This window comes from Staurois parvus, unplaced genomic scaffold (genome assembly GCF_062004578.1).
Source record: "Staurois parvus isolate SC_StPar_1 unplaced genomic scaffold, SC_StPar_1.0 ptg000887l, whole genome shotgun sequence".
NCBI classification, from domain to species: Eukaryota; Metazoa; Chordata; class Amphibia; order Anura; family Ranidae; genus Staurois; species Staurois parvus.
The window spans coordinates 1,578,773-1,714,919 of NW_028318683.1; the positions used below are offsets into that span (position 1 = coordinate 1,578,773).

Here is a 136,147-nt window from a genome sequence, read left to right on the forward strand (position 1 = left end):
GTGTCCATTTGTCACCCCACATTCGGTAGACACACAAGTTTTTTTCAGAAATCTACAAGCAGTGTGCCGTATTGGCTGCTATCAGTGCCAGTTGGCTGATTCTCTTTATCTCCTCACCTGCATTCTCTGAAGGATGTCCTCCTGAAGTGTTGGGCTTCACCCTAGGTTCACATCTGTGCGGGTCGTGCCGCTGCGGATCCGCACGAAAATCCGTGCAGCCGCACAGAGAATTGCGGACCCGTGGGAGGGTGCCATTACTTCTAATGGCACTCCGCCCACACTGGAAAACCCAACCGTACTGAGAACGGAGGTTCCCGTGCGGGCTGCGTTTTCCAAAGAAGTGCAGGGACTTCTTCCCTGCGTGTCACAGGGCACGGGAGCCCATTCAAATGTATGCGCTCTCGTGCCTGTGCCAAATGCGGCCCGCACGGCTGCATAGATGTGATCCGGGGGTTAGGGGGTAAATCTTGGGCAGCAGGCAGTTCGGAAACATAGGAAGATCCCGGAAGTACTGAAAGCGGAGTTCCACTCACACTGTAAAAAAAATAAAAGTCAGCAGCTAAGAAAACTTTTTACGTTTTACCGGCCGTCCTGTATTCCAGAAGGCCAGCATCTTCAGTGTGGGCACCCGGTTGTGACAGCTTGCAGCTTCAAGAAGCGCTGCGCTTCCTGAATGGTCCTGTTGTCTTCTGGGACCTGTCACGTGTCCCAGAAGACTACAGGGAGACTGCGGACACAGTACAGGAGATGACCAGAGACTGCGGACACAGTACAGGGGATGACCAGAGACTGCGGACATACTACAGGAGATGGCCAGAGACTGCGGACATAGTACAGGAGATGACCAGAGACTGCGGACACGGTACAGGAGATGACCAGAGACTGCGGACACGGTACAGGAGATGACCAGAGACTGCGGACACGGTACAGGAGATGACCAGAGACTGCGGACACGGTACAGGAGATGACCAGAGACTGTACAACTTCTGCTTCCGATCGCCTAGGCCAGGGGTAGGCAACCTGAGAGCCTCAGGACTACAAGTTCCATCATGCCTTTGCAAGTCATAGCTGTAACTTTCAGTTTTGTAATCTTTGCAATGCCTCATGGGAAATGTAGTTCCACAACAGCTAGAGAGCCGCAGGTTGCCTACCCCTGGCCCAGGCGATCGCAGTGGAAATGGGAGCAGGTACCTGTCAATTTCGGGCACCCGCTCCCCAAAGGTGCCAATCCTTAATGGGGAGCGGGGGACCAATCTTTAAAGCGGAACTTCCCCTTTTGGTTGGAACTCCGCTTTAATATCAGAATGTTTATGGGACAAATCAAAGACATTGGGGGGACTGTCATTGTCACTAGCCCCTCACTACCTCTGGCCCCAGCTAAACCTATTCCTTACTCTAGGTTGGAGTTGCCCTTTTAGAAAACTGGCGAATTGAGAGCTTATTTGACAATCCTTCTATTCAGTAGAATGTGAGTGTATTTATTAAGGTGTGTGAGTGTCTGGGGTCACAAAACAAAGCTTTATTTATTTATTTTTAGGCTTTTGAGAACAAAACCTTCACAATTTTATGAGCAAGCGCACAAGATAATGAGGAGTTTATAATTTCTATATTGGAGTTATCTATGAGCCAGAAAGCACAGAGCACGTTTTGAATGTAAGCACAGAGCTGTCCTTCTGCTTTGGGCACATCAAGCCACTTTGACCTTTTCCATCCTGAAATCCTCAGATGTTGTCATCTAGAGTGACTAGAAGAACTCGTACAGCTCACAAGCTGAGATGTTTTGTAGCCGAAATGTGGGATCCTTGATGGAATTTGACTGATCCGCACAACAGCACTTAGTCATGTTGCCTGTAGAGTACCTGATGTACCCAATCCCTGCCACTGTGACCAATTCCAGTTCTCATCTCTGATTTATCCAGGGTATGAAAACGTATGGTCATACGCAGAGGCCGATCGGTTGAAGCCCGAAGTTTCTGTTTCATAAATGACTTATGTGTCCTAACAGATGCTTTAATGTTGTAAAATCTTTTACCAGAAGAAATATGAGGGATGCCTTTGCTGACCCTCCTCCAAAGACTACTAGCTGCCTGCTGTGTCTAGGGTCAGTACATTATTAGTAACTGATCCTGGAGTCAAAATTCCTGATCTTCATACTTCCAGGTTAGAGGCTCCAAAGGTGTAAGCCACAGGCCTGTTTTACACCGGCTTCAGCTTGTATAAGAGCAGTGAGAACAGCAAGCTTTGTCAAAGCATCTTCAGAGCTCTCTGCAAGCTTTGTTGAAGCTTTTAAAGTACCATTCAGTTCCAGTTTGTAAATGTTGAAAACGGTTCCTAATAGGAGTGCTGATTGCCACTTTAAACAAGCTGCTAGCAGGCTTTCAAGAAGCTTCAAGACGTGCTGAAGCCTGCTAGCAGCTCATTTCAACTGGCAATCAGCACTCCCATTAGGAACGGTGTAAAACATTCAGCTGATTGCCACTTGAAATGAGCTGCTAGCATGCTTCAGCACATCTTGAAGCTTCTTGAAAGCCAGCTTGTTTAAAGTGGCAATCAGTACTCCTATTAGGACCTGTGTTCAACATTTACAAACTGGAACTGAATGGTACTTTAAAAGCTTCAACAAAGCTTGCCGTGAGCTCTGAAAATGCTTTGACAAAGCTTGCTGCTCTCACTGCTCTTCTACAAGCTGAAGCTGATTGCCACTTTAAACAAGCTGCTAGCAGGCTTTCAAGAAGCTTCAAGACGTGCTGAAGCCTGCTAGCAGCTCATTTCAAGTGGCAATCAGCCCTCCCATTAGGAACGGTGTTCAACATTTAAAAAGTCAAGTTGAATGGTACTTTTAAAAGCTTCCTGCAACTGCTTTGTCAAAGCTTACTGCTCTTATGCAAGATGAAGCCATGTGAAACAGGCCACAGGGATAGCATGACTGCCAGACAACTTGCATTTTTTTAAAGGAGAGGTCAGCAATGGAAGCCTCAGTATTTTAAAGCTTCCTTTAGAGAAGCGAATGAGGGTGGATAGGCTGCAGTGTTCAGTGATGGCTAAATGCCATTTCGGGTTGCAGCAGCACTCTGTGCCGTGGTCACATTTAGTGGCCGATTAGCTGCTGGCAGTTTGTGTACTGCCAGACACGCCACCGCCTCTAGACGCAAACTGTCCACATGTGGGAGCGGTCAGAGGCCCCATTCGCATGCTCAGATGAGTATGTGTAGATATATATTCCGCTAATTTCTGTTTTGCACATCTTATGATATTTAAGGCCCTCCTCAGTCCTCCATGCTGCAGTAATGCAAGGCAAAATGCTTGTTTTACTGCACTGGAACACACGGTACGCTGTTTTTTTTTTTGCCATTCCTTTAGAATGGAACCCCAACATACAGTATACGAAGTGCCGATGGACCTGCCCTGCATATAACATGGGTTTTAAGACGCAGAGATCTTTTTGTTTTTCCATCTCTGTACTTTTGTTAGCCCATTCTAAAGGAATAAAATGTTTTAAAGCCCAACTCCGGGTATTACAAAAACTGCCTTTGCAGTGACCTTCCCCACTGCAAAGGGTTAATGCTCATCTAGGGATAGAGAAATAAAGTGCAATACCTGCCCTGCTCCTTATTTCATCAACCCCTTCCCTGAAGCCTCTACTATAGGACGTTGCAGGTCTCATTTGCACGATGATGTCACCAAGTACAATGCAAGGCCAGTAGCCCTGCATAGTACATGAGGGCGATGAGGGGCTGCTCCCAACCCAGAATGGAGGACAGCACAGGAACAATGACTAATGCAGGCCATAGACGGTTTGTTTATCGGCTGAAAAACAAAACATTGTTCGTTCTGTAATACGATATTGCAACCAATGTTTTCGAAAATCATACGTTTTTCACGAATTTTCCAGCATGACCGATAAACAAAATGAGGAGGAACTGTGAAAATAGGCCGATGCCTTTTCCCCCACTAACAAATTGGACGATTAATCTTTCGGACGAAAAATTGGCCGATAAACGAACCGTCTATGGCCTGCATAAGGCAAGTATTCCACACTATTCCAGTTCACTCAGACTTAATGAGCATTTAACCCTTGCAGTCCTATGGGTGGGGTAAACCAGGGCTTAAAATTTCAAGTCCTGGGCTACTAGCCAGGCCTTAAGAGTTACTCACCACACACACATACAGACACATGTACACACACAGACACACATGTATACATACACACACACATACAGACACATGTATACATGTTTGCCTCGCGGCAAATACGCCCCTGGGGGGGACACTCACCCCCACCATAATTTCCACTCGCCATTGGCGAGCAGGCGAGTGGAAATTTCAAGGCCTGGGGTAAACCATTGCCAGGAGAGTATTTTTTTCATTTTGTAGTTCCTGGCTTTGGGCTTTAAAGCAACGCATGTTAACCCATGACATGCTGTGCGTGCGGTAACACAATGGAACAGTGTGAAGGTGGCCTTAAGAATGCTGTCGCTGTACTTTTGCAGAACATTGCTCCGCTGCATTTAGATTGTAAATGGAAATTTTCACTGATGACATATTTCTGCAGAGATGTGCGGGTACAGATCTGCATTTCCATCATCTTGTCAGTCATGTCTGTATTGATGTTTGTCTTCTGTAGGGGATTGAGATGCCCGGACACTAGATGGGTATTGCACTGTTTCTTCTGTGATAAAGGTGGACAAGAAATATTCGTTTTTAGTGAATTGACCCTCTAGTTCAGATGAATTAAGGCAGTGGTTCTCAACCTGTGGGTCGCGACCCCTTTGGGGGTCGAACGACCCTTTCACAGGGGTCGCCTAAGACCATCAGAAAATACATATTTCAGATGTGTAAAGAGCAGCTACTGTGTAGAAAGCAGCTGCTGTGTTGAAAGCAGCTACTCTGTTAAAAGCAGCTACTGTGTTGAAAGCAGCAGTATTGGAGGTAAAACGACACCCATGAATTATAATTACTGGGTAAATAATTTTATGGTTGGGGGTCACCACAACATGAGGAACTGTATTAAAGGGTCACGGCATTAGGAAGGTTGAGAACCACTGAATTAAGGGATCAGGTCACCTCACCCATAACTATTATTTCAGTTGTTGGTGCCTGCCATTTGGGTTTGGATGCTTGTATCCGCCCACCAATCTTCCCAGCTTGTGAAGTCTCACACTTGCTGCTGCATTTCTGTCATTTACAGTGTATGTCCAGACAAAGTGGATAGAGTGGCAGATGGGTAAAAACTCCTGTTGGGTTGCTACCACTGTCCAGGGCTCCGTTAGAGAGATCTACCCCCATTTCCTGTCCAGCTGACAACAATTTACCCGACAAGTTATGGAAATGCTAACGCAGAAAAATAAGAATGGTTTTCTTTCTGTAGATCAGTCCGTTACAACTTTTTCCTTCTTTCCTGTTTTGGGAAAACATTCGCCAGCAGGTCAGAAAGTCTATCAGATAGTAAAGAATGGACAGCAGGTCTTATCCTTCTCTCTATCCAAACTTTTGGCTTGACATGCATTTTAAAGCCCAACTCTGGGCACAATAAACTTACCCTGGGTAAAGCAGTTATGCATTCTGTTACCACAAGGGCAACCCCCTATAATGCTGGTTTTATTCTACGCCTGACAGATCTGCTCAATTGCATTCCTTAAAGTCAATCTAAAGGTCTAAAGCAAGGGTGTCAAACTGGCAGCCCTTTAGCTGTCACAAAACTACAAGTCCCATCATGCCTCTACCTTTGGGAGTCATGCTTGTAACTGTCAGTCTTGCAATGCCTCATGGGACTTGTAGTTTGGCAACAGCTGGAGGGCCGCCAGTTTGACACATGTGGTTTAAAGGATATCCTAAAGGATAACCTCCGCGGGTGTGTATGTTAAGTTAACAACACCTCGAAATCGGTCCACGAAATGCGGTGCGATGTGCAGAATCGAATCACATAGGTGTGAATACCCATGTGATCTGATTCTAGTGCAGACCCAAAAATGGGTTCTGCACCTTTTTGGTGCGGTTGCGGTGCAATTTGAGCCATACATAATGTATGGCTCCAATCGCAACGCACACAATTCGCATGTGATTTGCACAGGAATGCGGTGAGGTTCCTGTGCGAATCACATGCGATGTACCGCACCGCATGAGTGTGAACCCGGGCTTAATCTTCTGAACATCTGAGATCCACATTGTTACTGCCTGTGTATTGCATGAGACAACTGCCCCTGTTCTCCAAACCAGCAGAACCTCACAGGGCCATACAATACTGGAAGAGATCTGCACTGGTGCTGCATAATGGCAGAACATTGCATTACTGATGATGTACAGTATGGTTGTATGATCTTTCACATTATTCATATCTAGGGCTCATTGCACACGCAGTAAGACAAGAGGGACTCCCTATACCTGACAGGTGGATCTGTGCATTGTATTGCAGATTATTGCACCACCGCTGTGGACTGTGCACTGCACTGTTATTGTACATTGGCAGAGTATTGCATTGCACCACAGACAATGGCAGGAATGATCGTGTGATGGCTGCAGAGTTGTGCAAGCAACAGGCAGAAAGGTAAATGTGCACTGACAGTGTCCCTGTGGAGCATTGTACCTCTAACTGATGGGAAACTTTGCACTGATTCTTATATTTTCTAAAATATATATTTTTTTTTTTGCTTCATTTTAATTTAATTTTATTTTTCCATTTTTATTCTCATTCATTTTTTCAACTTTTTCTTTTCTGTTTTTTCTTTCTTTTTCTTTTTTTCTTTTTTTTTTAATTTTTTCTCCTTTTTATTTCTTTTCCTTTGTTCTTTTGAAATTGATTTCATTTCTCCCCTTTTTTTTTTTTTTCATGTTAAATGCACCTTTTTTTCTTATGTTGAACATACACGTGTTCAAGATTTCTTCACTTCCCCACCTGCGCATACACCTGTTATCAAGGCCAATGATGCTACCTATAGCTCTGGGCTGTTCGTTCACCAAGCCTCTGTGACCAAGCTCCCTATGGGTGGGACGAAACGCGTCAGTGGGGGTGCCCAGAGTGACGTCTGAGGTCATCCTACTACATCCTGTTCCTCTCCGACTCTTGGGGATCGGTTCAAGTGGCGTTCATCCTCATGTAAACTTTGCACTGATATCTGCAGATCATTTTGTTCTTCTCAAGGGCACTTGATTTGCAGAGGACCGTCCCATGATCAATGGTGGACATATTTGACAGATCTTCGAATGGCTTAGGACTCAGGGGTGTCAAACTGGCAGCCCTCCAGCTGTTGCCAAACTACAAGTCCCATCGTGCCTCTGCTTTTCGGAGTCATTCTTGTAACTGTCAATCTTGCAATGCCTCATGGGACTTGTAGTTTGGCAACAGCTGGAGGGCCGCCAGTTTGACACCCTTGGCTTAGGTGGATGCCAACTGCTTTTATTTTAGGAGGGTGATGGAAAGACTGCATGCACATACTGATGTGGTCCTCAAGCTATCTCATCATCCCTCCATTACCAGCTACGCACGGTTATGCCCAAACAGTGAAAGGCTGCTTTCTGTTGATAATCTGCACGGGTGTGGGCACTTAGATGTATTGATATCAAGGATGATGCTTATGCAGCTTTGCAGAGCATCACACCCCTGACAGGAGTGATACTCTGCGCTGATGCGGCCTAACTGTGCAGCGCCTCTGATGTGTAGCAATGCAGATGATTGCACCTGGAACAGGGCAGAGCAGTGCACCCCTACTGTTGGCTTGTAGACCATTGCATCCCAGGGGTACCTGCATGATGTCTGTGCGGAGCCTTGTTCTGCTGCACTGGAGAGCACAGCGTATAATGCCTGCACCCACCTCGATGGCACAAGGGGGACTTGTGTGTCCCCACACTACTGACATTTTATTTTGACACTGAATAAACGGTTTTAAATTCCTCAGTCTGGTGTCATTTGTCTTTGTGGTCATGGGAAAGAAGAGTCTTGGCTGTTTTATTTTATTTTTTATTTCAGGTACTTATATAGCGCCATCAATTTACACAGCGCTTTACATATATATTGTACATTCCCATCAGTCCCTAACCCTCAAGGGGCGTACAATCTAAGGTCCCTAACTCACATTCATACATACACATACTAAGGACAATTTAGACAGGAGCCAATTAACCTACCAGCATGTCTTTGTACTGTGGGAGAAAACCGGGGCACCCGGAGGAAACCCCCACAGCCACAGGGAGAACATGCAAACTCCAGGCAGGTGGTGCCGTGGTTGGGATTTGAACCAATGACCCTAGTACTGCCAGGCGGAAGTGCTAACCATTTAGCCGCTGTGCTGCCTGTATGTTGTAGGATCATAGTGTACTGAATATGTGCACAGACTTAAGTTGCTTTCACACTGATCAGTTTTTCTTCCGATTGTTTTTCTTCCGATTGTTTTTCTTCCGATTTTGTGTTCTAAGTGGAATAAAAAGGTGTGACAATGTAACCCTATGGATCTCTTAAAAAAAGAAAACAAAAAAAAAAATGTACCTCCCCATTGAAATGCCTGAAAATGTTCCTAGACCCACAACAGTAAAAATCAGTCTGTATATGCAGTAGAGCATGCTTGTTGTACTCCGTGTGGAACCTAAAGGGTTAATCCTCCACATTGTGTAAAAAGACTGTTTGATCCTGTCTTCTCTGATCCTCCCCTTCTTCTGCTGTCCTCAATCCATCTGCTGATAGAACAGAGCTCTAAGAGTCTGCACATGCTCAGTTTAGTGTGTTTTGCTAGAGATTTTTTTTTCCCTTGGGAGGGTGCATGTGATCAACACAGGGCCAATCAGCGCTTTTCAGACAAAGGGTAAGGGGACATGCAGCCTCATAGGACAGAAGCGAATGAAAATTCCTCCTACAAGCTTTAACCAGTCTGCTATATACTGCTGATGAGGAAAGGTATTGAGTAGTTTATATTTACTACAATAATTGCATTTCCATGTTGTGTGTACTGTGGGAGACCAGATATAGTGAATGCAGGGTCCTGGGAGACCGGATATAGTGAATGCAGGGTCCGGGGAGAGCGGATATAGTGAATGCAGGGTCCTGGGAGAGACCGGATATAGTGAATGCAGGGTCCTGGGAGAGACCGGATATAGTGAATGCAGGGTCCTGGGGAGAGCGGATATAGTGAATGCAGGGTCCTGGGGAGAGCGGATATAGTGAGTGCAGGGTCCTGGGTTTAGTACCCGTGTTGCATTTTTTATGCAGTATTAAGTCATATGTTTTATGAAAAATGCACCTCAAACGTGGTAAAAAGTGGCAAAAGCGATTTTGGTAATGAGCCGTGTGAAAGTATTATGGTCCCTCTCTCAAGCCCTACCTGATAGGAGCACTATTTCTCTTTGTAGAGGGACAGGTGGTGACCAGCCTTTGAAAAGCTGTATGCAGGGGGATACACATTCTATATATCAAGGTTTCTCTAAGCAGTGTGTCGTCTGGGCTACCCCAGGGTGCTGCAAGAATGGGACCCAGTTTGGATCAGCATGATGAGTTGCCATGGGGCGGTACAAGCACCATAACAACCAGTGATGCTCTAGGGCAAGGGTCTCCAGACATTTCAAACAAAGAGCCAGTTTACTGCCCTTCAAACTTTAGGAGGGCCAGATTGTGGACAGTGGGGGTGGAAAATGTCCCGGGCCAGCATCAATTAAAATAAATATGGTTTCAGGGTTGGTGGGCAGTAGGAGGAAGAGCAGTAGTCATTGGTATCACTGGAAGAAATGGTGCCCCATTGTTGGTGTAAGTGGGAGGGATAGTGCCTCATATCATTGGGAAGAATAGTTTGGAGATCCTTGCCCAGGGCACATGGCATCATTCTTTGCTCTTATGATTGTTGCCAGCTTGCCCACACTATGCCATTCCCTTTACCCCTATACCTCCTATCAGTACCAATTCCTGCACTGTCAGACCTCAGTTCAGCCTCAATTCATACACCTTCAGACCTCAAATCAGTGCAATTCCTGCACCATCAGACCTTAGATTATTACCAATTTCTGCACCAGTAGATCTCAGATCAGATCCAATTCAGACCTCAGATCACCCCCAACTCAAGCACCTTCAGACCTCATCAGCAAGAATTCCTGCACCATCAGAACCTCGGATCAACCCCATTTGAGACCCCTTTTGACTTCATATCTTCCCTAATTCTTGTATTTTCTCACCTTTTGATCATCCCCAATTCCTGTACCTTCACAAATCAGATAAGCTGAACTCTTGCACCATAAGACCTCAGATCAGTCCCAATTCATGCACTATCAGACCTAAGATTAGTACCAATTTCTGCACCTCCAGACCTCAGATCAGCACCAATTCCATTAACTTCACACCTCAATTCAGCCTCAATTTAGCAACTTTCAGACCTCAAATCAGCGCAATTCCTGCACCATTAGACCTTAGATTAGCACCGATTCTTGCACCAATAGATCTCAGATCAACTTCAATTCAGACCTCCGATCACCCCCAACTCAAACACCTTCAGATCTCATATAAGCAACATTTCCTGCACCATCAGAACCTCGGATCAGCCCCATTTCAGATTCCTTTGGACTTCAGTTCTTCCCTAATTCTTGTACCTTCTCACCTTCGATCATCCCCAGTTCCTGCACCTTCACAACTCAGATAAGCCGAACTCCTGCACCATAAGACCTCAGATCAGTCCCAAATCATGCACTATCACACTTTAGATTAGTATTAATTTCTGCACCAGTAGACCTCAGATCACCCCCAACTCAAGCACCTTCAGATCTCAGATCACCCCCAACTCAAGCACCTTCAGACCTCAGATCACCCCCAACTCAAGCACCTTCAGACCTCAGATCACCCCCAACTCAAGCACCTTCAGATCTCAGATCACCCCCAATTCAAGCACCTTCAGATCTCAGATCACCCCCAATTCAAGCACCTTCAGATCTCAGATCACCCCCAACTCAAGCACCTTCAAATCTCAGATCACCCCCAACTCAAGCACCTTCAGACCTCAGATCACCCCCAACTCAAGGACCTTCAAATCTCAGATCACCCCCAACTCAAGCACCTTCAGACCTCAGATCACCCCCAACTCAAGCACCTTCAAATCTCAGATCACCCCCAACTCAAGCACCTTCAGACCTCAGATCACCCCCAACTCAAGCACCTTCAGATCTCAGATCAGCTACAATTCCTGCACCATCAGACTTTAGATTATCTCTAATTCCTGTACCTCAGACCAGCACCTGTCCAGGCCAATTTTCAGCTTTCAGCGCTATCACACTTTGAATGACAATTGCGCGGTCATGCAACACTGTACCCATATGAATTTTTTAGCATTTTTTTGAGACAGGTAAACTTTATTTTGGTGGTATTTATTTACCGCTGGGATTTTTATTTTTTTTTGCTATGTAAATGAAAAAGTCCAAAAATTTAAAAAAAAAATTTTCTTATAAAATTTTGCAAATAAATAATATTTCATCATAAATCTTGGCCAAAATTTATTCCGTTATCTTTTTAGTAAAAAAAGATAACCCAAATTAGTTTATAACCAAAAATTATAATTTTTAAACATTTTTTTTTACATTTTTATTTTTTATATTATTTGTTTTTTTGTTTTTTTTTACATACTGTCACCCTAGCAGTATAGTGTCACCATGGTGACACTACTACTTGTGGGGGGTGATGAAGATTTTTTTTTTTTTTTTTACACTGATTGCTTTTACACCCATAAAGGCTGTAAAAACAATCATTTAATTTCTCCTTCTCTCTGGCTGCATTCTTGCAGTCATTGAGAACTACTGAGTGAGCTGTGATTGGTCACAGCTTGTCACATGGTACAAGGCTGTTGTGAATAGCCTTGTACCATGTGACCTCTGTGATCATTCACAGATTTCACACGTAGTAAGCAATAATATCAGAAGTGACATCTTGCTTACTACTCTGCATGTGAACACTGATTGGCCAATCAGTGATCACATGATTGGGACCTCGAACAGAGGTCCCGTACGACGATTGGTGTTCCACTGTGTCCGGAGGATGCAGCGGGCACCGGATCGTGGTGATGCGCGCTCCCAGGGAGCACGCACAAGCAGGGGGCGGGGAAGCCGTTTATAAATGGCCACCCGACCCTGCAGTGCCACCACCGTTCTATAGAACGACCGGATGGGAGGTGGTTAAAATAGGTGGTGAGGAGGCCTTCCAAATGCCCTCTGAAGAATGATCCACTGTGGATTACTTTTCAGAAGTCTGAAGAAGCAAGCGCTTTGAAACGCGTCACCTGACTTCTCCTCGCTCTGCCATTGGTCACCCACCGAGTCCAGACTTCCTTGCGGTCCACGCTGGTTAACAGCGCCATATTCAAACTTCCTGCACCGCTGACAGCTGATGGCTCCATCCCCGTCCATCCTGGATGACCAGGACCCACAACCACATCGCTGGCTGACTGACGGATCACCAGAGGATTACTTTTAAATGCCTCTTAACTCCTTACATTTGTGAGTAGTTTTCACACCTTGTTACCAATAAATTATTAACCCTCTACACTCAGATTGGCGCCCCCTTCTGTTCAGTTTTATCTTCTGCAGTGCACTGCTTCGCTCTATTGTGAGCTGCCTTTGCCTGTCATACCCTACCTAGGACCCTTGGATTTTTGGACTTTTATGCCTTATATTATTTTTATTATCTGTATTTTTTGTCCTTTGCCTTACATGCTCATATCAGGATCTCCGTATCAGTGGCGGACTGACAACTCACGGGGCCCCCGGGGAATAGGGGATCATGGGTCCCCTGTGTCCTCTCCCACACTCAAACAACACCCAAAAAAGTCTATGAAAGGTACCAGGGGCATCTCATGGGGCCCTCTACTGACCCCAGGCCCTTGGGCACTGCCCGAGTGCCCAAATGGTCAGTCCGCCCCTGCTCTGTATATATGTAGTTCCTTCCCAGAACCAATTCTTTTTTATTTTTCTGTACTTTTCAGAGAACAAATGCTTGTTGAAAGGAGCCTTTAGGCTACACTCAACCCTATGTGTCAGGATCGGGATCTGAACCCACAAGCTCTGCTGCGCCCAGCAGTAGCTCTTTTTTGCTGAGCCATCAGAGATGCTGGACAGGGTTCTGCCTGATCCCTTGAACCTTGTTTCTGGTGAACCTTGCTCCTCCCATGAACTTCCTATTTAAGCCACGCCTTTGCTCATCCTGTTTGCCAGATTATTGTGCTCTCTCCAGCCAATATCTTGCTCCATAACATAGATGCAGCCAGGGACAGGCTGACCATTCGGGCACTTGGGCGCTGCCCGATGGCCTAGGGTCAGTAGGGGGCCCCATGAGATGCCCCTGGTACCTTTCATAGGCTTTTTTTTGGGTGTGGGCAAGGACACGGGCCCCATGATCCCCTATTACCCAGGGGCCGCATGAGCTGTCAGTCCGCCCCTGCCGGCAGCTGTCCTTATCTTCTCTACCTCCCATTACTGACCTATTGGTTTGTTTCTTGAATAGTTCTGACGAGCTACAGTCCTTTCACGTCCAGCAATTGTTTGGGAGTAAAAGACCACACACCACATCCGCTGAGAACGTCTTTCCTTTATTGCAAATTACACAATTATTACCAGATAAAGCTGACGCGTTTCTCAGTGTACTCAGTGCTTTGGCAAGGAGCGTCTGGGATTTTTTATAAACCTTTGCAGAAAAGTCCTGGACACACATAGGGGGTATAAATTGTATCCGTAGCAGAGACTCTTCCCACCACTACTCTGTGGAGCAGGTCCTGGGTTTCCTTCAGCTGCCCACCTAGACAGCCTCGGACTTTCATCTGCCGGCTGTTTGCTGCTGGAGATCTGGTGCAAGACAAGGGCTTTGGTCTCCAGTAGCATACAGCCAGACCTCAAACCCAGGGCTCCTGCTTCAGTGGAAGATCAGAAGACAGGATACAGAAATAAGCTACGGGAGATTAAGGAGCAAGACACCCCCCTCTGCGCACTCGACATAAAGGTACACCTCTTTTTAAAATTGGTCCATACCACTTTCAGCTTTCAGTTCCATTGAGAGATCTCGCAATATATCCTGTTGCAATCTAACCTCGCGGGGCATTTTCATTGCAAACCTTATTTAGACTTCATGATGTCATCTCTGGGTCTCTGTTCTTATCTATGCTATGCAGGCAGACTATGAAACTAAGAATTCTGACTTTTAATCTCAGAATTCTGACTTTAAGTTTCACAATTCTTACTTTGAATCTCAGAATTCTGACTTTTAATCTCAGGATGCTAATTTGAAATTTCACAGTACAGAATTTAAAACTAAGAATTCTGACTTTGAAACTCAGAAATTTTCACATTAAAATACAGAATTGTGACTTTAGATGTCAGAATTCTGACAGGAAAGTGTTACTAAACCCAGGACCCTGCATTCACTATATCTGGTCTCCCCGGACCCTGCATTCACTATATCTGGTCTCCCAGGACCCTGCATTCACTATATCTGGTCTCCCCGGTCCCTGCATTCACTATATCTGGTCTCCCTAGGACCCTGCATTCAGTACATCTGGTCCCTCCGGACCCTGCATTCACTCTATCTGGTCTCCCAGGACCCTGCATTCACTATATCCGCTCTCCCAGGACCCTGCATTCACTATATCTGGTCTCCCAGGACCCTGCATTCACTATATCTGGTCTCCCCAGACCCTGCATTCACTATATCTGCTCTCCCCGGACCCTGCATTCACTATATCTGGTCTCCCAGGACCCTGCATTCACTATATCTGGTCTCCCAGGACCCTGCATTCACTATATCTGGTCTCCCCAGGACCCTGCATTCACTATATCTGGTCTCCTCGGACCCTGCATTCACTATATCTGGTCTCCCAGGACCCTGCATTCACTATATCTGGTCTCCCCGGACCCCGCATTCACTGTATCTGGTCTCCCCGGACCCTGCCTTCACTATATCTGGTCTCCCAGGACCCTGCATTCACTATATCCGGACTCCCACAGTACACACAACATGGAAATGAATTTATTTTAGTAAATATAAACTGCTAAATATCTTTTCTTATCAGCAGTTAGAGCAGTCTTGTGACTTCTATCAGTGTCCAGCAGAGAACTGGTTAAATCTTGTAGGAGGAGTTTTCATTTTGTTCTGACTGTCCTATAAGGGTGCATGACCCCTGACCCTCTATCTGGACAGAGCTGATTGGCCCTGTGCTGATCACATGCACCCTCCCAAAGAAAAAAGAAACTCTCTAGCAATACACACTAAACTGCGCATGTGCAGAACGACTCCTAGAGCTCTTTACTATCAGCACAAGGATTGGGGACAGTAGAAGAAGGAGCTGCATGACCCCTGACCCTCTATCTGGACAACGCTGATTGGCCCTGTGTTGATAACATGCACCCTCCCAAAGAAAAAAAAACTCTAGCAATACACACTAAACTGAGCATGTGCATTCAATATATCTGGTCTCCCACAGTACACAGAATATGGAAATGCAATTATTTTAGTAAATATAAACTGCTAAACACCTTTTCTCATCAGCAGTTACAGCAGTCTTGTGACTTCTATCAGTGTCCAGCAGAGCACTGGTTAATCTTGTAGGCGGAGTTTTCATTTTGTTCTGACTGTCCTATGAGGGTGCATGACCCTCTATCTGAACAGCGTTGATTGGCCCTGTGCTGATCACATGCACCCTCCCAAAGAAAAACAAACTCCCTAGCAATACACACTAAACTGGGCATAGTCAGAATTCTGACTTTGAATCTCATAATTCTGATTTTGAAACTCAAAATATTTATTTTTTTAAATGTTATAATCCTGACTTTACATTTCAGAATTCTTACTTTAAATTTCAGAATTCTGACTATACTGTAACTGTCAGAATTTTCACTTTAAAATTCAGAATTTTCACTTTGAGAGTCATATATTGTGTTTTTTTTTATCTCAAAATTCTTATGTTAAAATTCAGAATCCTCACTATTAATCTCAGAGTTTTAACTTTTTCAGAATTCTGACTCTGAAATGTAGAATTCTGATTTTTAATCTAGGAGTTTTTACTTTGAAACCCAGAATTTATTATATACTGTATATATGACTATTAATCTCAGAATGCTAACTTTAAATTTCACAATTCTGAGTTTGAAGCTCAGAACTATGACTATTATTCTCAGAATGATGACTTCTTAAAACTCAGAATTCTGACTTTGAAACCCAGAATTCTGATTTTCAATCTCATAATTCTGAAACTCAGAATTTGTAATTTTTTTATTGTCAGAATTCTGACTTTAAAAGTCAGAATTCTGAAATGTAATCTCTTCGAATTCTGACTATAAATGTTAGAATTTTCACTTTGAAACTCAGAATTCTGACTTTAAATTTTATAACTCCATCTTTGAAATTTAGAAGTCTGATGTAAGCTTTTATTTTTTTAATTTCAGAATTTTGACTTTGAACTCAGAATTCTGACTTTTGAAAGCCAGAATGTTGTTTAATAAATTTTGGATTGACCCCATGGTTCCTTTCAGAACGGACAAGCTACTGTATGCCTCTTCTGCAATAAAATGAACTTACCTTCAGATTTACAGTTTTCTTTATAGTGTACACTGTCCTGTGCATGTGCAGCTGCAGGAACATACTTGGCACGGTGTCTATGTGCCAGGATGTGTGAATTCCTGAGCATACGCAGCGGGTTACATCATCCCGTATTGGCCAATCAAAACATCGAAGACCTGGCAGCTGTAAAGAGTCAGGCAGAAGATGCTGGCACAGGTGAGGGATCTGCACATGCACAGTGTATGCTACAATCAAGGCACACCACTGGTCACAACAGTTGCCAATGTGCTCGTAGCAGACTTTCACTCCCAACAATTACTTTTTCTTCCTGCACTGTAACAAAAAAATAAAATAAATAAATATCTATATATATATAGTATATATATTTAATTATTATAATACAGTATTTATATAGCGCCAACAGTTTGCTCAGCGCTTTACAATATAACGGGAGACAATACAGCAACAATACAGTTCAATACAAGAGGGTTAGGAGGGCCCTGATCCTTGGAGCTTACAATCTAAGAGGGGGGGGGGCTAGTGGTACAAAAGCTAATAACTGTGGGGGATGGACTGGTAGGAGGAGTAGAAGATTCCATTATTAGCTGAGGGCAGGATAGGCTTCCCTGAAGAGATAGGTTTTCAGAGATCGCCTAAAAGTGGGCAGAGTAGGTGATAGTCTGATAAATTAGGGTAGAGAGTTTCAGAGGATGGGGGAAGCTCTGGAGAAGTTTTTGAGATGAGCATGGGAGGAGGAGACAAGGGAGCTAGAGAGCAGGAGGTTGTGGGAGGAGCAGAGAGGACGGTTTGGGTGATATTTGAAGCCCAGATTGGTGATGTAATTTGGGGCAGAGTTATAAATGGCTTTATATGTTATTGTTAATGTTTTGAATTGTATTCATTGGGCAATGGGAAGCCAGTGGAGGGATTGGCAGAGAGGGATGGAAGCCAGTGGAGGGATTGGCAGAGAGGGGTGGAGGCCAGTGGAGGGATTGGCAGAGAGGGGTGGATGACACTGAGTGGAGGCCAGTGGAGGGATTGGCAGAGAGGGATGGAGGACACTGAGTGGAGGCCAGTGGAGGGATTGGCAGAAAGGGATGGAGGACACTGAGTGGAGGCCAGTGGAGGGATTGGCAGAGAGGGGTGGAGGACACTGAGTGGAGGCCAGTGGAGGGATTGGCAGAGAGGGATGGAGGACACTGAGTGGAGGCAAGTGGAGGGATTGGCAGAAAGGGATGGAGGACACTGAGTGGAGGCCAGTGGAGGGATTGGCAGAGAGGGGTGGCAGATACAGAACGGTTAGTAAGGTGGATGAGTCTGGCAGCAGCATTCATGATAGACTGAAGAGGGGATAGCCTGCAATGAGGTCGGCCAATCAGGAGGGAGTTACAATAGTCGAGGTGAGATATAACCAGGGAGTGAATAAGTTGCTTAGTGGTTTCCGAGGTTAGGAATGGGCGTATCTTGGAGTTGTTGCGGAGGTGAAGTCTACAAGATTTGGACAGTGATTGGATTTGGGGGTGAAAGGACAGATGGGAGTCTAGGGTTACACCTAGTACCCTGGCATGAGGGGAAGGACTGATGGTTGTATTATTGATCTTGAAGGAGAAGTCAGGGGAGGGGGCACGGGCTGGGGGGAATAGTATGAGCTCAGTTTTGGAAACATTGAGTTTGAGGAAGTGGAGTGACATCCATGCCGATATGTCACTTAGTAGGTTAGTAATGCAAGAGGAGACTGAAGGGGTGAGGTGAGGAGGAGACTGAAGGGGTGAGGTGAGGAAGAGACTGAAGGGGTGAGGTGAGGAAGAGACTGAAGGGGTGAAGTGAGGAGGAGACTGAAGGGGTGAAGTGAGGAGACTGAAGGGGTGAAGTGAGGAGTAGACTGAAGGGTGAGGTGTGGAGGAGACTGAAGGGGTGAGGTGAGTAGACTGAAGGGGTGAGGTGAGGAGAAGACTGAAGGGGTGAGTTGAGGAGTAGACTGAAGGGTGAGGTGAGGAGTAGAATGAAGGGGTGAGGTGAGGAGTAGACTGAAGGGGTGAAGTGAGGAGTAGACTGAAGGGGTGAGGTGAGGAGGAGACTGAAGGGGTGAGGTGAGGAGTAGACTGAAGGGTGAGGTGAGGAGTAGACTGAAGGGTGAGGTGAGGAGTAGACTGAAGGGGTGAGTTGAGGAGGAGACTGAAGGGTGAGGTGAGGAGTAGACTGAAGGGTGAGGTGAGGAGGAGACTGAAGGGTGAGGTGAGGACTGAAGGGGTGAGGTGAGGAGGAGACTGAAGGGTGAGGTGAGGACTGAAGGGGTGAGGTGAGGAGGAGACTGAAGGGTGAGGAGTAGACTGAAGGGTGAGGTGAGGAGGAGACTGAAGGGTGAGGTGAGGAGGAGACTGAAGGGGTGAGGTGGAGACTGAAGGGTGAGGAGTAGAATGAAGGGGTGAGGTGGAGACTGAAGGGTGAGGTGAGGAGTAGAATGAAGGGGTGAGGTGAGGAGTAGAATGAAGGGGTGAGGTGGAGACTGAAAGGTGAGGTGAGGAGACTGAAGGGTGAGGTGTGGAGGAGACTGAAGGGTGAGGAGTAGACTGAAGGGTGAGGTGAGGAGTAGAATGAAGGGGTGAGGTGGAGACTGAAAGGTGAGGTGAGGAGACTGAAGGGTGAGGTGTGGAGGAGACTGAAGGGTGAGGAGTAGACTGAAGGGTGAGGTGAGGAGTAGACTGAAGGGGTGAGGAGGAGACTGAAGGGTGAGGAGTAGACTGAAGGGTGAGGTGAGGGGTAGACTGAAGGGGTTTGGAGGAGACTGAAGGGTGAGGTGAGGAGTAGACTGAAGGGTGAGGAGTAGACTGAAGGGTGAGGTGAGGAGTAGACTGAAGGGGTGAGGAGGAGACTGAAGGGTGAGGTGAGGAGTAGACTGAAGGGTGAGGTGAGGGGTAGAATCCTGGACTCCAGATTTCCTGAATTCGGTTTAGAATCTTTATGATCATTGCGGACATTCCTTAGTAATGAGGATGGTACACAGGGTGTTATTTTTATGACATTACACAGGACTCAGCAATCATTATATTTTGGGGCTTTGTGTCCCCACCTCTGTGATTACACCAGTCACCTCTAGTAAATGGCCCTCATACAATAGACTGTAATGATAATGAATTGGATTTTCTTCAATATTTCCAGGTAATCTCCTAGTTGGCCCCTTCGGCTGTCCATCATTCCCCCTTTAGCCAATTCAGTGAATAAAACCAGTATCGGCCCCGCCCCCCCAGTAATTCCAGCTGTCCATTGGTAGTCCTCCCCAGCCCTTCCTCTCCCGTTTCCCGCCTATTGGGCCGCTCTTGCGGCAATCACTAGTCTCCCTCCCTCTCGTCTTTTGTCTCCTGCGACGCAAGGTGCTCCCTCCTTATTGGGCCGCCCCAGGCCCGGCCCCCTCTCGCGGTTGGTGGGCCGGCTCCTCTCGGCGCGCCGCCATTGGTCGGATCGCTATTCGCTCATCGGTTCGCCGTTCTGCCTCCTTTCCCAGAGTGCTCTGCGCGCCGCGGCCTTGTTCGCGCCTTCAGCCCGCTGAGGAGCCGCTGCCTCCACCGCCATGTCCGACTATCCCGGAGCCCAGACCGGGAACCGCAAGGACGCCTTCGCCGATGCCGTGCAGAGGGCCCGCCAGGTGAGGAGGAGAGAGGGGGCGCTGTGAGGCCGGGAAGAGGGGGAGGGAGGAGGATGTGTGCGGCCGGCATTGTGTGCCACATATTGTGTGCGAGGAGGGGAGGCCTGCTACATCCCCGGAGAGCCGGGAACACCGGGGGAGGCCGGGGATGGACAGAACCGGACCACTCCACATACACTGACATTGTCCTCCAACAGATACACGGGGGGGAACGGGGGCCTGCTCAGTCCTGGCCCCGGGGGTGAACGGGGGCCTGCTCAGTCCTGGCCCCGGGGGTGAACGGGGGCCTGCTCAGTCCTGGCCCCGGGGGGGAACGGGGGCCTGCTCAGTCCTGGCCCCGGGGGGGAACGGGGGCCTGCTCAGTCCTGGCCCCGGGGGGGAACGGGGGCCTGCTCAGTCCTGGGGATGGGGGGCAGTGGGGGCCTGCTCAGTCCTGGGGAGGGGGAGGGGGGGGGGACAATGATATCAGGGGCCCCTGGGGATGGGGGAGTCGGCCCCTTTGATCAGCTTCAATCAGCAGAATAATAGAGGGAACTGCATTGAGACGACTCTCAGCTTAGTCGGGCAGCATGGTGGTTTACCAAAGGAAACTGGGACTCAACCCTTCAGTAGGGATCAGACAGCATGGTGGCTGAATGGAGGAAGAGGAGACGACTCTCAGCTGAGAGTCGGACAGCATGGTGTCTTATTGGAGAAAGCTGGGAGATGACTCTCAAATGAGGATCGGGCAACAGTCAGGATAGATAACAGATGAGGGGACGACTCATCTGAGGAGCGAGCAGCATGGTGTCTTATTGGAGGTAGTGGGGACACAACTCTCATCTGAGTAACGGGCAGGGTATCCTATGGGGAGACGACTCTCGTCTGAGGAACGGGCAGGGTATCCTATGGGGAGACGACTCTCGTCTGAGGAACGGGCAGGGTATCCTATGGGGAGACGACTCTCGTCTGAGGAACGGGCAGGGTATCCTATGGGGAGACGACTCTCGTCTGAGGAACGGGCAGGGTATCCTATGGGGAGACGACTCTCGTCTGAGGAACGGGCAGGGTATCCTATGGGGAGACGACTCTCGTCTGAGGAACGGGCAGGGTATCCTATGGGGAGACGACTCTCGTCTGAGGAACGGGCAGGGTAGCGGATGAGGGGACGACTCTCGTCTGAGGAACGGGCAGGGTAGCGGATGAGGGGACGACTCTCGTCTGAGGAACGGGCAGGGTATCCTATGGGGAGACGACTCTCGTCTGAGGAACGGGCAGGGTAGCGGATGAGGGGACGACTCTCGTCTGAGGAACGGGCAGGGTAGCGGATGAGGGGACGACTCTTGTCTGAGGAACGGGCAGGGTAGCGGAAGAGGGGACGACTCTTGTCTGAGGAACGGGCAGGGTAGCGGAAGAGGGGACGACTCTTGTCTGAGGAACGGGCAGGGTAGCGGAAGAGGGGACGACTCTCAGCTGAGAGTCGGACAGCATGGTGTCTTATTGGAGGAAGCTGAGAGACAGCTGTCAGCTGAGGATAGGGCAACAGGCAGGAGAGTCGGACAGCATGGTGGCTGGTTAGGGATTGCAGGGACATTGGTCTCAGCTGAGAGTCGGACAGCATGGTGGCTATTTGAGGGATGTAGGTACACAAGGCTCAGCTGAGAGTCGGACAGCATGGTGGCTGTTTTGGAGATGCAGGGACGCGGGGCTCAGCTGAGAGTCGGACAGCATGGTGGCTGTCTGGGGTATGCACGGACGCGGGGCTCAGCTGAGAGTCAGACAGCATGGTGGCTTTCTGGGATATGCAGGGACGCAGGGCTCAGCTGAGAGTCGGACAGCATGGTGGCTGTCTGGGGTATGCGCGGACGCGGGGCTCAGCTGAGAGTCGGACAGCATGGTGGCTGTCTGGTAGAGGCAGGGACGCGAGGCTCAGCTGAGAGTCGGACAGCATGGTGGCTTTCTGGGATATGCAGGGACGCGGGGCTCAGCTGAGAGTCGGACAGCATGGTGGCTGTTTGGGGGATACAGGGATGTGGGGCTCAGCTGAGAGTCGGACAGCATGGTGGCTGGTTAGGGATTGCAGGGACATGGGGCTCAGCTGAGAGTCGGACAGTGTGGGGGATGGATAAATGGGCGGCACTGCGGCTGATTACAGGAAGGGGGAAGTGATTGAGCTGAGAGTCGAGCAGCATGATGGCCAATTAGGGGGGGGGGGCACAACTCCCAGGTGAGAGTCAATTGGCATAATGGACAATCAGAGGAAGTGGGGACCTAACTTGGCTACAGGATGGGGAAAAAAAGGAGACGACTCTCAGCTGAGAGTTGGGTAGCATAGTGGCTTATCGGACAAAGTGAGGGCACGGCTCTAAGAGTTGGGCAGCATTGCAGCAGGTTAGAGTATGCAAGGACACGACTCTCAGGTGAGATTTGGGCAGCGTAGTGGCTGACTGGAGGAAGTGGGGACACAGGTCTCAGTTGAGAGTTGGATAGCTTTGATGCATGGACACGACTCTCAGGTGAGAGCTGGACAGCACAGTGGCAGATTACAGGAAGGGGGGTATAAGAGGGTGTGTTTCTCAGCTCACAGTCAGACAGCATGGTAGCTGGTTAAAGGCATGCAGGGGCACAGCTCAGCTGAGAGTCGGGCAGTGGGGTTAGATGACGTGGGGAGATGACTCTAAGCTGCGAGTCGGGCAGTGGGGTTAGATGACGTGTGGAGATGACTCTAAGCTGCGAGTCGGGCAGTCTGGCTGCTGAGAGGAAGCAGGTATGCTGGCTGATTAGGGTATGCAGGGACGTGACTCTCAGGTGCGATTTGGACAGCATAGTGGCTGGTTAGAGCATGTGGGTGTCGGACAACATGGTAGCTGGTTAAAGGATGCGGTCACATGACTCTTGGCTTCATCAGGCCGACTGGTTAGAGGATGCAGGGGCATGATTCTCAGGTGAGAGTCGGGCAGGAGGTCAGCTGGTTGGAGGAAGTGGAAACTTTACTTGACTGAGTCAGTCAGCATAGTGGAACTGGAGACACAGATTAACTGAGAGTCAGGCAGCTTGGCTACTACTGGAGGACACGGGGTGACCACACTCAGCTTAGAGTTGACAAACATGACAGCTGATAACAGGAGTGGGGACATGGCTCCCAGCTGAGAGTCGGGCAGCATGGCTACTACCGGAGGACACGGGGTGACCACTCTCAGCTTAGGGTTGACAAAACATGACAACTGATAGAGGAATTGGGACATGGCTCCCAGCTGAGAGTTGGGCAGCATGGCTGCTGCCGGAGGACACTGGGTGACCACTCTCAGCTTAGAGTTGACAAAACATGACAACTGATAGAGGAATTGGGACATGGCTCCCAGCTGAGAGTTGGGCAGCATGGCTACTACCGGAGGACACGGGGTGACCACTCTCAGCTTAGGGTTGACAAAACATGACAACTGATAGAAGTGGGACATGGCTCCCAGCTGAGAGTTGGGCAGCATGGCTACTACCGGAGGACACGGGGTGACCACTCTCAGCTTAGGGTTGACAAAACATGACAGCTGATAACGGGAGTGGGGACATGGCTCCCAGCTGAGAGTTGGGCAGCATGGCTGCTGCCGGAGGACACGGGGTGACCACTCTCAGCTTAGAGTCGAGAAGCATGACGACTGATGGAGGAAGCAGGGACATGGCTCCCAGCTGAGAGTTGGATGAATGGGGGGGGCTGATATTTATATACATTGGTAAGCTGGAACAATGTTTCACAATGACCGTTCTCTTCCTGTACGCATCATGGGTGAAAAGTTGGCTAGGTTTGCAGTTTATAGGCAGCTGTCCTCCAGGATATCTTGGAAGGTCCCTGGGGTAGTTCTAAAAGGATGAGAGGATTCTTCTAGGGCAGGGGTCTCCAAACTATGACCCCCCAGCTGTTGAAGTACTACTAGTCTCATCATGCCTCTGGGAGTCTTGCCTGTGGCTGTTAGTCTTGCAAGGCCTCATGGGACTTGCAATTCCTCAACACCTGGAGGGCCGTAGTTTTGTGACCCCTATTCTAGGAGATCTTTATCTGGAAGAGGGCAACAGTGTTGATAACCAAAAGGTATACCCCTCCCCCAGTATTGTCAACAACACATTCTTATGGCTCCCATCACAGTCCCCATTGAGGTTCCAAATTCCGTGTTTTATCTTCCCCCAACTATCAGAGGGCAGGTAGGAATCGCATTCTACAAAGAGGCGTACAAAAAACCTACACAGGATTGTATGAAGTTTGTAAGAAGATACATCCAACATCTTTTAGGGGCTCACAACCCTCCCTTCATCAGGGCTGAAGGATGAGAGAACATGAACGCATGTACAAGGAACAGTACAATATACAACCAATGAAAGCCGCTTGGTGGTCTAATTCCTATAAATATCAAGTCGATCTCACCTGGCCTTTTCTGTTGTGTGTGTAATGTAAATCCTCGTACGTTTATATCGGCACATTCAGAGGCTGTGTATTCTGCTTTTCTTTTATAAAGTTTTGTTATCTAAAGCTGTGTTCACACCGGTGTGCTGCGGTTTGGGTGCAGCGTGATTTCTCTGCCTTTTTACACGTGGTTTTAGGTGCGCTCCTATTGACTTCTATTAGACCGCACTGTTTCATGAACGTTCACCAGAGTTCTGTATGTTTTCACTTTCAGACAAATGCACGCTCTAATAGAAGTCAGTGGGAGTGCAACTAAAGCTGTGTGTAAACCGCAAATCTAATCGCGCTGCGCCCAAACTGCAGTGTGTTGGTGTGAACCAGGCCCTATAGTTTGGCCCCCATTTACACGTGAAATTGAGCATTTATTTACAGGGGTTAGACAAAACATGTAAAAGCTACATGGCTCGGAGCTGTGAAAATGATACGTTTCCCATTGAAAGCGGAAGTGATGTAACATTCTTTTGCTTCGGCTTTGTGATGAGACACCTAGCTAACAGGTGGGAAGTGTCACTTTCATCATTCACTGCGTGCGCTGCTAGTACTAGAGAGTCATGTCAGAGCTTACTGAGCTTCAAAAAGGGCAAATTTTTGGTGCCGCTTAGCTGGTGCCTCTGACTGAAGTTGGCAATTTATTTACTGTGTCGTGAGGTACAGCAGGATCAAATGTTATGACGACATATACAGCTTCTGGGAAAACGATGTCTGATGAGCACAAGCGTGGTCCGCATGGTCAACTGACTGAAAGAGATAAAAGGACATTGTGCAGGATGATGACCCAGAATACGAAAACAACTGCAAAAGTCACTGCAGAGCTCAATCTTCACGGGACTGAGATTGAGCTCTGCAGTCACTTTTGCTGCAGTCCTTTTCTTATTACGGATCATAATGCTGCGTATTGTTTTTGACTCTTTTGGTCCATTGACCATGCGGACCTCGCTTATGTTTATCTGTTTTTCCGGAATCTATATATGCCATCATAACCTTTGTTCCTGCTGTACCTCACGACACGGCACATAAATTGACAACTTCAGTCACATCACCAGCTAAGTGGCACCAACAATTTGCTCTCTAGTAAGTGCTGACATGACTCCATATTTCTAGTAGCGCATGCAGTGAATGATGAAAGCGAGGTTTCCCACCTGTTAACTAGGTGTCTCATCACACAGCAATAGCAAAAGAATGTTACATCACTTCCGCTTTGAAATGCGAAACGTCACGTTCACGCCTGCAAATCGTATAGTGTTTCCATTTTTTTTTTTTTTTTTTTTTTTTTTTTTTTTTGTTATTGCACACATTTGTACATGTGTTTTCAGGCTTGAGTGTTTTTGTTTTGGCCAGTAGACAGATGGTTATTAGGAGGCGCAGAGGCAAGAAATCGCTTCAACACACATTTGCTTTTTGCACATCCCTATTGAAGCCTATAGGGGTCAAAAATGCGCAAGTCGGCCCCAAAGGAGCTAATTTTTTAATGCTTTTTTTTTTTTTCAAGCGTCTCTAAATCTAATGAGCAGGCCCTCTGATTGTGCTTGAATTGTATTGTAACTGTACTAACTGCCCTCATGTTGTAAAGCGCTGTGCAAATTGTTGGCACTATATAAATCCTTTGTTATAATAATCTAAACCCAAAACCAAAAATGTAATATATTGCAGCTTAACAAACTTAAAATTTAGTGGCTGCATTAATTTTTTTTTTTTTTTTTGTGTGTGTGTTTTTTCCTTTAATTTTTCACCTGGTGGTCCGGCCAGTAACACTTCCTGTCTGGATGGAGGAGCAACAAACACACCCTTAATCAGCACACCCTTGAATTTATTGAAGGTAATTACAAGGAATCCAGATTGGTGTTCCCCTCAGACGATGTGCGGGTGCACGAAACGCGTAAGGAGGAGCCAATAACGCTGTGACGTCACGCCTCCGGAGCAACGTGGAGCTTTAAACGCTGGACGGTCAGCTCATGCATTCACCTTGTGTTTTTATCTGGATTCCTTGTAATTACCTAATTTTCATAACTACTACACCATGGGTATCTCTCTGCCTTAACTCCCTTGGAGTGTTAATTTACAGCTACCCTCTATCCAATCTCCAGAGAGGGAGCCGCTACTACACCCTGTGAGCTGTACCCATCTATCCCTTAAGGCAGTGGTTCTCAACCTGTGGGTCGTGACCCCTTTTGGGGGTCGAATGACCCTTTCACAGGGGTCGCCTAAGACCATCGGACAACATATATTTCCAATGTGTAAAGAGCAGCTACTGTGTAGAAAGCAGCTGCTGTGTTGAAAGCAGCAGTATTGGAGGTAAAACGACACTCATGAATTATAATTACTGGGTAAATAATTTTATGGTTGGGGGTCACCACAACATGAGGAACTGTATTAAAGGGTCGCGGCATTAGGAAGGTTGAGAACCACTGCTTTAAGGGGAACTCTGAAAATTTCTGATTCATCATCTAAAGTCACAGGATCCATTCATCATAAGATTGAGTTTACTTTACACCTGACCTACCCCAGATGACCATTAGATGATGTTAGGATATAATATTTAAAAACGCACATTTTATTGCGCGTTCTGGTGAGTGCGCATTTCTTGTTTGCACAAGCACCGATTTCTGGATTGTACGGGACATTAGAGCGTCTATAGTCACTTTATGGACTTTTTATGTTTTAAACTATTTATAAACGCAGAAGATTATATATGATCATTTCATGAACATTCTATTCATATCTTTTAGTATCTTTAGCGCTGCACACATATATATTGCTTAATTTAAAGTTTTTGTTTTTTTTGATTACCTTGTGCATAGCTGCTGATATTTCTTCCTGTGCGCTCACGAATACCTACCATATTATTTGTGTTTTACACTTCTATTGTGCCTATTGATGTCCATTAGACAGTACTTCCCGTCTGGCCCATGCACATAAATGACCGGACAGGAGCAATGCAGGAGCGGGTGGCCATTTATAAATGTCCTCCCGCTTCTCTGCCTGTGCGTGCTCCCTGGGAGCACAAGGCACATCGATCCAGTGCCCGCTGTATCAGATCGCTGTATGGGACCTCTGTGTGAGGTCCTGATTATGTGATCACTGATTGGCCAATCAGTGCTCACATGAACAGTAGTAAGCAAGATGTCACTTCTGACATCATTGCTTACGTGTGAAATCTGTGATCAGAGGTCACATGGTACAAGGCTATTCACAACAGCCTTGTACCATGTGACAAGCTGTGACCAATCACAGCTCTGAGTATTTCAGCCAGAACCAGAATGCAGACAGAGGGGAGAAGTGATTGCTTTTACAGCCTTTGGGTGTAAAAGCAATCAGTGTAAAAAAAAAAACTGATTGGCCAATCGGTGATCACATGAATAGTAGTAAGCAAGATGTCACTTCTGACATCATTGCTTACTACGTGTGAAATCTGTGAATGATCACAGAGGTCACATGGTACAGGGCTATTCACAACAGCCTTGTAGCATGTGACAAGCTGTGACCAATCACAGCTCTCGCAGTATTTCTCAATGGCTGCAAGAATGCAGCCAGAGAGAAATAGAAATGATTGCTTTTGCAGCCTTTATGGGTGTAAAAGCAATCAGTGTAAAAAAAAAAAAAAAAAAATCTTCATCACCCCCCCCCCCCCCCCCCACTAGTATAGTGTCACTATGGTGACACTGTACTGCTAGGGTGACTGTATGTTAAAAAAAACACAAATAAAAAAAAAAATAAAAGTGTAATGTTGGACTTTCATTTTATATAGCAAAAATAAAAATCCCAGTGGTGAATAAATACCACCAAAATAAAGTTTTATCTGTCTGAAAAAAATGCTACAAATTTCATATGGGTACAGTGTTGCATGACCGCGCAATTGTCATTCAAAGTGTGATAGCGCTGAAAGCTGAAAATTGGCCTGGATAGGAAGGGGGGGGGAAAGTGTCCGGACAGAAAGTGGTTAATAGTGAGAACTTGCGTGTAAAACACGAATACACTTGCACTACACCTGCTTGTGCTAAACCACAGTGCACCCGTGTGAACCCCGGCTCATTCTTTCAGTCATCCTTGATTATTCTCAATCCTTACGCTGCCAGCATTCCTAAAAGATAGGAAGATATATCATATTTGCTTCAACTTTTATTTTTTTTAATAATTTCAGTTACTTTCTGGTTTTTAGGACTAGACAAATGATGTCGTACATCCTAGGAGTCTTCAAGGGGCAGGTGGGGGGGGGGTGTCATAGTTAAGCACACCCTCTTTCCTGCATGCCTGAGCTAAGGGCAGATGGTTCTAGGAAGTGAATGCTATGTCAATCAATTATTCAAGATGGCCATGGCCAGAAATGCTAGAGGGGTGTTTTTCAAAGTGATTTCTCAGCAAAATAATTAGCGAGACCAGGATGAATGGGGGAATTTGGTTTGGGTATTTATAAATAGCATTTTTGGTTTGTGGTGCTCAGATGCAGTGTAGGTCTGCTTTAAATCTGCTGCTGAGCTGTGCAAATCCTTCTCAGGTTGTCTGCCCAGGCTCGGGGGTCACAAATACACATACGGCTACTTTCACACTGATCCGCGGCAAAAACGCATATGCATTTTACCATGCTTTTGCTGCATTTTCTGTACGTGACTTAAAAAGTGACCAAAAAGGCTTCTTGGAGGCATTTTTCATTGATTTCAATGGGAAGAGGCATTTTTGGGGTAAAGGGTTTCAATGGGAAGAGGCATTTTTGGGGTAAATAAAGGGTTTCAATGGGAAAAGGCATTTTTGGGGTAAATGGTTTCAATGGGACGAGGCATTTTTGGGGTAAATGGTTTCAATGGGACGAGGCATTTTTGGGGTAAAGGGTTTTAATGGGACGAGGCATTTTTGGGGTAAAGGGTTTCAATGGGAAGAGGAGTTTTTGGGGTAAAGGGTTTCAATGGGAAGAGGAGTTTTTGGGGTAAAGGGTTTCAATGGGACGAGGCATTTTTGGGGTAAATAAAGGGTTTCAATGGGAAAAGGCATTTTTGGGGTAAAGGGTTTCAATGGGACGAGGCATTTTTGGGGTAAAGGGTTTTAATAGGACGAGGCATTTTTGGGGTAAAGGGTTTCAATGGGAAGAGGCATTTTTGGGGTAAAGGGTTTTAATGGGACGAGGCATTTTTGGGGTAAAGGGTTTCAATGGGAAGCGGCATTTTTGGGGTAAAGGGTTTCAATGGGACGAGGCATTTTTGGGGTAAATAAAGGGTTTCAATGGGAAAAGGCATTTTTGGGGTAAATGGTTTCAATGGGACGAGGCATTTTTGGGGTAAAGGGTTTTAATGGGACGAGGCATTTTTGGGGTAAAGGGTTTTAATGGGACGAGGCATTTTTGGGGTAAAGGGTTTCAATGGGAAGAGGAGTTTTTGGGGTAAAGGGTTTCAATGGGACGAGGCATTTTTGGGGTAAATAAAGGGTTTCAATGGGAAAAGGCATTTTTGGGGTAAAGGGTTTCAATGGGACGAGGCATTTTTGGGGTAAAGGGTTTTAATAGGACGAGGCATTTTTGGGGTAAAGGGTTTCAATGGGAAGAGGCATTTTTGGGGTAAAGGGTTTTAATGGGACGAGGCATTTTTGGGGTAAAGGGTTTCAATGGGAAGCGGCATTTTTGGGGTAAAGGGTTTCAATGGGAAGCGGCATTTTTGGGGTAAAGGGTTTCAATGGGACGAGGCATTTTTGGGGTAAAGGGTTTCAATCGGAAGAGACATTTTTGGGGTAAAGGGTTTCAATGGGACGAGGCATTTTTGGGATAAAGGGTTTCAATGGGAAGAGGCATTTTTGGGGTGTTTTTGTTATTGTTAAAGCGGAGGTCCACTTGCATTGTCAAAAAATAAGTCAGTAACTACAAAAACTGTAGCTGCTGACTTATAAAAAACAGCCACTTACCTGTCCCTCAGTGGTGTGTCTCTCGCAGCCCGTTTCACTGGCCATCCTGGAGGCCGGCATCTTCAGTGTGGGCACCCAGCTGTGATAGCTTGCGGCTTCACAGCCGGGTACCCACTGCGCATGCGCAAGTAGCTCTGCACTTCATGAATGGTCCTGTAGTCTTCTGGGACCTGTCACGTGTCCCAGAAGACTACAGGGAGGGAGGGAGGGAGGACACCTACTGCTTCCGAACTCCTAGGCGATCAGACCGGAAGTGAAAGCGGGTACCTGTCAAATTCGGGTACCTGCCCCCCAAAGGTGCCAATCCTTAATGGGAAGCGGGGGAGAAGTCCTTAAAGCGGAACTTCCCCTTTTGGGGGGAGCTCCGCTTTAACTGAACAAACATGCTCCAAACGTGGCTTCCTATTGGTACACTACTGTGTTTTACTTCTCTTTTCTGACATATGCGTGCTGAGTGGAGGAGGGAAGATTAAAGGGGGACCGGTCACCATTGGAGGAAGATTCTATATACACGATATACCCACCATTATATGTCCACTTCAAGGGACACGTGCGCTTTTTGACCTAACTATATGTGAGGCCAAAAACTCCAGGTGAGGGCACATCTGGTGTTTGGTGGATGAAGTTTTAAGAAGAGATGGAGCTATGGATGTGTTTTTTTTTTTTTTAAGTTGAAGAAGCAACGCTATCAAGAGACTTTGCAATTAAAATTCACTATTTTTCATTATATTCACATGCGTTTTGGGGTATTTAAAGGAAGCGCGGCGGCACTGTATGTTCATTTTAGTTTTGGTTGTTGGATTCTTTGACCTTGTGGTGCTCATTGATATTTGGTTTGTTTCTTGAATTGCTTTGCAAAGACCCAGCACATAAAGACCCTTTTATAGGGAAGCTATGCCCCTTACATACTATCAGTTTTTTTGTTTTTGGGCTCAACAAAAAACCCAAAACTGACAGATCGCTGTACTAATGCAAGCGGTGTTAGTACACTGATATCCCTGCTGTGCTATTGTGTTCTGAGAAGGGGACTGCATCCCCACCCCCCCCTGCCAGAACACACCAGTCGGTGCCGATTGGAAGCAGATTGGCAGACCTTTTTCAGTCATGCCCCCCTCAACGGAAGCCGGACCAGCTGCCGTACACACAGGCCGAATGTTGGCCGGTTTCTTTTGAACCAGCCAATACCAGCTGATATTTGCTGTGTGTGTATTGGGCTTTAAAATTGAAGGTTGTAGGGGGTGAAACAGTCCTTGTCATATGTACTGCATAGCCAGATTCTTCTATACACCTAATGAGGCGTGTCTTTTTTATTTTTTTTTTTTTTTCTTCCTTCCTTCATGACACCGCAGTGGTTTTTTGGTTAATTTCTTTAACATCTAAATTTAGTCAGACTTAAAAAAAAAACAAAAAAAAAACTACAACCACTTGGTGTGTCCTTTTGTGCTGCTGGCCGCAGATTTAGTTGAGATTGTCCGTCCTTTGATTAATAGAGCCAAGGGACCTGTCATAGGCACTCGTCAAGAGAGCCTTCTATGCAGACACTCCCCCCCTTCGTTCATCGAAGCTGTACAATAGCATCTATGATTGGAGAAGGTGGACGTTTCATTCATCCATCTGTTTTCCATTCGTAGAGCGCTTTTCATTCATGGAATCTATAGTACAGCTTCTATGAATGGAGGAGGTGGGTGGAAAGGGCAGGCACAGTTGGCGATCTTGATGACTGGTCCCCCTGCTGTACGAACATCTGCGGGGGGGGGATCGGCGCATGGAAGATTTCAACTAAATCTGCAGCCAGCAGCACAAGGGACACATTGCACTGACTGTAACACAGGCAGCTTTTTGCTGCCAAAGCTTTTTGTCCCTCTGATCCTGTGTTCCCCGGACCCTGCGTTCACTATATCCGGTCTCCCCGGACCCTGCATTCACTATATCTGGTCTCCCCAGGACCCTGCATTCACTATATCTGGTCTCCCCAGGACCCTGCATTCACTATATCTGGTCTCCCCAGGACCCTGCATTCACTATATCTGGTCTCCCCAGGACCCTGCAGTCACTATATCTGGTCTCCCCAGGACCCTGCATTCACTATATCTGGTCTCCCCAGGACCCTGCATTCACTATATCTGGTCTCCCCGGACCCTGCATTCACTATATCTGGTCTCCCCGGACCCTGCATTCACTATATCCGGTCTTCCCAGGACCCTGCAGTCACTATATCTGGTCTTCCCAGGACCCTGCAGTCACTATATCTGGTCTTCCCAGGACCCTGCATTCACTATATCTGGTCTCCCCAGGACCCTGCAGTCACTATATCCGGTCTTCCCAGGACCCTGCAGTCACTATATCTGGTCTCCCAGGACCCTGCATTCACTATATCTGGTCTCCCCCGGACCCTGCATTCACTATATCTGGTCTCCCCGGACCCTGCATTCACTATATCTGGTCTCCCCAGGACCCTGCATTCACTATATCTGGTCTCCCCAGGACCCTGCATTCACTATATCTGGTCTCCCCAGGACCCTGCATTCACTATATCTGGTCTCCCCAGGACCCTGCATTCACTATATCTGGTCTCCCCAGGACCCTGCATTCACTATATCCGCTCTCCCCGGACCCTGCATTCACTATATCCGCTCTCCCCGGACCCTGCATTCACTATATCCGCTCTCCCCGGACCCTGCATTCACTATATCCGGTATGACTGAACTACCGGGCGGGCAGCTTTGAGGGGTATGATATTTTTTTTTTTTTTTTTTTTTTTTCAATTCGTCTTGACAGCTGAAAGGGGTGTTTTCGTCCGAAGCGTTTCGGCCACCGGAATTTCGGTGCATCCCTCATAGAAACATTTCCAGAATGTATGACCTTCTCTCACTCTACTGTAATAAAGATGGTCCTCTTGCTCTCTGTATCCCAATTAGCGACCTGCAAGTGTACAATCCAAACGCACACGTTCCTTAGGGACCTTTCCCCTCATTTTCTTACCTCTGAGCCCCTGTCACAAGGGCAGGAAATGAAAGGTAATCACCCCAATGATGGTACTGTGGTAATAACCCGTTCCCTTTTCTATAGAACAATTTTAAAATGTGGTCACTGTTCTGGCTCTATTCTAGCTATAGGTTTTCAAGGTGATATTTTCAGGCAGATTTAATTTTTAAAAGTCATGCTTTCCTGCTCTGTGCAATCATTTTGCTGGTGTAATCCTCTGTTGGTGCTCCTGGCCCTTCCTTCCTACCAAGTGCCCCCATAGCAAGTTGCTGAGCCACTGCTGTGTGCAGGAGCGGACTGACCATTTGGAAACTCAGGCACTGCCCGAGGGCCCGGAGTCAGTAGGGGACCCCATGAGATGCCCCTGGTACCTTTTTCATAGGCTTTTATGAGTTTGGATAAGGACACAGGGGCCCCATGATTCCCTATTGCCCGGGGGCCCCATGAGTTGTCAGTCCGCCCCTGGCTGTGTGTGCTTTCACACATTAAGCATGGCTTGGCCCTGCTCCCCCCCATAGAATGCAAGAAGGTAAAAAAAACTTGCGCCTTTAACAGTCACTTTAAGCTTTAGCTATTGAGCTCTGCAAACATGCTTTTTGTTTTTTTCCAGTGAAGCACCTAATAAGTAAAGGCACAAAAAAGCAGCTTAGAGCCCTTCCATTGGTTTCCTTTAACAAAACAAACACGCTTTATTTAATGACACATTTTACAGAAGCAGAGATTAGGCTACATGTCTTGTTTTCTGCTGCCTGACATTTCAATTGCATTGTTTTAGATTTGCTTAATTGCATCCTGCAGAACAATACTACGCATACATTTCACATTTTAAAATCAAATTCTTCATATGTCAAATTTGATACATTAACAATTTTGTTATAATGTAGTTGTCAAAATGTTTCCTTTTTTATTTTACTTCAATCCTGTTTGTACGGCAAAAGCCTTGTACAGTGAAAAAAAAAAAAACGTCTTTCACGGACTAAACCAAATCTTCCTTCCTATGTGTCTCACACACTTCTCTCTCAGGCACTGCAGCCCACAATGAGAGGCTTGCAGTGGCAGTGCTGTCAACCATTGGTACTCCGTCACATTTATCTTTCTAATTCTTGTAGTCACTGACTAACAAATTATGTGAGGGGTGCTGCTAATCCATAACCAGACATTGTATACTAAAAAGAAATCGAGCTGCTTTTAAGGTCGAGTGCGGGTCAAGGTTACTTTGCATGGCAGGCAATTTTATTATGCCGAATTATAATCGTACAAAAATAGTGATCTGCACCCCCTCTCACCATCTAAACGTCACAACTTTGTCATAAAACATACCTTCTAATTTTCCAGACTTCGCTCGCATCCTTCGCTCGCATCCTTCGCTCGCATCCTTCGCTCGCATCCTTCGCTCGCATCCTTCGCTCGCATCCTTCGCTCGCATCCTTCGCTCGCATCCTTCGCTCGCATCCTTCGCTCGCATCCTTCGCTCGCATCCTTCGCTCGCATCCTTCGCTCGCATCCTTCGCTCGCATCCTTCGCTCGCATCCTTCGCTCGCATCCTTCACTCGCATCCTTCACTCGCATCCTTCACTCGCATCCTTCACTCACATCCTTCACTCACATCCTTCGAAAGCAGTTTGTAGCCCAACAATTAACTATGATATCTTATCTAAATTCACCTCAAGGAATAAAACTGTTACCCATTAACCACTTCATGTCCGAACACTTATACCCCCTTCCAGTCCGGACACTTTCACCCCCTTCCAGTCCAGGACAATTTTCAGGTTTCAGCGCTATCACACTTTGAATGACAATTGTGTGGTCATGCAACACTGTACCCATATGAATTTTTTTAGCATTTTCTTTTATACAGATAAAATTTTATTTTGGTGGTATTTATTCACCGCTGGGATTTTTATTTTTTTAATTTTTGCTATATAAATGAAAAAGTCCAAAAATTTTGAAAAGGTGTTTTTCTTATAAAATTTTGCAAATCTTCATAAATCTTGGCCAAAATGTATTCAATTATTTTTTTTAGAAAAAAAACACAAATTTAGTTTACAGCCAAAAATTATATTTTTTCTAATTCTTTTTTATATATATATATATATATATATATATATATCTGCTATAATATATTATATTTTTTCTAATTTTGTTTTTTTTTTACTTTAATATATAATTTTTTTTTTTTTTCATACTGTCACCATAATGACACTGTACTACTTGTGGCAGGTGATGATTTTTTCTTTTTTTTTTTTTTTCACTGATTGCTTTTATACCCATAAAGGCTGTAAAAGCAATCATTTCTATTTCTTTCTGGGTGCATTCTTGCAGCCATTGAGAAATACTGTAAGATCTGTGATTGGTCACAGCTTGTCACATGGTACAAGGCTGTTGTGAATAGCCCTGTACCATGTGACCTCTGTGATCATTCACAGATTTCACACGTTGTAACCAATGATGTCAGAAGTGACATCTTGCTTACTACTCTGCATGTTATCACTGATTGGCCAATCAGTTTTTTTTTTTTTTTTTTTACACTGATTGCTTTTACACCCAAAGGCTGTAAAAGCAATCATTTCTCCTCTCTGGCTGCATTCTGGTTCTGGCTGAAATACTCAGAGCTGTGATTGGTCACAGCTTGTCACATGGTACAAGGCTGTTGTGAATAGCCTTGTACCATGTGACCTCTGATCACAGATTTCACTAGTAGTAAGCAATGATGTCAGAAGTGACATCTTGCTTACTACTTTGCATGTGATCACTGATTGGCCAGTCAGTGATCACATGATCGGACCTCACACAGAGATCCCGTACAACAATCGGTGTTCCTCTGTGTCCGGAGGACACAGCTGGCACCGGATTGCGGATCTGCGCACTCCCAGGGAGCGCGCACAAGAAGGGAGTGGGGAGGACGTTTATAAACGGCCACCCGCCCCTGCCCTGCTCCCGTCCGTTTGTTTATATACATGGGCCGGACGGGAAGTGGTTAATATGTTGCTAGATGTGGCCTGAGCATAATTCACCTTACCAATGCCATGTCTGCTAAGCAGCAGGTATGGAGTGATGGATAGACAAGTAATAACCTGCCTTTTGCCTCGCAGATCTAACTTACTTCTAGAGGAGATGGTTCACTGCCAAAGTTAAAGAGAAACCCTCAAAGACCCAACCTCCGGTGCTGCCATCTTTGTATATCTGGTGTCAATTCAGATGCGCTAGAGGGCTCTGCCCGGCCTTTGGGTCCTGACCGAGATCCTTGGCACATCTGTGCAGATAAGCTACCATGCATGCGCAGACACTCCCGTTTGTGGTGACCTGGCCATATGTGCGCAGATTTACCAGGATCTGAATCCCTGTGGCACATCTGCACATGGGCAGAAAAGGCAGAGGGGGGTGGCGGCAGCAAACCTCATTCTCATCTTAAAAAGAAATATGGAACATCTGTATACAAATAAAGTGGGGGAGGGGAATAAATGTGAGAGGAGGAATAGGGAGAAGGCAGGGGAACATATAGTATTTAGTTCAAATGTGAACCATCTGAAAACAGTCATCAAAAAATAAACCCTAATTAGCACTAGAATCCTGAGTCTTGTATAAGCGTTCTTAACCACTTCCAGTCCGGACACTTTTACCCCCTTCCTATCCAGGGCAATTTTCAGCTTTTAGCACTATCACACTTTGAATGACAACTGCGCGGTCATGCAACACTGTACCCAAATGAATTTTTTACATTTTTTTAGATAGATAAAGCTTTATTTTGGTGGTATTTATTCACCACTGGGATTTGTATTTTTTTGCTATGTAAATGAAATGTCCAAAAATTTTTTAAAAAAGTGTTTTTTTATAAAAGTTTGCAAATAAATAATATTTCATCATAAATCTTAGCCAAAATTTATTCCGTTATCTTTTTAGTAAAAAAAAAAAAATCCAAATTAGTTTATAAGCAAAAATTATAATTTTTAAACATTTTTTTTACATTTTTATTTTATTTTTTTATATTTTTATTTTTTTTTTTTACATACTGTCACCCTAGCAGTACAGTGTCACCATGGTGACACTGTACTACTTGTGAGGGGTGATAAAGATTTTTTTTTTTTTTTTTTACACTGATTGCTTTTACACCCATATAGGATGTAAAAGCAATCATTTTCTCTTTCTCTCTGTGTGCATTCCTGCACTCATTGAGAAATACAGAGTGAGCTGTGATTGGTCACAGCTTGTCACATGGTACAAGGCTGTTGTGAATAGCCTTGTACCATGTGACCTCTGATCAGTCACAGATTTCACACGTAGTAAGCAATGATGTCAGAAGTGACATCTTGCTTACTACTTTGCATGTGATCACTGATTGGCCAATCAGTGATCACATGATCGGGACCTCGTACAGAGGTCCCGTCCGACGATCGGTGTTTCACTGTGTCCGGAGGACACAGCGGGCACCGGATCGCGGTGCTGCGCGCTCCCAGGGAGCGCACACAAGCAGGGTGCGGGGAGGCCGTTTATAGACGGCCACCCGACCCTGCAGTGCCACCGTCCGGCCGTTTATATACAACGGCCGGACGGGAAGTGGTTAAACCAATATGTGTGTTAGCTGAGGCCCTTGTGAATGAGACCGAAGTGTCAACACTTGACGGTGTCACAGCAGAATGCCAGCTTTGGAGATCATTTCGCTAATTGCCCTTTGTTTCCCGTGAAGCTTTCCTTGGGTTGGCTTTGTGCCCCACTGGTTTACTCTGCCCGTTTACTCTGGTTACAGAGGAATGTTCAGACTTGGTTGCCACCTGCATTCATTTAGCTTTGTTGGTTACCTATCATTTTTATCCATCCCTTTGCTATAATTTTGATGCGGACAGATCTTATTGGGTGCACCTTTTTTTTTTTTTTTTTTTTTTTTTGTCGATTTTTAAAGAATCCCTTTGTCTTCCAGATTGCAGCAAAAATTGGCGGTGATGCCACCGGTGGAGTGAATAACACCCCAGAATTTAACTTTGGCGGTCAAAAGAGGCAGCTTGAAGATGGAGGTAAGATTGTGTGTTGTTGTGTTCTTCTTCTTTTTTTTTTCTTCAGTCTGGAAACTGAGGCGATAAGAACTTAACATGAAGAATAAAGTAGCATAAAGAGAAACACTGTTTTAAAAAATGTTGTGCACTATGTATCTGGCATTCACTGTCTTTATTTGCTTTTCAGACCAACCAGAGTGCAAGAAACTGGCAACGCAAAGTGAACGTAAGTGTGACTGCTTTTCTTCTAGTTTTGGTCTTTGTTTTCCCATATTACCAAAGTTCCTCTCTTCTGACGATGTTTGGGGTTTCAGACCTGTTAATAACTTTTATGTTGCATTTTATAGACTGGGCAGGGGTCATATCATATTGTGCATTGTATAGACTGGGCAGGGGTCATATCATATTGTGCATTGTATAGACTGGGCAGGGGTCATATCATATTGTGCATTGTATAGACTGGGCAGGGGTCATATCATATTGTGCATTGTATAGACTGGGCAGGGGTCATATCATATTGTGCATTGTATAGACTGGGCAGGGGTCATATCATAGTGTACATTGTATAGACTGGGCAGGGGTCATATCATATTGTGCATTGTATAGACTGGGCAGGGGTCATATCATAATGTGCATTGTATAGACTGGGCAGGGGTCATATCATATTGTGCATTGTATAGACTAGGCAGGGGTCATATCATATTGTGCATTGTATAGACTGGGCAGGGGTCATATCATAATGTGCATTGTATAGACTGGGCAGGGGTCATATCATATTGTGCATTGTATAGACTGGGCAGGGGTCATATCATAGTGTGCATTGTATAGACTGGGCAGGGGTCATATATTGTGCATTGTATAGACTGGGCAGGGGTCATATCATAATGTGCATTGTATAGACTGGGCAGGGGTCATATCATATTGTGCATTGTATAGACTGGGCAGGGGTCATATCATAGTGTGCATTGTATAGACTGGGCAGGGGTCATATATTGTGCATTGTATAGACTGGGCAGGGGTCATATCATATTGTGCATTTTATAGACTGGGCAGGGGTCATATCATATTGTGTATTGTATAGACTGGGCAGGGGTCATATCATAATGTGCATTGTATAGACTGGGCAGGGGTCATATCATAGTGTGCATTGTATAGACTGGGCAGGGGTCATATATTGTGCATTGTATAGACTGGGCAGGGGTCATATCATATTGTGCATTTTATAGACTGGGCAGGGGTCATATCATATTGTGCATTGTATAGACTGGGCAGGGGTCATATCATATTGTGCATTGTATAGACTGGGCAGGGGTCATATATTGTGCATTTTATAGACTGGGCAGGGGTCATATATTGTGCATTTTATAGACTAGGCAGGGGTCATATCATATTGTGCATTGTATAGACTAGGCAGGGGTCATATCATATTGTGCATTGTATAGACTGGGCAGGGGTCATATATTGTGCATTTTATAGACTAGGCAGGGGTCATATCATATTGTGCATTGTATAGACTAGGCAGGGGTCATATCATATTGTGCATTGTATAGACTGGGCAGGGGTCATATCATATTGTGCATTGTATAGACTGGGCAGGGGTCATATCATATTGTGCATTGTATAGACTGGGCAGGGGTCATATCATATTGTGCATTGTATAGACTGGGCAGGGGTCATATATTGTGCATTGTATAGACTGGGCAGGGGTCATATCATATTGTGCATTGTATAGACTAGGCAGGGGTCATATCATATTGTGCATTGTATAGACTGGGCAGGGGTCATATATTGTGCATTGTATAGACTGGGCAGGGGTCAGATCCTCTATTGGGTTTGTATGTCCGTCTGTCTCACAGCTGTATGTCATATATTACTCCTATTCTGGAGCACTGACCTCCGAAATAGGATTGCTGCAGACAGTTCTATCTGATGTTTTAATAAAGTAGGCTGTGCAATCACAAATTCTCCAAAGTGATCACTGATGGCTGAGGTGCAATTTGTCTGATTTTCCTGTTGTGAAACCTTTTTAATAATAAAAGTAGAAGTCCACTTGTACCTTTTTAGAGCCATCTATTATTGTCCACATTTTAACAACTTGAGAAGGGCTAAGCTTGGTAACTACAATATATGTGCACAGATTTAGAGCATACGAAAAGTCCAGCAGTGATCAATTTTTATTTATTAAACTTTTATTTACTGCAAAAAAGAGCACATAGAGCCTCTTCCTCGCTGTATCAACTCATGCCTTAAATACTTCAAGAATTCTAAAACTTTTTTTTAAAATGAGGGGCTTCCACGCCACACTGCAAGTGTAATTGCTTGTTCACTTATTCCTCCATATCAGTTTGTGGACTGTCCCTCTCTGGCGTGTATATTGCCAGCCTGCCTTGTACTGTCATTGTGTGACCATGGCCTTGTCTCATTGAAGAAACATTGAGGGACTGGTTGCACTGAGTGAGTCTGCCACAAAGAGGAGTATTATACTGTGTTCCTCTACCTCCAGTCTTGACAAGCATTTACTCTTGCATGTGGTGTTTGTTTTTTTGTTTTTTGTTTTTTTTTTTCTTTTCGGTTTCTTTTTTTTATTCCTGGAATTGGCCTTTAAAACTGAAGCCAGGTATGCTTGCAAAGCTGGCGATCATTTTTAGTAGTCGGCGCTGTTACAGGTATATCAGCAATCTTTCTGGTCCTGTGCTGAGTAGATTCCCTTCTGCACACTGATCACTGAGGGCTGCTTGCTCAGGTCTGATGCCGATTTCTGGACATGCATTTCTTAGAACAAATACAAGGTAATCCTGGACAAGGTGGAAATTAATTGCCCATCCTCTCCACCTTGTCCAATTAGAAATTACCTTGTATTAATTAAAATAAATAAAAGTTGTTTAGTAAATGGCAGAAATGCCTATCGAGAGACCCCCCCCCCTGTAGTCAGATGGGAAGCTTGCCCAGTGCAGGACCCAAGTGGTCATGGCTTTTGCTGTAATAGCATGGACAACTACAGTGATTGTCAGCTTCTCCAGCAGTCTTAGGTATGAAATATGTATACTTTCATCAGTCCAAGCTGCAATTAAGATGATAAATAGAGTTCACTTTAAGAGGTACTATATGCCCTCAAAACCTCACATTGGTTTTATTTAAAAAAAAAAAAAAAAAAAAAAAAAAAAGCTAAACTACTGCTGTAGTTCCTTAGGTTGATAGTATTGGCAGCACCAGTTTTTCAGGATGAAAAGTCCACAAAATGACCTGCCGATCAAATGTGTAAAACTGATTTTTAACCATGATGATATTTAGTTTAAAGTGTCTCAAAGCCTCTGTTTAAAAGCTGCCATTTTCCCATCTCACAAGACACATACAGGGGGGGCAGAAAAGTTAATTTGTTAAAGTGTGTGTGTGGGGGGGGTCATTGGTGAGTGGGTGGGTGTTTAGGTGGTTCATTTTGTATAGGTCTCTTCAGTGCTCTGTGATGCTGCATTACATTTGAGCCTTCCACTGCCAATTTGTTTGCCCTAGCTTAAACCTACCTCTCCTTAAAATGCCACTTCTAACACCTATGTTGACTTACCTGCTTGTAAAAAAAAATAAATAATTGTGTATACTTTTTTTTTTTTTTTTTGTTTCCCCCCCAGCCTGCTCTGATCTGGTCATGTGATCACCTGTGTCAGCCCGCAGCAACTGCAGGGGAGAGTAGAGAGCACTCTGCCAACAGCTAGTAAAGCCTAGACTGATGGAGATATAACCTATAGGCTACCTTCTCTCCCCTGGAACTGCTGCTGGCTGACACAGGAGCCCTGTTACATGACCGTAGCGGGCTGAAAATGAGTATGTATATATTTTTTTTTTTTTACACAGGTTAGTTAGCATAGGGGCTAGGAGGGTGAAGGTTGCATTTTTAAGGCTAGTTAGGTTTAAGCTTGAATTCAAATTTAATAAACGGGGCACTTAACCTGTTGTGAGGCTAGGTTTACATCTTTGCACTTCTGCGTTTCCGTGGGCACAGCAGCCCTTTCATTTGAATGGGCTTCTTCAACTGCCTTTCCCACAGGAAAAAGGCCCCCTGCACCTTTTTTTTAACCGCCTCCCGCCCGCCATATAGTAAAATTACAGACGCAAGGCAGTTCTCTGGTTCTGGAAGGACGTCATATGACGCCCTCCCATTTAACCGCGCATGCGCGGCTCCCAGAGTGCAGTGCGGCCATCGGCGGTGCTCTGTGTCCCTCGGACACAGCAGATCACCGATCCATGGAAAGAGCCGAAGATGTCGGCTCGGTCATGTGATCAGCTGTTTCCAATCAGAGGTGATCACATTTAAACAGAGAAATGCTGTCACGCTGACCGCTCGTGAGGAGAGGAGAGCCGGTAATCGGCATTCCTCGGAGGGGACATGTACACAGATCATCAGAGCACTGATGATCTGTGTGCTCTGATGATCTGTGTAGCCCCAGCAGTGCCACCTATCAGTGCCACATCAATGCCACATATCAGTGCCCATCTGAGGTGCCAGTCAGTGCCACCTATCAGTGCTGCCTATCAGAGTGCATCAGTGCCGCCTAACGGTGTCTGTCAGTGCTGCCTGTCAATGCCAATCAGCGCCACCTATCAGTGCCCATCAGTGCAGCCTCATTAGCGCACATCAGTAAAGGAGAAAAATCACTTTATTTATAAAATTTTATAACAAAAACTAAGAAAAAAAAACTTTTTGTTTTTGTTCAAAATTTTCAGTGGTTTTTGGTTTAAGAAAAAATAAAAAACCCAGAGGTTATTAAATACCACTAAAATAAAGCTCTGTTACAGAAAAATGCAAAAAATTTCATATGGGTATAGTGTTGCATGACCGTGCAATTGTCATTCAAAGTGTGACAGCGCTGAGAGCTGGAAATTGGCCTGGGCAGGAAGGGGGTAAAAGTGCCCTGTAGGTGAGTGGTTAAAATGCAGCAGTGTGGAAACCGCACGGCCGTTTTCAGTGACTGGTGGTGCCATTAACAGCTAATGGTACCCCACGCGCACTGACGGGGCGGACTGACAACTCATGGGGCCCCCGGGCAATAGGGGATCATGGGGCCCCTGTGTCCTTGCCCAAACTCAAAAAAGCCTATGAAAAAGGTACCAGGGGGATCTCATGGGGCCCCCTACTGACCCCAGGTCCTCGGGCAGTGCCCGAGTTTCCAAATGGTCAGTCCGCCCCTACCCACGCGTTTTTGTAAAATCAGTGCATTTTGTATGTGGGTGCTGGATTACATGCGATTTTTACATGCATACCCGCACAGATGTGAACCTAGCCTTCAACCTGTCCAGTGTCTTCACAGTAATATTACTTCAGTGAAGTGGTTTTGAAATGGCTTTTGGCTGCAGTTCCACTTCAGTGAGGAGACTAGTGTCAGTCTAGAGGTTGCCTACTTTTGTTAATCTTATTTTGTCTTCATATTATTGTAGCTATTGCCCAGCCACTTGCGCCAGTTCTTCCTCCTCGGTAAGATTTTTTGCAAACTTTTGTCACACGTTTTATATCTTATCCTCTTTTGTCTCTCCCTCTAGAGAATTGGGAATATGATGATCTCATTTCTGCTTGTAGGTCGGCTACACTGACTGAAGAGTATCGTGTCCCAGACGGCATGGTGGGACTTAGTGAGTATTTTAATATTTCCTGATTCATTACTGAAAGGACAGCTGTTGTAAAAGATGACATTTTTCATGATGCAGAAGTAAAATGATTTTAAATCAAAAAAACACACCGCGCCCCAGGACCAATCTACTAACAAACAATTATAAGCGAAATGCTGCTGTGCATAGGTATATAAACCAAAACAAATTTTCCAATATAAATCAGCGCAAAACACAAATGTTAAAATAATAAGTGAATATAAAATTATTATTTTATAAATAATCTTTAAAGTCCAGTGATAAATGTAAGTGACCACAAACCCACTGGACTTTTGATTTATGAAATAACTTTTTTTAGTTTTTATATGTCACGGGTTTGTGGTCACTTACATTTATCACTGGACTTTAAAGATTATTTATAAAATAATAATTTTATATTCACTTATTATTTTAACATTTGTGTTTTGCGCTGGTTTATATTGGAAAAGAAGTAAAATGATGACAGTATAGTATGATAATGGAACAAATCTGTATAAAACCATTTGTATCCCACATCTATGGTGTCATGCAGCCAATTTCTTTTCTCAGTCTGTGATGGCCTTAGGTGGCCAACTGCCAGTGTTGTCACAGTGTGTTAGGTGTTGCTGCAGAACATCTCTCAGACATTTGCGGAGAGGCTGCTTTTCTTTTATCACTGATATTTATGGAATACATATGGTTTCAGGACGGGAAGTCACAAATTTGCAGATTCTGCTCCAGGCATGACAGTGGGCATAAACACACATTTAAAGAGTTTAAAAATAGTGACCATTGTCCTACTGCGATCTGGGAAACGGTTCAAATGCATGTCATAATAAGAGGACAAAGACTGGGATTTGGGGGGGGGGGGGGGGGGATCATTTATGACACAAGATGAATATCTCTGTCCTCTCCATTACTCACACTGCAGCCCATCCCCATAAAAATCAGTCTGTTTGTATCTATCAATTCCTCATGGAGCAGAGAAAGCTTTGTGATTTGGAGGAGAGCCAGCCATGTGGTTTTGGCAGGTCACATGACAGAGTATCTTGTGTATTGTCTGTACCTATTTCTGTCCAACTTATGAGCCTTCAAACCCAGTTACACACATCGGGATGTAATAAAGGTTGCAGATCCTAACATGCGGGAAACCTCCTGCAGTGCACTGTGCATGAGTGACCTGTACAATGTGTGACAGGAATGCCACAGCTGGAGCTTTGAGTAGAAGGTTTTTTGTTGTTTGTATATGGCATATTGTGGCCCCTGCTTAAGTTAATTCTTATTCCTTTTAAGTGATCAGTTTACTTATTGCACTGGTTAAGCTAACTTTCCATGTCTCTTTCAGTCATCGGCCGTGGTGGGGAACAGATAAATAAGATCCAACAAGAGTCAGGATGTAAAGTTCAGATTTCTCCAGGTAAGACGTTTTCAACTTTTTTTTTTTTTGGCAGGATTGGTTGTGCAAGTGGGTACCAATCAGACCGGTCTTTGTGACATAGAGCTGCCAATATGAGGGTTTAACCACTTCCCGACCGGCCGTTGCATATAAACGGCCGGACGGTGGCAGTGCAGGGTCGGGTGGCCGTTTATAAACGGCCTCCCCGCACCCTGCTTGTGCGCGCTCCCTGGGAGCGCGCAGCACCGCGATCCGGTGCCCGCTGTGTCCTCCGGACACAGTGAAACACCGATCGTCGGACAAGACCTCTGTACGAGGTCCCGATCATGTGATCACTGATTGGCCAATCAGTGATCACATGCAAAGTAGTAAGCAAGATGTCACTTGTGACATCATTGCTTACTACGTGTGAAATCTGTGACTGATCAGAGGTCACATGGTACAAGGCTATTCACAACAGCCTTGTACCATGTGACAAGCTGTGACCAATCACAGCTCACTCAGTACTTCTCAATGAGTGCAAGAATGCAGACAGAGAGAGAAATGATTGCTTTTACATCCTATATGGGTGTAAAAGCAATCAGTGTAAAAAAAAAATCTTCATCACCCCCCACAAGTAGTACCATGGTGACACTGTACTGCTAGGGTGACCGTATGTAAAAAAAAAAAAAATAATATAAAAAAATAAAATAAAAATGTTTAAAAATTATACTCTGGTTATAAACTAATTTGGATTTTTTTTTTTTTTTACTAAAAAGATAATGGACTAAATTTTGGCCAAGATTTATGATGAAATATTATTTATTTGCAAAATTTTATTAAAAAAACACTTTTTTCAAAATTTTTGGACTTTTTCATTTACATAGCAAAAAAAAAAAAAAAATCCCAGCAGTGAATAAATACCATCAAAATAAAGCTTTATCTGTCTCAAAAAAATGGTAAAAAAATTCATTTGGGTACAGTGTTGCATGACCGCGCAATTGTCATTCAAAGTGTGATAGCGCTGAAAGCTGAAAATTGCCCTGGTCAGGAAGTGGTTAAAGGGTAAGTTCACCTTTTGTGTGTATTTAATAAATAAATAAAAAAAAAAGTTTTGCGGTTAAAAGTGCATTTATTTTTTTACACTGCAGACTGTAAAGCATTACACCAACAATCGCCAGATTGCGAGTGCAATGCCAGGATCCTGCAGACTCTGTCAGCCTGTACCTCCCATACGGAAAGACCGTTTTAAGTCAAGGAAAATTCAGTGAACTACAAAGTGCTCACCCAGTGCCCTCTTCGTTCATTGAGAATTCAAGCTGTCTGCTATGGTGTCAGATGGTACTTGTGGTTAGTTCATTCACAGGTCTCTGTGAATGAATGGCACAGCTCTGCGGCCGAAACCCTGCACAGCCACGCTTTTCAAATTTTGACAGTGGGTGCTGGGGGGAGAATCACAATGGGGGAAGGGGGGGGGGGTTGCGGGCAGGTACATTGTTACATGGTACACCCTAAATAAGAGTAACCTGTTAGGTGAACTTATCCTTTAAAAACCCATGTTGCATAAATAACAGTTCAGTGTACTGTAACTTTTGTTTTCCCCTCCTTTTTTTTTTTTTCCTGTAGACAGTGGAGGTTTACCAGACAGAGTTGTGTCGTTGACAGGCTCTCCAGATTCAGTTCAGTAAGTATGTCTGTACCCTAGTTGTGAGCTATTAGGTGCAGTATGTATCTATATCCAGAATCTGGTCTAAAGTTCCCTCAGCCGTTAAAGTGAACCTGTAGAGAGGTTTCCATACCCCCCCCCCCTATCACCAGCCAGTGTTATGCATTTCTCCTTGTGGCTTCTTAAGTGACCTGAGTGCTTGGTGCTCGTTTGGTGGGAGCATGGGCATGGAGAGCAGTGTTTCTGCTAGGACAGAAGGGCTAATACTGTTATGTAAGAAAATCCACCGCAATCAGCCTTTTGCAAGAATCTAACTTTGCTTCAGTCTTAATTCTGCATGCTTACACATTAAATATTTTATGTGTATCCTCATATTCAGCATTATTTACTTTGGCTGAGGATAACCCTTGGAGTTGGCATTTGCTGGTGAAAGGACCTTTAAAGTCTGACCTTTTGACCGCTGCTTGATCTCGTCCTAATGGTGCACACAGTTTTCCAGCTCCTAAGTAGTTATAACTATGTAGAACATAGGGCCTTGCAGGCTAAATTCTGTTACCTAATGCCGTGCACACTTGTTCAACTGGCAGAGCAGTAAATGTCAAGGCCAAAGTGATGCAAAGAGTTTTGGCTTTAAAGTAAACACGTGAATAATAAACTGTAAACTACTAATGCAGCAATGGGCAAACTACGGCCCGCGGGCTGTATACGGCCCGGCAGACCTTTTAATCCAGCCCGCGGAGCGTGATGTGAGGCTGTCAGGATGTGTGTAGGCGGGGCAGCGTGACGCACGTGAGGGGAGCTAGGCTCCTCTCACAGTCCGCCCTGAAGACCGGAACGGCGCGGGAACACGGCGAGAGGAACGCGCGGAGCAAAGATAAGTAAATTGACACAGAGGGGACTTACTATATGGGGGATGAATTACTATATGGGGGATGAATTACTATATGGGGGATGAATTACTATATGGGGGATGAATTACTATATGGGGGATGAATTACTATATGGGGGATGAATTACTATGGAGGATGAATTACTATGGGGGATGAATTACTATAGGGGGGATGAATTACTATATGGGGGATGAATTACTATAGGGGGGATGAATTACTATAGGGGGGATGAATTACTATAGGGGGGATGAATTACTATATGGGGGATGAATTACTATATGGGGGATGAATTACTATGGAGGATGAATTACTATATGGGGGATTAATTACTATGCTTACTATGGGGGAATATTACTATACTTACTATGGATGACACATACACATCATTCATCTACTCTTGGTCCGGCCCCCGGGTCCAATATATGAACCCATTGCAGCCCTCAAGTCAAAAAAGTTTGCCCACCCCTGTACTAATGCCTTGTGTGCAAAGTGTCCCTAAAGTGCATCCAGACAGTTAATAAAAATTCCCTTTACCATAGACATAAGTGACTTTTATGTAATATTCCTCCTTAAAAAAAAAAAAAATCAGATTTACCTGTTAAACCTGCCAGATCGCATCTTTCACCTTTATTTCCGTTTTGAGGGCAGACAAGACTTTCACTCATACGAATTACATTTCCTATGTCTTGTCAGCCCTCAACATTACATTATCCTACATGTTCCGTTGCTGGAAAGAGTGAGTGACGTGAAGTAATGCTGCGTTTTGAGATGACATTGTATCAAGATATACGTTTGGGCACATGTGACATTGTCTCGATTATCAGGTTTATGTGGAAAATAGTGAACCTCACTGCCAGTTTGTGGTCACGTGACCATGGCTGAAAAATAGCAAATTTTTACTATTTGGAACATTTATAAACTATGCTGTATGTCATGTTGGCTCCTTTGAGAAGATTAATTACTTTAGAAACTATATTCCCTTTTTAATACGTTTCCTCATCTGACCGTCTCTCTTTCTTGCAGAAAAGCCAAGATGATGCTTGATGAAATAGTTGCACGGGGTCGTGGGGGACCACCTAGTCAGTTCCATGACAACTCCAATGGACAGAACGGATCTTTACAAGAGATCATGATCCCTGCCGGAAAAGCTGGGCTGATTATTGGCAAGGGTGGAGAAACCATCAAACAGTTACAAGTATGTAATAACTGATGAGGAAAAAAAATGATGATGGCATGCTGACATTTCTGTCCCTCTGTCCTTCAGTAGTGATTTCTACATCAATCCTCAGCACTATTTACCCTAAAGAGTTAGAAAAGGCTGTGCTGCTGCCCTCCCTGCTTAACTATGCTCTCCAAGAGATAATGTCTGAAAAATGTTCTGCATATGACCATTCTCGGAGTTTCGCTCTCCAGTGTCCCCCCTTCATGCCCTGTGGTTCCACCGAAGCCCCCCCCACCCCACCCAAACACATATATTTTGAGGTGGTTTAGTCCATTTTTTAGGGAATGTGTGTGCGCGTTTTTTTTGTTTTTCCTTTTTTTTGGTTTTCCTTTTTTTTTTGGTTTTCCTTTTTTTTTTGGTTTTCCTTTTTTTTTGGTTTTCCTTTTTTTTTGGTTTTCCTTTTTTTTTGGTTTTCCTTTTTTTTTGGTTTTCCTTTTTTTTTGGTTTTCCTTTTTTTTTGGTTTTCCTTTTTTTTTGGTTTTCCTTTTTTTTTGGTTTTCCTTTTTTTTTGGTTTTCCTTTTTTTTTTTTTTGGTTTTCCTTTTTTTTTTTTTGGTTTTCCTTTTTTTTTTTTTTTGGTTTTCCTTTTTTTTTTTTTTTGGTTTTCCTTTTTTTTTTTTTTGGTTTTCCTTTTTTTTTTTTTTTTTGGTTTTCCTTTTTTTTTTTTTTTGGTTTTCCTTTTTTTTGGTTTTCCTTTTTTTTGGTTTTCCTTTTTTTTTTGGTTTTATGTGCTATAAACTCTGTGTGGGTGCACTGCTGACAACTCTGTCATTTCAGGAGCGTGCTGGGGTCAAGATGATCCTTATTCAAGATGCCTCACAGGGCACTAATGTGGACAAGCCTCTTCGAATTGTTGGAGAACCATTCAAAGTGCAGGTAATGTTGAAGACTTCTATGCCTGATGGCTTAAGAGATCTATACAGTGGCAAGAAAGTGTGCGTGTGTGAACCCATTGTAAATAACTGGTTTTATACAGTAAATCTTCTGGCAATGGCACGTATTTATGTGCCATCCTGGAGGAGTTGGACTGTCTCTGCAACCTCTGTAGGGTCCAGGTATGGCCTCATGCTACCAGCAGTGACACTGACCCTAGCCAAATGCAAAACTAATGCAAAACAGTCAGAAAAGATGAGTAGGGAAAAAATGTCAGTGGCCTCCACCTGTAAAACCATTCCTTTTTTGGGGGTCGTCTCATTGTTGCCCATCTAGTGCACCTGTTGTTAATTTCATTAACACCAAAGCAGCTGAAACTGATTAGCAACCTCCTCTGCTACTTAACTGACCAGATCAATATCCCAGGAGTTTAACTATATAGCTATACTCTGATTAAAAAGTGTTCCTTTAATTTTTTTCAGCAGTGTAGATTCATTATACACAGAGTGATATATTTCAAGCATTTTTCTTTTAATTTTGATGATTTTATGGCTTACAGCTAGTGAAAACCCAAAATTCAGTATCTCAGAAAAATAGAATATTGTGAAAAAGTTGAATATTGTAGACTCATGGTGTAACGCTCTAATCCGCTAATTAACTCAAAACACCTGTAAAGGTTTCCAGAGCCTTTAAATGGTCTCTCAGTTTAGTTCAGTAGGTTGTACAATCATGGGGAAGACTGCTGAGCTGACAGTTGTTCAGAAGACGGTCATTCACACCATCCACAAGAGGGTAAGTCACAAAACGTCATTGCTTAAGATGTAGAAAGAGGTGCACAAGCAACAGCGATAACCGCAACCTTGAGAGGATTGTGAAGCAAAGGCCATTCAAGAATTTGAGGAAGATTCACGCAGAGTGAACTATGGCTGGTGTCAGTGCTTCGCAAGCCAGGACATATCCAGACGTATCCAGGATATGGGCTAAGACTGTCGTATTCCTTGAGTCAAACCACTCCTGAACCAGAGAACGTCAAAAGTGTCTTACCTGGGCTAAGGAGAAAAAGCACTGAACTGTTGCTCAAAGGTCCAAAGTAAATTTTGCATTTCATTTGGAAATCAAAGTGCCAGAGTCTGGAGGAAGAGTGGAGAGGCACAGAATCCAAGTTGCATGAGGTCCAGTGTGAAGTTTCCACAGTCAGTGATGATTTGTGGAGCCATGTCATCTGCTGTTGTTGGTCCACTGTGTTTTATGAAGTCCAAAATCAGTTCAGCCCTCTACCAGGAAATTCTAGAGCACTTCACGCTTCCCTCTGCTGACCAGCTTTATTGAGATGCAGATTTCATTTTCCAGCAGGACTTGGCACCTGCCCACACTGCCAAAAGTACCAATACCCAGTTTAATGATCATGGTATCACTTTGCTTGATTGGCCAGCAAACTCACCTGATCTAAACCCCATAGAGTACCTGTGGGACATTGTAAAGAGGAAGATGAGACAGCAGACCCGACAATGCAGACGAGCTGAAGGCCGCTATCAAAGCAACCTGGGCATCCATAATGCCTCAGGCTGATCGCCTCCGTGCCACGCCGCATTGATGCAGTAATGCATGCAAAAAGAGTACTGAGTGCATACTATGCTGTACATGGACATACTTTTTAGTAAGCAAACATATCTGTATTAAAAATCTTTTTTTTTTTTTTTTGTGTTATTGGTCTTATGTGTTACTGAATTTTGGTTTTTCACTAGCTGTAGGCCATAATCATCAAAATTAAATGGAAATGCTGGAAATATTTCACTGTGTAATGAACCTGCGAGTTTCACATTTTGAATTGAATTACTGAAATAAATTAACTTTTTGATGATTTTATAATTTGAGATGCACCTGGATATATCCAAACCGTGAGCTACTTGAATTTGCTCTCTTTGGTCTTGAATTTGCTCTCTTTGGTCTTTTAACACACACTATCACTATTATACTTATTTGTTAAATAAGTAAAAAAAAAACCTAATCTTTTTGAAAATATGGGAGCCGTGGTTGCAATATGCCTTTCCCACACTCTCCCTGGCTAGTCTGGGGATGTAATGGCGTTCGGTATTGGCACTCTTAAACCCCTGCCCCTTGCCCCTCCCTTTTTTTTTTTTTCTCTCTTTTTCTTCCCCTCCTTCTTTTTTCATTCTCTCTCTGTTTTGGTGTGACTGGACTGCTGCATTTAGCTGTTTTTGTCAGTTACATTATTGTTTTGTAATTTATGTTCCATTGATAGCCCCTGCGTGGGCGTACCTTTTGCCCTGTTGGCATTAGAGCACCGTTTTTTTTCCTTTTTTTTTTTTTTTTTTTTTTTTGCATTTTTTTTATCTGTGCAATTGATAGCCCCTGCGTGGGCGTGTTTTATTGCCTCTCTTTTATACTGTTTAAAAATTAATAAAAACCATTGAAATAGAAAAAAAAAACCTAATCCTTCCAGAAATCCAGTTTAGCCCTGCGCACTCTGCAGTGTCTTGCAGCACTGTTAACAGCAGTGCCCAGTCCATCTCTCCAAAACATCCCCTATAATGTTACGGAGAATTAGCATCCTCCCCCTGTCCTGCCCCGACTTGGCTATGACCGCCTACAACAATGCGCTGTCAACAGCCCTTGACTCACTAGCGCCTTTAACCACACGCAACATCAGACCCCGACCGCTCCAGCCCTGGCAGACTGATCACACCAAAACCCTCAAACGACACAGTCGTGCCCTGGAGCGACTATGGCGCAAAACCAAATCCCAACAAGCCTTCACCCGATACAAATCTGCCTTCCACACCTACACCTCCTTCCTCCATACTGCCAAACAAGCCTACTTCCTGACCCTCATCAAGGCCCTCTCCTCCAATCCTCGCCGACTCTTCTCCACCTTCAACTCTCTACTCTCGCCACCCCCACCTCCACCCAGCACCTCACTCACTGCCCTTGAGATTGCCAATCACTTCAAAAACAAGATTGACACAATTCGCAAGGACATTGCCGCAACTCACACGCCTTCTCAACCCGTCCCCTCTCACACAGCTACCCCCTCATCCCCCCTCCCCCTCGACATAACCCACAGGGACTTCGTCGCTGCTCAAACTCCCTCCAACCCCCTTCCCCCTCACTCAGCTACCCCCTCTACACCCCTCTCCCACGGCCCCACCACTGCTCTGACCTCCTCTCCCACCCCACCCTACATTCCTCATACTGAAGCTCCCCCAACACTCCGCACCTTTGACCTTACTACCATCGAAGAAGTCTCCAAGATCCTCTCTGATGCCCGCCTCACCACCTGCCCCCTTGACCCTATCCCCACACAACTCCTACAACCTCCCTCCCCCTCCATCCTACGCTCCCTCACCCACATCTTCAATCTCTCCCTCTCCTCCGGCACTTTCCCTTCCCCTCTGAAACATGCACACATCACCCCCATACTTAAAAAGCCCTCCCTGGACCCCAATGACCCGAACAACCTCAGACCCATCTCCCTGCTCCCATTTACATCTAAACTCCTCGAGCGCCTAGTCTACGCCCGCCTATGCTCTCACCTCAACGACAACAACCTCCTCGATCCCCTACAGTCCGGCTTCCGTCCCCTACACTCCACCGAAACTGCCTTACTCAAACTCTCCAACGACCTGCTAACCGCCAAAGCTAATGGCCACTATTCAGTGCTCCTACTCCTTGACCTCTCTGCGGCCTTTGACACAGTCGACCACCCCCTCCTCCTCAAAAAACTACACTCCCTCGGCCTCAGAGATTCTGCTCTCTCCTGGCTCTCATCCTACCTGTCACAACGCTCTTTCAGCGTTACCTATAATGCCACCACCTCCCTCTCACTCCCCCTCTCTGTTGGGGTCCCCCAAGGCTCTGTCCTCGGGCCCCTTCTCTTCTCCATCTACACCTCCTCCCTTGGCCAACTCATACACTCTCACGGCTTCAACTACCACCTCTATGCCGACGACACACAAATCTATCTCTCAACCCCCCACCTCACCCCCTCGGTCTCCGCCCGAATCACACACCTGTTGAGCGACATATCAGACTGGATGTCGCTCCACTTCCTTAAACTGAACCTCTCCAAAACCGAGTTTCTTGTCTTCCCTCCAGCCCGGACACCACCCCCCATTGACTTCTCCATCATGTCCAACAACGCCACCATCAAACCCGCCCCGCAGGCCAGAGTACTTGGTGTCATTTTGGACTCCAACCTATCCTTCCAGCCCCAAGTCCACTCTTTAACAAACTCATGCAGACTCCACCTCCGCAACATCGCCAAAATCCGCACGTTCCTAACTCCAGAAACCACTAAACAGCTCATCCACTCCCTCATCATATCGCGACTCGACTACTGCAACTCCCTCCTCACTGGCCTGCCTCGCCGCTGGCTATCCCCGCTTCAGTCCATCCTGAATACGGCTGCCAGACTCATTCACCTTTCCAACCGCTCCGTTTCCGCCACCCCCCTCTGCCAATCCCTCCACTGGCTTCCGATTGCGCAACGGATCAAATTCAAAATCCTAACACTGACGTACAAAGCTGTCCACCATACTGCCCCGAACTACATCACTGACCTAATATCCAAGTACCGCCCAGCACGCACACTCCGCTCCTCACAAGACCTCCTTCTCTCTAGTTCCCTGGTCTCCTCCTCCCATGCCCGCCTCCAGGACTTCTCCAGGGTGTCACCCATCCTCTGGAACTCCCTGCCCCAACCCATCAGATTATCACCTACTCTCCTCTCCTTTAGGCGCACCCTGAAAACCCATCTCTTCAGGGAAGCCTACCCCGCCCCCTGCTAACTTGCCGACCTCCTCCACTCTTCCTACCACTCCATCCCCCACAGCTATCTCCTCCTGTGCCACCATCCCCTCCCTCCTAGATTGTAAGCTTGAAAGAGCAGGGCCCTCGATCCCCTCATGTTTTGCATTGTATTGGTATTGTTCTGTCACATGTTCTGTCCCCCTTTGTAATGTACAGCGCTGAGCGAACTATTGGCGCTTTATAAATACTGAATAATAATAATAATAATAATAATTAGTGGGTGGTGTTTTGTAGTCCTAAAACTTACTGGCCTAGGATGACCATGCTGCTTCCCCAGAGAACACAGTACAGTGAGTGAGCGCTATCATCCTAGGACAGAAAGACTGGCAGGATCACAAAGTAAAAATAAATATATACGCATAGATTACTTTTATTTTTGTATTTAGTTACTTTGGGCAGCAATGAAATCTGTGGGACACTACAGGCTCCATACCATGGCCTATTTTTTTTTCTAGGAATGCCACTTAAAATGCAGGCCATGGTAAGGAGCAATCACTGCGGTGACAGCCTTATAAATGGGTCCCTTAGTTAATACATTTTAAACTCCGAAAGAGCAGTGAGCATCCACTGTTGCACTATAGCTGTGCTATGTTACTGAGCGCATCCTTTTCGGTCTGCTGTGACCTCCGATTACGATGCAGTGAAATGCTTTCATTGTGTTTAATCCTCTTTTGTATATATAATTTTCTTTTTTTTTTTTTTTTTTTTTCTTTCAGCAAGCCTGTGAGATGGTTATGGATCTCTTGAGAGAAAGAGATCAAGGTAACTTTGGAGGAGGAAATGAATATGGTTCCCGAGGAGGAATAGATGTAAGTATCAGTTCATTTCCGGTACTGAATGCTGGCCCGAAAGATGTGTTATTCATTGGTCCAACTTTTATTGCAGGTACCTGTCCCACGGCATTCTGTGGGGGTGGTCATTGGACGGAATGGGGAGATGATTAAGAAGATTCAGAATGATGCTGGTGTCAGGATACAGTTTAAACAAGGTGAGGAGGAGGCTTTCTGTCTCTGGTATTTTACTCTTAGTCCATCAGGACTGAACTGAAGGCTTGGTGATCCAACACCCAAATCCCATCCATAATAAGCAAAAAGTCTTAACGTAATTTAAGATTTACATTCTCTTTTAAAAATCCCAAACATATTATTCTTACCTGCTCTCTGCAATGGTTTTGCACAGAGCAACCCCAATCCTCCCCTGCTGGTGCTCCTCCCACTCCCTCCCGAGCCATGTCCCCCACTCCCACCTCACTGGCTGTAATTACAGCATCCAATTGTTCCTGCTGCTGTGTATGCGCCAATGAGGAGAGGGGGGGAGCCTTGGCTTTCGTGCACATTGCTGGATCGAGATCGGGCTCAGATGAGTAAAGGTGGGAGCTGGGGGTGGGGTTTTTTTTACCTTGATGCTTTAGGTTGGAAAAAAAAACAAAACCTTTCTGCCTTTAGAACTGCTTAAATTCACAGAGCACGCTGGTCTTATTTTACTCAAGATCCAACCTGTGTCCTTTTTGGGGGTAAAATTATTTTGGGGTGGTTGATAATATCTGTGTTCTGGTTGCCAGATGCTAGCTAAGTGCTATAGCTTTATCGTACATTATAGAAACTATGTATACAATATGTATTTACAACAGTTAATATGTGGATTGTGGTTTCTCAAGAGTCAGTTTGCGTATTTTAAAGCTGTGTGCCTATCTTTTGCATTAAGATGATGTTTAGAGACCAGCAGTACAGCAATGAAAGATTAGAGCCAAGTGGAACTCTTTACTGCTTGCACATTATGGCATATTTCAGGGTTGTAGACCTTTTTTAAAAAAAACTACTTGTCCAGGGACTAAATCGGGGCCGCAATCTACTTGTCCCTCATGACAATCTACTTGTCCAGAAAAAAAAAATTTTTTTATTTTTTTTTACCAAAACCGTATTTAACTCGGAGGTGATTTTAGGAATGTCTGGGGCTTTTAAAAACGAGGCATTATAGCAAATGAAATGTGTAATATTTTTAACATTGCACTGTTTATCTCCTCTTCCTCTACAAGGGAGAGACCTTGCAGTGTGATGGACGATTGGCTGCTCGACAGGAAAGGGTGGGTCAAGGGGTTATACTTTCCCTTTCGCTGCCAGAGCCGTGTTTGTGTTTTTTGCACACGTTTTAAAAAAATAATTTTAGGCCTGAAGATTACATAAAACCCCCAAATATTATATATTTTCTGAAAGCAGAAACCCTAGAGAATAAAATAGTGGTAGTTCCAATTTTTTATGTCGCATGATTTTACCGCAAACTTTTAGTAAAAAATACAAGTAAGTTAATTTTAGGGCACAAAAAAGCAAAAAATTACCCTATATTTTTATTTTTTTTTTTTTTTATAAAAGATAAGGTTGCAGCGAGTAAATATCCAACTTGTCAAACCTTAAATTTGTGCGTGCTCATGAAATGGCGACTAACTTCTGTACCCACGGGCGGACTGACAACTCATGGGGCCCCCGGGCAATAGGGTGGATCATGGGACCCCTGTGTCCATGCCCAAACTAAAAAAAAAAAACTATGAAAAAGGTACCAGGGGCATCTCATGGGGCCCCCTACTGACCCCGGGCCCTCAGGCACTGCCCGAGTTTCCGGATGGCCAGTCCGCCCCTGTCTGTACCCTATATTTTCTATAGGTTGACACTTTTAAAGCTCCTTATAGGTCACCAGTATAGTGTACAGAGGAGGTCTGGTGCTAGAATTATTGGTCTCATTCTGGCGTACGCGGTTATATGTGACGTGTATTGCAGTCGACGGTTTCATGCGTAGGCACCACAGCGTGTGCTTTTATGTTTGTGCGTATATGTGAGGGTGGGGGCCTCTATTTTTTTGAAGGGGGGGGTAATGGTATGTGCTTGGGTGTAACTTTCATTCTTTACAATAAAAAAAACAAACATTTCATCACTTAAAGGACAAAGTCCCCTACAAAGTCCCCGATTTTTGGTGACATGTTCTCTTTGAGACATCCAAGGTCTAAAAGACCCTGAATGTCTCCCCTCTGCTCCACTGAATGTAATGCAGTGCACATCGCACCGCATTACGTTCTTTCCCAGGGATTGCATTACAATCTCTCAACGGGGACCTGGAAGTGACATCATAACGACAATTCTGGGTCCGCACAAGAAGGGGAGTGGAGCGGACTTGTCCACTCTTCTCCCTACACTAGCCAGGCCCGCAGATGTGCAAGCGGAGCCTGGGAAACCTCATGGGGGGGTAGTGTTGTGGAGAGGCTTCCACCTGATAGGTGAGCCCACTGCTTGCCTGCAGTAGGGCTAAAGATTAAAAAAAAAAAAAAACTACCTACCTGGGTGTCGGGTGTTAGGAATCCAACATCCCTGATATTTACCCTCTATTGTGCCCTCCTACAGCAGTGTATTGTCTGCATTTATATTTTGTTGCTTAATCCACTGCGCTGTTATCTTCTGCTAGTCTTTTTGGCTCCACCACTGAGCATCCTGGAGTTAGTCTCTGCATCTTAAGCCTAGTACACATGACCAGAAAATCGTATGCAAAATACCCCTTTCCAAGCGATTTGTACGATATTCTGATTTAGTACACAGCTTTCATCCACAATTATTCTAAGCGACAAGCATGAAAATTGTTCTCATACAATTTTTGTTTAATCAGTTCTGTTTTTGTCCGAAAATCCAATACATTACCTCACTTTTTAATTTTTACTCTGTTGGACAACAAGTTTCGTAACTTAAGTAACCTTTTCACTTTCTATATGAGAACAGCATGCAAAAAAAACAAACAAACAAACATGGACAATCATTTTGTCAGATATTCTCATTGTGTGTACAGGTCTTTAGACTTGCTTGGAATGAGCCAGGGGTGTACACCACTACAAGTAGTCTGCACAAATCTAAAAATTGGTAGGAACAATTTTTATTCTGGAAATCGTGCTTTTAACTTTAAAGCAAATCCCAGCAAGTTTGAAGCAGATCAGATGTTGCACAACTTTTTATTCCTGGTGAACCTTATGCCTGTGTGGGTATGTGTTTTTTTTTTTTTTGTTTTTTTTTCTGCACTTTGTATGCATTTTGAACACTTTGATCCTTGTTGGTTGCTATCCCTGTACTAACTATGCCTCCTTCCACACAGATGATGGGACTGGTCCCGATAAGATAGCACACATCATGGGTCCACCAGACAGGTGTGACCATGCAGCCAGGATTATTGGGGACCTGCTGCAGAGTTTGAGGGTAAGTCATGAAAAATTTGTAGGCATTTAAAAGATAAGTTCACCTTTTTTATTTAAAAAAAAAAAAAAAAAAATCCAGCATTTTTTTTGCAGGTAAAAAAGTGCATTATTTTTATGCTGGAGTCTGTAAAGCAATTGCACCTGTGTTCAGCAGATCCTGTGTGCAATACCAGAATCCTGCAGATCCTCCATACACTGTCTGCCTGTACCTCTGATACAGGCAGGCAGTTACTGAATTGCAGGAAGAATCAATGAACTACGAGGCCTCTCACCAGTGCCCTGGCAGTTCATTTACAGAATAATGCGGTCGTGTGGATGGAGCCCCACATGGCCGCACTGTTTTGAAATAACAGTGGGTGCAGGGAGAGGATCCCCCACCTGCTGTCACAGGGAGTGGGGGGGAAAGGATGCAGGAGCTATGACATGTTACGTGTTCCACCCTAAATACGATGGAACATGTAGCATTCCAAAGGTGAACTTAGTCTTTAAAATATCTTATCTCTGTATATTCATTGCCTTTTTTTTTTTTTTCCCTTCTTTCAGAGTGGTCCACCTGGACCCCCAGGCCCTGGCATGCCACCAGGTGGCAGAGGAAGAGGCAGAGGGCAAGGACCATGGGGACCTCCTGGTGGTGAAATGACATTCTCTATTCCCACTCATAAATGTGGCCTGGTAATTGGCCGAGGTGAGTCCATATTTGTGTTTTACACTTTACTGTCCTCTTGGATGCATTAATAATATAGAAAACAATGTGCACTACCATAAATAAATGAGTTTCTGCAAAAAACACTTAGTTCCCACACACAATATACAACAAAAACAAAAATATACCATATTTTTCGCTCCATAAGACGCACCTAGGTTTTAGAGGAGGAAAACGAGAAAAAAAATATTCTGAACCAGTGGACTAAAGACAAAGTACAGGAAATGACCCAGAGACTGCAGACAGACCTAGTACAGGAAATGACCAGAGACTGCGGGCATTGTGCAGGAAAGGACCGTGGGGGGGCGCTGGTACCCAAATTTGACAGGTACCTGCTACCAGACCATTCAAAAGCGCAGCGCTTCTCGCATGCGCAGTGGGCACCCGGCTGTGAAACCGCAAGCTGTCAGAGCTGGGTGCCCACACTAAAGATGCCGGCGTCAGGGGGAAAAAGGACAGTGAGGACACCGCTGGACCGAGGAACAGGTAGGACCGAGGAGTAGATTCTGCTGCACAGAAAAGCCGAGTGGCCGGCCCAGTATTCTAACGCGGCGGGAATACCAGGCCAGCCGCTCCACATTCGCTCCACACATTTTTTGGGGGGGGGGGGGTGGGTGCATCTTATGGAGTGAAAAATATAGTAATAGTGGTGCGCTTCTCATAACATTTAAACATACAATGATATAACAAAAATAGTCGGTGCCAAAGTGCAAAATAAATATAACAAATCATCAAAGTCTTTCAGTGCACAATCAGCCCAAAGATCATAAATTCTTGTGTTTCCACTAATAGTGCTCCACACCTGAATGATTTCAGTGCCCCTCCACCTGAAATGGATGGTTACTCGCCTCAGGTTGTAGACTTGTATGCAAAATAGGTCTAGCAAGCATGACCATTCCAGAAACTGACTCCAGATGGCAGCAAAGGACATCACTAAGCTCTGCCCCACCTCCCTGACGAAGCCACATGGGTTGGTGGTGTAACTCGTGGGGCGGAGCTTAGTGACGTCACTTCCGGCTATGGACTTGCGGACAAGAAGTTTGGATTTTTCATGCTGACAACGCATTTTATATTCTGCTATATTGTGAGTGCAAACTTTGTTATCTCAGTTTGTGTTATTAAATGGTTTTACACAATTGGAGCCTGTTCTATCTTCCTTTATATGCTGAGTGCTGAGGAGGTTCCTGTGGGTGATCAGTATTCCCATCCCTGTTAATATACAGTACAAGTCCTTTGCTGCCATCTGAAGTTCGTTTATGGAATGGTCATGCTTGTTAGACCTATGTTGCTATATAGGTCCACAACCTGAAATGAGCGGCCATCCTATTTCAGGTGGAGGAGCACTGAATTCATTCTGGTGTGGAGCACTATTAGTGGAAGCACAAGTATTTATGGTCTTTGGGCTGATTGAGCACAGACTTTTTGATGATTCGATATATTTTTTTGCATTTGCGCACAATTTATTTTTGTATTATTGTATGTTTAAATAATGGAATCTTCTACTCTTCCTACCAGTCCATCCCCTACAGTTACTACCTTTTTGTACCACTAGCCCCTCCCTACTAGATTGTAAGCTCCAAGGAGCAGGGCCCTCCTAACCCTCTTGTATTGTTGCTGTATTGTCTCCAGTTATATTGTAAAGTGCTGATCAAACTGTTGCGATATAAATCCTGTATAATAATAATAATAATCATGTTATGAGTAGCTCAACACTATAACATTTCTGTCTTGGATGTATTGCTAATTTTCTCAGTTGTTACTCTCTCAATGTTTTTCCTGGCCTCAGTTTATAGATTGTTTCTGCTTCACAGGTGGGGAGAACGTCAAGGCAATTAACCAGCAGACAGGAGCATTTGTGGAGATCTCCCGACAACCGCCACCTAACGGTGACCCCAACTTTAAAATGTTCATTATCCGTGGCTCACCACAGCAGATTGACCATGCCAAACAGCTAATTGAAGAAAAAATTGAGGTATTGTGGCCTTTTCTTAGTGTACTAAATGGGGACAAATCTGTTTACCACAGAAGCTAGGCCTTCTTTTTTTTTTTTTTTTTTCTTCCCCTCCTAGCATTCCATCCATACCAGAGTATAGTAAGGAGACCAACACATTAACAAATAATGCAGGGAAATGTTTTTAAAAAAAGCTGCTTTAAACAATTGTGTGGTCTCGAGATTTAAATGTAGAGAGGAGTTAAGCAGGCGTGCTGCAATGTTCAGACTTATAAACAAATCTACAGCAGGAGGTTTTTATTAAAATGGATATTCAGATGTAGCAGGATCTTAAAGTGTTTGTACTCTGGATTGAGACAAGTGCACATTCTAGAAGGATATGCTTTTTTCAAATTTCGTGTCTCAGGATTACAAAGCATCATTTCTGTCTGCTGCCTCGTTCCTCTGCTGTTGGCACTTCTGATGAGTTTCCCTTACACAAAGAGAAAAATGGTGAAGGGGAGGGCACAGACTGTGACTGACAGCCTCAGCTGTTCCTGACAGCTTCACAGTTCCTGTGAGCTGTGTGGAGGAGGGTCTCTTCTCCTCCAGTCAGCTCTCAGAGCTCTTCTCACTTAGTGTAACTTCAGCTTCCTGCCTCCAGCTTTTCAGAGCTGAGAGATACAGTTTAAATTCTGCACTTTGAATGGATGTAGGGGAAAGATGGCATACAACTTCTGTAGGAGGATTTCTTCCATCTTGTATATCTGAGGCCAGTTGCTTGCATAGTTATAGTTAGTCTGGATGAAAAAATACAAAAGTTCATCCAGTTCAACCAAAAAAAAAAGTTATAATCCTATACCCTCAATTGATCCAGAGGAAGGCAAAAAAACCCAGCAAAGCATGATCCAATTTGCTGCTGCAGGGTAAAAAAATCCTTTCTGATACCCTGAGAGGCAATCGGATATTCCCTGGATCCACTTTACCTATAAATGTTATATCCAGTTATATTCTGTGTATCCAAGAAAGAATCCAGGCCTTTTTTAAAGCAATCCACTGAGCTGGCCAGAACCAACTCTTGAGGGAATCTATTCCACATTCTCACAGCTCTCACTGTGAAGAATCCTTTCCGTATTTTGAGATTAAATCTCTCTTCCTCCAGATGTAAAGAGTGCCCCCTTGTCCTCTGTGATGACCTCAGGGTGAATAACTCTACACCGAGTTCACTATATGAACCACTGATGTATTTATACATGGAGATCATATCCCCCCCTTATGTATTATACATGGAGATCATATCCCCCCTTATGTATTATACATGGAGATCATATCCCCCCTTATGTATTATACATGGAGATCATATCCCCCTTATGTATTATACATGGAGATCATATCCCCCCTTATGTATTATACATGGTGATCATATCCCCCCTTATGTATTATACATGGTGATCATATCCCCCCTTATGTATTATACATGGTGATCATATCCCCCTTATGTATTATACATGGAGATCATATCCCCCCTTATGTATTATACATGGAGATAATATCCCCCCTTATGTATTATACATGGAGATCATATCCCCCCTTATGTATTATACATGGTGATCATATCCCCCCTTATGTATTATACATGGTGATCATATCCCCCCTTATGTATTATACATGGTGATCATATCCCCCCTTATGTATTATACATGGTGATCACATCCCCCCCTTATGTATTATACATGGAGATCACATCCCCCCTTATGTATTATACATGGAGATCACATCCCCCCTTATGTATTATACATGGAGATCATATCCCCCCTTATGTATTATATATGGAGATCATATCCCCCCTTATGTATTATATATGGAGATCATATCCCCCCCCTTATGTATTATATATGGAGATCATATCCCCCCCCTTATGTATTATATATGGAGATCATATCCCCCCCCTTATGTATTATACATGGAGATCATATCCCCCCCCTTATGTATTATACATGGAGATCATATCCCCCCCCTTATGTATTATACATGGAGATCATATCCCCCCTTATGTATTATACATGGTGATCATATGCCCCCTTATGTATTATACATGGAGATCATATGCCCCCTTATGTATTATACATGGAGATCATATCCCCCCTTATGTATTATACATGGAGATCATATCCCCCCTTATGTATTATACATGGAGATCATATCCCCCCTTATGTATTATACATGGAGATCATATCCCCCCTTATGTATTATATATGGAGAACATATCCCCCCCCCCCCCTTATGTATTATACATGGAGATCATATATTTTTTTTTCCCCCCAAGTCTGTAGACTTTACCTTACACATTAGCCGTGTGTGGGGAACTGTGTCAAACGCTTTTGCAAAATCCAGTATACCACGTCCACCCCCACCCCTCTGTCCAAGGTTTTGTAAAAAGAAATCAGATTTGTTTGACAACTTCTGTCTTTCATGAATCTATGCTGTCTGCTGCTTAGCCACTTGCCCTCCTGTGGATTTACCCCCCCTTCCTGACCATGCCATTTTTTTTTTTTTTGCGACACAGTGCTGCGTTATTTTAACTGACAATTGCGTGGTCATGCTACATTGCACCCAAATGAAATTTTTATGTCTTTGTTTTTCGGTAATTGATCGCCTCTGTGGGTGTTTTTTTCTTTTGTTTTTTTGTTTGTTTTTTTTTTGCGCTATAAACAAAAAGACCGATCATTTTGAAAAAAAAAAAATTTTTGGCTTTGCTATTAAACATGTCCAGTAAAAAAAATTTAAATCAAATTTCGTCATAAATTTAGGCCAAAATGTATTCTGCTTACATGTCTTTGCTAAAAAGAAATCCCAATACGTTTAAATTAATTGGTTTACATGAACGTTATAGCTCCTACAAATGGCGGTTTATAGACTGGAATTTAAAAAAAAAAATACAAATTTAATACTAGTAATGGCGGCGATCTGCGACTTACAGTGGGACTGCGGCAGGCATTCTTACACTAACTGCCACTGACATGATTAGTGCTAATAAAAAGCACTGACTGTACTACTGACACTGGGCAAGAAGGGGTTAACATTTGGGGTGATCAAAGGGTTAACTGTGTGCTGTGTGTGTTTTACAGTGTAAGCATGCTGCTTTGTATTGCTCTATATGCAGAGCAAAACAAAGCAGCATGCTGGAGCTGACAGGAGAGATTTGTATTGTTTACATACAGACCTCTCCTCTCACAGTGTTCGTCGGCGATTGCCGGGTGCTGGCACAGAATCTCTGGCCAGGACTCTGTGATCAACACCTCCAGACACCAATGGTAGTGCAGGGAAGGGAGGCACGCGCATCCTACCCAGAAACACAAAATCACATGTGTATATATACATGTGGTTTTTCGCAGCCCTTCTGCCCTATAGCAGTACTTCTGCTATAGGGCGGTCAGGAAGCAGTTTAATAAAACACCACATAGATGAGTTTTTGCTAAACAAAAAAAAAACTTTAACTCTCCAGTATCTTCCCAACTATGGAAGTTAAACTAACAGGTCTGTTATTACTTGGTAAAGATTTTGACCCCTTTTTAAATATTGGAACCACATTGGCCTTCTGCCAATCCAGCGGTACTATGCCAGTCATTAGAGTCCCTAAAAATTAGAAACAATGGCTTTGAAATGACAGAGCTCAATTCTTTAAGGACCCGTGGGTGTATGCCATCCAGTCCAGGTGCTTTATTCACCTTTATTCTGTCTAAATATTTTTGAATCATATCAATTGTGAGCCAATGTGGATCATCTGGAGCTGTGTCAGTACTATGCCCACTATGGACAAGAGCTCCCTCATGCTCCTTTGTATACACAGAGCTGAAGAAGCTATTTAATAAATTTGCCTTCTCTTTGTCCCCAGTCACCCTCTATAGATTATTTTGTAAAGGGCCTACATGCTCGGACCGGACCTTTTTACTTTTAATATATTTTGAAGAATTTTGGGGGGTTTGTTCTATATTTTGCAATCTGTCCTTCGTTTTCAGTTTTTGCGGCCTCTATTTCCTTTTTACTTGTTATATTTTTTGTAATGTTTAAACGATGATAGCGTTCCTTCATTTTTATGTTTAATAAGAGCTCTTGTAGCTTTTCTAACTTTGGCCGTAAGCCACATAGGTTTCATTTTTAGCATTTTAAACTTGTTGCCCATGGGAATATATTTTGCAGTGTGTTCACATAGTCTTTTTGAAGAACTCCGATTTCTTTGTTGTGTTTATTGATGCCAATATTGCCTCCCAGTCAGTCTTGGAGTACAGCTCTCAGCCTTGAAAAATTATCTCTCAAAGTTGAGCGTTTTTTATTTTTCTAATTTGTGCTTGTTTACAACTAACAATAAATGAAATCATGTTATGGTCACTGCTACCCAGATGTTATTTTATATGTACATTAGTAATAAACTCTGCATGGTTTGAGATGACCAGGTCCAGCAGAGCATCATTCCTAGTTGGGGCCTCTATGAACTGTACCATAAAATTGTCCTGTAGTAGGTTTATAAATTTTTGCCCTTTTGACTGACTGTTCCTGCAGTACCATTACTCCAGACAATTTCTGGGTAGTTAAAATCCCCCATAATTATCACTCTCCCAGTTCTTTCGATCTGTGCAAAGAGCTGAGTCTCCACCTCCTCATTAACACATTATGGCTTATCACAAACTCCAGCGATTACCTTTGTGGTACGCACCCCCATGTGCAGTTCCACCCATAATGCTTCAGCCTCATCACACTCTTCATCAACTAGGTCCTCTTTCACACTCGCTCTGAGATCACGTCTCACATAGACACACCACCACCTTTCCTTTTCACAGGGTAAATGGAAGTGTTTACAACCGCTTTAAGTGATGTACACAGTATTTTGCATTTTGTTGGGTAATTGTGGTTTCTCTTGCACTGAATTTAGAAGTTCATGGTTAATTTAAATAGTGCTCAGTTTGTCTAATTTTATTTGGTATTATTTCTTTCTAGGGCCCTCTTTGTCCGATTGGGCCTGGCCCTCCCGGTCCTGGTCCATCTGGACCCATGGGACCATTCAACCCAGGCCCTTACCCACCCGGACCTCCAGGAGCTCCTCCACAGTATGTACTGCCATATGATCTCTGAAACAGATTGAAATTGTATAATCACCTGTATGAGTTCTGTAAAGGACAGCTGGGTTAGTGCCTGTCAGGAGCGAGCAGACACTGGCTACATTCCCACATACAATTGGACCATGTAGAGCTATTGTAGCCACCTTCATAAAGGAAGTTAGGGTGGGGAAAAATGTATTTTTCTGGATATAGTTTACAGTGCATTACAAGGGATACAGATGCCTAATGGTTTTCCTTGGTTTTGTGACATTTTTTAGTGTTTTTTTCCAGCCAAAATAATTTAATTTAATCTTGGGTAGTGTGGGGAAGTTGGTACACATGTTGCGGTTTTGACTTCTCTCTGGGGCTCTGTTTAGAGATTTTCCTCAGTTCTTCTCTTGCTTACAATGATTTAACCAGGAAGAAAGTCTATTACTGCAATTATTTTTACATCTTTAATTCCATATAGGAGACAGATGAAAAGGTAGTTATACCTGTATAGTGACCAGCATTACATTGATTGTGTAGGTTATCACAGGGTAGCGTGACTATCTCTGTCGTATAGCTTCATGTGTTGTACATTTGTCTGCCTCTGTGTTGTGAACAACACAACCTATTCTTCAGGACTTAAAATACTGCATTTCTTTCCACCTACAGTCCGGGTCCTCCGCCACCACCTCCCCCACACCAATATCCTCCACAAGGTTGGGGAAGCACGTATCCCCAGTGGGGGCAGCCGCCAGCTCCTCACGACCCCAGTAAGTGTTCTACTATTCTAGACTCTTGTTACTCGAAGCTATGTTTTTAGGGCCTCTTTCATTTTTTTTTCTTTAATATGTTAAGACCATTCAAAATGTATGGTAACATTTTGAACGGTCTTAACATAGTAAAGTTAAAAAAAAAAAAAAGAATAACACCATGGTGTCAGCTTGTTTTTCACAGTAGATTCACTTGCGAGCATTGGACAGTACGGTCATGTGACAGAGCTGACCATTTAGGAGTTTTGTCCTGGAAGTAAGCAGAGACTCTCATTCAGCTTTGTGCCTTGACCAGTGTCCAATGGCACACATTATGCTGCTGCACTGCGTCTGAGGCTGTGCACAGATTGGTATCCTGCAGACTTGGGAGGCATATAATTCTAAGTACAGTAAGTGTTGTAGGGACAGGCTAAGAGCAGGCATTATTATTATTATTGTGTGATATATATATATATTTACTTTTTTCCAATTATAAAGTGGAGATACCCTTAAGTGAATGGAGATGCAGCCATTGTGCTGACTCACCTGTGTACCTGTCCGATCCAACTGTGCGGCTGCATATCCATTCACTTATAGCGCCTGTCTACTTGCAGCTCCATGCTACTCCAAGATGATAAATAAATGCCTCTTCACACTGTATGGGGCTCTGCACCTGTGTGAATGCAGCCTTAAAAGAGAAGTATAGCATTTTAAAAATAACAAACCGTTATACTTGGGTGGATGCTGCACTTGTTCACTGCTGCTTCTAAGCCTGAGAACTGAGTGATCAAAGACCGTTTATCGCTCAGTTCTCAGTCTTCAGGGAGCAAGGAGAAGGTGAATGGCTCTCTTGTCTTCCCGCCCCTCCAGATCTCGCTGGAGCACTAGGCTGTGGAGGGAGAGGGAGTGGCTGGCTCAGTCTGTCAGTGTTGGCTTGCTGAGAGGCTGAGCCAGCTGCTGGTCCAGGCATCTGGGTGGATCCCCACTGTTATTCTCCCCCCCCCCCCCCCCCACACACACACACATTACCGGTTTTGATCCTGCCTGTACATTTGTTTTTCTACTTCCTGGAATAGTGACAGCACTGTTCATTCTACAGTTCAGTATTAAGCGAAGATCACTAACGGGAGGACATGACCTCAAACTAGTAGGAGGAATGATCACAAATCTTAGAAAGTAGTTGGTGTGTAGAACAGACTTTCAGCAAAGGTAGAGTTGGTCAGCAGTAAGTGAATGTAAACATGCTTGGGACAAGCCATAGCTCTGTACTCAGACAAAAAGTTTAAAGAAGAGAACCAACTAAAATGTTTTCAAGATAGCTTGGCCTGTTAAAGGAAGTGGAGAAAAAAATGTGATGGGTTTCATTAGCTTTAACAGATCAGTGTTTTTGTTCATTTTGATAACCAATCCCTTCTGTACCAGTTATTACCTGTTGATCTTGCCAGTAGATCCGCTATTTTATTTTTGCTCTGGTTACCATATGCTCCATTTTCTGTTATAAAAAAATATATTTTACAGTTTGCCGTCCACTCTCAGTAACCTGCAGAGCTGGTACTGGGGAACAACCCCGCTAGGGGGCACAAGCACTATCAATAGATTTGTGCTTAGTTGATTGGCTGTGGCAGTTGACCCAGTGATGGCAGATGAGAAGAGAACCTGTATTTCACAGCTTAGCAGTTTAGTGATTACAGCAGGAGGCTTCATGACTGTAAACCAGGATGATGAAATTGAACCGCTCTGTTGGTAATGTTTCTATGAAAAGTGGACTGACTGCTGAGTAACACCTATTCCTACCATGCTGTAACGTATTGGGAAAATGACCCCCCTCCCCCCCCCCCTTTCACTTATCACTTTTTTTTTTTCTTCTTCTTGCAGCAAAACCTCCAGCCCCCACAGACCCCAGTGCAGCCTGGGCTGCTTATTACTCACACTATTACCAGCAGCCTCCTGCCCCCGTCCCTGGACAACCTCCTGCTGTCCCCGTCCCGCCACCACAAGGAGAACCGCCACAGCAGCCCCCACCTGCCAGCCAGCCTGACTACACAAAGGCCTGGGAAGAATATTACAAGAAGATGGGTGAGTGATGAGCAGTGTATGGGTTGCCTGTGGTGTGACACAGCTGGGTCTTGCTGCTGACACTTTGACTGCTTCTGCCCACAGGTCAGCAGACACCTCAACCTGCAGGACAGCCAGACTATACAAAAGCATGGGAGGAATATTACAAGAAACAAGGTAGGTCTCATCCTGAAAACAAATGGCTGACAACACTGCAGTTCAGTTATGTCTTGTTATCCGACCTGCAGGACAAAGTTTGTGGCTTTTATATCTACTATAAGTTCAGCTTTTATGCCTCACAGCACCTAATCTCTCACTCAGCCCTTCAGGTGATTGTAGAGAAATAATAAAAAGCTCCGTTTAGGGGATGTATGCTCCTAATTTAAAATGGAGCCCATTAGTAATCTTTATAGCTTCAAAGACTGAAGTCTAAAGTTGCCCAAAGCTCACTCACATTCTCTTCCTTCTGTGTGTGACACCACACTTTTGTAAACTGGCCCAGTAAGTGGATGTAAACGGTAAACATGTTTTATTGATGTGTCTATGGACATTACGTGACAATCCTAGTCCAGCTGTTCACTGTCCTCTGTGTATAGAGCAACATGCACATCTTTTTATATCTCCTGGCTAGGGCTAGCTTAAAGCAGAACTAAAGTTCCACTATAATACACTGTGAGCAAGCAGACATTTTATTGCAGGAGAGACATGCAATGTCTGTTCTGCAATTAAACACACCCACCTACCTGTTTCCTCTCGGTGACCCCCAGACTCTAAATTGAGCTGCACATGGGCAACTCGGCCTACAGCGCCCAGGCTGATCCTGTGCGCCGGAATGGTTAGCTCCTATGAATGTGCCAGTGTGACATCCATCCCACGCCGGCCAATGAAGGTGGCCAAAACCCAGCACACAGGTGAAGATGTTGGCGAGGGGGTGCTTGGAAAGTGAGTATTCCTCCCTTCCGGCTGGCTGTATACGAGTAACTTTTCATTGAACAAGCGGGTTGAAAGAGAAAATTACTCTATTTCCTCCATCCACACACTCGTGGGTGGGGGAATACCTCCTGCTGAGCTCTTGCATTTTGACAGTGGGGATAATTTCACTGCCATCAAAAACACTCAGCAGTGCTTATCAAGAGGAAAATTTTTCCAACAGACTGTACAGAAGTCGATCAATAGATTGATTGTACTACCAGCCTGACCATACATGGTTTGAAATGTGGCCAGTCTCTGCTGAACCGGCCGCATTTTGATCCATGTATGACCGGCTTTAGTTTCGCTTTAAAGTTTAACTTCTTTAACTTTTTTTTGTGTTACTTTAAATCGATCATTCGGGTCGTTCTGCTTTTAGTTAGGCTTTAAAAGAAACTTTATCTGAGAGACATGGAAGCTGCCATTGCTACAAATCATTCTTTAAATGCTACTTTCGGGCTGTCATGTTCATCTTTTTGCTTCATAATGTGCCCGTTACTTTGGGACAAGCATGCAGATAAGGATCTCTACCTTTTACAGATATGCATTCTTGTTCCAGATCAGGTCCGTGTAATAGCCAGACAAATTGAGAATTGGCAATGGCAGCCCCCATATCTGTTGAGAGAGGTTTAGTTTAGGATCAGGACTGGGCCTTTGAATGAGGCAGCTAACAACTTTTTGCTAATGATTGTGTTGGCAGGGGCTGCAATTTCATCTTATAGTGGTTATCCTAATATTCATGATGTTACATCTGCTGTAATGTGCAAAGTGCATCTAAGTGTTTGATAATCATCTCTTACAGCTCAAGCAGCGGCCGCCGCAGCAACTGCTGGTGCTCCAGCTGCAACAGCGGCAGCAGCCACCGCCACAGCAGCAGCAACTGCCCCACCTGCAGTCCAGCCAGACTATAGTGCGGCATGGGCAGAGTATTACAGACAACAAGCAGCATACTATGGACAGGCACCAGGAGCCCCACCCACACAACCTCCTCCAGCACAGCCAGGGCCACAGGTGAGTTGTGGTTTTTTTTTTTGTTTTTTTTTTGTGTTTTTTTTTCTTCTATAGTTGCTTTTCCTAGTTTTACAACAAATCCATATGCGTTATTTTATGTTGGCCACTTTACAGGTGGAACTGTAGCATGCAGTTTGTCATTCTTAATTCTTACAAGCAAAAATGTTTTGTTCCAGAACAGGCAGTGTTGGGGATGTATATGTGTGTATAATAACTGTTCTAGTAGGTAAGATGTGCAGAAGGTATGACTGGAGGCAAAATGTGAGCATCTGATAGCGCACATCTTGGGAGAACCAGAAATTTGGGCACTGGTGCAAACTTTACCTCTATCCTTTTACCTGTTGTAGTAGTGCTGCTTTATCCCTAATGGATAGGTATGTGTCATGTTATCCAATTGTATTTCCTCCCCTTTGCCAGGGCTGTTACATTTTAAACGCTCAAGGCTAATGGAGAAAAGTTTTTTTTTTTTTTCCTTTTTTCCCAATATGTTTGCAACTGAACAATTCTAGCAAGGCAAATGTTTCCATTTACAGTGAAGTATATCTATCTGTGGGTGTACTTGTTAGTGTGGGAAATAGATGACTTGGGCCACCTTGGCCCAAAGTAACTAGCTAAAAAGACAGTAAAACTGGAGATCAGCTTTAAGCACTTTACCTCCGCCCTATAGCAGATTTACTGCTACAGGGTGGACGTTCTGTGCAAAATCACATATATAAACATGATTTTGCACTTCTGCCATAGGGGGCACGTGCCTCCTGAGCGCTGCTTCTGCGGTGATTGGACACAGCATAAGCCGATAAACAGGTGTCGGCTAATGGATGAACCGCCGGCACCCGTTGTTCGCTGAGGAGACTGACAGAATGTAAACAAAGCAGAGCTGTGTTCTACCAGTGGTGATCTACTAGATTTTTTTTCCCCTGCAAAACAGGGAATAAAATCTAGCAGATTGCCTAGTAAAAACTGTACACAAAATCGCTGATTACGCACACAGTTAACTCTTTGCCCTAGATGTTTAACACCTTCCCAGCCAGTGTCATTAATACAGTGACGGTGTATATTTTTAGCACTGATCACTCTATTAGTGTCACTGGTTCCCACAAAGTGTCAGACTGTTTGCCGCAATATCGCAGTTCCGCTATAAGTTGCTGATCGCTGCCATTACCAGTATAAGAAAACAAATTCCAATATATACAAGTTTGTAGATGCTATAACTTTTTAGCAAAAATGTAGCAAAATAAATTTTGGCCTTAAGTTATGAAGAAATTTTATTTTTTTTTAAATTTATTTTTTTGTTTTTTATTATTGGATGTTTTATAGCAGAAAGGGTATTTGTTTTGGGTTTTTTTTTCCGGTTTTTATAGTGCAAAAAATAAAAACCCTGTGGTGATCAAATACCATCAAACGAAAGCTCTATTTGGGGGGAAAAAAATTATATAAATTCTGTACAGCGCTGCATGACCATGCAATTGTCAGATAAAATAACGCAGAGCCGTATCGAAAAAAATGGCCTGGTCACGAAGGAGGGAGGTGGGGGGAGGGTAAATCTTCTAGAGGCCAAGTGGTTAAATGTGGATAGACATTCTGAAGCTGCATATATTTGATTTTTTAACCCCTTCCCGCCAGCACCTCCTGGCCCTTTAAGAGTTTCAGAAGCCGGGAGGTGGGGTTTAGGGATCATGTGACCGCCGTGACACGTCATCACGGCAGTCACATGATCGGGAAAGGTCCCGATCGAAAGAGCAGACTGAGACCTCTCCGTGAGTACCGGATGTGTGCTGGGAGCGCGCAGGGTGTGCTCTGTCAGCACATATGTTTTTGTTAATTGCACGCAAATGTGCGGCCGCTTGGCGTCTAGGCCCAGACACCGGGAGAACGCACATTTGTGTGCGGCCGGCGTGAAGAGGTTAAACACATTTTGACTACACAAGGCCTTACACTGGCATCCCTGTGTTTATCATAATGGCTGCTTTTACGTTTGGGTGTCTTTATCAGCAGTAAGTTTTGGGAAAAGATAATATGGCCATTATGGGGGTTTTACTGTCTGACACTTTGCTCTGACATGGAAAATACAAGTAAATCACAAATTAATCCTAAGAAGTAAGGCTGCAGTACTGTAATAGATTGCGGGGACTCCTTTTTACAGATGCCCAGTGATCTATCAATGTGCGATTTGTTGATCCCAGAATGAAGCGTCTCCAACTTTATTCCAGTCACAATTAGGCTTGTGCCTCAGAATACTTTGTTTTCATTCATTAGAATTGTGGATTTGTATTTTTCCTCTTTTTTTTTATTTCTCTATTTTAAAGCAGAACTAAAGTCGCCAAGTGTGCTTCCTCCCTAGCGATCTAAAGTCCGCGAAGACTGCAAGCAGGCAGGTGTATATTGCAGAAGACGCATCACATCTCTTCTGCAGTATCCTGCCTGCTCGGAAGTTTTCTAATGTTGCCCTCAGTTCTGTTTTAAGCCTGGGTACTTGAGCATTACACTTTTTAGATCAGATTTTCACAGCCAGGGTTCCTCCAAAGGTTGATAGGTGTTCCATGAGCAGTTTCTGCCTGCCAGGTAAGTTTCTACTGACACCATCAACCTTTTATAGCTATATGTAAGGCTGTAATTTTTTCCAGTTTCCACAAGAATAAGGAGCATTCTTCTCACTGACCATCACACTAATGTACCATGAGTTGTAGTTATTAGTAGGGCTTCCCTGAGACTGGAAAGTTGTTTCAAGGGTTCCTCTGTGTTGAAAATGTTGAGAGGCTGCTTTAGATGAAAGGTCTGGGAGTGGTCATTTGAAATCTGTGGGGCAGAGATTTGGGAGGTATCTGAAATATCGGGGGGCGCAGGGAGTAAAAGCAGTCATCTAAAGTCTGAGAGGCAGTGTCATCTGAATTCTGTGGGGTGAAGGGAGTAATGGGGGGGCATCTGAAATGTGACTTTGTCAACTGAGATACTAAGGTAGGTCAGGCAACGGCCTGGCAAGCAACAGTTGGATGTATAGTTAGGTCCATATATATTGGGACACGGGCACAATTTTAGTTTTTTTTCAGGTGTTTACCCAAACATATTCAAGCTATAGTTATATAATGGATATGGGCTGAAAGTGCACACTCAGGTTTAATTTGAGGGTATGTACATCCAAATTGGAGGAAAGGTTTAGGAATTACAGCTCTTAAGAGTAGCCATCCCCCCTTTTTCAAGGGACCAAAAGTAATTGGACAATTGAATCAAAAGCTGTTTCATGGCCGGGTGTGGGCTACTCCATTATTTCTTCATCAATTAAGCAGGTAAAAGGTCTGGAGTTTATTATAAGAGAGGTATTTGCATTTGGAATCTATTGCTATGAACCTACATCATGCGTTCAAAGGAGCTGTCCTTGCAAGTGAAACAGGCCATTGTAAGGCTTCAAAAATGAAACCATTCGATCAGAGAGATAGCAGCAACATTAGGAGTGGCCAAATCAACAGTTTTGTACATTCTAAGGAAAGAACGCACTGGTGAGCTCAGCAACATAAAAAGGCATGGACGTCCACAGAAGACAACAGTGGTGGATGACCGCAGGATCCTCTCTATGGTAAAGACAAACCCATTCACAACATCCAGACAAGTGAAGGACACTCTCCAGGAAGTGGGCATATGATTGCTCTCGTGAAGTCTTCTCTTGATTGTAGAATTTGGCAAATACAGAGGGTTCAATACAAGTTGCAGACCATAGGTCCGAAGAATAGAAAAGCCAGATTAGACTTTGCCAAAAAAAATCTAAAAAAAAGCCAGACCAGTTCTGGAAAAGCATTCTTTGTATGGATGAAACTAAGATTAATCTGTACCAGAATGATGGGAATAAAAAAGTGTGGAGAAAGCTTGGAACAGCTCATGATCCAAAGCACACAATGTCCTCTGTAAAACATGGTGGAGGCAGTGTGATGGCATGGGCATGCATGGCTTCCAGTGGCACTGGGTCATTGGTGTTTATTGATGATGTGACAGAAGCAGCTGGATGAATTCTGCAGTGTTTACAGATATACTGTCAGCCCAGATTCAGCCAAATGCAGCAACGTTGATTGGACGGCGCTTCACAGTACAGATGGACAATGATCCAAAACACACTGCAAAAGCAACCCAGGAGCTTTTGAAGGAAAAGAAGTGGAATATTCTGCAATGGCCGAATCAATCACCTGATCTCAACCCAATTGAGCATGCTTTTCACTTGCTGAAGGCAAAACTAAAGGCAGAAAGACCCACAAACAACAACTGAAGACATCTGCAGTCAGAGCCTGGCAAAGCATCAGAAAGGAGGAAACCCAGTCTTTGGTAATGCCCATGGGTTCCAGACTTCAGGCAAAGCATCGGAAAGGAGGAAACCCAGTCTTTGGTAATGTCCATGGGTTGCAGACGTCAGGCAGTCATTGCCAGTAAAGGACTCTCAACAAATTATTAAAAATGAACATTTTATTTATGATTATATGAATTTGTCCAATTACTTTTGGTCCCTTGAAAAAGGGGGGATGGCTACTCTTAAGAGCTGTAATTCCTAAACCCTTCCTCCAGTTTGGATGTACATACCCTCAAATTAAACCTGAGAGTGTGCACTTTCAGCCCATATCCATTATAGAACTATAGCTTGAATATGTTTTGGTACATACCAAAAAAAAAAAGTGAAATTGTGCCTGTGTCCAACTATATATGGACCTAACAGTAGATGACTCTAAGCTCTGGTTTCGGCATATCACTTGGTTTACTGTTTTCCACAGAACTTTATTGAAATGCCTTGAGTGGCATTTCAGTACACATCTACTCACCACAGTGGCATTGTAAAGCAGTGGGTCACTTTGCATCCTGCTGTGCTGTAAAAAGTACTGCATGCTTTTTTTTTTTTTTTTTTTCTTCTTCACACCACACAGTGTGTGAACTGACCATTATAAGCATGGCATTTTGACGTGTATATGCTAAATTAAAAAAAAAAAAAAAAAAAAAAGTGAGCGCTTGGAGATCTGGGAGCAGCTAGCACATATGGTGAACCCACCCCATAATCAAATACATATAAATCAAAAAGTGCTGTGCTATAAGACCATGTATACAAATGTGTCTGCCTTTAAAACCAAATAACAAATGACCTCTAGATAATATACCAGTGATATCAATATTCATGAATTATCATGTACATTAGAGATCAATAGCTTCCAGGGTCAATGCAAAAATAAGGCGAACTGAAAAAAGCAGGTGCACAGTGAAAGTAGTGACTGTGCAAACAGTCCGTTTGAACTAAAGTCCGCAGTGTAGTGAAACCACATCCAACTTTGAAAAGGTCATCTGTGAAATCCTCCAATATGCACTCACCAGAAGGAAGGTCAAAACCGCTTCAAAAAATGACACTCCAAGCCTTTCAGTACTCCTCATCTTAGGGCTGGTTAGGAACCATCAAAAACGTACCCTGTAAAGAGAGCTGCTAACGGAAGCTGCGGAATCCAATGTACACAGTCTGGCCAGGCGCACCGAGTGCGGGGGAGACCGCAGCTTCCATTTCTAGTGCGGCCCACATGAGGCATGAATGAGCCTTTTTAAAGTTGAGATCTTAAAGCGGATCTACACCTCATCTGAGCACCACAAGCCAAAAACGCCGTTTCATTAATTTTTAATTTTCAAAGCAAACTCGCCCATCCATGTCTCCAGGCTTTATTTTGCTGAGAAATCACTTAGAAAACCACCCTCTAGCACTTCTGGCCGATGCCATCTTGAGTATGGGAATATGAATCGTGTAGCATCTACTTCCTGGAACCCATCTGCCATTAGCTCAGGCATGCAGGCAAGAGGGTGAGTTTAGCTGAGAAAACCTGTCCTCTTCTGAAGATTGCTGGGATGTATGACATCATTTGCCTAGGCCTGGAAACTAGGAAGAAACTGAAGAAATGTACAAAAAAAAAAAACTTTAAAAAAAGTAAATATAGCATACCGTATTTTTTGCTCCATAAGACGATCCTGACCATAAGACGCACCTAGGTTTTAGAGGAGGAAAACAAAGAAAATTCTGAACCAATGGACTGCAGACATAGTACAGGGGATGACCAGAGACTGCATACATGGTACAGGGGATGACCAGAGACTGCGGACACGGTACAGGAGATGACCAGAGACTGCGGACACGGTACAAGGGATGACCAGAGACTGCGGACACGGTACAGGGGATGACCAGAGACTGCGGACACGGTACAGGGGATGACCAGAGACTGCGGACACGGTACAGGGGATGACCAGAGATTGCGGACCTTTGGGGAGGGAGGGGGAGCGGGTATCTGAATTTGACAGGTACCCACTTCCGCGGAGTTGTCCTCCCTTTAGTGTGCGCATGCACGAGAAGCGCTGCACTTTGTGATTGGTCCGGTGTCTTCTGGGACCTGTCATGTGTCCCAGAAGACTCCATACCATTCACAAAGCGCAGCGCTTCTCGCGCATGCGCAGTGGCCACCTGACTGTCAGTCGAGTGCCCACACTAAAGAAGCCGGCGCGGGAAGACTACAGCGCTGGACCGAGGAACAGGTAAGTTTCTACTGCAGAGAAGAGCTGAGCGGCTGGTCCGGTACTCTGACATGGCGGCGGTGGGAATACCGGACCGGCCGCTCCGTAAGACGCACTGACATTCTCCCCCCTTTTTGGGGGGGGGAGTGCGTCTTATGGAGTGAAAAATACGGTACTTTCCTATCGATTTGCTTCTGATAGCAACATACAAATTAAAACTAGTCCATGTTGATTGAGAGAATGAAGTTCCACTTTAAAAGCAACCCATACTAGTCTGTTATGGCTGACTTTGTAGTGACAATCTCTTCAAGGATACTCTTGTCATGGAAGGCATGACTCCTGATGGACATGCTTGTTTGGAATTACTGAATGAAACTGAAGCCAGAGGATCAAAATGGTGTGTGTTGTAAATAAACTGATCTTGTGGGTCTAGGGCAGCCATTTTTGTACATTGTGTATACAGGCTTGGTTTCTTGTTAGTTTCACAAACTATGATTTAGGTAAAATATTTACAGTAATGATTTCAGGTTTTCCCACCTCAAAGCAGAAAATTATTTTGTAATGACCAACAGTGCTCAGAACCGCTGGGTTGTCTGAAATGTGGCAGCTTGTTTCCGAAAAGTGGGACAGCGCACACACAAGCAGCCGTGTTTCAGAAATCTGAAGCAGCGGATTTCCAAGGTGATGGCCGAGAAATAGGCCATGTGGTGGATTTGAGCAGAACAGTTGGATATGCGTACCTGTTCTTTTCTGGCCAAATGTGGAACCTGCTGACCATAACATGTAGATTAATGTAACGCTGCCTTGTGTTCTTTTACAGACCCAGTGAATGTCACTTTCCGTCACTCGTTGCCAGTCTGGAGATGACAGCCTCTGCTGCTGACCTCAATGAGGGGAGAAGCTGTTTAAAAAGTCCTCTAGTTGTATTTTATTTTTATTTTTGTTTTGTTTTTTTTTGTTTTGTTTTTTTTAGTTTCTTCCCCCTTCGTCCCTCCTTCCTCTCCCAGTTTTGTTTCCCATCTACAAAACGCAATGTAATCCTGGCCATTTGGAGGCCGTTTAGTGAGGGCTGGGTGTAGAACTTAGGACTAATCTGAGATCTTGCCCTTCACTTCTCACCACCCAAAAAAAAAAAAAAAAAAAAAAAAAAACACGGTTTTATTCACAGGAACAGCCTGTGAGTAATTAATTTTTATTTTGTTTTTCTTTTTTATGTAAAAGGATGACTTCCCTTTGTCCCTGTGCTTTTAGTTGGTTGAACATTCCCTGTCGACACCCCCCATGCTGTCTGCTGGGCTCCCCATCTGCAGCCGGGGCCTCGTGAAGTACGCCGGTCACTCCCAGACCTGGGAGGAAGGGGAGGGGGGTTGTGATGTGTTCGTCTTTTCAGAGACATGAAAACTGTACGCTGAGTTTTTACTTTTTATTGCCTGTTTTTAACTTCACAATAAACAATGACAAAACTCTCCCGACTACTCTCTCTCCTCTGTTCCTTGTCTTTCTCTCTTGTCCAATTGTTCTGTTTTGCTCTTTTTTTATTTTATTTTATTATTTCTGTTTTGTCTGTGAGAGATGTCTGTTCAAAGAAAAAAAGTCTCATGATGAATTATGTGATGTGTGTTTGGAAACTTTAGGGAGTCACAATAAAACTGTGAACAAAAATGGTCTAGTCTCATTTGCATATTGAATTTGGAGAAAATAATGTGGGGGAGAAAGTAAGATTTAGAAGACATTTGCAGTTGCCTAGCACTCCCTGACTAGCACTGCTGGTACATGAAGGCTGGTGCCACATAAACTGATAAATACCACTCTCTCCAGTGTCCTGAAGTTGGCCCTCCAGTAAGGTCCTACTCTCACTGGGTATGTGCAGGAAATGGAGAGGTAGAAGAAGGGGAGGAGTGACAGTTGAATCTAGCTAGATCTTAAGGGGTCTGGTTATCTTTGATATCCTGAGTTCAGTTTTAAAGCCTTGTTAGCCCACACAAGTTATTTTCAAAGACCTTCGTGTCTCTTCAAGCCCAAGGTGTGATGTGCTGCCCACTGAAGCTCAGGAGTTGGGGTGCTGGCGCCCTGTTATTCAGAAGTGCAGACGCGTATAGAAGATTTGGGACGCCACTCACTCAGCTGTTCCAGTGGCCACTTTTCTGATGCATTTCACCCTACCAAAGGCTTAGAACGCAAAGTATACGTACATTTTTCTCCAATACGTTCCTTCCTGAGCCTCCTTAAGTCTTTTTTTTCTCTTTTTAAATTTTTTTTTAATTCTTAATCATATATTGCACAACGTAGGGGTTGCTGCTCCTTCATGACTAGGCTTATGCCGCCACCACCTGCCATGTAAATGGACTCTGGGCAAAAAAGGCTGGCTTCTGCACCCTGTCAGTTTGAGTTCTGAGATCTGGTCTTTCTACTCTTACAGGGGCACATTTCTCCAGTTCCTTTAAGAATTTTCAGCGGCCATCTCAGACTTTCGCAAACAGCTCTCCAGGAATTCTTCCTGGGTTGGAAAACGTGGCATGCAAACTTGGGCGCTCTTCTTCCCTTCTGTGGGGGGATCAACCTTTGGGATGAAAATGTGGAAGAAGAAGCTGGTGAAAATTGCAAATCCTTTCAGGAAAAGTTGCAGAGACAGGAGTTACTTTTTGGCAGATACAGTCAGAACTAATTTTAAAGCTGCCACCTCCAGAATCAACTTCTCTGAAGGTCACCAGGGTTGGCTTCCAGTGGCTGTTAAAATTTCCCAAATCTCTTGCTGTGTGCCTTCATTTGCAAACATTTTTATATGCCAATTGGGGCTTATCCAGACAGGTGGTTGTTTTTTTTTTTTTTCCCCTCGAAGAAAGGGTTGCTCAGAAATACCTGTAGACCCAGGTATTTCCTATCCAAACAAGATCCTGACACTTGTGGTGGATGATGTTTTGGTCTTTAAGGATGATGTGGATAGGAGGTTACAAAGTCCTCCTTTGGTGCATACACTTCTGCAGTGGCTGGGAGTATGCCATGCACTCAGTGTGGGCAAAACACATAAGGGAACCTGAATCCTGCTCTTGGACAATTCCTTGAACTTCCCAGTGGATGCCTTGCAAGATTCCATTAAGCAACACTCTAGATGGAGCATTGTCGCCTCTCATGAGGGGAATCCGGTGGCTCATATGCTGGTCTGATGGCCTTATGTGTTTTTGAGAGAGCATTTTTCCCTGAAGAAGGCAAGCTGACTTCAAAAGCAAGGGCCTTTGAATCCTAAAAAGCAGTCCTTTTGTTTAGCCACAGTCCCTGGGCTCCAAGTAGAACCTACTTCCCAGTTCTAGGTGTACCAAAATGAGATCCTGAAGCCCTCCATGTCTGGTGACGCGTCGTCTTTCTAGTGGGTAAGGGAATGCTTATTGGCCTTCTTGGCTCTTTGGACTTGGGACATCAGATGAATGGGTCCACAGTGCGGTGACAATTGGTTACAAGCTGGGATTCTGCAGCTTTTCCTGTTAGTGCTGAAATAATTCTTTGCAACCTTTCCAGTGCTGAAAAAAATTCAATGAGGCTCCAGTCTTTGGGGTTTAATCATGATTGAACAGAAAACAAGAAACTTCTGCCTTTTCAGTACAAACCTTTTTATGGTATCATAGCCAAACAGGCATTTGGACATCAAGGGTCTCAGGAAATTCCAGAGTACAAAAACTCGAGGTGGAATCTGCCCAGATTGCTTCACTTTAGCAGGGGGACTTCTTGGCATCTCTGCATGTTAAGGATGCCTTCCAGCACATCACAATCTTTCAGCCTGGACAAAGATTTCTAAGGTTTGCTGTGGAGGATCACCACTACTAGTTTGTGGCATTACCATTCTGTCTGTCCACTGCTCCTAAGGTATTTAGCAAGAGCTGGACTCTGGTTTTGAAGACCTGTTGTAGGGTGCCTTGACAACCTGCTTCTTTGATTGGAATTGGCTCAGAGCTTGATGCCTAATATACACTATATAGCTAAAAGTATTGAGAAACCCTCCCAGATCATTGGATTCAGGTGTTCCAATCACCTCCATGGACACAGGTGTATAAAACTAAGCACCTAGGCATGCAGACTGCTTCTACAAACATTTGTGAAAGAATGCAGTCAATAGCTAAAGACCTCAACTTCCGGCCTTCAGATTAGCACAACGGTGCTTGGAGAGCTTCATGGAATGGGTTTTCATGGCTGAGCAGCTGCATCCAAGCCTTGCATTGCCAAGTGCAATGCAAAGCATCGGATGCAGTGGTGTAAAGCACTCTGCCACTGGACTCTAGAGCAGTGAAGTGTTCTCTGGAGTGGCAAATCGTGCTTCTCTGGCAATCTGATGGATGTGTCTGGGTTTGGCGGTTGCTAGGAGAACGGTACTTGCCTGACTGCATTGTGTAAAGTTTGGTAGAAGGGATTATGGTGTGGGGTTATTTTTTAGGGGTTGGGCTTGGCCCCTTAGTTCCAAGTCTTAAGGCATGAGCATACAAGACATTTTGAACAATTTTATGTTCCCAACTTTCTGGGAACAGTTTGGGGATGGCCCCGTCCTGTTAAAACATGACTGCCCACCAGTGCACAAAGCAAGATCTATAAAGACATGGAGGAGCGAGTTTGGGGTGGAGGAACTTGACTGGCCTGCAGAGTCCTGACCTCAACTCGATAGAACACCTTTGGGATGAATTAAGAGTGGAGACTGTGAGCCAGGCCTTCTCGTCCGACATCAGTGCCTGACCTCACAAATGTGCTTCTGGAAGAATGGTCAAACCTTCCCATAGACACCCTCCTAAACCTTGTGGACGGCCTTCCCAGAAGAGTTGAAGGTGTTATAGCTGCAAAGGGCGTTGCCAACTCAATATTGAACCCTACGGACTAAGACTGGGATGCCACTAAAGTTCATGTGCGTGGAAAGGCAGGCGTCCCAGTATTTTTAGCAAAATAGTGTATATTAGACGGTGCAGCTCCTGGAGCAGTTTGGTTGCATACTGGATCTCCAAAAATATACTTTGGTCCAGATGCAGTATGTAATACTTGGGCCTAGTCAGAGGCTGACTAGCAACTACAACCCAGCGGCTCATGGTGCAGCGAGTCGGCACCCATCCCATGCTGAAGCTCAGCTCCAGGTACTCTGCTCACTGGGTGGCTCAGGCTGGATAGCGCCTGTTGGTTGAACTGGCCATCTAGGGGCTGCAGCGGGGGCTTTTTTTTAAACTCCATTTCACCAAGAAACCTTTAGTCTAGGTTTACACCTATGTGTTTGTTTTCGTTTGTGTTTTGCACAAATGCACAGCAGTCCATTTTAACATGAGTTCACATCTGCATTTTTTGGAAAGGGTCAGGGACTTTTTTAAACGCAAAAGTTGTGTTTTTGGTTCAATAGACTTCAATAGAGACGCTGCAGAAATGCATGTAGTACGGTTTTTATGTGTTTTGATCTGCCCAGGAACGGGGCCTCAAACAGCACTGCAGAAATGGATCAAATGCAAACTACACATGTGTGAACCTAGACATAGGGAAGGAAAAAGGAAAGAAAAAAAACCCCATACATCAGAGTATTCACAGGAGGGGGGGGGACTTCACTAGCAGGAGATGGATGGATCATCAGGCACCACCTTTCCTCTTGTAGCTGCTGGGCTTCAATTTTCCCGCCCACACATCTGGGAGGCACAACATTGGGGAGTGTGGGTGGGCAGATACAAGAGGAGAGAACAGCAGGAGGAGCAGAACCAGTTCTCTCCTGTCCATTTGAGGGGGAAGGGGGAATTGACAATGCTGGTTTTGGGCTGTGAGAGAGACTCAGCTCAGTGACTTGCATCCACTGGGGAGCAGTCTGTGTCCCCCACAGTGGCATCAGAGCAGCCCAGGGGGCAATTGCCACCCTGGCCTAGCCCTAAACACTGCTCAATCCAAGGAGTTCTTTCCATGGGAAAAGTCTTTCCTTTCTCCAGTAGAGGCCCTGATGCTTGTGGAAAATCTCTAATTTGCTTCTGCATGGGGGGAGGAGGGAGGTGGTCTCTGCCTTCAGTGTGGTTGCTTAAGCCCAGTTGCGGGCTGGGAGTTGCAACTCAACATTTTGTCAGCCTGGGACAAGAGTCCACAATCCTGGATCTGCTTATGTATCTGAGTCCAAAGGCCAGGTTGACTGTAGAGTGGCAAATGTTGCAAAAGTATTCATACCCTAAATGTAAAGGATGACAGAGGATAGTCTGGGTTCAGACAGACAAACTGGGTGGTTCAGAAAGCATGGGAAGTGGAGGAGAGCAGTCAACATGTAGTCATGACAAAGACGAAACCCTGCGTACTGTGAAGTACTAAAAAAAAAAGAAATTACAGGTAAGCCAGGTGTCCTAATTTTAAAACTGATATCATTACATTTTACGTAAAGTGCATGTATACCTAGTTCCTGGGGAGGATGGATCAGGCATGGTCCTAAGTTAGATCTTTTTTGCCTCCTGTGTCCCTGAACAAACTATAAACCCCATGGGACCTACTGTAGATACTAGTGGGTGGGTTATGTGCCTTGCTAAGTGTGTTTGGGCTTATGCAGACCATGGGTCGAATTCCAAACAAATTTTCTTTAGACAATCGGAACTTTCATACGTTTTGTAATCCAATGGTGCCACCATTGATTTTGAAATTCAACCAACCAAGCCTTCAATTTCTCATTGGTATAGAAAAGAATTTTTGTGGTCAAGAATTTTCTTTTTCTTTCCAGGTCACAGCTTTATGTTTCTTGCACGATTCTCCCATCATTGATTCAAAATTTTTTTTCCAAAAAAATTTCCAACATGCCCAATCACTCAAATTGGATGGTCATGCAAAAATCGGCCGTTTTCTGTGCGAAATTTGAATGAAAATTCTTAGAAAAGATTTTCGAAAGAAAATTCTTTTGGAAATTGAACCGCGTATGGCCGGCTTTACTCCCTAGTCTCTGCCCACATTAATGTTAATTGGCTATTCCAGTCATTGTTGAGTAGAGTCAGCCAACTGGGTCCTACCACTGTTGAGCAGTAATGTAGTTATGTCTGTCAGGCTGATGGGGGACAAAAAAAAAAAAAAAGTAAAACCCCAGAGGAGCATTTACTCAGCTAGCGGTCCACCCCCGGAAAGGAGAGGCCATAGCAGCCTCTGGTCTACTGAACAGGAAGAAAGGGTCAGTGAGCCCTGGAAAGAAGGGAAATTCAATGGTTGCAGTCACATTTGAGTAACTTGTATCTTGAAGCTCAACATCTCAAAAATGTGCAAACTTAACAAAATGATTTTTCTCTCTGGTGCTTGTTCTCACCTGATCACTTGAATAGGACCATATTATTATACAGGATTTATATATTATTATTATACAGGATTTATATAGCGCCAACAGTTTGCTCAGAGCTTTACAATATAACGGGAGACAATACAGTTCAATACAAGAGGGTTAGGAGGGCCCTGATCCTTGGAGCTTACAATCTAAGAGGGAGGAGCTAGTGGTACAAAAGGTAATTGTGGGGGATGGACTGGTAGGAGGAGTAGAAGATTCCATGATTAGCTGAGGGCAGGATAGGCTTCCCTGATATAATAATTTCCTCTGGCCACTGAAATGAATGAACGCTCAATCACTAAACGCGCCTAGGGTTAACATGCGCTTAGAGCATTTTTTCTGCCGAAACGCTGATGCTCCTGCACACACTGGCTGTGGTTTTTTTTTTGCCTGGCTGCATTCCTTTTCATTTTTAGGCTTTCTTATACTTTCACCTGGTGATCTGGCTCGTCAGTTTGTTGTTTTTCAACAGAAAAGCTCTCTTGCAGTGACAGGGATGGGACAAACCAATTACCACTGACCAAGGGGGGGGGGGGGGGGTGCCTACAATGATCAGCTTGTATTTATGCAAAACCTTTATCTCAAAAGAATTTAAAAAAAAACTGCTGTAACTAATTACAAAGCATGAGCCAGGGTTTGGCTCCGATTTGTTAGTGTATCTAAATCTGCTAGTCCATCTAACATGTTCCCCCTAGGGGCAGACTGACAATTCATGGGGCCCCCAGGCAATAGGGGATCATGGGGCCCCTGTGTCCTTACCCAAACTCAAAAAAGCCTATGAAAAAGGTACCAGGGGCATCTCATGGGGCCCCCTACTGACCCCGGGCAGTGCCTGAGTTTCCAAATGGTCAGTCTGCCCCTGCCCCCCCAACTGACAATGCTGCTGTCCAAAGGTGCCCCCTGTGCTCCTTCGTACAGAGTGGGGTCACTCTAATACTGGAGGCGTGTTACTGGCCCAATCACCAATTGGAAGTACAAAACAGAGGACACCGCTGTGAATGCAGCATAGAGCCCGGGATCACAGGGGGTCCTGGCGTGGTTATGTATGAGGGTTGGGCTCTGGGACCCGGGAATGAAGCCGGAGGTTAAGCATGATAGCCAGGCTACCAGCAGCCGCAGTACTGTCTGGAGTAGACTGACCGCTGTGCAGAGCTCAGCACATGAGAAGGAAGGCAGCGCGGCCCCTCTATTACAATACATGCGGTAACCTTGCAGAGACAGGGAGCCTCGCCCTTGCTAGCCCGGCCCGCCCACTCTGCAGACACGTGGTCACAGGCCGCGGAGAGCAGTACGCCGACCATGTCTCTGGAGTCGGTGCGATACAGCCGGGGATCCCTGCACGTCCTCAATCAGCTGCTGCTACCGCACACCAGCCGCTATGAGCCGGTGAGCGGAGTGCAGGGCGGAGCCGAATCCATCCGCACTATGAAGGTGAGACACTCCGCCCCCTCCTCACAGACCACGTGATCTCCCCGCCCACCACTGCCCAATGATTTACCATGTGATTACCCCGCCCACCGTACCCCCCCATATACCATGTGATCACCCCGCCCACCGCACCCCCCATATATCATGTGATCACCCCGCCCACCATAACCCCCATATACCATGTGATCACCCCGCCCACCATACCCCCCCATATACCATGTGATCACCCCGCCCACCATACCCCCCATATACCATGTGATCACACCGCCCACCGTACCCCCCCATATAATATGTGATCACCGTACCCCCCCATATACCATGTGATCACCCCACCCACCGTACCCCCCATATACCATGTGATCACCCCGCCCACCATACCCCCATATACCATGTGATCACCCCGCCCCCCGTACCCCCCCATATACCATGTGATCACCCCACCCACAGCTTTCCCCTGATATACCATGTGATCACCCCACCCACTATACGCCCCCATATATCATGTGATCACCCCACCCACCATACCCCCCCATATACCATGTGATCACCCCGCCCACCGTACCCCCCATATACCATGTGATTACCCCGCCCACCGTACCCCCCCATATACCATGTGATCACCCCGCCCACCGTACCCCCCATATACCATGTGATCACCCCGCCCACCGTACCCCCCCATATACCATGTGATCACCCCGCCCACTGTACCCCCCCATATACCATGTGATCACCCCGCCCACCATACCCCCCCATGTACCATGTTATCACCCCACCCACAGCTTTCCCCTGATATACCATGTGATCACCCCACCCACCGTACCCCCCATATACCATGTGATCACCCCACCCACCGTACCCCCCCATATACCATGTGATCACCCCGCCCATCACTGCCCAGTGATATACCATGTGATCACCCCACCCACCGTACCCCCCATATACCATGTGATCACCCCGCCCATCACTGCCCAGTGATATACCATGTGATTACCCCGCCCACCGTACCCCCCATATACCATGTGATCACCCCACCCATCACTGCCCAGTGATATACCATGTGATTACCCCGCCCACCGTACCCCCCATATACCATGTGATCACCCCGCCCATCACTGCCCAGTGATATACCATGTGATTACCCCGCCCACCGTACCCCCCATATACCATGTGATCACCCCACCCATCACTGCCCAGTGATATACCATGTGATTACCCCACCCACCGTACTCCCCCCATATACCATCCATATACCATGTGATCATCCCACCCACCGTACCCCCCCCCATATACCATGTGATCACCCCACCCACAGCTTTCCCCTGATATACCATGTGATCACCCCACCCACAGCTTTCCCCTGATATACCATGTGATCACCCCACCCACAGCTTTCCCCTGATATACCATGTGATCACCCCACCCACAGCTTTCCCCTGATATACCATGTGATCACCCCACCCATCACTGCCCAGTGATATACCATGTGATCACCCCACCCACCGTACCCCCCCCCCATATACCATGTGATCACCCCACCCACCATACCCCCAATATACCATGTGATCACCCCGACCACCATACCCACCCATATACCATGTGATCACCCTGATCACCGTACCCCCCCATATACCATGTAATCACCGCACCCACCGTACCCCCCATATTCCATGTGATCACCCCACCCACCGTACTCCCCCAATATACCATGTGATCATCCCGCCCACCGTACCCCCCATATACCATGTGCTCACCCAGCCCACCACTACCCAATGATATACCATGTGATCTCCCCGCCCACCATTGCCCCCTGATATACCATGTGATCACCCCATCCACCATCACCCCCATATACTATTTGATCACCCTGCCCACCACTGCCCAATGATATACCATGTGATCACTCCGCCCACCACTGCCCAATGATATACCATGTGATCACCCCGCCCACCACTGCCCAATGATATACCATGTGATCACCCCGCCCACCACTGCCCAATGATATACCATGTGATCTCCCCATCCACCACTGCCCAATGATATACCATGTGATCACCCTGCCCACCATAGCCCCCATATACCATGTGATCACCCTGCCCACCATACCCCCCATATACCATGTGATCACCCCATCCACCATACCCCCATATACCATGTGATCACCCCACCCACCATATCCCCCATATACCATGTGATCACCCCGTCCACCATACCCCCATATACCATGTGATCACCCTGCCCACCATACCCCCATATACCATGTGATCACCCTGCCCACCATACCCCCATATACCATGTGATCACCCCAGCCACTAGTGCCCCCTGATATACCATGTAATCTGCCTGCCCAATGATATGTCATGTGATAACCACGCCCACCACACCCCCAATATACCATGTGAACACCCCACCCACCACTGCCCCCTGATATACCATGTGATCTCCCCACGCACCACTGATATTTGATCATTTACCCCACCACTGTTTCTAGACTCTGGGATTTATTTATGAGAACATTAGTTTGGAGTACAGTATGCCACTCTGTCATCCAGGCTGCACTGATTTCACCTACTCTCTGTAATAGATCATTTCCTATGGTTGACAGCTCCATCTAGTGGCCAATTTGTGTTATAGTCTTCTGAAATACTTCATTGTGAAGCTATATCACATTTTGGCCACTAGATGGCGCTATTAATCATAGGAATGAATCTATTACAGAAATTACGGGTACATTTTGTGCAGTTTGCATGGTTTTAAAGCAATGCAAGCTTGGAAATCGGTGAGATGTCCTGGGTGCTGATGAGACTGAAGATTCTGTGTCATATCTGCAGGTCCGCGGAGCTCCAGCCATTGCCATTGTGGGTTCTCTGAGCCTGGCTGTTGAGCTTTCCTCCCACCCCCCGCAGCAAGTGTCGGATCTTCTCACCTTTGTCCGGGAGTCCATGGAGCTGTTGGTGGGAGCCCGGCCCACTGCTGTCAATATGAAGAAAGCATCCGATGAACTGAATTCCTTCCTGGCTGGGGAGGCCGAGAAGCCGGGGGTCACGGCCCAGGAGCTGACTGAGAGGTGTGTACAGGGTATGCCTGGTCTAGATGTAACCCACACTGATTGTATTTCATTGACTTCTAGGCTCCTCTCGTTGCACCCCAGCATGAATAATGCTTTCCCTGATTGCTTGCAGAGATTGTACAGGGATTGTCCGTTGTGCCTCACAATCTCTGCACTCTTTTTATTCTGCCTTGCAGCACTGAGGTCCTTGGTTCAAACCAAGACACCATCTGCATGGAGTTTGCATGTTCTCCCTGTGCTTGTGTAGGGCATAGTGGATCAACACATTTTGCACTAACACTTCAGGATCCATGAATTGAGCATGGATCCTGAAGAAGCAAGTGTTATTGCGAAACGCGTCGATCCACTATGCCATCTTTGAAATTGGATTGATGCACCAAGCCATCAGGTTCACATCTGGCAGTCAATTTTGTGACTTTATGTGGCTTTCATCCCGCATCGTGTGAAACTACTTAGGTGGCGGCTAGTGGAGGAGGATTTTTCCCGTCACTAAACAAATTTATTTCCCTTCTAGGCTGAGTTTATACAAGCTGCGTCTGCCTAGTTTGTAGCAAGATGGGCAAACACTGTTGGTGAGAGCAATCCCTGGAGTGTGGTGACAGGAACACAGAGGGGCATAGTTGGTCGCTTAGCCTCGTCTGCATGCTTTATGCACAAAAACATAGGAACTGGGTGCAGAAAAATGGCGGCAGGTGCTCTGGACTGATGAGTCAAAATGTGAAATATCTGGCTGTAGCCGAAGGCAGTTTGTTCACCAGAGGGCTGGAGAGAGATACAATGATGAGTGTCTGCAGCCAACAGTGAAGTATGGTGGAGGTTTCCTGCAAGTTTGGGGCTGCATTTCTGCAAATTGCAGATTTGGTCAGGATCAACGGTGTCCTCAATGCTGAGAAATACAGGCAGATACTTACCCATTAGTGGTGCACCGAAATGAAAATTCTGCTGCTGAAACTGATACTGCAAATTCAGACTGCATGTGGCCGAAAACTGAACTGAAACCAAAATGTCTGCGTATGTGGGGGTGGGGAGGCTCCAATTTTTTTTGTATTTTTTTTCTACATGTATATATATATATTTTTTTAACTTATGATTTTATTGCTATCACATAGGGGACCAATAGTCCCCTATGTCAGGGGTGGGCGACTGTGGCCCTCCAGCTGTTGGTGAACTACAAGTCCCATCATGCCTCTGCCTTTGGGAGTCATGCTTGTAACTCAGTTTTGCAATGCCTCATGGGAGTTGTAGTTCTACAACAGCTGGAGGGCCACAGTTGCCTACCCCTGCCCTATGTGATAGCATATGAGTGACAGGTCCTCTTTATACGGGTGAGGGGGAAAGAGAGGAGCGGTGTATACAGTGAGGTAGCAGTGTATACAGAGAGGCTCCCTCACTGGCTGTCACTATATGTCGGTGCCGATCTTTAAATGCAATGGCCGGCTTTTTTTTTTCTTCACTGTGGCTCACAGAATTAGCTGTCACTTTCCCTGGAGCTAAAGGAAACGTTGTTTCTTTTATCTCGGGAAAGAAACTAAAAGGAAACTTTGTTTCTTTTATCTCGGGAAAGAAACTAAAAGGAAACTTTGTTTCTTTTATCTCGGGAAAGAAACTAAAAGGAAACTTTGTTTCTTTTAGCTGGGGGGAAAGTGACAGCTGATTATCTGAGCTATAGTGAAGAAAAAAAAATGGTAATTACATTTAAAAACCGGCACTGACCTATAGTGACAGACAGGCACTGTATACACTGCTCCGCTGCTGCTTTCCCCCCCCCACATCTGTAGTACACACAGTCTCCTGTACCGGCACCTGTATCGGCTACATTTTTCCTAGCGGCAGAATGCCAATAGGGCTACTTTCGGCCGATATGTTCCGGTGGCTGAAATTTCAGTGCATCCCTATTACCCATCATGTCATACCATCAGGAAGGATTAAGATTGGCCCCAAATTTATTCTGGAGCAGGACAATGACCCCAAAGATACAGCCAATGTCATTAAGAACAACCTACCTGCTGAGTTCTTTCAAAAACTGCATGTAAATGCACCTAGAAGAATTGATGCTGGTGTGAAGGCCAAGGGTGGTCACTCCAAATATTGATTTGATTTGGATTTCTCTTCTGTTCATTTACTTTCCGTTTTGTTAATTGATAAATATAAGATATTACCACCTCTATTTCTGAAAGCATTCTTCATTTACAACATTTGTTCACTTTGGCACAGTACTGTATACACATTACAACCTTTAGATTGCTTGACGTTCCCAGATCCAGGAGTCACTTCCTATCCATCTGAATCCCTTGGGTCTTGTTATCTTCACAGTGTCATCCAATGGGCAGAGTCTCTTCTAGAGGAAGATGTTAAAGACAACCAAAAGATTGGAGACCTGGGAGCTCAGCATATTCTGGAGACCACCCAAGCGTCCGGTGGGGTTTGTATAATGACCCACTGCAACACGGGGTCCCTGGCTACTGCTGGCTATGGGACTGCACTAGGTAAGAGGCTTTCTTGGAGGGCGGGGCTCTGTTCCTGGGACAGTTGTGTAGGTAAAGGTACAGATGGATTAAGGCACTATAGGGTCATAAGCAAGGTAGATGCTTTGGCCGGCCATGTCTTTGACCAATATTGATAAGAATGGCAATAGGTATGGAGAAATTGCCCCATTAGCATTGACTTTGCCATGCTTACTCCGTATAAGTCCATCCTCCCTTGTGAAGTAATGGACAGAAGCATGGCTTAGATCAGGGGTCTTCAAACTATGACTCTCCTGCCATAGAAGTACTACAAGTCCCGTCATGTCTCTGGGAGTCTTGCCTGTGGTTGTCAGAGTCTTGCAAGGCCTCATGAGACTTGAGGTTCCTCAACACCTGGAGGGCCATAGTTGGGAGACTCCTGTCTTAGACCAACAGGAGTCTGAAGGTTGTAGCTGGGTCCTCTGGATATCCAACAGGTCCTTGGCTCCTGGCTAGGTTGCCTTGTTGATGATCTGGTTCTTGGTAAAGGAAACTGGTGCAGGGAATGTGAAGGCTGAGATTGTAACCCCCCCTCTCCCTCAAAGGCTGGGCTATCAAGCTATTGACCCAGAACAGCATTATATAAAGGGGAGTCAGGAATGTTCCAGGTCATACTTGTTCCAGCTTGGGGACACAGAAAATATTTAAAGCTCTACTGAAGCTACACTTTTATTTCCTTTTCCTGCCACAGTTTTACCGATTTGTAACAAATGCGGAACTAAACCCAACTCTGCAATTGTTTCCCATCTGAAAGCCCATAATGCCAAGGTTATACAGCCAGCAATGAATTTTTCATTTACCATGCAATGCTCATTCTCTGCTTACTTTTAGTTTTGCTTCCCTCAGGTAGTGGGAGCGTAGTGTCCGCACCAATCTTGGCATGCTTCTAGTGCCGGGACTCTCTTTGCAGTGTGCAGGCTTACATCCGGCCAGGACTTGCCTACCATCACCAGTGCAATCTGCTGATAGCCATTTTGCATTGTTGCTGGTCCTGTTTGTCATGGTGGACGGCGTGCATGGAATTCACTGCTGATGTTGGTGGGGGTGAATGTAGATAGAGGAGTGCTGCTCATTAGCCAACATGGGCGCAGGCTTCAGTAGCCAGAGGGTTACCAGAAATGTAAATTTATTAACCTCTTCCGAGCCGCCCTATAGCAGAAATACGGCTGCGCAAAATCACGTATATATGCGTGATTTCGCATTTCCGGGCAAGGGGTGTGCATGCGCCCTACCTGCGTCCCCATTCGTGGCTTCGGCTGTCCATCACCGGGTCGGCAATCACTGAGTATCACTGATGGGGGAGAGACCTGTATGTAAACAATATAGAGCTCTTCCCTGTCAGCTCCTGCACACTGCTTTGTATGGCTCTGCCTAGCACATCAATACAAAGCAGTGTGCTTACAGTGAAACGCACACATAGTAAAACAGCACACAGTTAACCCTTTGATCGCCCAGATGTTAACCCCCTCCTGCCCGGTGCCATTAGTACAGTGTCAGTGCTTTTTAGTAGCACTGATCACTGTATTGGTGTCACTGGGGATGTCAGTGACTGTTAGTCAGTCCCTCCCCCGCTTGACATACGGGTCCATTTTAGTGCATGGTCTAGTGTCCATTGTGTGTCAGTATTGGGGGCCGGTGGCTTGTGTTGTTACGTTTACTTTACACTTTTTGTTTTTTTGTTTTTTTTTTCATTTTGTTTTTGTTTTTTTTTATCGTCATTAACCACTTCAGCCTTGGCAACGTACCCGTATGTCGCATTATTGAAGGGGTTATACCGGGATGATGCCTGCATCTGCAGACGTTATTCCGGTATCTTTCTTTTTCAGCAGGCAATGGGCTTTAATATAAAAGCGATCCTATTGGCTAATTAGCCACTGGATCACTTATTACAGGCAGCAGAAGGGAGTTTGGTGGGACAGGAGAGCCACCGGTTCCTCCGGCAGGCCATAGACATGACTGAGGAGCGAAACATCCCCTATCATCTCTGTGGTCTAAGATTGGCCAATCAGTGATCACATGATCGGGACCTCGTACAGAGGTCCCGTCCGACGATCAGTGTTCCACTGTGTCTGGAGGACACAGCGGGCACCGGATCGCGGTGCTCCGCGCTCCCAGGGAGCGCACACAGCTAGAAAAGGCGGGTGCTGTTTATGAACGGCAACCCGCCCCTGGACTGCCACCGCCCTGCCGTTTATAAACAGCAGGCGGACGGCAAGTGGTTAAAAAATATATAATGTTTAGAGGTTCTAAGTAATTTTATAGCAAAAAATGCAATTTTTTACATGATGGAGAGGAATGTCAGGATTAGCCTGGAGCTCCAGTGGTTAAATGTCAAAGTGTGAAAGCAGATGGTGACTTCAAGTGATCTCCAGAACATTGTGGAAATGTGCAGCATACCTGAAGGCAGTGATGCAATCTGAAGAGTTCCAATGTGCTCCTATGAGGTCTGGTGTTGGTCAATTGCAGAAGAAGACACCAGTCACCATGTATAGTGTAACTTGGCCCTTTTAGCTCAGATTCATCTATTGCTGTGTTGAAACGTGTCTCCTTGTCATCTTCTGTCCCTTCATGTAGGTGTGATACGCTCCCTTCACTCCCTTGGCCGCCTGTCCCATGTCTACTGTACAGAGACTCGTCCATATAACCAGGGCTCCCGGCTCACGGCCTATGAGTTGGTGTATGAAAAGATGCCGGCAACTCTCATCACAGACAGTATGGCGGCGGTCACCATGCGAGAGCGTCATGTCAATGGTGAGGTCCAACTCACACTACAGGCTTCTCTTAATGCGAATCTGAAGTTTTGCATAAAGTGGGTATGAAATCAAATTTTGGTCTGTGATCGAAAAAATGATTCTGAATCTTGGCTGGTATAATATATGGTACCACGCCCTTAATGATAAGCAGAACTAGATTAAAATGCAAGAGAATAGGACTTTACAGGTACCAGCCACATACACAGTGTATAGATAAAATATTCACAACCTAATAAAAACAGTTCTCATACATGAGACAATAAAAAACAGCCAAAATACATCAATGGTTATGTAAGTTCCATCTATCAGTCTTCAGATGGCAACTTGGAGGCTCAATGCTTTTCAACTCTTAAAGAGTCTTCATCAGGAAAAAAGCAGTGTATTCTGAAATATAGATGTACATAAATACCAAAACCCAATAACATCAAACATTGTGCAAAAAAACTAGTCCATATTGATTATATATAAATCACTACTCATACATACCCAAAGATGTAACATTCAAAAAACACAATAGATTAAGGCATGTCTCTAGAAAATAGGCTCACAAGGTGGAATCTCAGAGAATGCAAAATGTCTAAACCGCTGGCAACAAAAGTGAGTACATCCCTAAGTGACAATGTTCAAACTGGGCCCAATTAGCCATTTTCCCTCCCCGGTGTCATGTGACTCTTTAGTTTTACAAGGTCTCAGGTTTGAATTGGGAGCAGGTGTGTTAAATTTGGTGTTATCGCTCTCACTCTATCATACTGGTCACTGGAAGTTCAACATGGCACCTCATGGCAAAGAACTCTGAGGATCTGAAAAAAAGAATTCTTGAATTACATAAAGACGACCTACGCTATAAGAAGATTGCCAAGACCCTGAAACTGAGCTGCAGCACGGTGGCCAAGACCATACAGCGGTTTAACAGGACAGGTTCCACTCAGAACAGGCCTCGCCATGCTTGACCAAAGAAGTTGAGTGCACGTGCTCAGCGTCATATCCAGAGGTTGTCTTTGGGAAATAGACGTATGAGTGCTGCCAGCATTGCTGCAGAGGTTGAAGGGGTGGGGGGTCAGCCTGTCAGTGCTCAGACCATACACCGCACACTGCATCGAACTGATCTGCATGGCTGTTGTCCCAGAAGGAAGCCTCTTCTAAAGATGATGCACAAGAAAGCCCACAAACAGTTTGCTGAAGACAAGCAGACTAAGGACATGGATTACTGGAACCATGTCCTGTGGTCTGATGACACCAAGATCAACTGATTTGGTTCAGATGGTGTCAAGCGTGTGTGGCGGCAACCAGGTGAGGAGTACAAAGACAAGTGTGTCTTGCCTACAGTCAAGCATGGTGGTAGGAGTGTCATGGTCTGGGGCTGCATGAGTGCTGCCGGCACTGGGGAGATATAGTTTATTGAGGGAACCATGAATGCCAACATGTACTGTGACATACTGAAGCAGAGCATGATCCCCTCCCTTTGGAGACTGGGCCGCAGGGCAGTATTCCAACATGATAACGACCCCAAACACACCTCCAAGATGACCACTGCCTTGCTAAAGAAGCTGAGGGTAAAGGTGATGGACAGGCCAAGCATGTCTCTAGACCTAAACCCTATTGAGCATCTGTGGGGCATCCTAAAATGGAAGGTGGAGGAGTGCAAGGTCTCTAACATCCACCAGCTCCGTGATGTCGTCATGGAGGAGTGGAAGAGAACTCCAGTGACAACCTGCGAAGCTCTGGTGAACTCCATGCCCAAGAGGGTTAAGGCAGTGCTGGAAAATAATGGCGGTCACACAAAATATTGACACTTTGGGCCCAATTTGGACATTGTCACTTAGGGGTGGACTCACTTTTGTTGCCAGCGGTTTAGACATTAATGGCTGTGTGTTGAGTTATTTTGAGGGGACAGCAAATGTACATGTTATACAAGCTGTACACTGACTACGTCACATGTTGTCACATGAAAAGATAGAATAAAATATTTACAAAAAAAAATGTGAGGGGTGGACCCACTTCTGTGAGATACTATATATATATATACATACACACAAATACATACACGTGCATGCACACATGTATACATAGAGAACACCATTCAGTATAAGGATTTTCTACCTGTAATAGAGATATGGTCAACTCCAGAGCTGCTAGGATCGTTGTGATGGTACTCACTAGACCCACACCAGAGACAACACTGGTTGTATCATCCTCAAACAGCTTAATAAAGGGTCAGACTAAGAATCAGCTGATCGTCCATATCCAATCATATTGGTTAGGGTATGCTTCTAAATATAAAACATCTGGGCACTAACTGAGGCATCCTGGTTGGGGACTGCCTCTTTGAGTCTGCCCATCAAACAACGGAGGCCCCGCCATGTGCTCATTGGTTGATGTTATTGGGTTCTGGTATTTATGTATATTTATATTTCAGAATACACTGTTTTTGCCCTGATGAAGGCTCTTTAAGAGTTGAAACGTGTTGAGGCTTTGAGTTCGGTCTGTGACCCCGTTGGGGAGATTTTTCTCTCACTTCCGGAGGGTTCCTTCGAGGAGTACTGCAGAAGCTATGTACAGCACCCTTCCTCAGCACACTTCTCAAGAGCCCTGAGCCCTGGTGCAAGCAGTGGGCTCTTGGGAACATATCAGAATGCCTTGATGGGTAGATGTCAGTCTGGAGAAGTGGGCATTCCTAAGAAGGTTGCTCTTGTATACAGACTGGGTAACACCCATATGTGATGCTGAGCCTCCATGCCTGAAAGAACTGAAATTCAGTGAATGAAAGGAGGGGCTAAGGAGAGTCAGGCTAGGGAGGAAAGAGCTAGATGATGCTGACATCTTCCAGCCAGTCACTGGTAATGAGCCTAGCTCTATCTGATTTGCTGTAGCTTCCTAGTTAAGCATCTATTAGAAGCTCACAGTGTGCAGTGAAATCAGTAAGCAACTGTGCAAGACTTGGGAAGAGCTGGCCTGAACACAAGCCTTACCACCGTACCTTACGCAAAACTAAGAAAAAAATGTTTGCTGGAGTGAGGCTTTAAAGTGGTTGTGAACCCTTCCAAATACCCAGTGAAGTGACTGACTTCAGGTGATACACAGAAATAAAAAAAGAATCCTTCTACGTAAAGTTGTACCTGTTTATCTAAAACCTTCTCTCCTCTTCATCCGTTAAAAGTGCAGAATTTATACAGCTTGTTTGAGCTTTCAGAAAGAAGGGGGCGGACATCTGAAATTACACTTTGCAGATCTCAGTGAGGAGGGCTTTGAGAGCTGATTGGGGGGAAGAGACACACCCCATTCACTCAGCACACAGGAAGAGAGCTGAGGCTGCCAATCACAGGATGTATGCTGTAGCTCCCTCCCCTGTCATATTTTTTTCTCTTAGTGTCAGGAAAACTTGTCAGAAGTGACTCATGTAGATAAGAGAGGAAGGAGGCAGCGGGCAGAAATGACACTTAGTGCTCTGGATTGAGAAAAATACACACTATAGAGGGATATGTTTTGTGCATACTTCATTTCAAAGGTTTACAACCACTTTAAAGCCCACCTCCAGATTTCAGCCACTCTTCCTTCACCCCCCCCCCATCTTTTAAAATAATTTCAGCATCTATACCTTAAAGAATAGTTGTAGGAATGGGCATTTTATACATGGCTTCAATGGTCCAGGTTGGACCAACAGAACTATGTATATAATATACCTGGCTAATGCCCCTGGGAGCTGGAAATCATTGAAGTAGATACCGCTCCTCCATTCATCTCCACTAGATTGTGGGTCCTTCTGAACACAAGAGGTTGGCAACTCAGCATGGGTGCCCTCTAGGGAATGGTTTGCTGTTTCTAAATGAATGCAAAGCGTTCTCTGATTGGATGAAAGTGGAGAGGCAAGGTGGTGACTTCTGCGCACAACTCTTGGCATAGGCTAGAGCAGGGGTGGGCAAACTTTTTGACTTGAGGGCCGCAATGGGTTCATATATTGGACCCGGGGGCCGGACCAAGAGTAGATGAATGATGTGTATGTGTCATCCATAGTAAGTATAGTAATATTCTCCCATAGTAAGCATAGTAATTCATCCCCCATATAGTAATTCATCCCCCATAGTAATTCATCACCCATATAGTAATTCATCCCCCATATAGTAATTCATCCCCCATAGTAATTCATCCCCCATATAGTAATTCATCCCCCATATAGTAATTCATCCCCCATAGTAATTCATCCCCCATATAGTAATTCATCCCCCATATAGTAATTCATCCCCCATAGTAATTCATCCCCCATATAGTAATTCATCCCCCATAGTAATTCATCCCCCATATAGTAATTCATCCCCCATAGTAATTCATCCCCCATATAGTAATTCATCCCCTATATAGTAATTCATCCCCCCTATAGTAATTCATCCCCCCTATAGTAATTCATTCCCCATATTAATTCATCCCTCATATAGTATTTCATCCCCCATAGTACTATTCCCCCCCAAGTAGTAAGCCAAGTCCCCCCTGTGTCAATTCACTTACCTTTGCTCCGCGCGTTCCTCTCGCCGTGTTCCCGCGCCGTTCCGGTCTTCAGGGCGGACTGTGAGAGGAGCCTAGCTCCCCTCACGTTCGTCACGCTGCCCCGCCTACACACATCCTGACAGCCAATGTATCACACTCCGCGGGCCGGATTAAAAGGTCCACCGGGCCGTATAAGGGCCGCGGGCCGTAGTTTGCCCATTGCTGGGCTAGAGTTTGAAGTCCAAGAGGTGGCTGGATGAGTATCCTCCAAAAGAAACCCAGTGCATGGCATGGGAACAGGGAATAGGTACTCTAGCATCTTCAGACACCGGTGTCTCTTTACCACTGCCAAGATCTGCGGCTGAAGCTGTGGGAGAGGTGACTATACTATATTTTCTTTGCATGGGGACTTTTATTGTGAGTTTTGATTTTAGTGACTGTCAATTTAGACCTGTTTCACACAGGGGGTTCAGCTTGTATAAGAGCAGTGTAAACAGCAAGCATTGTCAAAACATTTGCAGAGCTCCCTGCAAGCTTTGTTGAAGCTTTAAAATACCATTCAGCTCCAGTTTGTAAATGTTGAACACAGATCCTAATGGGAGTGCTGATTGCCACTTTAAACAAGCTGCTAGCAGGCTTCAGGACTTCTTGAAGCTTGAAGTCATATACGGTAGGCTATGGAGACTTCTTGAAGCTTGTTTAACGCTCGCTGAAGCTTGCTAGCAGCTTGCTTAAAGTGGCAATCAGCACTCTCATTAGGATCTGTGTACAAAAATTACAAACTGGAGCGGAATGGTACTTTAAAAGCTTCAACAAAGGCTGCTGAAAGCTCTGCAAATGTTTTGATAAAGCTTCTTGAAGTCATATACGTTAGGCTATGGAGACTTCTTGAAGCTTGTTTAATGCTCGCTGAAGCTTGCTAGCAGCTTGTTTAAAGTGGCAATCAGCACTCTCATTAGGATCTGTGTACAAAAATTACAAACTGGAGCGGAATGGTACTTTAAAAGATTCAACAAAGCCTGCTGAAAGCTCTGCAAATATTTTGATAAAGCTTGCTGTTCACACCGATCTTATACCAGCTGAAGCCTGTTTGAAACAGTCCTAACAAATTCCAGCATACGGGGACACGGATCAGGATGCAGGTACTATATGTATACTAGGAGATTGAAGCCTTTGAATATGACATGCTACACTCTCCAACCCACCCCACCCCACAGATCTTTTGGATTGCTACTTAAAATGTCTTACTCTGAGATCAGTTTTAAAGTCTTCAATAACCCTCCATTCTTTCCTCAGCTGTTGTAGTGGGAGCCGACCGAGTGGTGGCCAATGGGGACACAGCTAATAAAGTTGGGACATACCAGCTGGCCATCACTGCCAAATACCATGGAATACCCTTCTATGTGGCTGCACCAAGCACGTCATGTGACCTCAGCCTGCCTACAGGAGCCAGCATCGTGATTGAGGAGAGGCCAGGTCATGAGTTGACGGACATTAATGGCGTCCGTGTGGCAGCTCCAGGTAGGTGGATGTGTCAGGAATTTATATCTGGGAGATGTGTAATGTGGCAGACTTGGCTACACACTGACGGCTGCTTTCTCTTGCAGGTATTGGAGTTTGGAACCCAGCATTCGATGTCACTCCTCATGAGCTGATCACTGGGATAATCACCGAGAAAGGAGTCTTCAGACCGGAGGAGCTTAAAGCTGGCCTGAGCCACAGTCTTTAAAAGGGTTCTATAGTGAAGGAAGAGGGTGGGGGGGCAGGATTAACTGACATTCCAAAGATTGCTGCAGTTGACACCAGGGGCAAACTTGGGCGGCATTTTTCAGGAGGGCAGGGCCACCCCCCAGAAGAAGGGACAGTGGTTCTTCTGGGCAGCGTAGCTGGATGGTGTCTCTCTCCTTCCTGGGGGAGGGGGGAACTTGCAGTGCTGTGCGCGCTGGGGGGGGGGTTGGTCACAGGTGAGGTGCAGTGGTTGGGCTAAGGCCAGTGCCCGGGGTGTGACCTCCTCTCCTCCAATGTGATGAGGCTGAAGGTCTGTGCCTCACTCTGGCCGCTCTCGCCCTTCTTGCAGTGGCTCTCCGCACTTATCACTGGTATGAGACAGATGCCTGGAGACACTGGGACCAATGCAGGAAGCCAGGGGGAAGAGGTACGATCCAGAATACATGTGCGGCCCAGTCCAACACCCCCCCCCCCTCCAGGGGGAAAAATTGCAGACCACCCGGGGAGGAGAGCCGCTGTCCAGAGGAGTCTGCCTGATCCCCTTCCCCCTGCCTGTACATGGCCATGCTCAGCCACTGCACCCGTCGCTTCAACTCCACTGTATTCTGCGATGGCGGGTGCGGATTATTTTGCATTGCCTAAGGCAGCACAAATTCTACATACACCTTCTGGTTGACACCTAACTCTTTTGAAACTTGTGGAAAGTGGTTGTAAACCCTTAATTCACCCAGTGAAGTGATTGGCTTCAGGTGATACACAGAGTTAAACCAAATCCTGCATAAGTTGTACCTGTTTATCTACGGTATTCTTCTCTCTACATCCATTCAAAATGCAGAATTTATAAAGCTTGTCTGAGCTGTCATAAAAAAGGGGCAGAGAGCTGAAACCACACTCTGCAGAGCTCAGTTGAGCAGAGCTCTGACTGCGGATTGGAGGGAAGGGACACCTCCCCCCCCCCCCCTCCTTTACACAGCTCACATGAAAAGAGCTGAGGCTGTCAATCACAGGTTGTACTTGTCTCAATTAAGTGTAATTTTTTTCTGCTGCCTTGTTCCTCTGCTAATTGTGTGAGTCCCTTTTGACAAGTTTTCCTGACACCAAGAGAAAAAAGGTGACAGGGAAAAAAAAAAGGTCTACCTTCCTTTCTTTTCCAGCATTTTGTTCTCTATGCAATGCTGTGTGCTTTTTGTGGGGTCTGCTGATTGGCTGCCGATTGCCATGATGAGTAGCTAAACTGCACTTCAGCAAATCAATTGTCTTGCTCACTGTGACGTCCCATTTTTCTTCTACCTCATTCCTGGATCTTCCCCTCTGTTACCCAGAGACACTCTTGTAATAAATTATTCCAGTAACTTCTAAGTCTGCATCTGTGGTGTATTTATATAACTGGTAAGGCAGTTTTGGAATTCATACTTGTCTGTGATGTAAAGTGTCATTAAACCCCCATCATTAACAAACTATCAATGAATGTTGCATACCATGCTGACCCAATTACTAAGACATTCATTTTCTGAATTCTGCAAAAAAAAAAAACAACTTGGTTGATCCTGCTGTACTGTGTCTCCCCTCCTGTCTATGTCCCCATTACATTTGGGGATTTTGCACAGCAGTGCTGGCAGCTTTCTGGCAAGAAAAATAATTACATTTTGAGGTTCTTGGAGACTTCTTTTAGCATCAAATGGAAAGCTATTGGGCTGAATTTTCTAGGCTGGCCATTCCTGGACAAATTAGCAGTCATTTAAAATCTCCACTTCTGGATTGTTTTTCTTTTTCAGTGATTCATTTCAAATAATTTGGCAATCATTTGAAACTCCTTGCCAGACCCCTAGACATCTACATCCTTCTTTCTGAGGGCCTTAGCTTTGTATGATTATACCACACACATCAGTAGCAAAAGTGCTCACCAGATCCCATACGGCAGGACTCAAAATTTCCACTTACCTGCTCGCATTTGGCGAGGGGAAACAACGTTGGGGCGAGTGTCCCAGCAGGTCCGCCATCAGGGGGAGAACACAGTTGTTGCTGCTGCTGACCAGGGCTGCGACTAGCAGTGGCACTTTCTCTTGAGCTCAACACACAGGCTTAACATCTACCCTTCTGGATCCTCCAGTCGCCGGGATCCACTGTCCTGTTTACAGTGAGGAGAGGGAGTGGATATGCTCAGCAGAGAGAGCAGCAGCAGCAGCAGGACAGTGCGGCTGGGATATCCTTCTGCTCCGGTACTGAGAGTCTCCCTCTCTCTCCTCCGCACTGCAATCGACTCCAATGTGTGATCAGCTCCCGATCCTGCTCAGAGCACACTATCTGTGTCACATCTCCATCGCGTGGGGGGATGCAGTTGGGAGGAGGTAGCTGTCAATCACAGAAGAGGGGTTGTGGGGGCTGGGAGGCTGTCCCCTCTGATCACCCCCTGCAGCCCTCTTAGGTGGGGGTCTCCTCCTGAAGGGCGGTGGGCAGGGCAGTTTGTGTGGGGGTCCTCTATGATCTCTCCCCTGCAATCCTAGCTGGGGGTCTTTGTTTTGGAGAGGGTTGAGCGGGGGGGTATGTGTTGGGGGTCCCCTCTGATCACCTCCCTGCAATTGTAGTTGGAGGTCTCCTTCTCCTGGAGGGGGGTGGCGGTGGGGGTCTGTGAGTGGTCGGGGGGGTTAGAGGTCCGTCAGTGGACGAAGGAGGCATTAGTGGGGAGAGGGGGTGGTAGTTAGGGTTTTGTTAGTGGGGGCTGTAATTGGGGGTGGGGGTCTGTCAGTGGGGGGAGGGGGCGGTGATTAGGGAGTGGGGTATGCCAGTGGGGGGACTGGAGATGGACAAGGGATGGAAGAGGTGGTACAGGAGGAGGATGTGGGATGAAGGAGATAGAACTGGAGGAGGAGCACGAGGGTTAGAGGAGATGAGAATGGAAGAGGAGGACATGGGATGGGGGAGATGGGACTGGAGGAGGAGGAAGAAATGGGATGGAGAAGGAGGAGGGCATGGGATGGAGGAGATGTTTACATTGCTTTATTTTAATGTTTTTTAAAGTTGTTGTTAATATTTATTTGTGTAACTTTATTCTGCATAAAATATTTAAGTGTCATTTCATGGGATCATTTACAAGAGCGTGTTTAGGGTCGGAATTGGGGGCGGGGCAGGGTAGTGGTTGGGTGGGGTAACTGGTGGCGAGTAAATGTAAGGCGCGGCTAGTAGCTCAGGTCTTGAAATTTTGATCCCTGCCATACAGTATATCTGAGGTTTCACTGCATACTCCCTAAGGATGTTAATGATTGGCACCCAGTTTGTAATTTAGATTCTAATGATGAATACATCCCTTTGAATGCAAACAGCAACATATTCAAATGAAAAAAAAAAAAAGACAATTTATTTGTAAATGTACCACGCTTTTAAACCACTCTCTTAGGTTTCTCCTCTGCCATTTATTTAGCAGGTAGGCTTGTTTGCATCTTAAATGCATATTTTCATTTGATCCATAAGTGCCGGTTCACATATATGCGGATTGGATGCAGTTTGCAGTATCCAGTCCGCATAACATGTGAAATAACATTGCTTCCTATGGTGCCTGTTCACATATGCCTGTAGCACTGGCGGTGTGGATTCAGTGCTGATTGAAAAAGAGTCCTGTCTGATTTCTGAGCAGTGCGCTCTGGTTTAGGTGTGGATTACAGGCTATTGACTTCTATGGGAACCATTTCTAAACTGCATATGTGTGAACAGGATAAAATCCTGACCTGAACCTGATGTAAACCTGTCCTGAACCTGATGTAAACCTGTCCTGAATCACTGAACAACTACTGTGTCAATTAGCTGTGAAACCTGAGCTTCAATCCACACCACACATGTGTGAATCAGCTCCCAAAGTCCAAATCATACAAAACCAAGATGTATTATTTTGTATGAGGCCAAGATATGCAATTTCACCCCCAGTGCCAAGGGTCCGTATGTCTGATACATTCTACACTAAGTACCATCTCTATGCTGACGACACACAAATCTATCTTTCTACCCCTCACCCCTTCAGTCTCCTCCTCACCTCACCCCTTCAGTCTCCTCTCACATTACTAACCTACTAAGCGACATATCGGCATGGATGTCACTCCTCTTCTTCAAACTCAATCTTTCAAAAACTGAGCTCTTAGTATTCCCCCCAGCCCGTGCCCCCTCTCCCGACTTCTCCATCAAGATCAATAACACAACCATCAGTCCCTCCCCTCATGCCAGGGTACTAGGTGTAACCCTAGACTCCCATCTGTCCTTTCAGCCCCAAATCCAATTGCTGTCCAAATCTTGTAGACTTCACCTCCGCAACATCTCCAAGATACGCCCGTTCCTAACCTCAGAAACTACTAAGCAACTCATTCCCTCCTTGTTATCTCTCGCCTTGTATTGTAACTCCCTCCTCATTGGCCTACCTCATCGCAGGCTATCCCCTCTTCAGTCTGTCATGAATGCTGCTGCCAGACTCATCCACCTTACTAACCGTTCTGTATCTGCCACCCCTCTCTGCCAATCCCTCCACTGGCCTCCACTCAGTGTCCTCCACCCCGCTCTGTCAATCCCTCCATTGGCCTCTACTCAGTGTCCTCCACCCCTCTCTCCCAATCCCTCCACTGGCCTCCACTCAGTGTCCTCCACCCCTCTCTGCCAATCCCTCCACTGGCTTCCCGTTGCCCAACGGATAAAATTCAAAACATTAACAATAACATATAAAACCATTTATAACTCTGCCTCAAATTACATCACCGATCTTGTCTCTAAATATCACCCAAACCGTCCTCTCCGCTCCTTGCACGACCTCCTGCTCTCTAGCTCCCTTGTCTCCTCCTCCCATGCTCGTCTCCAGGACTTCCCCCATCCTCTGGTACTCTCTACCCCAATTTATCAGACTATCGCCTACTCTGCTCACTTTTAGGCGATCTCTGAAAACCTATCTCTTCAGGGAAGCCTATCCTGCTCTCAACTAATAATGGAATCTTCTACTCCTCCTACCAGTCCATCCCCACAGTTACTACCTTTTGTACCACTAGCCCCTCCCTCCTAGATTGTAAGCTCCAAGGAGCAGGGTCCTCCTATCCCACTTGTATTGAACTGTATTGTCTCCCGTTATATTGTAAAGTGCTGAGCAAACTGTTGGCGCTATATAAATCCTGTATAATAATAATAATAACAACACTACAACAGTAGAAAAAATTGACTAGTAAAGGCAAGTCTCATTCCAGGATCCGGTCCACTCTTCGATGTCTTGATGGAGCAGGATTCTAGGCGTCTATACAGAGTTGGAGAAATGTAGGTGCTCAAATTTTGCCCCTATATTTATATTTCTTAGTCCTACATTATGGGTCATGGGGTCGTGTTCTGGAACACTGGGTTATACTGCCACTTTTAGGAGAATTGAACACTGGCATAGCAAAGCTGTAAGGACAGCCCAGTGTAGCCCATTCCGCTCCCAAAATGCCTCACTTTTTGCTGGTGTCTTTAGAAGAATGGATATCTCTCTGAGAGAAGTAAAACCTTTTGTCACTTTTTTTTCTTCTAGCAAGGATCTTCAGTAGCTGCAGAGCCACTGGGGCTACTTATGCAGTTTCCACATTGGTTACATCTTGGCTTTGCTCTGGGAGACTGTATTCCACCAGGAAGAAGATGCGGGCTGGCCTGTAATCTTGCATTCTGGGCACTGCGTCGTGCATTTATCGCTCACCTAGGCAAGTGGTGCAACACCAGAACTACAGACTATAGGTCCAGATCCAAGGTACACCCATCTGTTGGAACCCAATCCCTGAAAACCTCTTAAGGGGTATGCCTGCAGATGGGCAAAGACTGTTGAATATGGCTTGTCTCTAAAAAGCTATATACCTGGGCAAAGCTTCAGGATTGAAAATGGCTGTGGTCTTTTAAATGGGAGTCCAGTTGTGCTGCTCCAGTTCCCCAGAAGTATATAGCAGAGCACCAGCTGTGACACATTCAGTTGCATGCAGGCAGTGTGAGAAGATCACCCTTTCGCCCCAGAAAAATGAGGATAAACCCTCCGCTTGTTAAACCCTTGCTTCTGAAAGGAAAAAGAGTTCCTTGTTTCTTTCAGTCTTCAAAGGTCAATCCCAGATCCCAGTTTTGCCCTAAACTCCAGACCTCAAGGGTTTAACCATTACAGTGGTTTATTGTAATTTTCTTCTGGCTCCCTCAGGGAAAAGACATTCCACCTCCGATTTTGGAAACTGTTGAGGGAGTAGTTGAACTACTTTTTGTGGCTGATGGTAATCCCTCTTGAATTGAGCTTGCTATGCACTGACCAGATTCTGGAACCAAAGTTGCTCCTTGGAGAGTAGGGTGGATAGTGGCATTCCAGAGTAGTTTTGTTCCGTCTGGCTCCTGCAGGGCATTCATACCCAGTGTCACCGGGACACCCGCAAGTTACCACATCCCCAATCTGGTCTACTGTTTGGTAAAACACTCAGATGGACATCCAGGTGACCCAGTGCCCAGCCCTTATTTTAACAAAAACCTGCAAATTGGTTTTAAAAAAGGACAATTTTTTTTTTTTTTAAGTGGCTTTTGACGTAACTGTATTACATGTTTCCTATTATATGATGGTCTTGTTTTTAATTATTCAGACTGCAGATAAAAGAGAAGTAATGGCGCACAGAAGAGCCAATAATGAAGCTTGCACAGTTATGTAAAAACGCCAAAGTTCATGCTGATAATAAAGTCCAAAAAGAGTCCATAAACAATGGCCATCCTCAGAGCGAGTCAGCTCTGCATATGAAATGACAAAGAAGAAAGAAAGGGGGAAGCACCACCTGAGTGCAGTATTAAGATTCTCATTTATTGGCAAGTGGTTAAAAACACAAGAAGCCAGGTAATGTATCGCTCTTCTTATGAGTCAAGGGTCCGCTGCTCTTCTCTGTCCTGTGGAAACTGCCACTGCAATACAAGGTGGTAGATGGTAGTGTTGGGGCATGGATGCCCTGTGAGCCAGGAAGTCCTTCACAACCAGCGTAGAACGCACGGGTGGAAGTGGTGTCACTGGAGGAAGAGGCACACGGAGAAGGCAAAACGGGCTATGCGCTCAGAGCGAACGGCTCCTTCAGGCCTGGGGATGCATTACTACAGGATGCTATTTATAGAGAGTGTGCGTCTGAGGGACTACAGCGACCAGCGGCTCTATATACAGTTGCAAGAAAAAGTATGTGAACCCCTTGGGATAACTTGGAGTTTTGCATGAATTGGGCATAAAATGTGCTCTGAACATCATCTAAGTCACAACAATAGAAGAACACAGTCTGCTGAACATAATACTACACAAACATTAGATGTTGCCATGGTTTAATTGCACATAACGTAAACATTCACAGTGCAGGGAGGAAAAAGTATGTGAACCTTTGGACTTAATAACTGGTTGACCCTCCTTTTTTTACAGTGGGGATGAGGTTTTGATGTTGGTGTGCTGTGCCTTTTTTTCTCCACACATAGTGTTGTGTGTTCTTCCCAAACAACTCAATCTTGGTTTCATCTGTCCACAGTATATTTTGCCAGTAGTGCTGTGGAACATCCAGGTGCTCTTTTGCAAACTTCAAACGTGCTGCAATATTCTTTTTGGACAGCAATGGCTGCCTCCGTGGTGTCCTCCCATGTTCTCCATTCTTAATGTTTTCCTTATTGTAGATGTGTTAACAAAAATGTTAGCATGTGCCAGAGATTTCTGTAGGTCTTTAGCTGACACTCTGGGATTCTTCTTTACCTCATGCAGCATTCTGCGCTGTGCTCTTGCAGTCATTTTTACAGGACGACCACGCCTAGGGAGAGTAGCAACAGTGCTAAACTTTCTCCATTTGTAGACAGTCTGTCTTACCGTGGACACATGAACATCAAGGCTTTTGGAGATACTTTTGTAACCGTTTCCAGCTTCATGCAAGTCAACAATTCTTGATCGTAGGTCTTCTGAGATCTCTTTTCTGCGAGGCATGGTTCACATCAGACAGTGCTTCTTGAAACCAGTAAACCCAAAACAGGTGTGTGTTTTTTAAGGGCAGGACAGTTGTCAGCAACACATCCAATATCATTGCACTGATTGGAGTCAAGGTTGGCTCACTCCTGGCTCCAATTAGCTCTGGGAGAAGTCATTAAGCTAGGGCCTCACATACTTTTTCCTCCCTGCACTGTGAATGTTTACATGTTATGTGCAATTAAACCATAGCAACATCTAATGTTTGTGTAGTATTATGTTCAGCAGACTGTGTTCTTCTATTGTTGTGACTTAGATGACGTTCAGAGCACATTTTATGCCCAATTCATGCAAAACTCCACGTAATCCCAAGGGGTTCACATACTTTTTCTTGCAACTGTACATATACCGCCCAACTCTTTGAGATGGGAACAAGGGACATCTATTAGCAAAAGTATGCGGGCATAAGACACACCCCCTGCCATGTCCTCCTTAAAGGAGAATTATACAAATATATATTAACCACTTGCCATCTGGAGGATAAACCCTGCCCCCCCCCCTTCCTGACCAGGCCAATTTTTGCAATATGGCGCTGCGGTACTTTAACTGACAATTGCACAGTCACGCTACTCTGCACCTAAATGAAATGTACAGTATGTCATTTTTTCCCCACAAATAGAGCTTCCTTTTTTTACCTTTTCATTTTTTACTTTTTGCGCTATAAACAAAAAAAGACCATAAAAAAACAATATGTTTTACTTTTTGCTATAAAACATGTCCACTAAAAAAATTTAAAAATCAAATTTCTTCATAAATTTAGGCCAAAATGTATTCTGCTCCATGTCTTTGCTAAAAAACAAATCCCAATACGTGTAAATTAATTGAATGAGCTATAAAAGGTGCGGCGCTAAAGTAATGAATGAATCAAATGAAATGCTTCTAAAGCATGTGCATATACATAAATAATAAATGATGATAAGATGAATAGAAGCAGCAACAGAACGAACAGCAACAAAAATAAAAAGCAGACACAGTGAGGCTCTCTGATCAGCGCTATCAGTCTAAATTGTGAGAGTTCGTGAATTATTAAGTGTTCCTGCATGGCGACCACTTACTGTTATCTCACATATATATTCTTATTATTATAGCCAAATTTACCACCCTAACTCCTCCCACAGGCAGGCAGCAGAGTGACAAAAGCTAGAGTGTGAGCTGAAAAATAAAAGTTGAAATGCATTTCTCACTCTGTCAAGCTTGCCATGTGCACTTTTTACATTTGATCAATCAATTGTTTAGTGTAATGTTTACTATCTTTACTCACTCCAAACTCTCCACACAGTTACTCTGCCCAGTCCAATCTTTTCACAGTTACTCCACCCACTCCACCCAGTTACTCCGCCCACTCCAGTTGTAGACTACTGGTGGAGGTAAGAACACTTCACACAATTTCTCCAGAAATTGTAGCTTTTCTAGTTAATATAGCAATAATTAATAAACTGATAAGTGTGGTGATGGTATCCGTGACACTGAGTGGTCAGCGTTGGGTGATATAAAATGAATAGTGACTGATAGTGAACATATATCAAATGACAAAATTGCCATAAACAATAGTTATAAAAAAGTCCAGAAAATAAATCCATGAACAGGTGGCACTCGGTTCTGGTGAATTTGTGAAAAGTATTCCTTTATATGCACTCACCAGAAGCAGGGGCGGACTGACAACTCATGGGGCCCCCGGGCAATAGGGGATCATGGTGCCCCTGTGTCCTCACCCACACCCAAAAAAGCCTATGAAAAAGCCAATGAAAGGTACCAGGGGCATCTCATGGGGCCCCCTACTGACCCCGGGCCCTCGGGCAGTGCTCGAATGGTCAGTCCGCCCCTGACCAGAAGCACATATAAAATGCGTATGAGCAGCTGGTTTCTTCCCCAGGTAAGTCAGGCAGCACAACCATCAGTCATAGGACCATGAAGGCCAGGATGAGCTCAGATAGGGATGATGACACCAAGCAGCATGAAAACCGCGATGAGAAATCCTGAGGCATTAGCTCACAAAAGAGCCAGAGAAAATCGGCTAATAGTGTAGAACTTTATTACCGGCAGGGGCAGACTGGCCATTTGGAAACTCGGGCACTGCCCGGGGTCAGTAGGGGGCCCCATGAGATGCCCCTGGTACCTTTTTCATAGGCTTTTTTGAGTTTGGGCAAGGACACAGGGGCCCCATGATTCCCTATTGCCCGGGGGCCCCATGAGTTGTCGCCTCTGATTACAGGTACAGAGCATGCACGTGGAGAGTACAAACAAACAGTATAAAACAACTCACTAAGATGGCCGCCGGACCTTCGTGCGGCCCCAGCGGCAAAAAACGAAAAACCCGTAAGTGTACAAAAAAAGCGTGCAAGTGAAAAAACACAAACACAAAAAAGTGCACTTAGGGGTGTGCTTTGGCCATCCCCCGAAGGGGTTGGATCTCTACCCTGATCCCCCGGGGCACGAAGCTCCTGACAGGGACAAGGTTCCTATGTGGTCCGCCTAGCCAAAAGGCCTGGCGGACCCCGTTCCTTGTGGCCTGCCGAAGCCAGTCACCAAGTACTTGGTAAGGGGGCTCTCCCGAAGAGAAAAACCCCCCAGGGACAGGGGAGGAAGGAACCAAAAGGCCACACATCCTCTCCCTAGACTTCAGGGTAGGCCCGAGGACCCACACCCTACCATCCTGTGAGAAAGAAAACACATACAAAAGTGAAAGTGACAAACGTGAGGAGAAAATAAAATAAATAAATAAGTGGCCGTGCAGATTGTGCACTGGCCAGGCCCTGAGGCCCGTAGCAAAAATTGCCCAGGACTTAGCCAAAAGGCCTAGCCCTAAAAGGCACAGTGCAGGAAAAGTGTTTGAACACAGTGACCATGTGCACGTTTCACACATTGGGGTCCCACACCCAAGTGTTACTAAGAGCACCCCTGAGGCGACCACTCTCAGGGGGCACTGGTTCGCGGACTCTCTGCCTCCCCGGCCCCTGGCCAGACAAGGTAGATCCGTTCCCATTAGGAGGTACTGGGCCCCTCTGGTGTTCCTGGGGGGAATTACTCCCGGGTCCCAACAGCCTGTGGGCACCGCGGTTTCTGTTCCAGCCTGTACTAACCATCAGGACCCCCATCCTACCAGCAGGGGTACTATACAACCAATCATAACCGCAAGCAGGAATGATGGTGGAGCACCCCTACTGGACACTGATAAGAACTACACTTGATCTTAGACAAAAGGCCGAGAAGTGATTTGTGTAAATTAATTGGTTTATGTGAAGGTTATAGCATCTACAAATGGCGGTATAGGTACTGGGATTTAAAAAGTTTTTTTATACTAGTAATGGCGGCGATCAGTGACTTATAGCGGGACTGCGGCGGGCATTCTGACACTGTGGGGGAACTGACTAACTGTCACTGACATCCTCAGTGACACTAATACAGTGATCAGTGCTAATAAAAAGCACTGGCACTGTACTAATGACACTGGGCAGGAAGGGGTTAACATGAGGGGCGATCAAAGGGTTAACTGTGTGCAGTGCTGTATTTTACATTATCTGCTGTCTGTGTTTTACTATGTAGACAAGCTGCTTTGTATTCCTCTGCTGTGCAGAGCAATCAGGAGCGGACTGACAACTCATGGGGCCCCCGGGCAATAGGTGATCATGGGGCCCCTGTGTCCTTGTCCACACTCAAAGCACACCCAAAAAAGCCTATAAAAGGTATCAGGGGCATTTCATGGGGCCCCCTACTGACCCCAGGCCCTCGGGCAGTGCTCTATATGGTCAGTCCGCCCCTGAGTGCAATACAAGGCAGCCTGTTTGTGCTGACAAAGGAGAGGTCTGTGTTGTTTACACACAGACCTCTCCCCGTCACTGTTCCTCTGCGATTGCTGCATGCCGGCAGGGAATCTCCGGCCAGGACCTGGTGATCGACAACTGTAGCTGCCAATGGCGGTGCGGGTAGGGCGCCGCGCGCGTGCTCCCTTCCCAGCACTTCAAAGTAGTTCTACTATAGGGCGGTGGGGAAGCAGTTAAACCCACAAGTGTTTGTTTTTTTTTTTTTTACCACTACTATTCTTTTACACCAGCTTGTGAAACTTACAGATGCAGCAATTTAGAAACTGAATGAAAGGTTTAGCACCAGGAAACACTTTGTGACAGATAAATAGTGCATTTTATATACATCTCTAGAGATCAGACCAAAATGAGCGACACATGAGGAGGAAGGAGGGACAGAGGGACTTTGTTCCAAATCAGGGACAGGCCTTCGAAATCAGGGACAGTTTGGGAGCTATGCATACATTACAACATAAAAATACAAATGCACAACACATATAAATGCACAATAAATATGATGGGATCCCCCAAAAAATCTTATTAAAACGGGATTAAATTAAAGCATATATTGGTAATATTCAGACAGTTGGGATTGGAACAACAGGGGCGGACTGGCAACTCATAGGGGATCATGGGGCCCCTGTGTCCTTGCCCAAAAAAAAGCCTATGAAAAAGGTACCAGGGGCATCTCATGGGGCCCCCTACTGACCCTGGGCCCTCGGGCAGCGCCCCAGTTTCTAAATGGTCAGTCCGCCCCTGGTTTGGAATGGTCACTATCAAGGCCGTGGATAAGGGGGTACCACCAGTCCTCCTGTACGGGGCCCAAGCCAGCAGGGAGGCCCAGGCAGCTGAGTGAATCTGATGTGGGAAGGGAGGGTGATTGGCACAGTAGGGGGGCAATTACTGGAACCAATCCCCTGTATTGTTCTCTGCAGCAGCTGAAAGCCGGATTCTTCTCCCCTTCTCATCAGCTTTCAGCTGCTGCAGAGAACAATACAGGGGATTGGTTCCAGTAATTGCCCCCCTGCCGCATTGATCACCCTCTCTGTGCACCATGTGTTTTCCCCTGTGTGTCCCAACAACCCCTCGCAGTGCTGCGAGCTTCCCTCAGCTTCTTCCCACTGGCAGCTGCAAACACCCAATAGGATCCTTCAGGATGGAGAGTGGGGGAAGATCCTGTAAATATGTCACATTTACAGCCCTTTCCTTACCTGAATGAACACAATGAGAGATCGGCACCAATCGCTCACTGTGTTCATAACTGAAGCATAGCAAACTGTGTTTATTTGGGTGGGGCCCTGTCAAGTTGGCTGTATGGGGCCCCGTGGTGTCTAACAGCAGCCCTGGTCACTATAGTCACTAATCACAGGTGTTAGAAAACTTCAATGATCCTCATAATAGTGATATAGTAGTGTCAGAAGTGATCAGCCGGGTGAGACGTCCACATTGGCTTGTTCTGGCGTGTCCGACTACTACAGCGTTTGTCCTCATAAGGCTTTTAAAAGACCTTTAAATTGTAAGTGGCTTTTCAGTAGATAATAAATGGGGTTTTAACTGTATTATACTATTGGAGCTTTTATCCTTTCCTTCATGAATGCTGGTTTATATTGGGCTGATCTGGAAGGTTCCGCTGGATGGAATGGATGAAATAAAACAACACGCTCTCTATCCCGATCATGGGAATGTGAGGCATATAAATTTGGTGAGTGACTTTGTAGAACCCCCTTTTGCTGCAAGTCTTTTTGGGGATGTCTCTACCAGCTTTGTACATCTAGAGAGGGACATTTCTGCCCATTCTTCTTTGCAGAATAGCTCAAGCTCTGTCAGATTGGATGGAGAGCGTCTGTGAACAGCAGTTTTCAAGTCTTGCCACAGATTCTCAATTGGACTTAGAATGGCCCAGTCACAGTCCAGACCTAACACATGAATATACTTTGATCTAAACCATTCCATTGTAGCTCTGGCTGGATGTTTCGGGTCATTGACCTGCTGGAAGGTGAACCTCCACCCCAGTCTTAAGTCTTTTGCAGACTCTAACTGGTTTTCTTCTAAGATTACCCTGTATTTGGCTCCATCCATCTTCCCATTCACTCTGATCAGCTTTCCTGTCCCTGCTGAAGAAAAGCATCCCCACAACATGATGCTGCCACCACCATGTTTCACGGTGTGTTCAGGGTGATGTGCAGTGTTAGTTTTCTGCCACACATAGCATTTTATTTTGGGCTAAAAAGTTAAATTTTGGTCTCATCTGACCAGAGCACCTTCTTCCACGTTTGCTGTGTCCCCCACATGGCTTCTCACAAACTGCAAACAGGACTTCTTATGGCTTTCTTTCAACAATGGCTTTCTTCTTGCCACTCTTCCATAAAGGCCAGATTTGTGGAGCGCACGACTAATAGTTGTCCTGTGGACAGTTTCTCCCACCTGAGCTGTGGATCTCTGCAGCTCCTCCAGAGTTCCCATGGGCCTCTTGGCTGCTTCTCTGATGAATGCTCTACTTGCTTGGCCTGTCAGTTTAGGTGGACGGCCATGTCTTGGTAGGCTTGCAGTTGTGCCATACTCTTTCCATTTTCAGATTATGGAATAAACAATTTTCCATGAGATGTTCAAAGCTTGGGATATTTTTTTAATAACGTAATCCTGCTTTAAACATCTCCAAAATGTTATCCCTGACCCGTCTGGTGTGTTCCTTGGCCTTCATGATGCTGTTTGTTCACTAATGTTCTCTAGCAAACCTCTGAGGGCGTCACAGAACATCTGTATTGATACTGAGATTAAATTACACACAGGTGGACTCTATTTACTAAGGTATTACTATTTACTTAGGTGACTTCTGAAGGCAATTGGTTCCACTAGATTTTAGTTAGGGGTATCAGAGTAAAGGGGGCTGAATACAAATGCACACCACACTTTTCAGATATGTATTTCTAAAAAATTTTGAAAACCATTTTTCATTTTCCTTCCACTTCACAATTATGTGCCACTTTGTGTTGTTCTAGAAATTCTGAAGGATCCTCTGCAAACTGCTATATACCCTTTCAAGCAAACTTTGCAATAGATAGGGATGTTTGGTTCACACATATTGCAATACATGCTTAAGCTGGCCAACTGCATCAAAGTAATCCCTCTATGGCCGGTCCTACTCTGCTCTACCTACGCAAATGCTACTGTGGACACAATGCCAACATTTTGTCCACAATTGTGTCCTTTTAGCACCTGATGGATAAATGCATGTACTAGCTATTGGACCTCTGCTTTCTCACCACCGGGTGGGGTGATTCTGAGGACTGCAACCTGGTGCTAACACGCAGCAAAAACCATCTCCTCCATCAGGAGCTCTGGTGAACACCGGACCTCAGGTGAGCCCACTCCTCCGCCAGGGTAACCTGCCTGTATACCTATCTTGCTGTTTTTGGTGTTTTCAGTACTTACACTCCGTACCTCAGGTGAGCCCACTCCTCCACCAGGGTGACTTGCCTGAGTACCTATCCTGCTGGTTTCCGTGTTTTTGGTACTTTCTCAGCACCTCAGGTGGGTCCACTCCTCCACCAGGGTAACCTGCCTGTGTACCTATCCTGCTGGTTTCCATGTTTTCGGTACTTACTCTTCACCTCAGGTGATCCCACTCCTCCGCCAGGGTGACCTGCCTGTGTACGTATCCTGCTGGTTTCGGTACTTAGACTCCGCACCTCAGGTGATCCCACTCCTCCGCCAGGGTGACCTGCCTGTGTACGTATCCTGCTGGTTTCCGTGTTTTTGGTACTTACTCTTCACCTCAGGTGAGCCCACTCCTCCGCCAGGGTGACCCGCCTGTGTACCTATCCTGCTGGTTTCGGTGTTTTCATTATTTAGACTCCGCACCTCAGGTGAGTCCACTCCTCCACCAGGGTGACCTGCCTGTGTACCTATCCTGCTGGTTTCCGTGTTTTCGGTACTTACTCTTCAACTCAGGTGAGCCCACTCCTCCGCCAGGGTGACCTGCCTGTGTACCTATCCTGCTGATTTTGAGGTTTTCTTTATTTAGACTCCGCACCTCAGGTGAGCCCACTCCTCCATCAGGGTGACCTGCCTGTGTACCTATCCTGCTGCTTTCGGTACTTAGACTCCGCACCTCAGGTGAGCCCACTCCTCCATCAGGGTGACCTGCCTGTGTACCTATCCTGCTGGTTTCCGTGTTTTCGGTACTTAGACTCCGCACCTCAGGTGAGTCCACTCCTCCACCAGGGTGACTTGCCTGTGTACCTATCCTGCTGGTTTCCGTGTTTTCGGTACTTACTCTTCACCTCAGGTGAGCCCACTCCTCCACCAGGGTGACTTGCCTGTGTACCTATCCTGCTGGTTTCCGTGTTTTCGGTACTTACTCTTCACCTCAGGTGAGCCCACTCCTCCACCAGGGTGACCTGCCTGTGTACCTATCCTGCTGATTTTGGTGTTTTCATTATTTAGACTCCGCACCTCAGGTGAGCCCACTCCTCCATCAGGGTGACCTGCCTGTGTACCTATCCTGCTGGTTTCCGTGTTTTCGGTACTTACTCTTCACCTCACGTGAGCCCACTCCTCCGCCAGGGTGACCTGCCTGTGTACCTATCCTGCTGGTTTCGGTGTGAGCCTTTTTCCACTGCTATAGCAGCTGATCTTCGATCCTGACCCCTGATCGTGTCACATACTTTGCTATGAAAAGCTTATATAACCTTTCAGTATACACTTCCCACATTCAAATATTCACATAAATCTTTAGAAAGGTTAGCAAAAATGTTTATTCATAAAATACAGTATTAGTTTTTTTTTTCCGCAGTGGCTCTGATGAACCCTCTTGTGTCTGCTGTCTAAAGCTCAGATTTGAAACATTTAAATCTCTTCTGTTACCTGCAAATTTTTTTTTTTTCACGGTCCTCCTTGATTGCAAAACATTTTCATTTTGAAGACAAGGACACAACTTCTTTCCTGTATGTCTTCTGATAACAAGAACATCCTGCTGTTTGTACGAAGCACTTTCTGAACATCTAAATGACTTCTCTATGTGTTTTCTGGTGTTTCGTCAGGCTTGCCTCTACAGAGAAGTACTTTTCGCATTTTGAACAACTAAATGGCTTCTCTCCCGTGTGGACCCTCTGGTGATTGTTTAGATGTGATTTAATCCTAAAACCCTTATTACATTCAGGGCATTGAAATGGTTTCTCTCCTGTGTGAATCCTCTGGTGTTGAGTAAAATTAGATATGCTTGAGAAGGACTTATTACATTCCAAACATCTGAAAGGCTTCTCTTCTGTGTGAATCCTCTGATGTCTTGTAAGATCTGTTTTAATGCGAAAATATTTCTTACATTCAGGGCATGGATATGGCTTCTCTCCCGTGTGAATCCTCATGTGTTTATAAAGACTGGATATTTCTGAGAAGCACTTGTCACATTCTGAGCATCTGAAAGGCTTCTCTCCTGTGTGAATCCTCTGATGTTTTGCAAGATTTGCTTTTTGGTAAAAATATTTATCACATTCAGTACACTGATACGGTTTCACTCCTGTGTGAATCATCTTGTGTTCAGTGAATGAACTGTGACGTGAAAACTTCTGATCACATTCAGAACAATGGTATGGCTTCTCTCCGGTGTGAATCCTCTGGTGCCTGATAAGATGGTCCTTTCGTAAGAAACTCTTGTCGCATTCTGAGCACATAAATAGCCTTTCCCCCGTGTGAGTCCTCTGATGATTCATGAAATTATCTTTTGCTCTAAAAGATTTGTCGCACTCAGTGCAAGAAAATGGCTTTTTACCTGCACCATCCATCATACTTCACAATTTCTTCTCTTTCATCCACCTGCAATGAAATTTAAAATAAATGTTTATGTAAATGAATGGAATACTAGCGGAGTAGAAATTTAGTAACATTTGAAAACCGTGTTGAGAAATGTGCAATTTCAGAAATATGCTTTGTTTCATGTGTAGACTTAGTAGCGAATTACAAATAGAAAGTGGATTTTGCTGTCGACTTCTCTAAAAATGGTTAGGTTACAATCCACTGTATCTGCATTTCGTGGGTCATTAATAAAATGTAGACTGCAGTTTGGAGGCAATAGCTTATAGACTTTTCTCTGCTGAAAGCAGCACAGAGAACTTTGCGATACGTGACTTTGGCAAGTCAGCACATTTCTAAGCACAGCACTGTGCTTTATAAGACTCCATTCACACTTGGGAATTTGGAATCGCCAGCAAGTCTGCCCATGATCCAAAATCACATGATAATCATGGCAAAAAACACACGCCGTGCATTTGGATTCCATTCGTTCTTAATAGCACTCCAAACGCAGTGCGATTTTGATGATTGACGCACAACAGAATTGCACAGAAATTTAGGTAAAACTCCCTTTATCCACTTCCTGCCCGCCATATAGTTCAATGACGGACGCAAGGTGGTTCTCTCGTTCTGGGAGGACGTCATATGACGTCCTCCCATTCTCATCGCGCATGCGCGGCTCAGGGAGCGCGCAGCTCGGTGATCGGCGGTGCGCTGTGTGCCTTGGACACAGCGGATTACTGATCCACAGAAAGAGCCAAAGATGTCAGCTCGGTCATGTGATCAGCTGTGTCCAATAACAGCTGGTCACGTGTAAACAGGGAAATGCCGGTTATCGGCATTTCTCTCCTCACGAGCTGTCACGCTGACGGAGGAGAGCTGGCAATCGGCATTTCACGGAGAGGACATCTACACTGATCAGTACACTGATCATCAGACCACTGATGATCAGTGTGCCCTGATGATCAGTGTAGCCCCAGCAGTGCCACCTGTCAGAGTTCATCAGTGCCAGCTCTCAGTGCTCATCAGTGCCACGTGCTAGTGCCCATCAGTGCCACATATCAGTGCACATCAATGCCACATCAGTGCCCATCTGAGCTGCCTTTCAGTGTCACCCATTAGTGCCGCCTATCAGTGCCAGTCAGTGCCGCCTCATTAGCGCACATCAGTGAAGGAGAAAAATCACTTATTTACAAAATTTTATAACAAAAACTAAGAAAAAACTTTTTTTGTTCTTTAAAATTTGGTTTTGGTTTGTTTAAGAAAAAATAAAAAAACCCAGAGTTGATTAAATACCACCAAAATAAAGCTCTGTCTCAAAAAAAAATTATAAAAATGTCATATGGGTACAGTGTTGCATGACCGCGCAATTGTCAAAGTGTGACAGCACTAAAAGCTGGAAATTGGCCTGGGCAGGAAGGGGGTATAAGTGCCCTGTAGGCTCGTGGTTAAAAATCACACAAAGCATGTCACCCAAAAAAGGTACGTGAGCTTCTTTTGCACAACAAAGCACATAGGGCAATCTATTCAATTGAATATATTGCCTTAAATACAACTCGCAGAAACACGTGTAAATCACGCTAGAAAAACTGCAAGCAGGAACGCAAGTTTCCACTATGTGAGATGTAAAAGTGGTCTAAGGCTAGGTTCACATCTGTGCGGGTGGTGCCGCTGCAGATCAGCACGAAAATCCGTAAAGCTGCACCACCTGCACAGAGAAATGCGGAATCACGGGCGGGTGCCATTAGTTCTAATGGCACGCCGCCCGCACTGGAAAATGCAACCATAGTGTGAACAGAGGTTCACGTGCGGACTGCGTTTTCGGAAGAAGTGCAGGGACTTCTTCCCTTCATGTCACGGGCACGGGAGTCCATTCAAATAAATGGACTCTCGTGCCGTGCAAAACGCAGATCGCACGGCCGCATATATGTGAACCGAGGCTAAGTGTGCAGTCTCGCCCTTTTTTTTTTTTAATTATTATTAAGCAATAGTATGGCTGTGGTACGGTAATTTCAGTGCTTTTTAACTGGGCCCCTTAGTGAACTTGCAGTGCACAGGGAAGCTGAGTATAATAAGTGTGGAAATTATTATAGAAATAAATAAATATCCATTAATATACCTTATGTAAATATTTTTAAGTCCACTAGATATGCAAAAAAATTCACAAGTGCACTTAAATATCGACTTTTGTCATAGTTTGCGAACAAGCTGGGTTCGGTTTGAACCTAGTTTCCCGAGTCCCCGCATTAGGCCAATACATGGACAAAATATGGCTGTGTTCTCATACAGTGGGGCAAAAAAGTATTTAGTCAGCCACCAATTGTGCAAGTTCTCCCACTTAAAAAGATGAGAGAGGCCTGTAATTGGCATCATAGGTAGACCTCAACTATGAGAGACAAAATGAGAAAAAAAATCCAGACAATCACATTGGCTGATTTGGAAAGAATTTATTTGCAAATTATGGTGGAAAATAAGTATTTGGTCACCTACAAACAAGCAAGATTTCTGGCTCTCACAGACCTGTACCTTCTTCTTTAAGAGGCTCCTCTGTCCTGCACTCATTACCTGTATCAATGGCACCTGTTTGAGCTTGTTATCAGTATAAAAGACACCTGTCCACAACCTCGCTTTTCGGCCTTTTGGCTGCGATCCTTGGGTTGCAGTCGGAAGGTAGGTAGTAAGGTGACCAGTGCTCTTTGCCTTGGAAAGTATTCCCAAGCTTTCCATGCTGCCATTAGGAGATACGCTCACCTGAACACGTTCGAGGGGGATCGCCGGACCGAACCTTCCCTTAGGGGTTGGTGAACGTCTGGGGACCTTGTTGCTGTGGAGGTATGCCGTTCGTACCGTCCGATGCGCCAAACACCATTCGGGTGTGTGTCAGAGAGGATCGAAGAGGAGTCTGTGGCCTTTACTACTTGCAGAAACGGATTGTGATGGATCTTCTCGCTATGCCTTTGGATTCTATTTTTTGTGTGCAGGCATTTCCAACGAGCGGCTTTTTTGATTTTTCTTTTTTTACTGCCACGGATATCCAGACGTGCATGTTGAGAAGCCGGGAAAAGGCGGAGGATCCTTTGATGGATGGGCTCACGTTCCTGAGCAATGAATACAGACGGAGGATACCTCTTACACTGCAAATGTATAATCCTTTTGTTAGAGAAGAGGAGATCCATGCTTTCCTGAACAGATATTGTTCATCAGTGTCCTCTGGTGTGAAACAAACTAACATTCTTGGCACGTTTAACGGGCAGAGGAGGTACTACATACAGCTGCGGAAGGATGATGGGGGTATTGGGGGCTGCGCCCACCCCCCCAGGCCTTTTCCATTGGAGCCAATCGAGGGGTATTATGGTACCCAGGACAGCCACAGTTTTGCAGAAATTGCTTCTCCTTTGGGCACACCCGGGACAGTTGTGAGGCAGGTATAACTTGCAGAAATTGCTTCCAGCAGGGTCACGGGACTGCCGAGTGTCCTGCAGGTCGCAAATGCCATTTGTGTGGAGGGGGGGACCACCTGGCCCGGGCATGTCCGAACCTTGCGGGGTTTTCCAGGGACTCGGGGCATCAGGTGGTGGTGGCTGCTCAGGAGCATGGCGTATCTTATGCTGATGTGGCCAGTGGGGCAGTTCAGGTTGGCCAGGCTGCAGTCTCAGGTCCGGACCTTGTGGGGTCTTCTAAGGACTCAGAGCATCAGGTGGTGGGGGTTGCTCAGGAGAGTGGTGTATCTGCTGCTGATGTGGCCGGCGGGGCAGTTCAGGTTGGCCAAGTTGCAGTCTCCATGAGTGAAGGTGAGCCACCTATAGAGCCCAAGCCCGATGAAGCTGTGGTGGAGTCACAGGCCCCTGTAATGGAGGCTGGAGTGTCTTCTGACGCTACTGCAGTGGAGGGTGGTGGGGCGGATCCTCCTGGAGAAATGGACCTTTCCCGTGACACCTTAAAGAGGAGGAAAGTGGGGGAGGAAAGTTCCCAGGTGATTTCTGAATTTGCCAGTTCTGATGTGGAATCGGACTCATCTATACGGTCTACAGAATCTTTTGCTAGTAGTGAAAAGATTGAAAGTCTACGAAGTGTGAAGGGTTTTGCCCGGCCTAGGCCAGGCCCTAGTGGAATGGAGACACGGAGCAAGGTGGAAGGGGGGCCAAGGCGGAGAAATACTGGGCGGAAATGTAAAGAGAAAAAGTCTTGTACCTGATATGTTCCTGCTTGCTTAAATGCGTTTTGTTTTTTCTCTTCCTTGTCAGATTTTGAATGCCAGTTAACATATCCTCTCTTAATGTAAGGAGCTTACAGGCGGCACCTAGGAGAACTGCGATCCTAAAGTATTTATCGTTGCTGCCAAGCGAAATCCTGTGTGTACAGGAATGTAATTTAAGAGAGGAACCTCTACCTGAAGAATGGCCGCATGGCCCTGCTGTATGGTCTAGGGGGTTGGAGGGGAATGCCGGGATAGGTATTCTGTTTAGAGGCTGGCGTTTTAAAGTAACGAAATGCATACATATTGTTAGAGGGCGGGCGGTTCTGTGTGTGGTAGAGGGGGATGGTTTGAGGTTTAAATTAGTAAATGTCTATGCATCTCCTATAAAGCAAGAGCGTCTGGCCTTGCTGGAGAAATTGAGTTTTTTTTTGGGTGGCCGGGACCCTACTATTGTTGTAGGGGATTTTAATTGTGTGTTGGAGGGGCGGGTTAGGGTGGGAAGGGGAGTGGGGGGGGGGTGGGGGTTGGAAGGGGGGGAGGAAATTTAGGGGGGGGGAGGGGGGAGGGGGAGTGGTGGTGATGGTGGTAGGGATATAGATAGGACAGGCAAGCTCCTTGCAGAGCTGTGCAGAGAGTTTAGATTAATGGATGTTGGAAAAGACAAGGGTCATACCTACTTTTCTGCTGGCGGTACAGTGTGTTCCCGTATTGATTTTTTTTTGTCTTCCAGGGATATTTCTTCAGCATCTTATGCTGTATGCCCGGTAGCGTTCACGGATCATGGCCGGATCGAGTGTACTGTAAGTATGGAGACTGAGAGAGCGCATGGGAAGGGTACATGGAAACTTAATGTTGACTTACTTGAGGATGAGCATGTGAGGAGGGAGTTTCGGGTGATGATTGAGAAATGGAAGAGGAAAAAATTGGATTTTGAAAGTGTGCTTGAATGGTGGGATTGGATGAAGGTGAGGGTGAAGAGCTTTTTTGTAAGAAAGGGGTGTGAAAAAGTGAGAAGGGAGCGGGAGGAGTATGAGTGGTGGCAGAAGCGCTTGAGTTATTTGGAAGAAGTGAGTGGATGGGGGGAGAATGTGAAGAATGAGATAGCTGAGGCGCGTGTGAAGGTTGCAAGGTTTTTGGATGTAAAGGGGAAAGCTTTAATGGCGCAGGCAAGAATGGTGGTGAGAGAGAAGGATGAACGGTGTACGAGTTATTTTTTTAAGAAGGTGTATGGGGGAAAAAATTAGGTGGTGAGTGTGTTGGATGAAAGGGGAAGTGAGGTGAGTGGGAATGAGCGGGTAATGGAAGAAGTGGGTAAGTTCTATGGGAGCCTGTTTTCTGTGAGTAAGAGAGATGAGAAGGTTGAAGAGGATGTGTTGGGAGAGATTGAGGAGAAGCTGAGTGTGGAGGACAAAATGAGTCTGTGTGAGGGGATGAGGGATGAGTATGAGTGAGTTGGAGAAAGGTATGAGTGAGATGAAAAAAGGAAAAACTCCTGGGCTGGATGGCCTTCCAGTTGAGTTTTATAGAGTGTTCTGGGATGTTATTGGAGTATGTGTGTATGAAGTGTGTGTGGCGGTGTTGGAAGGCGGGAGGATGTCGAAGAGTATGATGGAAGGTTTGATCGTTTTGTTATATAAGAAAGGGTAAAAAAGGGACTTGAAAAACTGGAGACCAATTACGTTACTTAATGTAGATTATAAACTGATCACTAAGGTACTTGCAAATCGTTTACGTGGAGTGATTGAGTGTATGGTTGGGGAGGAGCAAGTGTGTGCTGTGCCTGGGAGAGCGATTGCTGAGAGTTTGATTGGGTTGCGTGACGTGTTGTGGGATTGTAAGGAACGGAAGCAGGGAGCGGCTGTTTTGACTGTTGATTTTGAGAAAGCGTATGATAGGGTGGCGCATGAGTTTATGTTTCGAGTGTTGGAGAAGATGGGGGTACCGGACAGCATGGTGAAGTGGGTGAGGTGTTTGTATGAGGGGATTGTGAGCAGGATCCAGGTGAATGGGTGGGTGACTGAGGGAGTGACTGTGAGTGCGGGTGTGAGGCAGGGGTGTCTGTTGTCCCCCGTGCTTTTTGTTTGCGTGATAGGACCTTTAATGAGAATGTTGGTGAAAGATAAGTGTGTGAATGGTTTGACGGTACCTGGGAGTGGAGGGAGATGTTTGAAAGTGATTGGGTATATGGATGACGTGACTGTGGTGTGTAAGGATATGGGAAGTCTGAGGCGTGCGAGGTTGCTGATTGATATCTTTTGTATGGCAAGTGGGTTCCAAGTGAATATGGAAAAGAGCGAATGTAAGTTTTTTGGTGAGTGGGGGGAGTGTGATCGGTGTGATTGGAAGGTTTGTAAGGGAAGTCTGAGGGTGTTAGGTATAAAGTTTGAAAGTAGTTTGTTTGGGCGTGAAAGTTGGGAGGATGCTTTGGTGAAGGTGAAAAAGAAAATTGATTTCTGGTCTTTCAGGACTCTTTCCCTTGAGGGGAAAGTTTTGGTAGTCAAAGCGGTCATTATGCCATTGCTACTTTTTTTGTATTTGGTCTTTCCGGCTCAGGACAGAGCTATGAGGAAAGTAGTACGTATGGTCTTCCAGTTTTTCTGGACGTCCAAGGCGGAGAAGTTAAAGTGGGTGAAAGTTGTAAAAGCGAAGTTGAATGGTGGGAAAGGTATGGTGAATGTTGAGAGATTTTTGTTTGTGAAGTATGTAGGGATGTGTGCGAGAGTGTGTAGGCATGAGAGTTTGGCAGGTTGTATGTTGCGGTATGTTGGTGGGAGTGTGTGGCGGAAGTATGGGTGGTTTGAGAGAGATTTGAGGAAGCCTGTGTGTTTTAGTGCGCCATGGTTTTATGTGAGAGTTGTGAGAGGGATGGAAAAGTTTGGGGTGACTGATTTTGAGAGTGCATGGTGGGGGGATTGTAAGAAGGTGGCGAAAGAGATGGATGCAAGGGAAGAAATGGAGTGGATTGGTGGTTTGAATGTGGAGGAGTGTAAAGTGGCTTGGGAGAATGTAGGTATGAAGGAGGTTGAAAATCGGCAGAAGGATGTAGCATGGATGGGGGTGCATGGATGTCTGCCAGTGCGAATGTTTCAGAGGAGGAGAGGAATGAGTGATACAGAAAGATGTCCGAGAGTGGGATGCATGGGAGTGGAGAGTGTATATCATCTGTTTTGGGAATGTGTGTATGCAAGGGAAGTGTGGAAAAACTTGGAAAGGATGGTGGAAGGTTTGAGTGGAGTGGGTGGTCTGACGTATGAGATGGTATTGTTTGGATTATGGAAGTTGGGGAAGAAGGAGGCTCGTGTGTTATGGATGTTGGTGTGCTGCGTGAAGGAGTGTTTGTGGGATGTGCGTAATATAGGTGTATATAAGAAGGAGTGGTTGAGCGTGGATGAGTGTGCGGCCATGGTCCGTGGACGCGTATATAGGTACGGTCATTATGATCGGTTAAAACTGGGGGCGGAAGAGGCGGAGAAATGTTGGCATTTCAAAGCCTGGAAGACATGGTCGGGATAGGGCTGGAAAACTTACCGGAGAATCTCCTGTGCTTCTTGTAATTCCTTTTTGGAGGTTTTTTTTTCTTGTGGGTCTGGTGCAGCCGAGCAGAATGTGGGGGTATAATATTTGCCTGTAGGCTATGTGAAATGTTTTTTTTGTCTGTGTTTCATGAGATCTAACGTCTTTTCTGCTTTTGTTATAGGCCATCACGCAAGTGGTGGTTCATGAAAACTCGTGAGGGACAGTTTGAGGGTTTTTTTTATGTATAGTTGGTGGTAGGGATATGTACGAGTTTGAAATTTCATGCTTCAAAAATAAAGTCTCAGGAGAATGGAACTTGGCAAAGTCTTGGAGGAAACTTGGAGATTATGAATATGGAAATCTTCTTTCTGGAGAATTATTAAATGATCTTCTGGTTTTCCCTTTTGTTGCCTTTTTGCTGTATATATTTTTGTTTATATGTGTATTTTGGAAAAAAAAAAAAAAAAAAAAAAAAAAAACGCATGACACATGATGTTTAATGTTCATGTTTTATTTACTTTATTTTTATTGTGGTTTATGTAAATTATTTTTATTATTATGTGTGTTTTTTCTGTATAAATATGCTTTTGTGACTTTTTGTTCCTGGGACTGTATGATGTTCTCTGTTCTTTCTTTTGATGTTTTGATGATGGAATCTGTAAACAGAAATTTTGTTTGTTAATGTTTGGAATATTATTTTTCGAAATTTTAAATAAAAGAATTAAAAAAAAAAAAAAAAATCGGCCTTGCCTTTAGGGGTGTCCCTGCTTCCAGCTAGGACGTTGAGAACCACTTGCATCTATCCCAGCCATTTGGTCTGTGTGGGGTACCCTCTACTCGGCCTGGTAGGATCGTCGATTCAATTCGGCTTCACCTGCTTGCTGCTATTGGGTTTGAGGCTTAGCCCCCACACAGAACGAGTTTGTGATCTTCCCCCCTCCCCACTCTGCGTTACTACCTCCGGGCAGTAGACGCTAAATAGCCTTTTCAAAGGCTAAGCAAGAGTGAAGTCGCCGAGGAAGAAGGAGAAGGAATCCGCTCAAGACCTCTTGGAAGCCCTCCTGAGAACTCCTCTGCGACAAGATGGGGAAGAACAAACAGACCGCCAAGAAGCCGCTGACCGCCGCCCCTGCCAAGACCCTGGGAGAAGCCCCCTCCACCTCCACCTCAGAACGCTCCGGCCCTGCAGAAGGTCTCCCCTCCCTGGAGCCCTGGATGAAGCAGACAGTCTTGCTGCGGCTGAAGGAAGTAGAAGGCAGAGTCCCGGACATGACCCCGTAAGTCTTCGGCAAGAAGATGATCTCGGAACAAGGATTGAGCAAGGCAGAGACCCTGTCGGTGCAGTCCTTCGTGAAAGGTATCTTCTTCATAACTTTTGTCTTGTTTCAGGTTTGCAGAAGATACTGGGAGATGGTGAAGACCTCTGGGCCCGATTCCCCTTTCCGCAACTTTGTTGCGAACTCTCCCATTCAAAGGGATGAAAGGCGGATTACGGTGTCTATGAGGAACCCTCACGTCCCCAGAAGAGATATCGCCACCTATCTCCAGAGGTTCTGTGTCGTGTTGAAGGACCCAGTCCGGATACTAGATGCCAACGGCTTCTGGACAGGTAAGTGGGCCGTGTTTTGCAGATTGCTGAGAGATCGACCTGCTGGAGACCTCCAACACCTGCAACAGTGCTTCTCCCTGGGAGCATCCGCAGGACTCCTACACTACCCGGATCAACCCCAGTCATGCCGCAGGTGCGGACAGCCAGGGCACGAGGGTAAGGACTGCCATGTGCTCTCTTGTAGGTTCTGTCGGGCTGCAGGCCATGAGACCAAGGATTGCCCAAGGTCCAAAACCTGCAACCTTTGTGGACGGTCAGAGCATGTCTACAGGGACTGCCCAGAGAGAAGCAGGACGTATGCGGGGGCCCTGAGCAAGGGCCCCGCTAAACCAGCACCACAGAAACCCCAGAAGGACCCAGGTAAGAGGAATCCCCCAGCCCCCCCTACCCCTCCGGTGTCGGAGGCCGCCCCCCCCCGGACCCTGGTCCCCCTGCCCCTTGCCCATCGCCCTCCTGCCCACCCCCTCCCCCCTGACCCTGCCCAACCCCCCCGGGCCCGGTTCCGCCCCCCCTGACCTGTCCTCACAGGAGGATTTCCCGCCCCTTCCCCCTGCCAGCAGCTCTGCGGCAGGGAACAGGAAGCGGAAGAAGGAGCAGGCCAGCCCGGCGGCGGAGGACCCCTCCTCCTCCACCAAACGGCCTGCTGTCCTCCAGAATGCCGCAGGTCCCGACCCCGTGGGGGAGGACCTCGACACGCTGGAGGAGGAAGAGGTGGAAGAAGAGATGGCTCTGACCCGGTCGGAGCCAGATCTCTCCACCAACTTCAGTGAGGTCCTCAACGAGGTCCTCAACCAGATCGGACTGAGCCAGGACATTGGTCAGGCTGCAGAGGTCACCCCCCCTCTCCAGGGGAGGTAAGTACAGCCCCTGCCGACTAACCCCTTCATCTCCTTCCCATGATGGCTGAGATCTCTATCTTTTCCATTAATGTGAGGAGCATCAAGGATGAGTCTAGGAGGCAGACTGTGCTGACCTTTCTCTCCACACAGCAGAGTGATGTCTACATGCTTCAGAAGTGCGCCCTTCCCCCTCTGAGGAGGTACACTCATTTGTCCTCCCAGTGGACCCACGGTCCCTCCTACTGGTCTGGGGGTGGCGATTGCAAGTCTGCAGGGGTAGCGGTTCTTATCAGGGGAGGTCGTTTCACTGTTGACTCCGTCCATGAGCTCGTCTGTGGCTGCCTTTTGGTCATAGACGGCTCATCGACGTGTACGCCTCCCCGGAGAAGAACGCGCGGCTGGAGCTTTTCCAAACCTTGCGGACGCAACTCGTCACAACGAGAACAGTAGTGATCGGCGGTGATTTTAACTGTCCGATAGAGGAGGACGGGCGCAGCTCCAGCATGTACGCTAAACTCGATGCCACCTCGAAGCTGCTCCGGGAGTTGATTGCGGAGGCTTTCCTGCAGGACGCCGTGGGATCTGTGGGGCGCGGCTCCGTGAACTACTCATGGAGCCGCCCCGATGGATCTGTGCGTTCCAGAATTGACTTTGTGCTCACCTCTAGGGCAGTCAGGCACCGCGGGTTCTCCATGGTTCCCTGCTTTTTCTCTGACCACAGGGCCATTCACTTTCGGGGTGACCTGGGAGAGGGCTTTGCCCCCGGCCCGGGCTCCTGGAAGCTGAATTGCACCCTGCTGGACGATGACGAACTGCTAGAGGAGCTCAGGGAAACCTACGGTGCCTGGCAGGAGGAGAAGTCTTTCTTTCCCAAGGTAAGTGACTGGTGGGAGTTTGTGAAAGTCAAGCTGCGCAGCTTCTTTCAGGCCAGGGGACGCCAGCAAGTGTGTGCCAGGAGGAGGGAACTCAGGAGACTGCAGCGTCAGCTGCAGTCCCTGCAGGACCTTCATCACTGTGGCTGGGACGTGAGGCAAGACCTGGAGGACACCAAGAAGAGCTTGAAAAAGCACTTTGAGGAAGAATCCAGGCACATTGTCTTCCGTGCCAAGGTGGAGCATCTAGAGAAAGGTGAGAAGTGTAACGCTTTCTTTTTCAGGAAACTCCACTCAGGACACACACCCCTGTCGGAGCTGCGCGACAAGACCGGAACACTTCAGAAGGGGAAGGAGTCCGTGATGGAAGTGGTCAGCGACTACTACACCGACCTCTACTCCCCCAAAGAAACAAACACGTCAGCAGCCGACAGGTTCTTGTCAGGTATCTCTAACACTATTGATCCTGCAGGTTTGTCGGCCACCAACGCCCCCTTGACGTTGGAGGAGCTGCACTCTGCCGCTAAATCCTTTAGGCGGGGCAGGACCCCGGGCTGCGACGGTCTCCCAGCAGAGCTCTATGTAGCGCTGTGGGACCTCGTGGGCCCGGACCTGCTCGAGCTGTACGAGGAGATGGTGGTGGAGGGCAGGATGCCTCCTTCGTTGAGGGAGGGGATGATCACGATCCTGTACAAGCGTAAGGGGGAGAGATGTGACTTGAAAAATTGGCGTCCCATCTCTCTCCTGAACGTGGACTACAAGATCCTCGCCAAAGTCCTGGCGAACAGGCTGAAGGCTGTCATCGGACAGATCATCCACCCGGATCAGACTTGCGGCATTCCTGGCCGCAGGATTGCGGACAGCCTAGCGCTCGTCCGGGACACGGTCCAATACATCAAGGACCGCCGTGTGCACGCGGCCCTGGTCAGTCTTGACCAGGAAAAGGCCTTTGACCGTGTCTCCCATGGGTTTATGTGCAGAGCCCTGCGCAGGTTTGGTCTTGGGGAAATGTTCTGTTCATATGTTGACATCATGTATAACGACATTTGTAGTTCCGTGCAGGTGAACGGCTGGAAAACTGACCCCTTCCCGGTCCTCTCCGGGGTCAGACAAGGCTGCCCTCTTTCACCTCTGCTTTTTGTTTGCTGTATAGAGCTCTTCGCCGAATGCATCAGACGGAATCCAGAGATCGGGGGAATCACCGCACCGGGACCAGACAGAAGGGAAGTGAAGTGCTCTCTCTACATGGACGACGTGACGGTGTTCTGTGCCAACCAGCGCTCCATCGGCCTGCTCGTCCAGACCTGCGAGGACTTCGGCAAAGCTTCGGGGGCAAAAGTCAACTGCGGGAAGTCGGAAGTCATGCTCTTCGGAAAGTGGTTCCTGCCTTCTTCTGCATCCATGCCCTTTGGCATCAAGACAGACTTCATGAAAATTCTGGGAGTTTGGTTTGGTGCCGAGGGCGCAGCCCTGAAGTCTTGGGAGGAGAGACTGGCAAAGATGCGACAGAAATTTGGACTTTGGAGCCTCAGAGACCTCACCATCGAAGGGAAGACACTGGTACTCCGCAGCGAGATTCTCCCTGTGTTGCAGTACCTCGCCCAGGCCTGGCCCCCACGGGTCAACACCTGTAAGGCCATCACCAGGGCGGTGTTTCACTTCATCTGGGGCTCCAAGATGGACAGAGTGAAGCGGGCAGTCATGTTCAAGGAACCCCTCAAGGGCGGTAAGGGCGTGCCCGACATCGCCACCCAACTGAGGGTGTTCTTTGCCTGCAACTGCATCCGCAGAACTTTGCCCAAAAGGATTATGGACTCTGGCGGGAACGCAATGTCACGCTTCTTTCTGTTGCCTCTCTGGAGGTCCCTCGGATGGGACAATTGGGACAGTTCCATCCCCTACAACTGGGACACCCCTTGGTACTACTTCGATACCTTCAAGTTCATCAAGGAGCAGGGGCTGCAGGGAGTCAAGCCTGACTTGTGGAAACCAAAGACCATTTACAAGCTCATCAGAGCAAGCGACATTTTGGAGTCAGTTCCAGGCCTGCCTTCAGACACCTGCAAGGTGGTCTGGAGGAATGTTTCAACAAACATTCTCACCAACAGGCACAAGGACCGGGCATGGATGGCAATCCAAAGGGTGTTGCCGCTCAGGACATTTATGCATGCCAGGAACCTGAGCAGATACAGACACTGCCCCTTCTGCATCATCCATGAGGAAACGTCTCATCACATTTTCTGGGAGTGCTCTTTTGCTCAGGCCCTGTTGGGGGCCCTGGAACCTGAACTCAAGGACTTTGTACCACAGACAGCCATCACACACGTTGGGGTGCTGAATGGACTATTCTGTGGAACTTTTTCTTTGGAGGACATTGACAGCGCCTGGCGGGTGCTGTGTTGTTTTAAGGACGCTTTATGGTGGGCCAGGAAGCGCCTCATCCACCAGCGGGAGAGGATGTCCATTGAGGACTGCCGCAGACTGATCCTCAGTCTGCTCAGAGACTATACCTTGATGGACTTTAAGGAGGAAGAGGACGTCTGAAGCTCTCCCCTTCCCCCTACTCCCCCTTGCGTGTCTTTGTCCCTTCAATAAAGCTTCAGGCCTGTGTCCCCCTCTTTTTCCCCTTCCCCCACACACCCGATGCTTATTGTAAAATGTAATATCCGGTTTTGTATTGCATGACTTAGTAACGTTAAGTAATGTACTTTGCTCTAGGATGCTATGGTCTCGGGTAAGCGGCGTTATGCATGACGTGTTGGTCTGGGGATTCGTCCGCCAAGCACATCACGTCAGGCATCATACCGCTGAGTGAATGTATTTAATTATTGAATGTATTTATCGTATGCTTGGAACTGTATTGCAATGTGGTGCGCTGCGTCGCAGTATAGGGTGAGATGTACCCCGACAACAAGTATCATGTGTTTTTTATACTTATGTAATAAAGTATTTTTTCAATCAAAAACCTGTCCACAACCTCAAACAGTCACACGCCAAACTCCACTATGGTGAAGACCACAGAGCTGTCGAAGGACACCAGAAACAAAACTGTAGACCTGCACCAGGCTGGGAAGACTGAATCTGCAATAGGCAAGCAGCTTGGTGTGAACAAATCAACTGTGGGAGCAATAATTAGAAAATGGAAGACATACAAGACCACTGATAATCTTCCCCGATCTGGGGCTCCAAGATCTCACCCCGTGGGGTCAAAATGATCACAAGAACGGTGAGCAAAAATCCCAGGACCACACGGGGGGACCTAGTGAATGACCTGCAGAGAGCTGGGACCAACGTAACAAAGGCTACCATCAGTAACACACTATGCCGCCAGGGACTCAGATCCTGCAGTGCCAGACGTGTCCCCCTGCTTAAGCCAGTACATGTCCGGGCCCGTCTGAAGTTTGCTAGAGAGCATTTGGATGATCCAGAAGAGGATTGGGAGAATGTCATATGGTCAGATGAAACCAAAATAGAACTGTTTGGTAGAAACACAACTCGTCATGTTTGGAGGAGAGAGAATGCTTAGTTGCATCCAAAGAACATGATACCTACTGTGAAGCATGGGGGTGGCAACATCATGCTTTGGGGCTGTTTCTCCGCAAAGGGACCAGGACGACTGATCCATGTACAGGACAGAATGAATGGGGCCATGTATCATGAGATTTTGAGTGCAAACCTCCTTCCATCAGCAAGGGCATTGAAGATGAAACGTGGTTGGGTCTTCCAACATGACAATGATCCCAAACATACCGCTCGGGCAATGAAGGAGTGGCTTCGTAAGAAGCATTTCAAGGTCCTGGAGTGGCCTAGCCAGTCTCCAGATCTCAACCCCATAGAAAATCTTTGGAGGGAGTTGAAAGTCTGTGTTGCCCAGCGACAGCCCCAAAACATCACTGCTCTAGAGGAGATCTGCATGGAGGATGGGCCAACATACCAGCAACAGTGTGTGCCAACCTTGTGAAGACTTACAGGAAACGTTTGACCTCTGTCATTGCCAACAAAGGATATATAACAAAGTATTGAGATGAACTTTTGATATTGACCAAATACTTATTTTCCACCATAAGTTGCAAATAAATTCTTTCCAAATCAGCCAATGTGATTGTCTGCATTTGTTTTCTCATTTTGTCTCTCATAGTTGAGGTCTACCTATGATGCCAATTACAGGCCTCTCTCATCTTTTTAAGTGGGAGAACTTTCACAATTGGTGACTGACTAAATACTTTTTTGCCCCACTGTATTACAGTTGTGACCAAAATTATTCAACCCCCACTGAAATTGAGTGTTTTGGCCAGTTTGACATTGCTTTTGATCATTCAGTCATCTTGCTTACATTTACATTAAAGAGGCACTTGTAGGTCAGACAAATATAACATAACAGTTATAATGAAATAACCACAAATGTCTTTTCTGTGCTCACAGCATTATCAGTTTTATTCAACCCCCAAGTGACATTCAATCTTAGTACTTAGTACAGCATCCTTTTACAGTTATAACAGCTTTTAAACGTGAAGCATAGCTTGACACAAGTGTCTTGCAGCGATCTACGGGTATCTTCGCCCATTCTTCATGGGCAAAGGCCTCCAGTTCAGTCACATTCTTAGGCTTGCGCACTGCAACTGCTTTCTTTAAGTCCCACCAGAGGTTCTCAATCGGATTTAAGTCTGGTGACTGCGATGGCCACTCCAAAATGTTCCAGCCTTTCCTCTGCAACCATGCTCTAGTGGACTTGGAGGTATGCTTGGGATCATTGTCCTGTTGAAAGGTCCAACGTCTCCCAAGCCTCAGGTGTGTGACGGACTGCATCACGTTTCCATCCAATATCTCCTGGTACTGAAGAGAATTCATGGTACCTTGCACACGCTGAAGCTTCCCTGTACCTGCAGAAGCAAAACAGCCCCAAAGCATGATTGACCCTCCACCATGCTTCACAGTAGGCAAGGTGTTCTTTTCATCATAGGCCTTGTTCTTCCTCCTCCAAACATAGCGTTGATCCATGGGCCCAAACAGTTCTAATTTTGTTTCATCAGTCCACAGAACACTATCCCACAACTTTTGTGGTTTGTCCACATGGCTTTTGGCATACTGCAGTCGACTCTTCTTATTCTTTGGAGACAGCAAGGGGGTACGCCTGGGAGTTCTGGCACGGAGGCCTTCATTACGCAGTGTGCGTCTTATTGTCTGGGCTGAAACTTCTGTACCCACATCTGACAAATCTTTTCTCAGTTCCTCAGCAGTCACACGGGGACTTCTTCCACTCTACGCTTCAGGTAGCGCACAGCAGTCGAAGTCAGCATCTTCTTTCTGCCACGACCAGGTAGCGTTTCAACAGTGCCCTTTGCCTTGAATTTGCGAATGATGCTTCCTAGGTGTCTCTTGGTATGTTTAACATCTTTGCAATCTTCTTATAGCCATTGCCCTTCCTGTGAAGAGAAATCACCTCTTCTCTTGTCTTCCTGGACCATTCTCTTGCCTTCACCATGTTTGTAACCACACCAGTAAATGTCTAGAAGGAGCTGAGTATCACAGTCATTTTAAAGCTGCCTAATTGGTGCTTATTATGCTTGATTGCTGCTCGTGACATCCACAGGTGTTTTCAATACCTGATGGAAAGCACCTGTATGAACCTCTGTTCTTCAGAGTGGTAGTCTTTAAGGGGTTGAATAATTGTGGCAATGAAGAAACCACATAAGAACCATTTACTACTGTATTACATAAACAATTGATGTCATTTTAGTTGCATTTGGGTAGTTACAACGTCCTTGTAGGATTTGATTCTGAATACAATTCCAAATGTACACTATAGTCCCTAAACCCCTTTACAGCATTGGGGGTTGAATAATTTTGGTCACAACTGTAGGTCAATTATGTCACTATCATCCCCACTCCTTGGTTTAAGTGCAGTTGCAGGATGGAAAATGCCACCACGGACGTTGATTGGACTGGGAGAGATATGATCCTCTGAGAGCCTTCCACAGATTCTGCTGAACTGGGTTTGGTCCAAGTTCAGGCTGAACCCAGCTCAACCCAAGTCATAATTACCAATAATAAAGGCAAGGGTTTGCACTCATTTAGTGACTATGTATTAAAGTGGCCCACATTAAAAAAAATAAAATAAAGCCACCTTTGAAAAGTTTTGAAGTGGCAATAAATAAA

At 45.6% G+C, this 136,147-nt stretch overlaps 3 protein-coding genes across 4 annotated transcripts; 2 read left to right on the forward strand and 1 right to left on the reverse strand.

Moving 5' to 3' along the window:
- The first annotated feature begins 19,982 nt into the window (after window positions 1–19,982).
- On the forward strand, window positions 19,983–79,602 carry KHSRP (KH-type splicing regulatory protein). Of its 2 annotated transcripts, XM_089656137.1 has the most exons (20): window positions 19,983–20,141; window positions 38,357–38,450; window positions 38,617–38,655; window positions 43,860–43,896; window positions 43,999–44,051; window positions 45,391–45,462; window positions 47,047–47,104; window positions 49,000–49,171; window positions 49,975–50,073; window positions 55,617–55,709; window positions 55,786–55,888; window positions 59,026–59,126; window positions 59,669–59,810; window positions 61,640–61,800; window positions 66,754–66,863; window positions 67,512–67,612; window positions 69,467–69,667; window positions 69,752–69,823; window positions 71,418–71,626; window positions 78,957–79,602. In XM_089656137.1, the coding sequence occupies exons 1-20, from the start codon at window positions 20,067–20,069 to the stop codon at window positions 78,963–78,965; spliced, it is 2,001 nt and encodes a 666-aa protein (XP_089512263.1). In that variant the 5' UTR covers window positions 19,983–20,066; the 3' UTR covers window positions 78,966–79,602. The 2 variants fall into 2 exon arrangements, with proteins under 2 accessions (XP_089512263.1, XP_089512262.1); XM_089656136.1 differs by lacking the exon at window positions 43,860–43,896 and having other exon boundaries at window positions 43,962–44,051.
- Window positions 79,603–86,660: 7,058 nt separating this feature from the next.
- On the forward strand, window positions 86,661–102,736 carry MRI1 (methylthioribose-1-phosphate isomerase 1). Its single transcript, XM_089656138.1, has 6 exons — window positions 86,661–86,849; window positions 89,675–89,910; window positions 92,227–92,399; window positions 94,992–95,168; window positions 100,946–101,170; window positions 101,257–102,736. Exons 1-6 carry the CDS (start codon window positions 86,718–86,720, stop codon window positions 101,376–101,378), a joined length of 1,065 nt encoding a protein of 354 aa, XP_089512264.1. The 5' UTR covers window positions 86,661–86,717; the 3' UTR covers window positions 101,379–102,736.
- Window positions 102,737–118,070: 15,334 nt separating this feature from the next.
- On the reverse strand, window positions 118,071–118,953 carry LOC149442422 (uncharacterized). Its single transcript, XM_089656126.1, has one exon. The coding sequence runs from the start codon at window positions 118,951–118,953 to the stop codon at window positions 118,171–118,173; it is 783 nt and encodes a 260-aa protein (XP_089512252.1). The 3' UTR covers window positions 118,071–118,170.
- Window positions 118,954–136,147: the final 17,194 nt, after the last annotated feature.

What these genes read in the sequence shown, in the direction of transcription:
- KHSRP (XM_089656137.1), top strand. Translation starts at nt 20,067, where the DNA reads ATGTCCGACTATCCCGGAGCCCAGACCGGGAACCGCAAGGACGCCTTC. An exon ending in GCCAGCTCCTCACGACCCCA is followed by an intron (nt 67,613 to 69,466) that starts GTAAGTGTTCTA and finishes TTCTTCTTGCAG; the next exon opens with CAAAACCTCCAGCCCCCACA. An exon ending in AGAATATTACAAGAAGATGG is followed by an intron (nt 69,668 to 69,751) that starts GTGAGTGATGAG and finishes TTCTGCCCACAG; the next exon opens with GTCAGCAGACACCTCAACCT.
- MRI1 (XM_089656138.1), top strand. Translation starts at nt 86,718, where the DNA reads ATGTCTCTGGAGTCGGTGCGATACAGCCGGGGATCCCTGCACGTCCTC. An exon ending in GCGAGAGCGTCATGTCAATG is followed by an intron (nt 95,169 to 100,945) that starts GTGAGGTCCAAC and finishes TTCTTTCCTCAG; the next exon opens with CTGTTGTAGTGGGAGCCGAC. An exon ending in CGTCCGTGTGGCAGCTCCAG is followed by an intron (nt 101,171 to 101,256) that starts GTAGGTGGATGT and finishes TTTCTCTTGCAG; the next exon opens with GTATTGGAGTTTGGAACCCA.
- LOC149442422 (XM_089656126.1), bottom strand. Translation starts at nt 118,953, where the DNA reads ATGATGGATGGTGCAGGTAAAAAGCCATTTTCTTGCACTGAGTGCGAC.